The 144,179-nt window shown below is 44.0% G+C and overlaps 4 protein-coding genes across 8 annotated transcripts; 1 reads left to right on the top strand and 3 right to left on the bottom strand.

Moving 5' to 3' along the window:
- Positions 1–37,577: 37,577 nt before the first annotated feature.
- pigw (phosphatidylinositol glycan anchor biosynthesis, class W) lies at positions 37,578–43,886 on the bottom strand. 3 transcript variants are annotated; one of them, XM_085964504.1, is made up of 3 exons: positions 43,665–43,886; positions 40,369–40,396; positions 37,578–39,935 (listed from the first exon to the last, which is right to left on the bottom strand). In XM_085964504.1, exon 3 carries the CDS (start codon positions 39,916–39,918, stop codon positions 38,392–38,394), a length of 1,527 nt encoding a protein of 508 aa, XP_085820630.1. In that variant the 5' UTR covers positions 39,919–39,935; positions 40,369–40,396; positions 43,665–43,886; the 3' UTR covers positions 37,578–38,391. The 3 variants fall into 3 exon arrangements, with proteins under 3 accessions (XP_085820630.1, XP_085820629.1, XP_085820628.1); XM_085964503.1 differs by lacking the exon at positions 40,369–40,396 and having other exon boundaries at positions 43,659–43,886; XM_085964502.1 differs by lacking the exon at positions 40,369–40,396 and having other exon boundaries at positions 43,665–43,885.
- Positions 43,887–43,980: 94 nt separating this feature from the next.
- Positions 43,981–87,175, top strand: myo19 (myosin XIX). Of its 2 annotated transcripts, XM_085964500.1 has the most exons (24): positions 43,981–44,197; positions 56,629–56,776; positions 57,378–57,526; positions 58,034–58,147; positions 58,631–58,763; positions 61,610–61,679; positions 62,277–62,379; positions 64,332–64,428; positions 65,509–65,585; positions 67,255–67,345; positions 67,634–67,805; positions 68,765–68,838; positions 69,587–69,708; positions 71,085–71,198; positions 73,554–73,730; positions 75,208–75,348; positions 75,452–75,559; positions 76,120–76,190; positions 76,612–76,724; positions 77,126–77,301; positions 78,605–78,734; positions 80,146–80,231; positions 84,351–84,695; positions 84,783–87,175. In XM_085964500.1, the coding sequence occupies exons 1-24, from the start codon at positions 44,105–44,107 to the stop codon at positions 84,894–84,896; spliced, it is 3,018 nt and encodes a 1,005-aa protein (XP_085820626.1). In that variant the 5' UTR covers positions 43,981–44,104; the 3' UTR covers positions 84,897–87,175. The 2 variants fall into 2 exon arrangements, with proteins under 2 accessions (XP_085820626.1, XP_085820627.1); XM_085964501.1 differs by lacking the exon at positions 73,554–73,730.
- A 5,516-nt stretch (positions 87,176–92,691) lies between these two features.
- znhit3 (zinc finger, HIT-type containing 3) lies at positions 92,692–98,884 on the bottom strand. 2 transcript variants are annotated; one of them, XM_085964498.1, is made up of 5 exons: positions 98,701–98,884; positions 97,289–97,320; positions 96,314–96,403; positions 95,426–95,506; positions 92,692–93,103 (listed from the first exon to the last, which is right to left on the bottom strand). In XM_085964498.1, exons 1-5 carry the CDS (start codon positions 98,766–98,768, stop codon positions 92,910–92,912), a joined length of 465 nt encoding a protein of 154 aa, XP_085820624.1. In that variant the 5' UTR covers positions 98,769–98,884; the 3' UTR covers positions 92,692–92,909. The 2 variants fall into 2 exon arrangements, with proteins under 2 accessions (XP_085820624.1, XP_085820625.1); XM_085964499.1 differs by having other exon boundaries at positions 92,692–93,100.
- A 23,321-nt stretch (positions 98,885–122,205) lies between these two features.
- LOC147102204 (lysophosphatidic acid receptor 3-like) lies at positions 122,206–123,183 on the bottom strand. Its single transcript, XM_085965100.1, has one exon. The coding sequence runs from the start codon at positions 123,181–123,183 to the stop codon at positions 122,206–122,208; it is 978 nt and encodes a 325-aa protein (XP_085821226.1).
- Between the last annotated feature and the right edge of the window lie 20,996 nt (positions 123,184–144,179).

Genomic DNA, 144,179 nt, shown 5'->3' with positions numbered 1-144,179 from the left:
TGGTGGAGTATGCTTTAAAAAAAGACAAACTGAAGAATTTTAGTAATTTTGCTGCTGCGCTTGCCCAGTGGCCTCACCACCCCTTACAAACTACACGGGAGTCCTCCCCTTTTCTATTGGGGACTTGGCCTGGAGGGTGTTGCACGGAGCAGTCCCGTGCAATAAGATTTTAAACAAGTTCACGGACTCCCAGGCCGCTTGCTATTTTTGCGGCCTAGAGGAGTCCGTGTTCCATGTGTATATAGAATGTGTGTGTTTGCAGCCCCTGTTCCATTATTTGAAGGGGCTGCACCTCGATTTTTGGCTACACTTCAGTCCCACGCTCCTGATCTTCGGTCACTCGGTGCGGAGGGGAGCGGGCAGATTGGAGGACCTCCTCATAGGACTGCTCCTGGGCCTGGCCAAAGTGGCCATTAATAGGTCCAGGCAGCGGGCGGTCGAGAGGGTCATTCGACCCGATTGCCTGCCTCTCTTCCGCGGCTATGTTCGCGCCCAGGTGGCCCTGGAGATAGAGCACGCGGTGTCTGCCGGCACACTTGAGGCCTTCCGAGACCGGTGGGTGCCGCGGGGACTGGAGTGCATCGTCACCCCGGGCAATGTAATTTTAATTTGATTTGATAAGTTTTATTTTAAGTTTTAGTTAATTTACAGGTAATTTGGTTTTCTATAAAAGAGGACCACCCCTTACAAACTATGCGGGAGTCCTCCCATTTTCTATTGGGGACTTGGCCTGGAGGGTGTTGCATGGAGCAGTCCCGTGCAAAAAGTTTTTAAGTAGGTTTACGCACTCCCAGGCCGCCTGCCTTTTCTGCGGCCTTGAGGAGTCCGTATTTCATGTTTACACGGAGTGTGAGAGGTTGCAGTCCCTGTTTCACTAACTACAGGGGCTGCTACTCAAATTTTGGCTGCACTTCAGTCCCACGCTCCTGATCTACGGTCATCCGGCGCGGAGGGGAGCGGGCGGGTCGGAGGACCTCCTCATGGGACTGCTCCTGGGCCTGGCCAAAGTGGCCATCAACAGGTCCAGGCAGCGGGCGACCGAGGGGGCCGTCCGTCCTGATTGCCTGCCTCCTGTCTTGTTTTGCACAATTTGTACAAAAATAATAAATTGCAGGACAACGGAGTATTACAGTTTAAACTCTTTTATGAAGCATCAGGTCTGTGAACTCAATCATACAGCACAGTGGGGACAAGATGGAGTCAGGACCCCTTACAGATGCCTGCAGGCCAATGACAACTCAGCATGTGATCACATGTGAATATAATAGGTATTCCTTACAGATGCCTGCAGGCCAATGATAATTCAGTATGCAAATGTTACATCCCCTTTCTTTTAAAAGAAAAATGTTATGCATTACTTTTAAACCTTTCTTCTACCTAATGTTCTCAGTAGCATAAACATATAAGTAAACTCAGCATTTAACCAGCGCTGAAAACATCTGAACGTTTCAATAACGATGTACAGTTTTTTTTAAGGCAGCGATCCGCCTACACCCTTTGACAGTTCACAAGTCAAGGATAACTCTAGGCTTGACCTCTCGTCCCGACCTTGTGTGGTATGGAACTGAGCATGCTCCTGAATCGGTCAACAATTCAGGTTCAGGTTTAGGTTCAGGTAAGTATGATGTGTTTTGTGTATTGCTCTGTTCATCACACTCTGTTGAACTAATCCTCTCGTCGGAATGATGGCGTTGTTCCTTGGTGTTCAGGAGGTGCCTGCGATTGCGGCGGTACACCTGTCCTTCTGGGGTGCGGACGTGATACGATCGCTCAGTGTCAGCTGGCTGGATGACGACTGCTGGCTTTCAGTAGTCATGCTCCTGGATTCTGACGGATTCTCCATTGTGCAGCGGCGGCAGTAGTCTAGCTGACCTGTCATAATATCTCTATTTGTGTTGCTGTCTCTGTACACGTTTTGCATGCACTTGCTTGCAGCTGATGACCTCTGGCTGCAGCTGCTGGTTGGTGCTTGGAAGGATTGAGCGAAGTCTGCGGCTCATTAACAGCTGTGCTGGAGAATTGAAGTTGTCAACCGGAGTGTTGCGGTACTCAAGGAGGCTGATGTCGGGGTCTCTTTTGTCCGCTTTGGCTTTGTCCATGAGTGTTTTTGCAATCTGGATAGTTTTTTCAGCAAGGCCATTACTTTGAGGGTAATGTGGGCTTGATGTGACATGTGTGAAATCCCATGCCTTGGCAAACGAATCAAACTCTTTTGATTTGTATTGGGGGGCCATTGTCTGAGACTAAAGTCTCTACCATGCCATGCCTGGCAAAGGCTGCCTTTAGCTTCTGGATCACAGCTGCAGATGTGGTGCTGTGAAGCTTGTCCAGTTCAAAAAATCTGCTGTAGTAATCAACAGTCACTATGTAGTCCTCGTTGTTCCATGTGAACAGATCCGTTGCCGTGACCTGCCAGGGCCTGTCTGGGATACGGTGAGGGATCATGGGCTCTTTGACATTTGATGGGCGGCGTTCTAGACAAATAGAACATTTTCCGACAATGTCCTCAATGTGTTTGCACAGTCCGGGCCAAAACATAATGTCACATAGAAACGTAGAAACATAGAAGATAGGAGCAGGAGTAGGCCATTCGGCCCTTCGAGCCTGCTCCGCCATTCAATGAGATCATGGCTGATCATCCAAATTCAGTACCCTGTCCCTGCCTTCTCCCCATATCCCTTGATCCCTTTAGCCTTAAGAAATATATCCAACTCCTTTTTGAATATATTTAATGAACTGGCCTCCACTGCCCTCTGTGGCAGAGAATTCCACAGGTTCACCACTCTCTGGGTGAAAAAATTCCTCCTCATTTCAGTCCTAAATGGCTTACCCCTTATCCTTAGACTATGACCCCTGGTTCAGGACTCCCCGGCCATCATAAACATCCTTCCTGCATCTAGTCTGTCCAGGCCTGACAGAATTTTATAGGTTTCGATGAGATCCCCTCTCAATCTTCTAAACACCAGTGAGTATAAGCCCAATCGACACAATCTCTCCTCATACTTCATTCCTGCCATCCCAGGTATCAGCCTGGTGAATCTTCGCTGCACTCCTTCCATGGCAAGCACATCCTTCCTCAGGTAAGGCGACCAAAACTGCACACAATACTCAAGGTGCGGTCTCACCAAGGCCCTGTACAACTGTAGCAAGACATCCTTGTTCCTGTACTTGAACCCTCTTGCTACGAAGGCCAACATACCATTTGCCTTCTTAACCGCCTGCTGCACCTGCATACTTACCTTCAGCGACTGGTGCACAAGAACATCCAGGTCTCTTTGCACTTCCCCTTCTCCCAATCTATTGCCATACAAATAATAATCTGCCTTCCTGTTTTTGCCACCAAAGTGGATAACCTCACATTTATCCACATTATAGTGCATTTGCCATGTTTCTGCCCAATCACCCAATCTGTCCAAATCGTACTGGAGTTTCTCGACATCCTCCTCACAGCTTACCCTCCCACGCAGCTTTGTGTCATCTGCAAATTTGGAGATATTACATCCAATTCCCTCGTCCAGATCATTAATATATATTGTGAACAGCTGGGGTCCTAGGACCGATCCTTGCGGTACCCCACTAGTCACTGCCTGCCACTCGGAAACCGACCTGTTTATTCCAACTCTTTGCTTTCTGTCCGCCAACCAGTTCTCTATCCAAGTCAATACCTTGCCCCCAATCCCATGTGCCTTAATTTTGCACGCTAATCCGTTATGTGGGTCCTTATCGAAGGCCTTCTGAAAGTCCAAATACACCACATCCACTGGTTCTCCCTTATCTATTTTACCACTTACATCCTCAAAAAATTCCAGTAGATTAGTCAAGCATGATTTACCTTTTGTAAATCCATGTTGACTTTGTCCGATCCTGTCACTGCTTACCAAGTGCTCTGCTATTACATCTTTTACAATAGATTCTAGCATTTTCCCCACTACCGATGTCAGGCTTACCGGTCTATAATTCCCCGCTTTTTTTCTGCCACCTTTTTTGAATAGTGGGGTAACATTAGCTACCCTCCAATCCATGGGTACTGTTCCAGAGTCTATCGAGTTCTGGAAGATGACCAGCAATGCATCTATTATTTCTAGGGCCACTTCCTTAAGTACCCTGGGATGTAGATTATCAGGCCCTGGGGATTTATCGGCCTTCAGTCCCATCAATTTTCCTAACACCATTTCCCTACAAATACTGATTTCTTTCAGTTCATCCCTTTCATCAGGCCCTATGTTCCCCGGCATCTCTGGGAGGTTATTCGTGTCCTCCTTTGTGAAGACAGAACCAAAGTATGAATTTAGTTGGTCTGCCATTTCTTTGTTTCCCATTATAAATTCCCCTGATTCTGACTGCAAGGGACCTACGCTTGACTTCGCCAATCTTTTTCTCTTCACATATCTATAAAAGCTTTTACAGTCAGTTTTTATGTTCCCTGAAAGCTTACTCTCATATTCTATTTTCCCTTTCTTAATTAATCCCTTTGTCCTCCTTTGTTGAATCCTAAACTGCTCCCAATCCTCAGGATTATTGCTTTTTCTGGCCAATTTATATGTCGTCTCCTTGGATCTTATGCTATCCCTAATTTCCCTTGTTAGCCACGGTTGAGTCACCTCTTTTGTTTTATTTTTATGCCAAACTGGGATGAACAAATTCTGTAGCTCATCCATTCGGTCTTTGAATGTTTGCCATTGCCTATCCACCGTCAACCCTTTGAGTGCCATTCCCCAATCAATCCTACCCAACTCGCTCCTCAGACCATCGTAGTTTCCTTTATTTAAATTGAGGACCCTAGTCTCTGAGTCAACTACTTCATTCTCCATCTTAATGAAGAATTCGATCATATTATGATCGCTCCGACCCAAGGGACCTCGTACAACAAGATTGCTAATTAATCCTTTCTCGTTACATAATACCCAGTCTAAGATGGCCTGATCTCTGGTTGGTTCCTCGACATATTGGTCCAGGAAACCATCCCGTAAACACTCCTGGAATTCCTCCTCCACAGTATTGTTACTAATTTGGTTGGCCCAATCTATATGTAGATTAAAGTCACCCATGATGGCTGCTGTGCCCTTATTGCACGCTTCTTTAATTTCCCTTTTCATGCCATCCCCAACCTCCGCCTTACTGTTGGGAGGTCTATATACCACTCCCACTAATGTTTTTTTCCCCTTAGTATTTCTCAATTCTACCCATACAGATTCCACCTCATCAGAGCTAATATCCTTCATTACAATTGCATTAATCCCTTCTTTAACCAGTAATGCTACCCCACCTCTCTTTCCTTTTTGCCTATCTTTCCTGAATATCGAATACCCCTGGATGTTGAGTTCCCAGTCTTGGCCATCCTTGAGCCATGTTTCCGTAATCCCAACCAAATCATATTCGTTTACCTCTATTTGCGCAGCCAATTCGTCCACCTTATTACAAATGCTCCTCGCATTAAGACACAAAGCCTTCAGGCTTGTTTTTTTAACGCTCTTAGACCTATTAGAATTATTATTTACTGTGGCCACGTTTCATTTAAACCGTTGATTTCTCTGACTGCCACTTTTGTTTTTCTCCTTCCTATCTTTTGCTTTTATCCCTGCTTCCCTTTCCTCTGTCTCCCTGCTCAGGTTCCCAACCCCCTGCCATTTTAGTTTAAACCCCCCCGAACAGTGCTAGCAAACCTCCCCGCAAGGATATTTGTCCCGCTCTGGTTCAGGTGCAACCCGTCCGACTTGTACAAGCCCCACCTTCCCCAGAAGCAGGCCCAGTGATCCAGGAAACTAAAGCCCTCCCTCCTGCACCAACTCTTTAGCCACGCATTCATCTGCTCTATCCTCCTATTCCTATACTCACTAGCACGTGGCACCGGGAGTAATCCAGAGATTACAACCTTTGAGATCCTGCTCTTTAATCTGCTACCTAGCTCCCTAAATTCTTGCTGCAGGACCTCATCCCTCTTCCTACCCATGTCATTGGTCCCAATGTGAACCACGACCTCTGACTGTTCACCCTCCCCCTTCAGAATGCCCTGCAGCCGTTCAGTGACATCCTTGACCCTGGCACCAGGGAGGCAACAAACCATCCTGGAGTCATGTCTACGGCCACAGAAACGCCTATCTGTTCCCCTTACGATAGAATCCCCTACCACTATTGCTCTCCCACTCTTTTTCCTCCCTTCCTGAGCAGCAGAAGCACCCCTGGTGCCGGGAAGTTGGCTGCTGCTGCCTTCCTCTGGTAAGTCATCCCCTCAACAGTATCCAAATCGGTATACCTGTTTGAGAGGGGGATGGCCACCGGGGTCCCCTGCACTACCTGCCTGCTTCTACTGCTCTGCCTGATGGTCACCCATTTCCCTTCTGCCTGTGCAGCACTTACCTGCGGTGTGACCACCTCATCAAACGTGTTATCCACGACCCTCTCAGCATCGTGAATGCTCCAGAGCCCATCCATCCGCAGCTCCAGCGCCGCTATGCGGTCTGCTAGTAGCCGCAGCTGGATGCATTTCTGGCACACGTGGTCATCAGGGACACCGGCAGTGTCCCTGAATTCCCACATAGAGCAAGAGGAGCATAACACGGGGCTGGGCTCTCCTGGCATGACTTACCCTTTAATTAATTTAAATTAATTCACTATCACCAATTAAAGATAAACTCTAAGGCGCTTGTATGGTTTACCAACAGTCCCCGCTACACCAGAAAAGACCTTAGCAACTATAAACCACAGAGTTAAAGTTTAAAAAAGAGAAATACTCACCAACCAATCACTTACCTGCTCCCTGGTGACATCACACTCTGATTACTTTTTACCTCTCTCCCCACTGCTGAGTTGGTGTGCCTCACTGCTCCCTGGAACTGGTCGGGCCTCGGTACTCACGTCGGTTTTTATACCGGGCTCCTCCTCGCCTCACTGCTCCCTGGAACTGGTCGGGCCTCGGTACTCGCGTCGGTTTTTATACCGGGCTCCTCCTCGCCTCACTGCTCCCTGGAACTGGTCGGGCCTCGGTACTCGCGCCGGTTTTTATACCGGGCTCCTCCTCGCCTCACTGCTCCCTGGAACTGGTCGGGCCTCGGTACTCGCGCCGGTTTTTATACCGGGCTCCTCCTCGCCTCACTGCTCCCTGGAACTGGTCGGGCCTCGGTACTCGCGCCGGTTTTTATACCGGGCTCCTCCTCGCCTCACTGCTCCCTGGAACTGGTCGGGCCTCGGTACTCGCGCCGGTTTTTATACCGGGCTCTTCCTCGCCTCACTGCTCCCTGGAACTGGTCGGGCCTCGGTACTCGCGCCGGTTTTTATACCGGGCTCCTCCTCGCCTCACTGCTCCCTGGAACTGGTCGGGCCTCGGTACTCGCGCCAGTTTTTATACCGGGCTCCTCCTCGCCTCACTGCTCCCTGGAACTCTTTGTTTGCATTTTTCCATGCCCATATGTCCAGCATGAATTTTTGTCAACATCTCTTCTCTGAGACTGGTAGGAATTATGATTTTCTCCCCTTTGAAGATGATTCTGTTGATTTGTGACAGTTCGTCTATGTGGTTCCAGAATTCAGATATGCTCTGAGGGCATTTCCTCCTTTCCTCAGGCCATTCTTCATGTATGACTTTGCTCAGCAGTGTGAGTTGTGCATCTTTCTCTGTTGCTGCTCGGATCTCCTTCAGTTTTGTGTCACTCACAGGTAAGCTGTTGTACACCATGTGCACCTGCACATCCATGCCTTCACTAAGGCTGCTGTCCTGGTAGCTAAGAGACTTTCTGGAGAGCGTGTCTGCGACAGGAATGTCTTTGCCTAGACGGTGAATGATTGTGAAGTTGTACTTCTGTAGCTGAAGGATCATTCTCTGTAGCCTTGGTGGGGCTGCGGCTAGTGGTTTCCTCATGATTGACTCGAGGGACTTGTGGTCGGATTCCACAATGACTTGTCAGCCATAGACGTACTGGTGGAAACGTTTACATCCAAACAGAATTGCATATAGCTCTTTCTCGATTTGAGCATAGTTGATTTCACTGTCGGTGAGAGATCTGGAAGCGTAGCTGATGGGCTTTCCTTCTTGCAGTAATACTGCACCTAGTCTGTACTTTGATGCATCCACTTGTAGTCTGAGCTCTTTGTTGGAGTCAAAGTAGGCAAGAACTGGTCCTGGTTCTCTGGTGATTAGGTCTTTCATTTTCTGAAATGCTGTGTCATGTTGTTTGTCCCACAGGAACTCATTGGATTATTTGAGCAACTGACGCGTGGGTGCGTTGATTTTGGAGAGGCTCGGGGCAAACTTGGCTAAGTAGTTAACCATGCCTAGCTCTGCGCGGTTCTTCGGTGGCTCCATCTTCTTGATGGCGGAGATTTTCTCTGGATCCGGCTTAATGCCATCAGTTGAGAGGCGATGCCCGAAATAACTGATCTCAGTGGATCCAATTATGTTTTTCTCGGGGTTGAGCTGAATACCTTTCTCCCGTGATCTTTGTAGCATCGCACGGAGGTTCCTGTCATGTTCCTCTCTATTCCTGCCATAGATGAGGATGTCGTCTACGATTGCGACTACTCCGTCAAGGCCTTCATAGGTTTCGTCGATCTTCCGCTGGAATTCATCCTGAGCTGAGATAAGACCAAATGGTAAACGCAGAAATCGGTAGCGTCCAAATGGTGTGTTGAAAGTTGTTAGTTTAGATGACTCTTTCATGAGCTTGATAGTCCAGTATCCTGATCGTGCATCCATTACACTGAAGTAACGTGCTCCCACTAGCTTGGGTGTGATGTCATCTAGCGTTGGTAGAGGGTAGTGAGGGCGTTTGATAGCCTTGTTCAAATCTCTGGGGTCGAGACAGACTCTGAGCTTGCCTGTACGTGGTTTCTCAACCACTACTAACGCGTTGACCCACTCTGTCGGTTCTGTTTCCCGGACGATGATTTCTGTATTCTCCATGCTCTGCAGCTCCTCCTTCAGGCGACTACGTAGAGCAAGGGGTATCCTTCTCGGTGGGCAAACCACAGGGGTTGCTGCTGGGTCAAGGTGAATAGTGCATTCACCTGGGAATAGTCCAATTCCTTTGAAAACGTCAGCAAACTCCTCCATGACTGTCTGCTTCTCAACTGGTGTTATCAATGATAGCACTAGCTTGATGAGGTCAATGTCTAAACATGCCTTTAGACCTAGCACTGGAGGTGCTCGAGTGTCAACAATGTAAAAGTCCAACATCATGTCGCTTTCTTTGTACTTGCATTTCATCACGCATGTGCCTTTTACAATGAGTTGCTCACCCCCATAGCTGGTCAGTCTGCATGAGGTGGGCTGTAGCTCACACTCATCCTTCAAGCTGTGATACTCACTCAGAGGAATTACATTAACGTGAGCTCCAGTGTCTAGTTTAAACCTAAGCTCTGTGCCTTGTTTTCCTATCTCAATATCGGCAAAGGCTTGCTCAGTCTCTGAAATCTGTTTTTTCTGTGACACAGAATCAATATATAGTTCCTCTGCATTTGGCTCTCTATCTGGCATTTGGCTGTCACTCACTGTGTGTACTGCTTTTCCGAAAACATTCCTGCAGACTTTAGCAAAGTGGTTCCGTTTACCATATTTAGCACATTGTCTTCCTTTGGCAGGGTAGTACTCCTTTTCCCCATGCATCTTGTTTCCACAATATCCACATTTTTTGAAGTGTTTTATGTCTGTGTCGCTCATTTTTAGAACTCGCTCTGTTCTTTCTGTTCTGAAACACGCTCTCTGGGCGGTGTTCTTTGGTGTGTGTCTATTAACTGCGTGCACTGTCTGTTCACGCGAGTTGCTCGTGGCGCCGGTTATGGTTTTCAACTGTGCTTGGGCTATCTCGTGCGATCTAGCTATGTCCATAGCTTTGTCCAGCGTTAGCCCGGACCCAACATTCAAAAGTTTCTCTCTCACTTTAGCTGAATGTATTCCAAACACGATGCGGTCTCTGACCATCTCATCTTTATCTGCATATTCACAGTCATTTACCAGCAGTTTTAACTCAGTCACAAACTGTTCAAACGACTCACTAGCTCCTTGTACTTTCTCCTGAAACTTGTACCTAACGAATATCGTATTTGTCTTGGGCATCACATATGATTCAAAATGGTCAAAATAACTTTTCAGTACCTTTGCTTCATCCGCGGTGAGAGACCATGTGTTAAAAATGTCTCTCCCTTTTTCTCCGATCCACAGGAGTAGGTAGCTGCATCTTTCTTCCTCCCCTTTGCTTTTCAACGGACCCGAGAATATCAACTGCACGTGTTGCTTGAACTTGCGCCATTCTCTATGTAAGTTCAAAGATTCCCAATTCATTCGAGGTAAGGTTGCTCCAACGATGTCCATTTGAAATCCCTGTTCTGACACCATGTCTTGTTTTGCACACTTTGTACAAAAATAATAAATTGCAGGACAACGGAGTATTACAGTTTAAACTCTTATATGAAGCATCAGGTCTGTGAACTCAATCATACAGCACAGTGGGGACAAGATGGAGTTAGGACCCCTTACAGATGCCTGCCGGCCAATGACAACTCAGCATGTGATCACATGTGAATATAATAGGTATTCCTTACAGATGCCTGCGGGCCAATGATAATTCAGTATGCAAATTTTACACCTCCCTTTCACGGCTATGTTCGCGCCCGGGTGGCCCTGGAGATGGAGCACACGGTGTCCACCAGCACGCTCGAGGACTTCCGAGACAGGTGGGCGCCGCGGGGACTGGAGTGCATCATCTCCCCGGCCAATGTGATTTTGATTTAGGTCGATGGGCCTTGTTTGACGTTTTATTGAGTTGCAGTTAGGTGACACACCAAAAGAGAGGAGCACGCGGTGTCCACCGGCACGTTCAAAGCCTTCCGAGACCGGTGGGTGCCGTGGGGACTGGAGTGCATCATCTCCCTGGCCGATGTCATTCTAATCTAAGTTGATAAGCCTTATTTGACGTTTTCCTTAAATTGCGGATAAATTGTACAACCAAAAGAGGGACAACTGATCCCCGGCCGATGTTATTTTATTTAAGTTGATAAGCTTTATTTGACGTTTTCTTAAGTTGCAGATAAATTGTACAACCACAAAAGACGACAACTGATTCACGGCCGATGTTATTTTAATTTAAGTTGATAAGCTTTATTCAATGTTTTCTTAAGTTGCAGATGAATTGTACAACCACAAAAGGCCACAACCTTCCCCCCCAGCCCCGGTCTGAGATACGTGGCGACGGATTAAAAAGCGACCTTTCGCCTCCCTCAGCCGCTGCTGAAAGTAGTACGGAGCAGTCTGCGCGTAACCGAGGAGGGGCAGGGGAGGGTGCGCGCTTCACTGCTCGCTTCAGGCACTCGTTTCAAACTGTGCAAAGCAGCAACAAAACATTGTTCATGGCAGTGGTTACATAACAAAATCTTTACCGAAGGAGGCCATCCATATGCACATTGGCCCGTGTATTTATATTAAATAAACCCATGGTGGAGTATGCTTTAAAAAAAGACAAACTGAAGAATTTTAGTAATTTTGCTGCTGCGCTCGCCCAGTGGCCTCACCACCCCTTACAAACTATGCGGGAGTCCTCCCCTTTTCTATTGGGGACTTGGCCTGGAATGTGTTGCACGGAGCAGTCCCGTGAAATAAAATGTTAAGTAGGTTTACGGACTCCCAGGCCACCTGCCTTTTTTGCGGCCTAGAATATAGGATGTGTGTGGTTGCAGCCCCTGTTCCATTATTTGAAGGGGCTACTCCTTGATTTTTGGTTGCACTTCAGTCCCACGTTCCTGATCTACGGTCACCCGGTGCGGAGGGGAGCGGGCAGGTTTGGAGGACCTCCTCGTAGGACTGCTCCTGGGCCTGGCCAAAGTGGCGAGGGGGTCGTCCAGCCTGATTGCCTGCCTCTCTTCCATGGCTATGTTCGCGCCCAGGTGGCCCTGGAGATGGAGCACGCGGTGTCCGCCGGCACACTTGAGGCCTTCCGAGACCAATGGGTACTGCGGGGACTGGAGTGCATCGTCACCCCGGCCAACCAAAGTTTAATTTAATTTTGTTAAGTTTTATTTTAAAGTTTTATTAATTTACAGTTAATTTTGTTCAATAAAAGAGGACCACCCCTTACAAAGTTGGTAGAGTACAGCTAGACTATATATGCCGAGACAAGACAAGACTTGCATTTATATAGCGCCTTTCACAACCTCCCAATTGACTTTACAGCCAATTAAGTACTTTTGAAGCACAGTCACTGTTGTAATGTAGGAAAAGCAATTTGTGCACAGCAAGATCCCACAGACTGCGATGTGATAATGATAATCCGTTATTGGTTGAAGAATAAATATTGTACTGCACTGGAATGTCAGTATAGATTTTGTGCTCATATCCCTGAAGTGGGACTTGAACCCACAACCTCTGACTCAGAGACAAGAAGATTTGCATTTCTATAAGCACCTTTCACAACCTCAGGATTTCCCAAAGTACTTTTGCAGTGCAGTCGCTGTTGTAATGCAGGAAACAGCAGCCAATTTGTGCCGAGCAAGGTTCTACAGACAGCAATGTGATGATGATAATCCGTTATTAGGCGTTGGTTGAAGAATAAATATTGGCCAAGACACCAGAGAGAACTCCCCATCTCTTCTTTGAATAGTGCCCTGGGATCTTTTATGTCCTCCTGAGAGGACAGATGGGGCCTCAGTTTAACATCTCATCCAAAAAACTGCACATCCAACAGTACTCCAATGGAATGTCAGCTTAGAGTTTGTGCTCAAGTCCCTGGGGTGGACTTTGACCCCCACAACCATCTGACTCAGAGGCAAGAATGCTACCAACTGAGCCATGGCTGACACCACTTACTAGGTACATGCACAGAAATGCTAAATTTCATTTATCGGTAGAGGAGAGAGACTCCCACTTTTTAAATAAAGTCGGGTCCTCTGCCTTTTCTCGGAGTTTTCACTGGTGAAGCTGTGCACGGTAGCAGATTTGCAGACCAGGCCCAGCTCCCCAATAATTAGGAATAATAAAATAGATGGCAATCCGGAGCCAGCGGCAGGATGATAGAGGTTACAGGCATTGCAACAGACTGCACTGAATTTGTGTCAGAGGTGGTTAAAATGGATGCAAGGGCGTCAAGTTATGGAAAGAGAGGTCTCTTCGAAGGAAAGGCCAAGATCCAATTTCACACAAGAAAATCTGGTGGGCAAGATCCAGTCAAAGCCATTAGGCAGAGGGAACCCTGGAGGGAGCTTGTAAGCCACCGGCATTCGGGAAAACAGAAGGAATGTCAGTCAGAGAAGTTAAGAGAAGGCAATTTCGGTGTGACTAGACCTTACTCCGACTGTAGCCAACTTTCCTGGATTCCCCAGCTATGGAGCTAGGTAGAAAATAAATTGTATTAAAATTTGTTTCTATGTTCTGATCATGTTTATTTTCTTAGTGACTCCATTTATTTAGGGTAGCTGCAATGTAATTTTAAGCTAGTTTATAATGATACTAGCTGGGGAGCCCCGCGTTGCGAGGGCAATTTTGGGGTGTTTGGTCTCCCTGCCCCTGTGTGTCCCCCCTCTCCCTGTCATGTCCTCTCCCTGTCCTATCCCTCCCTCCCCTCTCTCCCTCCCCTCCCCTCTCTCCCTCCCCTCCCCTCTCTCCCTCCCCTCCCCTCCCTCCCTCCCTCCCTCCCTCTCCCTCCCTTCCCCTCCCCTCCCTCCCCCCCTCCCCTCCCTCCCCCCCTCCCCTCCCTCCCTCCTCCCCCTCCCTCCCCCCCTCCCCTCCCTCCACCCCCTCCCCTCCCTCCCTCCTCCCCCTCCCTCCCTCCTCCCCCTCCCTCCCTTCCCCTCCCCTGTTTCCCTCTCCCCCCTCCCTCTCCCCCACCCCCCCTGTCTCCCTCTCCCCCCCCGCTCCCCCACTCCCCTGCTCCCCCACTCCCCTCTGTCCCTCTCTCCGGCTCCTCCCCCTGCCTAGCGCCTGAGGTCCGGTGCCGTTGCTGAGGTCCCCCGCGTATCGCGCGGCTGATGGACGGCCGCTGCGGGCGGGCGGGCGGCGCATGCGCAGTGAGTGCGGGCGGCGCATGCGCGGTCAGTGCAGGCGGCGCATGCGCGGTCAGTGCGGGCGGCGCATGCGCGGTCAGTGCGGGCGGCGCATGCGCGGTCAGTGCGAGCGGCCCGCGGGAGCCGGCAAGGCCGTTAGCAAGCGGGAAACTTCGGGCGGCGCGCCCGCGCTCCGTCCGCGACACCTGAGAGGGGGAAGTAGAGAGAGACAGAGAGGGAAGAGGAGAAGGAGAGAGAGGGAAGAGGAGAGAGGGAAGAGGAGAAGGAGAGAGAGGGAAGAGGAGAAGGAGAGAGAGAGAGGGAAGAAAGAGAGAGAGAGAGAGAGAAATTTTTTCAGCTTCAGGCCCCGAGTCCCCCCTGCACGAGGGTGAGGAGGGGGGGGGTGGTTGCTAAACACAATATAAAACTCAAATAAATTGTTAATGAATTGCCTAACACATAATTGAAATATTTACCTTAGTTCCCTAACACAGAAAGTGTGGGGGAAAAAATCGTGGAAAATCAAGATGGCGGCCACTCACCTTGGTTCAGAAGGATAAGGCCCGCCCACACACGCACCGATTGGTCGACCGGTCAGGTCACCGAAGCGTAGGATTGGTCAATCGTCGAGTCACTCGACACTCAACTGTAGGAAGACCTCGACGTCACACGGTCGCTAATGAGATGCTAATGAGCAGAACGCTGAACGTTTTTGGGATACCGCGGGCGGGATTTTTGTCCGGCCGAAACGTAAATACGCCGATGACCGGTCCGGAATCGCAAGCTTTCTTTTGAGGCGACGCGCGCGTCGGTACGCTCTGTAACTTCCAAACGTATAGAGACCAGGCGGACAGACAGACAGACAGACAGACAGACAGAAGAGCCGCTTTATATATATAGATAGATTTGAGAAGTAGCATTGAAGGTCAGCACTGTCAACAATGTATCTATTACAGTTTGGTTAGCTGCTCATCTAACTTGTGATGATCAATTAAATCCAGGGAGTTGTGCAGATTTGTAGCTTAGCACCATGGGCTCCTCAAGAGAGGACGCAGCACACGACTGTCCGTGTCTGTCAGTTCCTCTGCTGTTTGCCTCCTGGACCTCCATTTTGCAGGTATATAAATTTAAGTATTTTGACATTTTCAATGTTGGAATTAATATGTATGCATTTCCAATTGCTCCCTGGTTACTTTTTAAATAAAAATGACCAACTTCTGATTGCTGTCTTTCAACTGGAAGTAGAGTTCTCACTTTTTGCCAAAGCCAATTGGGTGGAGCTTAGGAAACCCCTTATTAAAAATATAATTTCAGCTACTGTCTGCCCTCAACAATCAACTATTATGGAAAGTACATTTATGTTATTGCAGCCTCTATTGCAGGATTTGTTGGCTCCTGCCTCTATCCCAGCCCCTTATTTCAGAGCAGTACCTTAGATTTCTTATTGTCTAGTATTTATATTATATTCTGTATTAAAATTTGTACCTAAGTTCTGTATTCTAGCTTCTATAGGTATTTAGTGTCAGCCAGTATCAGACATAGCTTGGTGGTAGTACTCTTGCTTCTAAGTAAGAAGGTTGTGGGTTCAAACCAATGTTCCCTGTTTTTTTTTTTCCATGTGCGGGTCCTTTAGCTGGCTGCGTGGCCCATTCAAATCTTCGCACATGTGCGATTCTTCCCGTTGAAAAGCCGGTGAGTGGCCTGCGCAGGACCTCCTGACCACTGCACAGCTGCGCAGCTAAACGGGAACGTTGGTTCAAACCCTACTTCAGAGACTTGCTCATATAATCTAGGCTGACACTTCAGTGCAGCACAGGGAGCACAGCACTGGTGGAGGTGCCGTCTTTTGGATGAGACATTAAACCGAGGCCCTCTCAGGTGAACATAAAAGATCCCATGGCACTATTCAAGGAATAGTTCTCTTGGTGTCTTAGCCAACATTTATCCCTCAACCAACACCACCAAAAACAGATTATACGGTCATTTATCTCTCATTGAATTTTGGGGACCTTGTTGCGCGCAAATTGGCTGCTGCGATTGCCTACAAAACAACAGTAACTACACTTCAAAAACAATTCATTGGCTGTAAAAGAGTTTGGGATGTCCTAAGTTGTGAAAGGGGCTACATAAATGCAACTTCATTCTTTCTTTACTGCAGTAAACATGTTATGCTTATATTCTGTAATTACAAGTAGTGTTTCAGTGTCCTTCCATCTCTGGCAGCTAGCTTGTAATAGTGAACCAATGAGCAAACATCCCCATCAATGTTCAAGAAATAGTCACATGACAATCTCCATCTCAACACAAACTCTAAGCAATCTAGTTAGAGACGGAGCACGCGGTGTCCGCTGGCACACTTGAGGCCTTCCGCGACCGGTGGGTACCGCGGGGACTGGAGTGCATCATCACCCCGGCCAATACAATTTTAATTTAATTTGTTAAGTTTTATTTAAAGTTTTATTAATTTACAGTCAATTTGTTTTAACCAAAAGAGGTCAAAAGAGGAGCAATCTAGTTAGCTCTTTTTTCAGTTTTAGCAAGGTGTAAGACCAACAAGATTCATCTCCAAAATTCAACAATCATCATATGACATATAACTGGGGTTGAGAGCAACACATCAATTGGACGTGCAGTTGTGAATAGCTGGCCTCTGTGCTATGAGTGATTGTGCCAAGATGTTCAGTGTCACAAGAAGAATATTACTAACCACAAAGCTTGGGACTGAGTCTGTGCGACTGGTAATAGGACAAACTTGAGGTGGACGTTGGGGCCAATGGCAAACTGGAGCTAGAGCCTGCTAGCTGTTCATCCACTAAGCATGGTCCTTTTCAGCAAATTGAGAAGGAATGGGAAGTTGTTAGATGTAAACAGAGTACCTTTGAATCAGTTTTTGAAGCCTCTTCAGAGCAATTCAACACCACTAAGAAGGTTGATTATGATGTGAGATATGTTTCAAATTGTTCAGAAATTCCCTTTGTTCTAACCATTAGAAGATAGTTGGTTTATGTATGAGATTACATTGTAATTGTATTATTGCCTTTGGCAATTTTGTTATTGCTATTATGCTATGTCTGGCCTTTATTACATCATGATGCACTTTCATTCTTCGGGAGTAGGTTTTGATGTATGTGTCTGTTACGTGGCTAGCAATGATGGATTTCTTTACCATTAGTCCCCAATTTAAAAAAAAATTTGTTCATGGGATTTGGGTGTCGCTGGCAAGTGTGAGGTAATGCATTTGGATAGGGCTAACAAGGCAAGGGAATACACAATAAATGGTAGGATACTGAGAAGTCTAGAGGAATCCCTGAAGGTAGCAGGGCAGGTAAATAAGGTGGTTAAGAAGGCATATGGGATACTTTCCTTTATTAGCTGAGGCATAGAATATAAGAGCAGGGATGTTATGCTTGAACTGTATAAAACACTATTAGGCCACAGCTAGATTACTGCGTACAGTTCTGGTCACCACATTACAGGAAAGGTGTGATTGCACCAGAGCGGGTACAGAGGAAAATTATGAGGATGTTGCCAGGACTGGAGAATTTTAGCCTTGAGGGAAGAGTTGGCAGGCTGTATCTAGTGGGGTGCCACAAGGATCAGTGCTGGGGCCTCAGCTATTTACAATCTATATTAATGACTTAGATGAAGGGACCGAGTGCAATGTATCCAAATTTGCTGACGATACAAAGCTAGGTGGGAAAGTAAGCTGTGAGGAGGACACAAAGAGCCTGCAAAGCGATATAGACAGGTTAAGTGAATGGGCAATAAGGTAGCAGATGGAGTTTAATGTGAGGAAATGTGAGGTTATTCACTTTGGTAGGAAGAATAGAAAAACAGAATATTTTTCAAATGGTGAGAAACTATTAAATGTTGGTGTTCAGGGAGATTTAGGTGACCTCGTACAGGAAACACAGAGAGTTAGCATCAGGTACAGCAAGCAATTAGGAAGGCAAATGGCATGTTGGCCTTTATTGCAAGGGGGTTGGAGTACAAGAATAAGGAAGGCTTACTACAATTGTACAGGGCCTTGGTGAGACCACACCTGGACTACTACGCACAGTTTTGGTCTCCTTATCATGCCTTACAGGCGGTGTAACGAAGATTCACTAGATTGATCCCTAGGATGAGAGGGTTGTCCTATGAGGAGAGATTGAGTAGATTGGGCCTATACTCTCTGGAGTTTAGAAGAATGAGGGGTGATCTCATTGAAACATACAAGATTCTGAAGGGGATTGACAGGGTAGATGCTGAGAGGTTGTTTCCTCTGGCTGAAGAGTTTAGAACTAGGGGACATAGTCTCAGGATAAGGGGTCGGCCATTTAAGACTGAGATGAGGAGGAATTTCTTCACTCAGAGTGTTGTGAATCTTTGGAGTTCTCTACCCCAAAAGGGCTGTGGATGCTCAGTCGTTGAGTATATTCAAGGCTGAGATAGATAGATTTTTGGACTTTATGGGAATCAAGGGATATGGGGATCGGGTGTGAAAGTGGAGTTAAGGTTGAAGATCAGCCATGACTTATTATGAAAGATTGGATAGGCTGGGGTTGTTTTCTTTGGAACAGAGGAGGCTGAGGGGAGACTTAATTGAGGTGTATAAAATTATGAGGGGTCTAGAGAGAGTGGATAGGAATGACCTATTTCTCTTAGCAGAGAGGTCAATAACCAGGGGGAATAGATTTAAAGTAATTGGTGGAAGGATTAGAGTGGAGTTGAGGAGAACTTTTTTCACCCAAAGGGTGGTGGAGGTCTGGAACAAACTGCCTGACAGGATTGTAGAGGCAGAAACCCTCATCTCATTTAAAAAGTACTTGGATATGCACTTGAAGTGCCAGAACCTACAGGGATATGGACCAATTTGTTCATCCCAGTTTGGCATAAAAATAAAACAAAAAAGGTGACTCAACCGTGGCTAACAAGGGAAATTAGGGATAGCACAAGGTCCAAGGAGAGGACATATAAATTGGCCAGAAAAAGCAGTAAACCTGAGGATTGGGAGCAGTTTAGGATTCAACAAAGGAGGACAAAGGGATTAATTAAGAAGGGGAAAATAGAATATGAGAGTAAGCTTGCAGGGAACATAAAAACTGACTGTAAAAGCTTTTATAGATATGTGAAGAGAAAAAGATTGGTGAAGTCAAGCGTAGGTCCCTTGCAGTCAGAATCAGGGGAATTTATAATGGGGAACAAAGAAATGGCACACCAATTAAATACATATTTTGGTTCTGTTTTCACAAAGGAGGACACAAATAACCTCCCAGAGATGTCGGGAAACATAGGGTCTGATGAAAGGACGGAACTGAAAGAAATCAGTATTTGTAGGGAAATGGTGTTAAGGAAATTGATGGGATTGAAGGCCGATAAATCCCCAGGGCCTGATAATCTACATCCTAGGGTACTTAAGGAAGTGGCCCTAGAAATAGTAGATGCATTGCTGATCATCTTCCAATATTCGATGGAATCTGGAACAGTACCCATAGATTGGAGGGTAGCTAATGTTACCCCACTATTCAAAAAAGGTGGTAGAGAGAAAACGGGGAATTACAGACCAGTAAGCCTGACATCGGTAGTGGGGAAAATGCTAGAGTCCATCATAAAAGATGTAATGCACTTGGAAAACAGTGACAGGATCGGACAAAGTCAACATGGATTTACAAAGGGTAAATCGTGCTTGACTAATCTACTGGAATTTTTTGAGGATGTAACTGGTAAAATAGATAAGGGAGAACCAGTGGATGTGGTGTATTTGGACTTTCAGAAGGCTTTCGATAAGGTCCCGCATAAGAGATTAGAGTGTAAAGTTAAGGCACATGGGATTGGGGGCAAGGTATTGACTTGGATAGAGAACTGGTTGGCAGACAGAAAGCAAAGAGTTGGAATAAACGGGTCTTTTTCCGAGTGGCAGGCAGTGACTAGTGGGGTACCGCAAGGATCGGTCCTAGGACCCCAGCTATTCACAATATATATTAATGATCTGGACGAGGGAACTAGATGTAATATCTCCAAATTTGCAGACGACACAAAGCTGGGTGGGCGTGTGTGCTGTGAGGAGGATGCCGAGAAACTAGAGGATGATTTGGACAGGTTGGGTGATTGGGCAGAAGCATGGCAGATGCAATATAACGTGGATAAATGTGAGGTTATCCACTTTGGTAGGAAAAACAGGAAGGCAGATTATTATCTGAATGGCAATAGATTGGGAGAAGGGGAAGTGCAACGAGACCTGGGTGTCCTTGTGCACCAGTCGCTGAAGGTAAGCATGCAGGTGCAGCAGGCGGTTAAGAAGGCAAATGGTATGTTGGCCTTCGTAGTGAGAGGGTTTGAGTACAGGAACAAGGATGTCTTGCTGCAGTTGTACAGGGCCTTGGTGAGACCACATCTTGAGTATTGTGTGCAGTTTTGGTCACCTTATCTGAGGAAGGAAGTTCTTGCCATGGAAGGAGTTCAGCGAAGATTCACCAGGCTGATACCTGGGATGGCAGGAATGATGTATGAGGAGAGATTGGGTCCATTGGGCTTGTACTCGCTGGAGTTTAGAAGAATGAGAGGGGATTTCATTAAAACTTATAAAATTCTGACAGGACTGGACAGACTAGATGCAGGAAGAATGTTCCCGATGGTCGGGGAGTCCAGAACCAGGGGTCACAGTCTAAGGATAAGGGGTAGGCCATTTAGGCCAGAAATGAGGAGGAATTTCTTCACCCAGAGAGTGGTGAACCTATGGAATTCTCTACCACAGAAGGCAGTAGAGGCCAATTCATTAAATATATTCAAGAAGGAGTTGGATATATTTCTCAAGGCTAAAGGGATCAAGGGGTATGGGGAGAAAGCAGGGACTGGGTACTGAATTTGGATGATCAGCCATGATCGCATTGGATGGCGGAGCAGGCTCGAGGGGCCGAATGGCCTACTCCTGCTCCTATCTTCTATGTTTCTATGTTTCTATGGACCAAGAGTTGGAAAGAGGGATTAGGCTGGATAGCTCTTTTTCAGCTGACACAGACACAATGGGCCGAATGGCCTCCTTCATTTCTGTAAATTTCTATGATTCTATGATTCTAAGGCCAGCATTTATTGCCCATCCCTAATTGCCCTTGAGAAGGTGGTGGTGAGCCGCCTTTTTGAACTGCTGCAGTCCGTGTGGTGAAGGTACTCCCACAGCGCTGTTAGGGAGGGAGTTCCAGAATTTTGACCCAGTGACGATGAATTTCCAATATATTTCCAAGTCAGGATGGTGTGTAACTTGGAGGGAAACTTGCAGGTGATGGTGTTCCCATGTGCTTCTAGATGGTAGAGGTCACGGGTTTGGGAGGTGCTGTCGAAGAAGCCTTGGCGAGTTACTGCAGTGCATCTTGTAGATAGTACACACTGCTGCCACGGTGTGCTGGTGGTGGAGGGAGTGAATGTTTAAGGTTGTGGATGGGGTGCCAATCAAGCAGGTTCCTTTGTCCTGTATGGTGTCGAGCATCTTGAATGTTGTTGGAGTTGCACTCATCCAGGCAAGTGGAGAGTATTCCATCACACTCCTGACCTGTGCCTTGTAGATGGCAGAAAGGCTTTGTGCAGTCAGGAGGTGAGACACTCACCACAGAATACCCAGGCTCTTCTGACCTGCTCTTGTAGCCACAGTATTTATGTGGCTGGTCGAGTTATGTTTCTGGTAAATGGTGACCCCCAAAATGTTGATGGTGAGGGATTCAGCGATGGTAATGCCATTTATTGTCAAGGGGCAGTGGTTAGACTCTCTCTTGTTGGAGATAGTCATTGCCTGACACTTGTGTGGTGCGAATGTTACTTGCCACTTATCAGCCCAAGCCTGAATGTCATCCAGGTTTTGCTGCATGCGGGCACAGGCTGCTTCATTATCTGAGCAATGTCTCCCCTCCAGTGACTCTAAATTGTCTTGGTGCCAGCTGTCCTTTGATACCTCATTAATGTTTGACAGTGAGGGTCAGCAGACTATTCCATTGTGGCAAACATCACAGCTAAACCCAATCCTGTTGCCACCTGATGTCTAGCATTAGCACTTCCAGCAGGGGTCGGCAGATGCAGCAGAAACCCTTACCAATTTTTCCTTCGCTAAATCAGGAGCACTTACACCAATTTTAGTTCCCCCACTGTAGCCCTGCTTAAAATGAGCAAACTCAGTACAGATTGCAGGTCAAACCTGAAACTTTTGTGGTCTGTATGACTTACCTATTCACTGGATAAAATAGCTGAGCCATCGCAGAAGCATTTGTAATAGTGTTACTGAGAATATTGTCAGGATTATATCATAGAAACATAGAAGATAGGAGCAGGAGTAGGCCATTCGGCCCCTCGAGCCTGCTCCGCCGTTCAATGAGATCATGGCTGATCATCCAAACTCAGTACCCGGTCCCTGCCTTCTCCCCATATCCCTTGATCCCTTTAGCCTTAAGAAATATATCTCTTTCTTGAATATATTTAATGAATTGGCCTCAACTGCCTTGTGTGGTAGAGAATTCCACAGGTTCACCACTCCCTGGGTGAAGAACTTCCTCCTCATCTCAGTCCTAAATGGCTTACCCCTTATCCTTAGACTGTGACCCCTGGTTCTGGACTCCCCCGCCATCGGGAACATCCTTCCTGCATCTAGTCTGTCCAGTCCTGTTAGAATTTTATAAGTTTCAATGAGATCCCCTCTCATTTTTTTAAAACTCCAGCGAGTATAAGCCCAATCGACCCAATCTCTCCTCATATGTCATTCCTGCCATCCCAGGTATCAGCCTGGTGTTTTATGGTACTTTTTTGTGGAAATTGCATGTGCTTTGTTGAGGATTCTGAATGTTGGTTGAATATTATTTTGAATGCTGAAAAGTATGTGTTAATTACTCATGGGTATTTGTTGCTTTGTGTTTGTCCTTGTAGAAAGAATGTTCAGGAATAGCACAAGCTTAAATTGTAGTTTTCAGCTGAGGATCGTGCTTGTGGAGCTGAGATAGTGTTGCCTTGGTTACTGACATCATGGTTGCATGACAATGTAGTCCAGTTAGAATTTATGCAAAAGATAGTCTAGACGATTTTTTTCAGAGCAAAAAACTGCAGGAACTAGAAGTTTATACTGCACTTTTTGTATATACTGCAATATTTCACCAGTATACTGAGCTTATTTCACAAATGGTAAGAGAATTATAATTGGCAAGAGCTGCAGAAGTGAGTTAATTGGTCTTTGTCACCAGTATGTTATTCTGCTTACTGTATCTCTGCTACTTAAAAAAAAAATTCCACCAATCTTCACTAATTTTCTCCCATCCCTCCTGAAGTCATTGACTCCTTCCTTGCATATGGTTCCATGGGAGCCGCTCACCCTCCAGTACCTACCCAAGTAGCCATTATTCACATATGAGCCTAGACAGTGACTGTCTATTACATTATGGGGTGTCATCATAGCTGAGCCCAATTTATATCTTCACCTGATGTTCACATATGTAGACTTCCAGCAGGGTTGTTGGATTGCAATCAAGAGCAGGTAGATGCACTAAAAGTAGATGCAGTGCCTGAAGGCTAGTGAATGAAAAAAAACCCAAACAATTACTGTCCGATGACTCCTACTAGTTGCGGGATGAGGACAGCGCTGGGTCCCCTTGATTGAATAGTCTGCCAACACATTGTCTAAGCTTCTACATGAAGAATGACCATTTAGAAGAGAACTGCAGTGAAACCAGCGCCTGTGGAACCATACTGTAAAAGGAGTGAACATCTTCAGGAGAGGAAGAGGGGAGAATATGGCAAAAAGAAAACTAAAACCAAGAAAATAATGTTTGTATACTTAAAATAAAACATGAGAAACAAATAGAACAATGTCATATGCGAGATATAATCCCATATTATGCCTGACCAGAAGGGGCCAGTGCAAGAAGAGCACCCATCCAGCCCTAACATGCTGACGCTATGCATATCCCTGAGGTCAGCATCATTTGCATAAGGAGGTGAGCTCCTGGTGTGAAACCACCTGTCATTGGAAGCAAATCTGATGGAGAGTGGGGCATCAGGTGCTGCTGCAGGATTTAAAGATCTGCAGCAGCTAAAGGAAGCAGCTATTCTACTGCAGCTGGATAATAAAAACAGCGCTATACCAACTGAAATGTGTGAAAATACTGTGGACAACATTATGATCTCATTTTGACCTCATTTACATGCTTCCACCCACAAAAATGCTAGAGGGACATAACATTTATTTTTAAGCTAAATCTACAGCTGTTCATAAGTGATAGTGTTAATTGGTTCAGTGGTTGTAGTACCCTTGGCTCGATGTCCGAAGGTCAAGCTAAGTCTTGAGCACATAACCTAGGTTGACATTTCAGTTCTGTATTATTGCCGTCATTCAAATGAGGTCCCCTCTGCTTTTTCAGGGGGATGTAAAAGATGTCACGGCACTATTTGAAGAAGAGCAGAGTTCTCCCAGTGTCCTGGCCAACATTTATCCTTCAGCCAACATCACGCAAACAGATTATCTGGTCATTATCAAATTGCTGTTCGTGAGACTTTGCTGCATTTAAATTTACTAATGCGTTTTCGTATACAACAACAGTGACTACACTTCAAAAGTAATTTATTGGTTGTGAAATGCTTTCTCCTAAGGAATGCTACAGAAATGCAAGTTCTTTCTTTAAAAAATAATTCTGATGAAAATAAAGTCAGTAATACACTCAAAGTATGATATAAGTTAACTGGCTTTGCAGTATTCTGGATATTTTCTTGACAATTTTTTTCTTCCCTTGACCTCTTATTGTGGTACAAATCCATGGGCATTAGATGCTCTCTGATATCTCACCTAAATGGTCATTACCTGTGATCTTTGATAGCAAGTGTCTGCAATCAATTTGACTGGAGGATATTATAACCAACTCCGTCTGGTCCTTACCTACCACCCACATACACACATTTTCTGCAGAGGTCGCTGGATGCTGGATAGCGAACAGGAGCAGTTTATGTTCCTCTCTCTCTAACCTATGATTCCTTGGGTCAATTCTAGTACCTCATCCTTACACCTGCCTGAGATCAGCTAATTCAGTAAAGACCAGGGATCGCCTGCAAAGCTATTCAGCATAACCCAATGGATTTCTATAGAACAGACAGAAGTCTAATGAAGAACTTCTGTTCGCACAGAACTATAAAGGCATTGAATGACGATGATTAAATGTAGAGGTCAGGCTGGGTATTTCATAATCAATGCAGGAGCAGGAGGCATTTAATGCAAAGGATGTACAGCATGAACAGAAGTGAATACACCTTTTATATGATTGATTAAATTGTTCTTTTAATGAGACTGACTTTGAAGAAATAAAGACTTAATTTCGCAATGTCTAATGATGAATGTTTTCCTATTCATCACAAGGACACAATCTGAAGTTGTATGGTTGATGAGAGAGATGTTTTAATTACTCCAGATGAACAAGATTTCTAGCATTCTGTTTTTTTAAATCTCTTAATAAATTCAGTTTGAGTCTCAAAAGATTTATTTGAAATGTCTTAAAAAGTGTATTGGTCGTTGTAGCAAGCCTCATATTTTAGAGCAGTTTAATTAAAACTAATAGATCACAGATAAAATCATTAAAAATACATAAACAGTGTGCACTGCAAGTAGATAAATAAAACTGCATGCAACATGCGGTAGTTATATAAATAAACATGTATTGCTCACAGGCCACAGTTACATAAATAAATCTATACACCTCACCTGCTTTTGTATGTACATAATAATTTAAAATAGAATGGCCGAGCATAAGAAACAGATAATATATACAAATAGAAAATGTTATATGTAAAATGTAAAAATATATAATTGCAAAAATATATAAAATTGTACAGAACTAAATAAATTAAAGTATATAATTTTATCAAAATACATTGGCCTAGAAATTCAGTTGGGCGCGCCAACCGTTAACGCCTTAGGAGGAGTAGATCTCGAGCGCTAGGCGCTTAGCGCCTGGGCGCAGCGCGATCTGCGCCTCGCCCCAACTTCAGTACACATTTAGCGCCGGCGCAAAGTCTTAGCGCGCGCCCTGCTGCGCGTGCAGATCATGACGTCATTTACTAGTGCAACGCCCTTTGTGCGCCCCGAACCGGAACTTCACTCGCGCCGGCCCATTGTGCGCCGGGCGGCCCTAACGACTGTGAAGTGGAACGGTACACAGCCGAGGCGGGCCGCGGGGAGCGCTAATTAAAGGGCACTTACCCTGCACTATAAAGGCCAGCCATTTTGCAGCATTCACTCTTGTGCAACGGTTTTTTGGAGAGAGACCAAGGAGGAGAGCTTACTGGTTTGGACCAACACTAGGACAGGTATTTTTGGCTCAGGCCAGAGCTTAGCAATTATCTTTGCCTTCATTGAGAGCTCATTGTTTGCCAGCATATAATGGGGGCTGCATTGGGTGCCAACGCTGACTTTCAGCCTTATGCCAGAAGGGCTTACAGATGCCGTGAGAGAGTGGCAGCCCTGGCTAGACGCAGAGGGGGCAACAGGCATCGCCAACTGAGGCCTTACCCACCCAGGGTATACCGCCAGCAGTCCTCCTATCTGACCATGTCTGCCGCGATGTGTGTAAGGAGGCTGCGATTCAGAAGGGAGGTGGTTGCAGACATCTGCCAGCTGCTTCAGAGAGATCTGCAGCCACAGCTGATGCGCAGGACGTCTCTGTCGGTGGCAGTGAAGGTGACGGTGGCTCTCAACTTCTATGCCACCGGCTCCTTCCAATCCGCTGCTGGGGACATCGCTAACATCTCCCAGTTCGCCGTGCATTGCTGCATCTGCCAGGTGACCGAAGCCCTTTTCAGAAGGAGACATCAATTCATCTCCTTCCCCATGACCCTGGACAAGCAGCAGCAGCGTGCAGTGGGATTTGCAAGAATAGCGGGCTTCCCCATGGTGCAGGGTGCCATTGACTGCACGCATGTGGCTTTGCGGGCACCTCTGGAGCATGCCGAGGATTACCACAACCGGAAGGGCTACCATTCCCTCAACGTACAGCTGGTGTGTGACCACAGGCAGCGCATCCTAGCTGTCAATGCCCGCTTTCCAGGCAGCAGCCACGATGCCTTTATCCTGCGACAGACAACTGTGGCTGACATGTTCCAGGCACAGCCTCCCCCAAGAGGATGGCTTATCGGGGACAAAGGCTATCCTTTGTGTACCTGGCTCATGACCCCGCTCCGCGCGCCCACGACCCCTGCTGAAGAGGCATACAACGAGAGCCATCAAGCGACTAGGAACATCATAGAACAAACAATCGGTGTCCTCAAGCAACGGCTCCGCTGTCTCGATCGCTCCGGGGGAGCCCTCCAGTATTCGCAGGAGCGAGTCTCCCAATTCGTCGTCGTTTGCTGCATGCTGCACAACCTGGCTATCCGCAGGACTCAGGCACTGCCACCTCACGTTGGACCCCCACCTCAGGAGGAGGAGCAGGAGGAGCATGAGGAGGAGGAGGAGGACGAGGAGTACCAGCCCAGGAGGGAGGCAGAAGGTCCAAGGGCCGCCCGTCGGCGGCTTATTGAACGGCACTTCTAGGCCCCCTGTCAGGGAATGGCTTGTGCCAATGAAAGAACATGATTGCAGCCGCTCCGCAAGCCCTCAGCCGGTTAAGGCAACAAACACTTCAAAGATCAAACATGGACAATGTTAATAAATAAAATGCTTTATTGTACAAACTCAGGGCCCTTCCCACATGAAAACCAAAAACAGACGAAACCCCCAAAAAACACTCAAACACATTACTCGCTCCCACAACCTGGAGAGGATTAACAAAACAGTGCAACTAAAATGGCCGTCATCCTCGGCCTTCGTAAAATACAAACATCACATCCTCGGCCTTCAAAAAACAAACATCCAATTCTCGGCCTCAAAAAACAAACATCCAATTCTCGGCCTCAAAAAACAAACACAACTGGCCACACATTCGACTTTTTGGCCCGCTAGGGCGATGCCTTGGCCATCTTTGTGTGGCCCCTGCCTGCCCTGCTGCTCCTCCTCAAAGTAAGGCCATTGGCTGCTGCAAGGCTGGGGGCAGGCTCCAGAGGGGCACATGTCGTGACGGCAGATGCCCTTGGGGGTCGGCCTAGTAGAGGTCTGGCCGTCGAGCGGGCGGCTGTTGAATGCTGCAGCTGTGGCTGGCCAGCATCAGTCGCTGCAGCAGCTCCTGGCAGCTCCACTGGGGGTGTGGCAGTGGCGGCTGGAGGAATGGGGGCAAGCTGGCGGATGGCAGGCGCTCGCTGGTCGCCTGAGACACTGGCACTCGCCCGGGCCAGCACTGCAGCATGCGCACCAATCTGCCGAGGGACAGACCGCTGTGCTGCTGCAGCGCGCCGGGTGCCCTGGCGATGCCTGGCTGACACAGCGAGTGTGGCAGCAGTGAGTGCCCGTGTTGACCTGCTCAGTGACCTCATCAGAGCACCCAGTGACTGCACGGCACCACTGATCAGCTGCCCACTCGCTGCCTGAGCTGCCCCGAATGCCGCCCGACTCGCTGCCTGATCTGCCCCGAATGCCGCCCGACTCGCTGCCTGCTCTGCCCCGAATTCCGCCAAACTGATGGCCTGTGAGGCCCCGACGTCGGTGACACTCCGAGAGAGGGACTCGATGGCCTCAGGCAACCGTGCCACTGCCCCCATGAGCTCCGTGTGCCGGCGCTCCGAGTCCGCGGACAAGTCCTCGAGGCGTTCCATCTCCTCGGCGAAGACCATCTCTGGACTGGAGGCCGGACTCTCCCTCTGGGGAGAAGGCCGCCGAGCTGGCCGACCCTTCCTGCATTGCTGGACGCCGCTGGGCCCAGCAATTGGACTCCCCTCCGACCCTTCCCCCCTCTGGGGAGAAGGCCGCCGAGCTGGCACCCCCCTCCCGCGTTTCTGCAGGCCGCAGGTCCCATGAGCTCCCCTCCCCTCCGACACTTCCGCGACGCTCCCCTCCAGGGAAGACGTGTCCCCTACATTGGCATGGGTTGCCACGGCTGAGGGTTCCCCTGATGGGCCGCCTTCCTCTTGCTCCTCCTCCTCCTCCTCTTCTGAGGGGCTGTCACTGGCAAGTTCAGGGACCTCCTCCTCACCATCTGAAAGCAGGAAGGCAGAAGAGTAGCTTTAGAGTGAGGAGAGGGCGTCAGCGAGGGATGCATGAGTGGTGGCATTCAGCGCATTGGTCGGACAGTGGTAAAGGATGTAGATCTGATGCGCAAGTGGGACGAGAGAGGTCCAAACGTTGATGTCCTTACCATTGGTGCCCAGAACAGGGTCGGCATCTCCACATGCAACGGGGCCAATCACCCGGCCACCCATGATGCGCTCCACGCAATGTTGCAGCTCGGTGAGCGGCTGGATCTGGGGTCGGCCTCCCCCGGTCGCAGTCCGGCTCTTCTTGTTATTGGCCAGCTTGGCCTGCAAGAGAAAGGACGGCCTCTAAGTACACTGTGTCGCCCTGATCTTGTGTGCACTGCCTCCCATGGTGGAATAGCCTGGCCAGTGTGTCGCCCTGATCTTGTGTGCACTGCCTCCCATGGTGGAATAGCCTGGCCAGTGTGTCGCCCTGATCTTGTGTGCACTGCCTCCCATGGTGGAATAGCCTGGCCAGTGTGTCGCCCTGATCTTGTGTGCACTGCCTCCCATGGTGGAATAGCCTGGCCAGTGTGTCGCCCTGATCTTGTGTGCACTGCCTCCCATGGTGGAATAGCTTGGCCAGTGTGTTAAGTGCAGAATGTGCAATTGATGTTCATGCCTGTCCCATAGCTGCTGGATGAGGGCTGGCCATTAGGGCTTTCAGGTCCCTTTGCCCATAATGTGAGGTGCACATGCAAGGATGAGGAGGTCACTGGAAAGGGTACTCACCCTGACAATCCGCGTGAGGTCATTAAACTTTTTGCGGCATTGGACACCGGTCCTGGGGACCTCGCTGTTGGCTGACACCTTGCTGGCGACATGCCTCCAGGCTCTCCGGTAGGCGCGGACCGGCGCCTTCCTGCCATTGTCCGGGTACAAAATATGGCGCCTCTTCTCCACACCACCAACCAGCACACTCAGATTACGCTCTGAGAAGCGCTGCGCTCGTTCACGGGCCCTCTGCATGGCTTCAGGCGCTATTTGGGTCCAGCAGCAGTGTTCAGGCCTAGCTGGAGGGCTCCACTATCCAGGGCATGGCAGCAGACAAAGTCGACCCTTCCCCCTTAAGAGCTGGCCGGCGCCAGGGTGTCTGCTGTCAATCACGAGATGGCCGCACCTGCGCTGCGCCCGGCCTGGGCGCTCTCGCCCAGCACCTCCGGCTTAGCGCCTAAGGAGAGGTGTCCAGCGCCAGTTTTAGCGCTCGAGCAAACTCTTAGGGCGAAGCTAATGAATATCGGAGAAGTGGCCTCGATTTGGCGGCGGGCGCAAACTTTAGCGGCCGCCCGACTTTACCGCCCCAAAAGTGGCTACAATGAATTTCTAGGCCATTACATTTTACACAAATGTGAATACTTTTAATTATATATATATTAAAAATCTTAAGTTATTATAAATACATGCAATTGGAAATATATGTGATTATAATTATAAAGAAAGAAAAAATTGTATTTATATGAGCACCTGTCACAACCTCAGGATGTCCCAACGTGCTTAACAGTCAATTAAGTACTTTTTGAATTGTCACTGTTGTGATATAAGACAACCAATTTGAACACAGCACGGTCCCACTAACAGCAACGTGATAAATGACCAGATAATCTGTTGGTTGAGGGATAAATAGCTAAGACACCGAGAGAACTCTCCTGCTCTTCTTCAAACAGTACCATGGAATCTTTTACGTCCACCTGATAGAGCAAACAGGGCCTCGGGTTAACATCTCACCCAAGCAATGGCACCTCCAACAGTACAGCACACCTTTAGTACCGCACTGCAATGTCAGCCTAGATTATGTCTCGGGAGTGGGGCTTCAATTTCAACCTTCAGACTCAGAGACAAGAGTGCTAGCTCTGAGCCAAGGCTGACACTATTTAAAATTACATCTATAAGGTATCACTGAGTTGTAGGTCAAGGACAAGGCTCAGTACCAGGTCATGGAATACCATCTGGCTGAGCAAGCTGTGGGGCTAGTGGTCTGGGATGCATGGTGGAGGGAGGTGATAAAATATCTCAAATTGGTGCGAGGGGAGTGGGTGCAGTCTGAGACCTAGCCTTGGGTTATAGAATCATAGAATGATACAGCACAGGGGGCTGCCATTTGGCCCACCGTGCCTGTACCGGCTGTTTGATAGAACTATCCAATTAGTCCCACTCTCCTGCTCTTTCCCCATAGCCCTGTCAATTCTTTCCCTTCAAGTATTTGTCCAATTCCCTTTTGAAAGTTACTATTGCGTTTCAGGCCATGCATTCCAGATCACAACTCGCTGTGTAACAAAATGTTTCCTCATGTCGCCTCTGGCACTTTTGCCAATCACCTTAAATCTGTGTCCTCAGGTTACTGACTCTTCTGCCACTGAAAACAGTTTCTCATTTATTCTATCAAAACCATTCATGATTTTGAACACCTCTATCAATCTCCCTGAACCTTCTGTGCTTCAAGGAGAAAAACTCCAACTTCTCCAGTCTCTCCACATAACTGAAGTCCCTCATCCCTGGTACCATTCTAGTAAATCTCCTCTGCACCCTCTCTAAGGCCTTGACATCCTTCCTAAAGTGTGGTCCCCAGAAGTGAACATAATACTCGAGCTGAGGCCTAACTAGTGTTTTATAAATGTTTAGCATAACTTCCATGCTTTTGTACTCTATTCCTCAATTAATAAAGCCAACGATCCCATATGCTTTTTTAACAGCCATCTCAACTTGTCCTGCCATGTTCAATGATTTGTGCACATACACCCCCAGGTCTCTCTGTTCCTGCACCCTCTTTAAAATTGCACCATTTAGTTTATTTTGCCGCTCCTCATTCTTCCTACCAAAATGCATCATTTCACACTTCTCTGCGTTAAATTTCATCTGCCATGTGCCTGCCCATTTCACCAATCTGTCTATGTCCTCCTGAAGTCTCATTGTTTATTACGTTTCCGAGTTTTGTGTCATCTGCAATTTTGAAATAATGCCCTATATACCCATGTCCAGGTCATTAATTTTTTATCAAAAAAAGCAGTGGTCCCAACATCGACCCCAGGGGAACATCACTGTATACTTCCCTCTAGTCTGAAAAACAACCATTCACCACTACTCTCTGCTTTCTGTTTCTTAGCCAATTTCGTATCCACACAGCCACTGTCCCTTTAATCCCACGGGCTTTAATTTTGCTAACACATCTATTATGTGGTACTTTATCAAATGCCTTTTGAAAGTCTATGCACATTAGCACACTATCCTCATCAACCCTCTCTGTTATTTCTTCAAAGAACTCAATCAAATAAGTCAAACACGATTTGCCTTTAATAAATATGTGCTGACTTTCATTTATTCACCCATAGTTTTCCAAGTGCCAATTAATGTTGTCTAGGAATATTGTTTCTAAAAGTTTTCCCCACCACCGACATTAGGCTGACTGGCCTGTAATTGCCGGTTTAGCCCTCGCTCCTTTTTTGAACAGGGGTGCAACATTTGCAATCCTCCAGTCCTTTGCACCACCCCCATATCTAGGGAGGACTGGAAGACTGTGGCCAGAGCCTTCACAATTTACAACCTTACTTCCCTCAGTAATCTAGGATGCATCCCATCCAGATCGGGTGACTTTTCTACTTTGAGTACTGCCAACATTTTAAGTGCCTCGTTATCTTATTTTCATCCTATCCAATATCGCTACTACCTCCTCCATTACTGCTACATTGGCAACATCCTCTTCTCTAGTGAAGACAGATGCAAAGTATACTTTAAGTACCTCAGCAATACCCTCTGCCTCCACAAGATCTCCTTTTTGGTCCCTAATTGTTCCCACCCTTCCTTTGACTACTCTTTTACTATTGATGTTTATAAAAGGCTTTTGGATTCCCTTTTATGTTAGCCACTAATCCATTCTCATACTCTTGTGAATCTTACATTTGTCAGAAGCCTCCTTTTTCTGTTTCATTTTAATCTCTCTATCTTTAGTCACCCAGGGAGCTCTAGCTTCCTTTCCCCCTCATGGGAATGTGTCGGTAGTGGAGAAAATGCTAGAGTCCATTATAAAAGATGTAATAGCAGAGCACTTGGAAAACAGTGACAGGATCGGACAAAGTCAACATGGATTTACAAAAGGTAAATTGTGCTTCACTAATCTACTGGAATTTTTTGAGGATGTAACTGATAGAATAGATAAGGGAGAACCAGTGGATGTGATGTATTTGGACTTTCAGAAGGCTTTCGATAAGGTCCCGCATAAGAGATTAGAGTGTAAAGTTAAGGCACATGGGATTGGGGGCAAGGTACTGACTTGGATAGAGAACTGGTTGGCAGACAGGAAGCAAAAAGTTGGAATAAATGGCACTTTTTCCAAGTGGCAGGCAGTGACTAGTGGGGTACCGCAGGGATCGGTCCTAGGACCTCAGCTATCACAATATATATTAATGATCTAGATGAGGGAACTAGATGTAATATCTCCAAGTTTGCAGATGACACAAAGTTGGGTGTGTGTGTGTGCTGTGAGGAGGATGCTGAGAAATTCCAGTATGATTTGAACAGCTTGGGTGATTGGGCAGAAGCATGGCAGATGCAGTATAATGTGGATAAATGCAAAGTTATCCACTTTGGTGGCAAAAACAAGAAGGCAGATTATTATCTGAATGGCAATAGATTTGGAGAAGGGTAAGTGCAACGAGACCTGGGTGTCCCTATACACCAGTCACTGAAGGTAAGCATGCAGGTGCAGCAGGCGGTTAAGAAGGCAAGTGGTATGTTGGCCTTCGTAGCGAGAGGGTTTGAGTACAGGAACAAGGATGTCTTGCTGCAGTTGTACAGGGCCTTGGTGAGACCACACCTTGAGTATTGTGTGCAGTTTTGGTCGCCTTCTCTGAGGATGTTCTTGCCATGGAGGGAGTGCAGCGAAGATTCACCAGGCTGATACCTGGGATGGCAGGAATGACGTATGAGGAGAGATTGGGTCGATTGGGCTTATACTCGCTGGAGTTTAGAAGAATGAGACGGGATCTCATTGAAACTTATAAAATTCTAACAGGACTAGACAGACTAGATGCAGGAAGGATGTTCCCGATGGCCGGGGAGTCCAGAACCAGGGGTCACAGTCTAAGGATAAGGGTAAGAAGTCACACAACACCAGGTTATAGTCCAACAGCTTTATTTGAAATCACATGCTTTCGGAGCGCTGCTCCTTCATCAGGTGAAGTGGAGAGATGCATATAGGCACAGCTTATATAGTCAGGGAATACTGCCAGATGATTACAGGTAATCTTTCTAATTGCCCTTTATCACACCTCGGCAGAGAGATAATCACAGCAATCAAAGGTGTGAATGGTGTCCAAACAGGTCAGTCAGGAAAACATTACATCAAAGAACAATGAGGTGGGGTCACAAGGGGTCAAATGTTGCAGATGCTGGGGTCTGTATGAAAAGCAAAAAACAAACAAAAAACTATTTTTTTGCTGGAAATCACAGCAGGTCCAGCCGCATCTGTGGAGAGAGAACAAACCAACAACGACTCGAGTCTGGATGACTCTACATCAGGTGGGGTTACATGTAGCGTGACATGAACCCAAGATCCCGGTTGAGGCCGTCCTCATGAGTGCGGAACTTGGCAATCAGTTTCTGCTCGACGATTTTGCGTTGTCGTGTGTCTCGAAGGCCGCCTTGGAGAATGCTTACCTGAAGATCGGAGGCTGAATGTCCTTGACTGCTGAAGTGTTCCCCGACTGGGAGGGAACACTCCTGCCTGGCGATTGTTGAGCGATGTCCGTTCATCTGTTGTCGCAGTGTCTGCATGGTTTTGCCGATGTACCATGCTCCAAGGCATCCTTTCCTGCAACGTATGAGGTAGACAATGTTGGCTGAGTCACATGAGTATGTACCATGTACCTGGTGGGTGGTGTCCTCACGTGTGATGATGGTATCTGTGTTGATGATCTGGCATGTCTTGCAGAGGTTGCCGTGGCAGGGTTGTGTGGTGTCGTGGTTGCTGTTCTCCTGAAAGCTGGGTAATTTGCTGTGAACGATGGTCTGTTTGAGGTTAGGCGGCTGTTTGAAGGCGAGTCGTGGAGGCATGGGGATGGCCTTAGCGAGGTGTTTGTCATCATCAATGACATGTTGAAGGCTGCGAAGAACATGGCGTAGTTTCTCCGCTCCGGGGAAGTACTGGACGACGAAGGGTACTCTGTTGGTTGTGTCCCGTGTTTGTCTTCTGAGGAGGTCTATGCGATTTTTCGCTGTGGCCCGTCGGAACTGTCGATCGACGAGTCGAGTGTCATATCCCGTTCTTATGAGGGTGTCTTTCAGCATCTGTAGGTGTCCATCGCGTTCCTCCTCATCCAAGGCGGCCTTCGAGACACACAATGCAAAATCGTCGAGCAGAAACTGATAGCCAAGTTCCACACTCATGAGGATGGCCTCAACCGGGATCTTGGGTTCATGTCACGCTACACGTAACCCCACCTGACGTAGTCATCCAGACTTGAGTCGTCGTTGGTTTGTTCTCTCTACACAGATGCGGCCGGACCTGCTGATTTCCAGCAAAAAAAGTTTTTTGTTTGTTTTTTGTTTTTCATACAGACCCCAGCATCTGCAACATTTGACCCCTTGTGACCCCACCTCATTGTTCTTTGATGTAATGTTTTCCTGACTGACCTGTTTGGACACCATTCACACCTTTGATTGCTGTGATTATCTCTCTGCCAAGGTGTGATAAAGGGCAGTTAGAAAGATTACCTGTAATCATCTGGCAGTATTCTCTGACTATATAAGCTGTGCCGATATGCATCTCTCCACTTCACCTGATGAAGGAGCAGCGCTCCGAAAGCTTGTGATTTCAAATAAAGCTGTTGGACTATAACCTGGTGTTGTGTGACTTCTTACATTTGTCCACCCCAGTCCAACACCGGCATCTCCACATTAAGGATAAGGGGTAAGCCATTTAGGACAGAGATGAGGAGGAATTTCTTCACCAAGAGAGTGGTGAACCTATGGAATTCTCTACCACAGAAGGCAGTGGAGGCCAATTCATTAAATATATTCAAGAAGGAGTTAGATATATTTCTTAAAGCCAAAGGGATCAAGGGATATGGGGAGAAGGCAGGGACAGGGTACTGAATTTAGATGATCAGCCATGATCTCATTGAATGGCGGAGCAGGCTCGAGGGGCCGAATGGCCTACTCCTGCTCCTATCTTCTATGTGTCTACTTTGTACCCGAACCATCTCCTCTTTGAAGGCCTCCCATTGTTCCATTAAAGTTTTGCCTACCAATTTTTGATACCAATCCACTTAGGCTAGTTTCCTTTTTAACTCACTGAAATTAGCCCTCCTCCAGTTACAGGTTGAAGTGTAGTTGGGCATTGCCAACCATAATTTCTGGCATGTATTGCTCTTGACTTTAAAAGTCAAGTTACTTGTTTGGTTTCCAGGAATAGGCATGGAGGCTGGATTTTGCCTTTACAAGTAGATCTGACTGACTGCCCTAACCTAGGGTTAGCAATCTGTTAATGTCCTAATTTGGACTGCGTAACCTTTTATTGAAATACCTGCAGATATTAATTTTCTCTTTGAGCTCCTCAGTACCACCATGTCCATTCAAGATGGCCTCTGCCAGTCACTTCTGTAAGCTGCTGTTTGGGAGAAGGCAAGAACACCTCCTAATTACTTTTCGCCTCCTTGTTGAGAAATTTCAGACACAAATCTACATCCTGTCACTTCATGATCCATTAGAAGTAATTTCTTAAATTGGTATATACTTATGTGAGACAAGATCTATTATAGTTGGAATAATGTAGTTGTGTAATTGAGATTTTGCAATTGTAATACATTTTTAATCATGTACAGCAGTAAGTTCACAACTCTTCTAAATAGTAATCGCACTTATAATCAATTAGGCATGACAGCAAGAAGCTCAACATGTGGATAAATATTTCATAGACAATTAATGGGGCTGTTTAATTAAAGCCCGTGTGTTTGTTGCTCAAGCACATTTTGGATGCATTATCCCGCCATTAAAAATAATACAAAGCAAGGGAAAATAAAGTTATATTGTACACTTCAGCATGCTCTGTAGAAAAGCAGCTTGACAAGAAAGATGCAAAGAAACTAACCAATAAAAAATTAATGTTCTTCTAAATTTCTTTGACATAGCCTTACATTTAAACAGTTTCAAGTACTGTTTTGGAATGTGTTAGTGGCAGAAAACGGGAGTGAAAATATTTCATGATTATTGTTTAATAATGTTTCTTTTTAACATTTGTTCTGAAATACTCTGGGATCGTGCACACTCACTGCAACAACTGCGGTAGAACTAAAATGAAATGTTATTATAAAGTAATCCTAGCATCATCCCACAAGGAACAACAGGATATCTGAAATATTAAACATAATGACTAATATTTGCTGCACAATGACTGCAATAGTGCAGCAGAAAATGCTATACAATATAAAAGCAGTCCTCTGTACAACTTCCAAAATAACAAGCAAGAAGTAAAAATGGTGGAAGGCTAGCATTTTTGCATTTGAAAGTAAAATAAACACACGTATGAGTATTTTTGGAGTACTATTTTAATTTGGCCAGTTGTTAGAGCAGTTAATTTATAAAGCATATATCAACATATTAAAATATATTACACAGAACGCATTATGAAAACTGGAATCAGTGTTAAGACATTTCACTTTATGGAGTAAATAAGATAAGATGGAGTGTTTTTTGTTGCGGTCAAGGCTTCAGCCAATCTACTATTTAAAAAAAAAAATCCTCTGTCTTACCAATTCTTAGTCTCTGTTCCATGCACCATCCCAGATCGGAAAGGCAAGTACCTTCACCACACAGACTGCAGCGGTTTAAGAAGGCGGCTCACCACCACCTTCTTAAGGACAATTAGGGATGGGCAATAAATGCTGGCCTTGCCAGCAACGCCCACATCCCATGATCGAATATTTAAAAAAAAGGCCTGCTTCTACCCCTTCACCAATACCACTCTGAAGTTAGTGCAAAAAAGTATGCAAGCGTGACCTGGAACTTACTTGCCCTCTGATTTTGCCAATGCTTCCCTATGACTGAAATAGGGAAATTAGCATGTAGGACAAAACCACACGCAACTCCACACCTGACCAGAATATCGTGCCACTTCTTAGATGGTACACTTTTCATATCATCTAATATTTGCTTTATCTTCTGCAGAGGATAAGAGGAAAAATAATAGGCAGATTAAGCCTGCACGTGCAGAGTAAGACACGCCATAAATTATGCGAGGTGCAATGTACCAGAGAAAATAATGATTCAAGTGCAAGAACTCTGATACCTATTCAGTGTCAGAATAGCTTTCCTTTTATGAAAGTGAATCATTGAACCAGCAAATCACCAAAACTTTAAAGTAATGTCATTGATGTGTAAAGCGTACACAATGACACAATTACAGAACATATAAAGCAGAAGTACAAATAAGGAACTAAATGTGTTGCTATGAACAGTATCTATTGTAAGGTTCACCAAACCAGTCAAAATATTCGATTGCAGGAAAAACAGCAGTTGGTTTCTGCTTATGGCTTCAATAAGACAGAAATCTATAGTGGTTTTATCCACCTTTCCCAAAGGATTGCTTTTTAACAAGGTCCTATCCTTCTTGTGTTGGGAGGAATCTGGTAAAATGTTCCATGAACATGGCACATTAGACATCCCCGAGATAACTTTGACAAATACTAAAACAAGATCAGCCAGCATGTGAATGATTAGAAAAAACAAACTTTGCCCGACTGTCCATAAAACAAAACTGAGATTGGCCATCCGGCGAGATACTGGCTCCGTGAGTGCCTCACACACATGCAGTAGCAGCCACAATATCAAAATAGTCATCACAAGGCAACCTTGCACTTTTAGCCAGTCTATTACCAATGTCCTCTTCTTCATTATGTAAATGCCAGCCTGTACACCAGCCATGTAAATAGCTATGTATCCGAGCATTGAAAAGAGCCCTTCTCTGTTGGCATTAATGAACCCAACCCTAGTGCCTTTGCCATCACTTCCATGCAATATAAATTGCTTCAGATTTGTAGTTTCAAGGAGCAATTGATAACATATGGCAATGCTAGCTGACAAGATCCAAGAACTTCTAACAGGACATAATATCAAAAGAAAAGATGACAGGATCCTAACTATTGCCAGTGTGAAAAAGAAGTTCCAATGCAAACCATATTCAGATACGTGCTCATGGTAATCCACTGCTTTAACACTTATTAGGCGAGCTAACCCTAAGAATACTAAGGGCCAAACTGCTATGATCTGTTTAACCGCAAAACTAAATTTAGAATGCGATATATTTTTGTTCTTTTGTCTTGCTTCAGGAGAAACAAGTGCATTTGCAAAAACAAAAGCTGCCACTCCAAAATCCATAATCCCAGTCCCATATGTTTCAGCTTTAGCATAGCGTCTTGGAAATATTGGAAAGTCCACAGCAAGAATGCTGATGCCAGTCTTTATGTTAACAAAGACTCGAAACAAAGTGACAAAAGGAATGTAATTCACATCCAAGCTGGTTTCCAAAAAAGATCCAATGACTTCTTTCAAGTGTTGATGGGCACATTGTTTTCTTTGATTGTATATCTGAAACACAGATATCACAAGAATAGCTGCTAGAACCAGCACCACCCAGTGAAGCACATCTGACAAGACAGTGCAGGACAATACAAGAGATGCCACCAGCACAACAAAATCAATGAACAGGAGCCTTTTCCATGATGATCTTGTGCATCTTCCAACGAAATACATCAATACCAATCCTCGGTAGGTGACACATAATGCAGACAGAATTAAACCCAATAAATTCTCAGCTAGGGTAGTACCGCTCAGGTTACTGATAAATGCTTCTTTGAATTCTTTTTGTGCCATTTTGGTTATTGTTTTTCCTGAAAAAGACAAAAAAAATATTTATATTCGTCCCTGATGACATGCTGTATACTTGTAAACTGAAATATGGTAATAGATTATTGGAAAACAAACTAAAAATTATATACAGGAAACTCTTTATTATCCGGCACCGACGGGACCGGCGTGGTGCCGGTTGATCAAAAAGTCCGGATTACAGAGAGATATACTTACCAAGGTATGAGAGCCCCGTATACGGCCACAGATCCAGGCGTCTCTGTTGCATGGCAACAGGTGCAGGAACCCCGGTTACACGGCCACAGGTCCAGGAACCCCGGTTACACGGCCACTAATATGAATTAAAACTTACCTGAACCTACTCCTGAATTTTGCCGGTGAAGAGAGATTTCCGGTTATTTAGGTGCCGGTAAAAAGAGAGTTTCCTGTAATTGATTTACTAATCATACAAATTACCTAGAATTAGTTGTTTCTGTTAGATCAGCTGGGGAGATAAAAATAGATCTTATTAGATCAAATGTGTTTTTAAGAATAACTCTAACATTCTTATATCAGATGCCCATTTTAAAGGCATTTGCATTTTTTGTCCTCATTTCCTGTCCAAAAAAAAGGCTGCTCCTGAGCTTTTTGCTATGCCACTGATCTATCTAAAAGTGGCCTTGGGCAATTCACCCACTACTAGGAAAGCATCTGACACCCGCTTGATGTCTTCTGTGATGGCACAAGTGATACTGAGCAGTCACCTTGTAAGGAACTGGAGGTACAAACCCAAGTCCCACCGCTCTTACTTTAGTTTGCAGTAACACCAATATCCTGCACCATGATGGACCTCAACTTGAAACAGGTGATAACCGAGAAATGGTTCTGCACATTGGCTAATGGCAAACCCACATATCAGTCCAGAACTATTTTCCAACAGTCCATCTAGAATCTAGACAAGAATACAGAAAAGGTACTGAAGTAATTAAGAGCTCAGGTATCATCCAGGAGTTGTTCTGCCTACCTCCCTTCTGCAACATTATCCATGCCCGGCTGGCCCTGGAGAGGGAGCATGTGGTGTCCACCGGTACCCTTGAGGCTTTCCGCGACCGGTGGGCACCGCAGGGTATAGATTGCATCCTGGATGCTCACAACATTATAATTTGATTATTGTTTATGTTATTGTTTGGTTGTTATATTTGTGGTGCACTTGACTTAATGGCCAAATTTTCCTTAACTTGGCGGGTCTGGTGCGGCCGGTGTTGGGTCACAAACCCGCTGCTGGCTTCACTCCACAGTAGAAAATGAACTTACCTTAATGGAGTCTATTAAGCCCGCCCAATTAGATGGAGCGGGTCTGGTGACATCAATCATGACGTGTTTTAAGCTGGGATCCTTAAAGGGACCCTAGTCACATTAAATTTTAAGTTTAATCTAACGTAGTAGGTGTTGAATCTTTACTGTACAATAATATAATGAAAGTTATGAGTGACAAAGAAATATTTAAATATTATCATCTACAAATACGATCAAGAACATAATTTAAAAAGTACATTAATTGGGAAGTTATTGGTGCTTTAGTCACAAATCTATAGACTTTTGTATCAGTAACTGGTACAAATAAAAGATGTGTGCGTATAGGTATTACATAAAATTAAGCAGATTTTAAATGTAATTGTAAAAGGGTGGATTTACAATCTTATGTAAGTTCAGCAGAAGAGCTGTGGAATCCCTGACAAATAGTGTAAGTGGTGCTTATAATGTGTTTCTGGGATTTCTGCAGCTCTTCCGTTGAAGTTAACAATGGAAAAGTGAGAGAAGCTTTGCAGAAATTCACCCTAAAGTCTCAGACTGAAAAATTAAATTACTGTAGTCATATTCAGGGACTGAAAGCAAATTGAACTAGTGGAATGAGTGATGAGACTGAAATTGTTACAGTTGATGACTTGATTTAATGTGTAACTGGACAATCACAGTATACTGTGAGAAAAACCTGACCAGAAACACCGCAAAAATGTATTTAAATGGTATATGTCATTTTTTTATAGTGCAGATCAATTCACAATTACTGTTGAGTTGGAAGGCAACAGCCAAGAGTAGCCAGTGAAAAATGTATTTCCCTCAGCATCCAGGGTAGCACTTACTTTTCAGGAATTTCTGAATTAACATTTACCAGTAGCTTTTCAAGTAGAACCGAATCTCCATCAATCTGTTAGCTGATGTAATCAACATGTTTTTATTTTGGTTTATTTTCCATGCTGTCAAGTCATCAGCTGGAGCAACGGCCACAGAACTCCCGCCTCAGGTTGACAGACGTGGTTCCCGAGCTGCGTGAATCCCGTGGCCATGCAAGGAAATTTAAAAAGATGGGTGGGGGGGGGGGGGGAAGACTCTAAAGTACCTGATAATGATTTCAATTGGGTCCCCCACCGATGCAGGTTGGGTCTGTTCCATGATGAGAGACATGCCTGTGGAAAAGGTGCGTGGGAGCTAGATGACACTTCACACCAGTATTGTAGTTACAGTGTAAATGTAGCCTGAATCTGGAATCAAGGCCTGAGTGGACACAGGAGCAATGGACCAAAGCAAATAAGAAGGAGCCTTGCTTCACTTTGTTTTGAGTTAGCTTGGCTAAAACACTTAGGCCTAGAAATTCATTAAGGCGCTGCCAGCTTTGCGCCCAGTTAACGCCTAGAGTGATTTTGCGCCAGAAATGAGTTTGCGCAGATATTCAGCGCAGCGGTATTGGCGGCGGTAGCCGTTAGCGCTGCGCCGGCACCGATGACATCATCGGTGTGCGCAGTGCCCCGGTTCCGCCCCGAAACCGGCCCAATCCCCATAGTTAGTTGCGGCCGCCTCCTCCGAAGCGGCCGCAAACAGCGACCAGAAAATGGGGCCGTCCTGCTGCCTTAGTGGGGCGCTTTAAAGCGGAAGGTGCGGCCGGCCGCTTTTTTGGTGGCCGCCTGCCCGCACCTCCTTCCCCGGCCTCCTCCACCGCGGCATTGCCGGCTGCTTTCCGCGAGCCCGGCACTTCTCCGTGGTGCCGGGCTCATTTGCCGGCACTATCCAGCGGCGATCTCCCCGTTGCAGGCAGCTCCCCCTTAAGAGGAGGCCTGCAGTACCGCAGCCTGCCGCTCCGCAGCGGCTGGCGCAGCGGCACCAAGAGCGCTGATATTCAGTGTCAGCGTCCCAAGCGGAGGCGGGCACACTCTGGTATAGCACCCGGTTCCGAATTGGGGCGCTAACAATGAATATCTGACGATCGCTATAGGCTTCCCGCCCAGCGCTAACTTTTGGGCGCTAGCCAGCTGGCGGGGCCATAGTGAATTTCTAGGCCTTAATTTATACTGCACAGGCTTAGCATTAGTGCATTCATACTTTCAAAATTGATTTTTTTGTTGTTGAAAATAGTCCTCAGGAGAAATAATCTTGCAGGCTATTTGTGACAACTTGCTACAGTGACCTCTACTGTCCTTGGCCCGCCACCGATTGCACCGTGGAAAATTGAGCCCAATGTTTTCTGTTTGTGGTGCCCTAGGGCACTTGCCTTAACGTTTTCTGTTTCTGCTGAGTGACATTGGGGCAATTCAGTATCACCACCACCACAGCTTTACCAGAAAGGCTGCAGGTATCATCCAGGTGAAGCCAAGTTAGGGAGAGAGCGGGGGGAGTTCATCCCCCCCCCCAAACTGAGCCACATCTAAAACGCAAATGTCACCCAACACTTCCAGAATTAAAAGCATTCAGAGGAGGGTCACTTTGCTCACTTGTACCTGGCTGTGAGGTTCACCGCAGAACCTTTCCCGATTGTTCAGAAGCGCCGCTTAGGCTGAGGTTTACCGCGGGGGAGCCGGGCCTGGCCTGGCCTGGCCGCTCCGCTACAGGTGAACAGCGAGAGCGGCCGTCCACCGGCGGTCATGGGTGGACACGGGAAGAGCCGCTCGACACAGCTCTGGGCGGCCTCGGTTAGTGAAGGAGGGGGGGGAGTCCGGCGTCCGACTCCCACACCGGCCTAGCGGAGGCCCGAGAAACCCGAGGTTAAAGGTCAGGCGGACGAGAACCTCCGCCAGGCACCGCGAGATCTGGGTGAGCGCGTCCTTCAGAACCGCTTGAAAGTGCGGTGAGTGAGTGAGCGGCTCGAACTGTGCACCAGAGCGGCCTTCTCGCCTCAGGCAATGCATCAGTGAACGAACCCCGGCAACTGAGGCCGGCGATGGCCGCCTCGAACACTAACCGAGCGGCGCGGGACGCTGTTTCCCGCCGGAGAGGCGCCGCGCCTGCCCGCTCCACTACAGCAGGGCGCCAGGTAAGAGCGTCCGGCTGATCCCGGGGGAAGGGGGCTGCGTGTGCTTACAGCTGCCAGTGCCGATAAACGCCCCCCCTCCTCTTCTGTCAGAGGCTTACTGACCGTGTTAGACGAGGCGCAGTGTTTGATTTTCATGTAACAGGAATGACCATCACAAGGGCGATGTCACCTTCATGTGTCCCATTGCACCGGGCACTTTCCCTACATTCCCTAGAAACCGCTCTAGTTTGAATGTGAGGCAAACTGCAGGCGTTTTTTTTTTAAACATCAACGTGTGGAAAGATTAAGGAAGACAGTGAGGGGTGTAGAATAAACGCTGTTAACCTTATCTGGGAGGTTTAAATTTCATACAATGTCCACTTCTGAGATTGTAGACTCTGGCCACCAAGTTATTTTTAATTCTAAAACGGTGACTGTTGCTGATCTCTTTTGGGGGGGGGGGGGGAAGGGAAATCTGTCTGGGAGGAGATGCTCAGCCTAACTGAATTTACAGCAGAAGTGACAATTGCTGTAGCACCATACATTGATTACAATTACTAAAATTTTAATACTCTATACTGAGCACCAGTAAAAAGGTGCTTTAGTAATAATTTCAATTTATGTACATGTAAATTCAGTTTCCTCGAACTGCATTTTAGCATGCTGTAAAGAATTCAGGTAGGATGCAAGCAAGATAGTTATGCACTTGGAGGTCACCTGCAGTCTGACCTGACAGCGTGCAGTGAGTTAAGATGAATTGGTATCACATCTGCTTCATGGATGTAGAGTGGTGGAATCAGCTAAGTTTAGCGAGCAATTCTTAAAGGGTACATTTACACTCCAGCTATAACATTGGTAAGAACTCGTTTCACTTCACACCAGTATTGTAGTTACAGTGTAAATGTAGCCTGAATCTGGAATCAAGACCTGAGTGGACACAGGAGCAATGGACCAAAGCAAATAAGAAGGAGGCTTGCTTCACTTTGTTTGAGTTAGCTTGGCTAAAACACTTAATTTATACGGCACAGGCTTAGTATTAGTGCATTCATACTTTCAAAATTGATTTTTTTGTTGAAAATAGTCCTCGGGAGAAATAATCTTGCAGGCTATTTGTGACAACTTGGTACAGTGACCTCTACTGTCCTTGGCCCTCAACAGAGTGTTTGTGTTCTGAAAATGAATGTCTTCTCCTGTCTTATCAGTTTTCAGATGTTGGTTCATATTTAATTAACCTTTTTCACAAACTTGGCTCTTGGATTTCCCACTCTATCTGGAACAAGTGACCGCACATCTGGCTTGCTTCCAGTTCCTTATCTTGGGCTGGACTCTCTCTTCCCAACTGTTTTTGTTGCTGTTGTACAGAAATTAGTTCTGTGTTGGAATGAATTCACATTCTTGGTAGGCATTCTTGGACAGTGCTGGAGCAGCCATAGTGTCATCCTGATCTTGCTGCCAGACTTACTTTCCCTTCCAGTGCAGTAATTCCTGTCTATGGATGGTCTCGTCTGCTTTTCCTTGCCTTTCAAATTTCAGCTTGGCTCAGGTTTCAAGCCCTTCTCGAGAGCCTGAGCACACAATAGGCTGACAACTGAAGGAGTGTTGCATTGTCAACGGGGTCATCTTTTGGATGAGATATTGCATTGGGACTCTGTCTGCCTCTTCAAGTGCCCATGGCACTATTCTAAGAAGAGCAAGAGTTCTGCTGATGTGCTGGCCAACATTCCTCCCTCAACCAACACCACCAGAAACAGATGAGCTGGTCACTCCTCTCATTTACGGGACTTGCTGTGTGCAAACTGGCTGTCTTGTTTGCCTACATAACCGTGAGTACACTAGGATGCTCTGATGATGTGAGACTTTATATAAATGCTCTTTATTGGCCTGCTTAGACACTTTGAGGGGCATATTCTAATCGACTTTCCTTCCAATTCACGCATTCAGCATATTACTGATATTCCACTTATTATGGGGTAGGAGCAAAACCGAACTTTTGGTGGGACCAGTGCTTTGTGTTTTCCCTGATCTTTGCAGAACAGATTTGTTTGGTTATTGGGCACTTCAGCATGTTTTATTTAGAAGGTAACATTTTCTATGATTTTCTCCAGGTGCACCTGAAGAATGTAGAAAATGTCACCTGGACAATTATACATGGGGGGTCTTTCTTTAACATTTACTTCTCAGACAAAACTGGCATTTATAAATGTTGAGATGCAAATTTGCTATTTTAACAGCACATTTTGTTAATGGTTCAAATAGTTGCTTTTATATTTAACCTCAAGAAATCCAGATAAGGAAGGGAAAAATCATCCAAGTTTCCTGACTAATCCATTCTCTTGATGGGACGATGCTCATACAATACCATCTGAATTTTCATAGTATTTCAAAACCAACTTTCACTCTCCCTTATCTGCTGGGAACTGTATGTGTGTGGGTGTCAGATGAGGGCAGGCTCAACTAAGCTATGATGTCTGCCACAACTGTATAGCTTGCTAGCTCGACTCACGCCTGAAGAATGAGAAATTATGTGAGATACGGATGGGGTGGCTGGCAATAGTGTAAATACACTCCTGCAGAACATGTTCACTTCTGGAAAGGAGAAATATGGACGACATATGGTTTTTAAAAGAGGAGAAATTAGATGCAGCAGATACTTGATTTTAACCTCGCCAGCAACCTGTTGCTGTGACTCTATCATAGAAATGATAAAGCAGAGTGCATTTCATTAAGGAAAAAGTTGCACACTATCCCCTGAGCGTGCTGATGATTCCTTGAATATATGTTGGAACCTTTGAATTGCACCGTAGATATTTTATCGTGGGTAGTGTGGATTCTGCTTTACATAGACTGGGAGCGGTAGCCACACAATTCGATGATTTTTTGGCTTGCATTGCTGGAATTTGAGTAGTTTCATGCAGCCTTTTACAATGCTGATCGAATCCTATTCAATGTGGGTATTCCCTCATAGTCTAAAGAACAGTTTCTGAGTGTTGGAAATGGAAATTATATACATCAATTAAATTTGACTTTACAGTGGAAATAATAGGTTCCTGAAAAGGTTGTGTCGGGGTGTTTATGGGGGAAATTTTTCTGATGGTGATAGTTGAACCATTAAATCCCTGGTGGGCACGGCAAAGTTCCTAGGATCTCCTCCACTGAAACAGTCTGACTTTATTGAAACGGTCGAACCCTGAGTTTTGCGTCTAACTCCACCCTGTTGAAAAATGTAATGTTGTCATTAGTAGGATTTCTCGAAATTGTTTCAGAGTGGGCTGTGGGTTTTCTGTTCCAAAAGTAGCAAGCTGGAAATGACTCACAGCAGCCACATGCACACTGAAGTTACTGTCCTGACTTGTGAGCAATGCCTGGGTTGCAGTGCTTGGATTTCACACTAGCAACTTCCATGCTGTAATCAATAACCGTAACTTTTAATTTTTGTATTTGTTCTTTGGGTGATGCATTGAGACAATTGTAAAAAAATTGTTCTCTTAAGTGAGAAGAAAATACCAATCTAATCATTTGGTAATTTAGTAATATATGTAAGGGCTTAAGATGTTTGACCAGTTTTTGCCCAGATTGAACTGCAGTCGTTTTTTTTTTCTCCCCAGAAATGTTTAAGTTGCTTTTGTAACTGTTAGCATTATTGGAATAAAACTTGACAGATGTTTCAGTGAATTTTCGGAGCAGAAATGTGAATGTTGTGTGAATACATCTCCTGAATCCTAGACATGTATACCATCTACAGAGTTGCAGTGGAAGATATTTGTAGAATAAAACTTGCTGGAAGTGGCACTGATTATCCTCGCTCTATTTGTAGTGTCAGTCACATTTGAGAAGTCCTTATCACCTCACAACTAGTGCCAAAAAGAAGTGAAACTCATTGTGCTAATAATTTGTACGAGAGAAGATTTCTGTTTTTTGGTGTGCTCTGTTCCCATCCCCACATTCTTTTCCTTCCTGATGGTCTTGGCTCCTTGCTGGGGTATGGATCCTTGGATGCCAGTTGGCTTCCAGTATATTATTTAAGCAGCTGTTCCTCATGTGTGAGCCCAGTATCGGCAGGCTATTTGAGCATGAAGTATCGCAGCTGAGCCTCCGTCTCTCCTTGCCTGAAGTTCACCAGGTAGGTTCTAGCGGTGGTTCCCAGTTATTTGGGAGTGATCAGGAACTCCTGGCTAATTTCAGTTGCTTTTTCACTTTTCATAACCCAGCGTGATCAAGCCAATTACAGTACTGCCTTCCAGGCTAAGATCAACTAACTCAGCACACACTGGGAATTGAACCTGGGATCAAACCTGATCTGTGTGGTCCCTCATTTATCATTTGAATCATTGGGGGAGTTGGATTTCTACTTTTAATTTAAAAGCAAAAACTAGAGGAACAAGCACTGGCTGATTTTTAGAAATGCTGAACAGGCAAAGAAAGCAGAAAATGAACTGAAGATGTTAGCCAAAATACAAACTTTTAGTACTTGCGAAAACACATTATGGTTCGCCAAAGGTGTCGAAGCTAATTTTATCAGACGTATCCAAAGACACGATGAAGGAATACAGATATATTTATGATAAGGTCAAATAACTTCAATGCTGGAATGGTTCCATGTTTAAACACTTCCAGTAACCTCTAAATGTGTCCGATATATGCAACCAATGAGAAGCTTGAAGCAGATCTGGAAGTGGGCGAGCCTTTTCGTTTTTTGAAAATGAAGGGTCAAATCTGTAACTGATGAAACCACGTTTTGCCTTATTTTAGAAATGCATTCCTAATCTCAAACTGCAGTATGACTGTGACAGGCACTAACTGCCACTGTTCATTGAGAAGTTTTGTTCTTAAAGCTGTCTGAGCAAATAGAATGTCTGCTAACCTTCATTGCTGCCACATTAAAGTTTTGAAAGAGATTGGTGTAATCCGTACGTCTCAGAATTGTCTGGATGAATGACAGAAACGGATTTTGTAATCCTGTTGTTCCAGAAATGCAAAGAGCCATTCTTCTAATCGATAATGCATCTGCATACTCATCAGAGATGTTCTCTGGAGAGATGGAGATTGTTCTATCTAAGAACACTAACTGTTCAATAAAATCCATTGACCCTTGTGTGCAATAAAAGCCACGAAATATATTTACTGACAAAAGTGCTTGAATTGATTTTTTTTGTTATCGTCCGTGTAAGTCAAATGAGCATGAAGGATGTTTTGTATTTCGCTGCTGAAATGTGGAATAACTTAATAGTGTTTCAAATGTACTGAAACTATTTGGAATAGAAAATTGAGCATAAGACATTGAAGCGGAGGGGTCAGCTGTACTTGAAATTGGCTGGTAGGAGTATTGAAAAGGCATTACAGGAGTGGATAAATATGGAGTAATTAAATTGGATGTGCATGGAGTAACTGAGAAGGCTGTGCTGGAGTGGATGTGCATTTGAATGACTCACCACGATGCTGTAGGAGATGATCGCATAGCTGCAATAGTGGAAAATAGAGGCTAAGACTGATTTTAAAAATCTGTGGGTCCAACAAGTGTGAGGAACTCTGAGACTTCTTTGTCACTAAGATTTGAGACCATTGTTCAGGTGTCTCTGCTGCATACCCCCTTCCCCATGCTCACCTAGCCCTGAACTGGTGTCCTTTTCTAGTTTCTCTCCTATCTCCCCATGTGCCCCCTCTCAGTTCATCTTGTCCATGAGACCCACTTTCTGCTCTCTTGATACCATTCCCACAAAACTGCTGACTCAGCTTCCCTTCCTGGCCCCCATACCTGCTGACATTGTAAATAGTTCCCTCTCCTCTGGTACTGTCCCTCTCCCTTTCAAAACCACTGTCATCGCCCCTCTCTTTAATTTTTTTTAAAAATCCACCTTTGAGCCATTGCAAACTACCACCACATCTCTAACCTCCCCTTCTTATCCAGAGTTCTTGAACATGTTGTCACCTCCCAAATTTGTTCCCATCTTTCCTGCAACTCCATGCTTGAATATTTACAATCAGGTTTCTGTGAATCAAGTTCAGTCCATTATTGTTTGATTATGCTTCTGCGAAGTGCCTTGGGACGTATTTCTATGTTAAAGGCACTATATAAATGCAAATTGTTCTACTAGTCCAATGATGGAGGGATATCAGGAAGTATTAAAATGACTAGAACATTGGCCCAGAAATTCGGGTCGGGGGCTTCCCGCGGATGTAAGCCCCCGATCTGCACTTACCTTGCGCGCCAGCCGTTGAGCTGTGGGCCCCTGTGGAATTCCGATCCTGGGCCTCCTCCAATTGCCGGCGCGCAGTGCTTGCGTATCCCAGGGGCGCAGTTAGTTCGATGCGTCCCCTGGGATCACATGGGCCATGGGCAGCCAATCGGAGCAGGGAATGCTTCATTCATAAGTTTGACCGGAAGAGCTGTCAAAACTTATAAATACTACCGCCCCAAAACATCACTAAATCTTCAAATAAATAAAAAAAAAAAGTCACATTTTTAAAATAAACTATAAATTAAATGAAACAACTATTTTAAACAATTTAAATTTTTGAAAAATAATTTTATTTTCTAACAGGGCTAAAAATAAACTTACCTTTCTTTAAAGTATTTAAAAATAATAAAACTGGAAAAAATGTTTTAATTTTAATTAATTCACCACTTGTAAAAAGCAGGCTTTACGCCTGCTTTCTAAATATGTAAATTCTGGAGACTTACCCTCCCGGGAAAACCTGCAAAAAAAAACCTAAGTTCGATGCGCACGCGGTGCCTCTCCTGCGCACGCGTTCGAACTCTGAACCCCTTCGTTCAGGGGAACGGAAGTGCCGGTTTCCTGCGCATGCGCAGTGCATGCAGGAAACCGGCACTTCCATAGGGCCTACGGGTGAGTACCCCGTGTGTACTCACCCGTGGAGACCCGAATTTCTGGGCCATTAAGTCGCGGCAGATCCAGCATAACTTATACTTTTGCGGTCTTTGATCAATATGGCAATGAACAGACCATCAAACAACAGACCATCAAACAACAGACCACCAAACAAAGAATCAACACTATTCTTCTCTTGTGCTCATCAGGATGAAGAACGTTGATGCTGAGAAACGGAAATTGTTTCCATTTTTGACATCCGGCACAAGCATCTAGCATCCCTATGTCACTCTCTTCTAACCATGTGCCTGAGCTCTAGCCTCATTAAATGCACCCCCTTCTGCATTTGTGACAATTTCCATATCTCTTAGCAGCCATCCTTGGACCTCCTGAGTGAGATTACCAAATTTGGAAAAACGTTGTGCTGCGCTTCTCACGCTTACTACAACTTGGATTGAGATTGCCTAAACTCATTCATGTCGGATATCTTTACAGCCATCAGACAGGGGGCTCTTTCATTCCATCATTCTGAGCTAGATTTGAACTTGAGGTGAAAGGCTGGTAGATGACCCACTGCACGGCCCTGTTCCCAACATAACCATTGCTCGAGTACACGCTGCTTGAGTTAGAGGCTGCCCCTATTTCGAGGCAGTGTGTAGAATAGCAACTAATTCTGCCCTTTGTTGTGGCTGTTAATCCAGTTGCCCTTCAGACATTCAGGTATTAGAGGAATTACACCTCTGGGTGTATGAGGTTACACGGCTTTTTAAAATAAACTAAAATGCAGTGAGTGCATTTGAGTTCTATTATGTTGGTGCTTTTTCTTATGCCGATGAAGCAACCATATTTTACAGCCTTCATTTGTTCCCCCTACACTTTTCCCTAGTGCCATTTCACATATTTTGTTTACATCTCCTGTCAAGTCATTTCTGTTTAGGTTGGTAATAAAATCGAACTTCAGCTGTCAGCCTATCTCGGTTGGTAGCACTCGAGCCTCTGGTTTGGAAGGTTGTGGCTTTGAGCCTCGTGCCACGATTGGATCTCATAATCCATGGCTGAGACTTCACTCCAATGATGGAGGAGGTGAGATGTTAAACTGACGTCCCATCTGCCTGTTCCAATGGCCCCCTGGCATTATTTGAAGATGATCAGGGAGTTTTCTTTATGTTCTGGCCAACACGTCTTCCCTCAACCATACTGCCAAAAACAACTGGTCATTTATCCCAAAATCTGTTGGATTTTGCTGCTGTAGAAAGACTTGTCTACATAACAATAGTCATTGCACTTAAAAAGTGATACTATTGTGTGAAGTGTTTTGAAATTTTCAACTTGAGAAGCCACTATATAAATGTTGTTATAACATTTAAATGAAACTAATTTGAATGTTGAACTTGTATTCAGAATATTTTGGGAATTGCCTGAAAGACACCTGATGCTTGCCAGAAACTAGGAAGCTTTTTGCATCTTTAGAAGTCTATAGAACCAATGATATTTACAGTATCGAAGCAGGCTATTCAGCTCATCATGTTTGTGCTAGAACAGTCTAAATCTAATCCAACTGCTTTGCTGTGTCCCCAAAGTTTTGTACCTTCCTGTTTCAAATATTTATCCACGTTTCTCTTTTTAAAAATGCAATGGTTTCTACTTCAACCCACTGTGACCGTGCGTTCCACACTCCAACTATATCTCTCTAACCCTTCTCTCCTCACTCTCACTGACGATTTTAAATTGATAACCCTTGATAAAGGGAAATTGTCTTTCCCTTTCACTCTATTAAAACATTTTCATGGTTTTAAAAAAAAAAAAAAAAAAAAAAAAAATTCTTATTACATCGCTTGGCCTTGTCTGCTTCAGTGGTAATAATCTCCTTCACATCTGAAGCCGCTCTTCATAACTGGTTTCTTATCTCCGGCATCATCTGAATTAATCTACACTGTATGCTGTCTAACCATTGCTTGTACAAATTTATCATTGGTGTATAGAATTTATAAAGAGAAGTATTGGCTTCTCAGTCTGGATGAAACAGTTAAAAATCTTACATGTTTTGAGGTTAGTGGGCAGAATAACTTAATGGAATAGCTTAACTCCAAGTGAAATTCTACTTTGATATCTCAAGCAGTCAGAAGCCTTGACACAATAAGGGGTCATTCCAAAGTGCTTTACTGGGGGAGGAGGGAGGGGGAAAATAGATAAAAGAAATTATGAGCCATGGTAGAAGAGAACCTAAACTGTGGTTGAAAAGATGGGTTTTGAGAAGGTTTCTAACAGTTAAGCGAGAAATGGAGAGGTTTAGGGAGGGTATTCTAAAAATGTAGGATCCAGACAATTGAAAGCTCTGCCACCAATGCTGGGATGGAGAGGAGGGAATATACAAAAAGGATAAGCCGGAACATTGAAGGGTGCGGGAATGGATTAAGGGCTGGAGGAGGCTGCAGAGTTAATTGCGGGGTGGGGGTTGGGGAAGAGAGCCATGGATGGATGGATTTGAATAAAAGGATGAGGATTTTAAATTCTGTGTGTTGGATGACAATGAGCCAAAGTACCTCACCAAGGATGAGAATGACTGGCGAGTGGGAATTAGCGAGGGACAGGGTACAGACAGCTGATTTTGTAACCAGCTGTAATTTATGGAGGGTGGGAGGCCAGCAAAAAGAATATTGAAGAAATCTAGTGCAGGTGACAAAAGTGTGCATAAGGGTTTCAGTGGCAGTGGGGTGAAGTACGGGCAGCAACGGGCAATGTTGTGGAGGTAGAATAAGCAGTCTTGGTGATGGATATGGGTTTAAAGCTCAACTTTGTTTCAAACAAGATGCCAAGGTTTTGCATGATCTTGTCATATGGCCGGAGATGGTCTCGCTGACCAACAGGTGGGCAGGGTGGTGGGGAGAGAAGAGAGGGTGGTGTGCAGGTCATGACTTTACACTTCCCAATGTTCGGTTGAGGAAATAGTGACTCGTCTGTGGCTCTGCATCAAATAAGCTGTCTAGCAGCACAGAGGAGTCGAGAGAAGTGACGGAGAGGCCAAGCTCAGTGTCATCAGCGTACATGTAGCAGCTGACCTGTGAATGCAGATGCTGTCAGTCTGTAGTTAAAGAATGGGGCGGGGGGGGGGGGGCGGGATCAGGACCGATCCTTGCGGGGAGTTCTGAGATGATGCTGCCTGACCAGGAACAAGCCACTGCTGGAGATGCGAGTCTGTATGTGGACAGGTAGAGGTGAAACCACAAGGGCAATGAGCTGAACAATGGAGGAGAATGGTGTGGCCGATCATGGCGAAAGCTGTGGAGAGGTTGAGGGGGATAAAGCACAGTGGTCATCACAGAAGTTGTCATTTGTAATTATGGCCAGGGCAGTCTCAGTGGTGTGAGCAGAGTAAGAGCTGCATTGAAGGGATTCAAAGTTTTTTTTGGGGGGGCGGGGGGGAGATGGGCACAGTGCTGGGAGGCGATGACATATCCTGAGGACCTTGAAGAGCAAAAGGAGGTTAGAGATTGGTGTGGTTGTTGGAGAGGATGGATGGGCCAAAGGAAGAGTTTATGAGGAAGTTGGATTTGAAAAGAAGAGGGTTGGTGCCTGATGAAAGAAACCCAGTGTTGGCAAGGGGTCATTGAGTGGGGAAGAGCACAGGAAGTGGGGTTCATGGAAGATATGAGCTTGGAGAGTGATGAGATGGGGCGGGGCGTGGAAATGGGAGAGAAACCGCAGAGTGATTGGAGAATTTGAAGTAGGGTGGATGAGAGACTGAGGGAGGTCAGGAACAGCAGGGGAGAGGAGAGTGAAGTAGCAGTAGAGGCAGATCGTCTCAATCTTGAAAGCAATGAAATCCATGAGCCCTTTGCAGTTGGTATTGAAGGGTTGGGTCTGAGGAGATGATATCTTCTGGGAGAAAGTGCAGTGTGTTGTTCTTGTCCTCCCAGGATGATCCTGGAGCAGTAGGAGGATTGAGGAAAGCAAGGCATAACAGTGCTTAAAATGGTTAAGCCAGCGCTGGTGGTGGAGGAGTAGATGAACGTGTGCGTGAGGTATGAACAAACTTGTTCTTCACATTTCTCTACCTCTCTGCCCCCTCTTCCACCTCCACCCCCCCCCCCCCCCCCCCCCCAAACAAACGCATAGATCCATGGGGGCATTGTGCCCTTGTACATTGCTGAAGTGACCATTTGTCATGCAAGTCTGGTCAGTGAGTGTTCGAGTCTTGACCCTGCGTTTCAGCAGGCTATAACAAGCATAGGGAGCCTCCCTGTCTAGCTAGTTCTGCCCTCCCTCACCTGACATCCATGCACCTGGTTTTTCCAGAAGGTTACCATTTTAAGACTGGAAGTCCTTACCGATTTTATTTCTCCCCCATCTGTATCGCCCTGGCTGAGATTAGCTAACTCGGGGTTGAACCTGGGAATTCCATATGGTGCATGTGGATGATTGACCTACCGAGAAGAATTGATCATTTTAGTGTCTGCTTTCCTACCATCGTCTAGGACAAGGTGGAAGGGGAATGATTTTATTTTTAATGTCATTTGGTCCTTGTGAAATTTTGCCACCTTCAATATGAGGTTTTTCAGTGCCGGTGAATGATGCAGTATTTTCATTGTTGGCACCCTATGTCGACATCAACCACTCCCAGGTCACTTGTAGTTCCCTCCTAATTCTATCTCCGCTCCAAACTCCGGATAGCACCCTCTTGCTGTACCGGTGTGACCATTCCCAATGTTTCACACCAGCCATTCTGTACTCTCTTTGAAAGAGATTGCCTATTTAGGGACAGTTTAATGTTGTGGTCCCACAGAGGATCCTTACAGCCAGCAGATAGAATGATGAGATGAACGATTCCTCTAAGCAGGATTTGAACTGAGGCCCCAGAGTTGAAAAGTCGTGTTCTAGACTAACTGCACAACCCCAGACCCCCAGCTCCTTATGTAAGCAAAGCACAGAAGCAGCGATCAATGCTATTTTTCTACATTCTTTTATATTATAACTTTCCTTCTATTTTTCACGGAGTTGCTTTTATTACCAGATTTATTATCCTTTCTTTGTAGATTTTAGATTCTGTGTCACTGACCAGGGTTGTTTCACCAAAAGCAAAACAAACTGGAGTTCCTAAATAATTAGGACTGAGGTTACAAGTTCTGTTCACTTTAAGTGTGCGGCACACCTGAGGGTAATCTAACAAATGCAATAGCACACAAATACATTGTATAACTTCCATACTGTAACAAACATTGTTTACAGCTCCAGTAAGAGGAATACTAGTTGGCAATAAAAATTAAGCAAGGGTTCATGTTCTAGAAAACGTTCATAGTCATAACGGCACAGAAGGAGGCCATTCGGCCCATCGAGTCCGTGCCGGCTCTCTGTAGAGCAATCCAGTCCGTCCCATTCCCCCGCTCTAACCCCGTAGCCCTGCAAGTTTATTTCCCTCAAGTGCCTATCCAGTCTCCCCTTGAAAACATTGCGTGTCTCCGCTTCCACCACTTCCGTCGGCAGCGAGTTCCAGGTCCTCGCCACTCGCTGCGTAAAAACGTTTTTCCTCACATCCCCCCTGTATCTCTTGCCCAAAACCTTAAATCTGTGTCCCCTAGTCCTTGTACCATCAACTACATGTTGAATGTCTTGTGGTTCTTTTTTCAGACTAATGGCTTCAAAAAGGCCCAGGCTTCAGATCACACTACATTGAATCACACACTTGAGGAGGAGATAAAAGCTTTTCTCATTAATGAAGATGAGTTGCACCAGTTTGATGACCTCACTAAAGTCAACCCAGTGACAACTGCCACAGGTATCTAATACATTGGGTCGTGACCTGATTTTTGTGGCATACTTGGTTTTTAAAATATGGGATGTTTGAGTATGACTCTGATACTTAATGTATGACAGTATTTCATGTATTAATAATGGAAGAGCAAGGCACATATTCTTGGGTGAGGTAAAACTGTAAATATGAAATCAGACATGTCTGGAAATACACAGATCCATTTGTCTTCTGAGAAAGACTGGTGAACTTAAGGATAAGGCCCCTTCAACAGAACTACTTTTAGAAGTACAGGTATGTGTTAATTTGACAAATTCAAAGTGATGTTTCTGCCTTTGTTCATTATCCAACTTCAAGGTTGGGTAATTATTATATTAGCAGTCCGATTATCCAAATTACAGAGGCCAAAGTACATGCTGATGGAGATGCTGGGTAAACAAAGGGACCTTGTGTTAAATGAACATATTCTTTACAGATACTGGATTATAATCTAAACCATTTGGATCAACAAATCTCTGTTCAAAATAAAAGGCATGATACATTAGATTTCACAGTATTTTTAATACCATGCAATCTGCATAAATTGAACAGTGAACATCATTCCTTTTTTTTTCCCCCTGTCTCCCAGTTTTAAAATGTCTGCAGGCAAGATATGCGGCCAGTGTGTTTTACACCAATGCAGGTTGTACGCTGGTGGCTCTTAACCCATTCCAGCCTCTGTCTAACTTGTATTCCCCTGGCGTGATGAAGGAATACCACACTGCGTCTCGGCCACAGGTAACTCCAGTACAGAGTGGCACTTGGTGCTTTAGTCATATAATGTGCTTGAAATAAGTAATTGATTGCAATGGTATTGATTCCAAATTCTGTAACCTATATAATCAAAAATTAGCATTTAATTTGTGTCCAGTTTATTCTGACCATTTCTTCAATGTGATGTACGCTATGGCCAGACCATGAATTTGCTCAGACTATTTAGCTAAGTCCTTTAAAGTTGAATAATTGAGAGCAATCCCTCTGGTTCCCAGGCCATGTATGTTGAGAATATGGGAACGGCAGCTTAATTAATTTGTCTAATGATGATGATGCGGTCAGAAAACTTAATTTGATCTCCACAGAGATGCATTCCTCAGCAGCAGCTGCACGTTCACATTTGTACTCGCTTACCTGTAAACTTACCAGTTTTACAGTAGTAATAATTCAAGACTTTTCACTTTTTACTACTTTAGTGTCTGTTTTATACAAATAATAAAAACGTCGAGATTAAGTCTTTCTATTCTTCAGGAATTGAAACCGCACATCTTCACAGTGGCTGAACAAGCCTTCAGGAATGTACAGAGCCACATTGAACCAGTTAACCAGTCGCTAATAGTCAGTGGGGAGAGTGGTGCTGGAAAGGTAAGAACTCAACATGAGGAATGTAGTCAGATCCGCAAATAAACAAACCTCCTGCATCCACAAGTTAACCGGTGTGGATGTGATTTTGGAAAATGGATTTTGATCATTATAAGCAACTGATCACTACAAAAAGTGATGAGTACAGTAGGATTGCACTGAACTGGCTTTATTGATCTGTGCCTTCCTCAGTAATGAGGCATATAATCGTGATGCAGTTGTTCCAAATTTTGTTATTTTTTTCAATAGTGTTTTGGTAGCAAATCTCTGATCACCCTATGAAAACCAATATTTTAAGTGCTCCAGCATTTGGGCGCATAATTTTTCTGTTAAAATTACAAGGCAGGAAAATGACCAGGACACAACCAAGCAAAAATGCTTGCTTGTTACATGGCCATGTTTTCAAGATCCATAATGGAGATGTTCAACAGAAACCAGCTTCGAACCTTTATAACCATGCCTATTGATGAAATGTCCCTTTTGCAGACCTGGACCTCACGGTGCCTTATGAACTACTTTGCCACAGTTGCTGCCTCGTCCACTTCTGTAAAGTGCCAAGAAAATGTGGAAAGGATAGAAAAGAGAGTACTAGACTCCAACCCTGTGATGGAGGCTTTTGGTAACAAAGCTTTCTGCTTTTAATTAAATTGAATGAATGTTTTAGAATTTAGTGAAATATTTTGATTGGTTACCCAGTATGAAATATTCCTTTATACTGTATTGGAATTTGGAATCGAAGTCTAATTACTAACCAGAAGAAGTGGTCCCATTTAATATTCACATCATATTGATCACATTATTAAGTGATCAGATCCTTGCTTACATTATGTGTCTGTGCACTGCAGATTCATTGATGTGGCCAGTGTTCTATGAGATAACTTGGAAGGAACCAGAGGTATAAAAATCAGTGCTGTGGTGACCGTCACTGACCACTGGCAGTGCAGTCCTGTGATCAGTGTTTGCAGCTCAATATCCAGCAGACAGCATAACTCTGTCACTGCCTCCCTGGTGAAACAGAGCCTGTAGATGCATCCTTGGATATTGCAAGGTAGATGTGTCTGGGTCCTTATGTGGGTAAGGATGAGTGTAGACCGTCCACCTCTGGTGTAAGTAAACCTACTGCCCATCGCTCCTTTCTTCCTTCTCTATAAACTGCAAACAGAGGAACACCCAAAGCAGTTCCCATATTCAGAATTTAGTTTGTAACAATCGAAATACAGGAAACTATTTTTTATCCGGCACCGACGGGACCGGCGTGGTGCCGGTTTATCAAAAAGTCCGGATTACAGAGAGGTATAGTTAAAAGGTACAAGAGCTCCGTACACAGCAACAAATCCAGGCTTCCCTGTTGCTTAGCAACAAGTGCAGGAACCCCGGCCACAGACCAAGCGTCCCTGTAACAAGTGCAGGAACCCCGGTTACACAGCCACCGATCCAGGAACGGCCACTAATATGAAGTAAAACTTACCTGAACCTACTCCTGAATTTTGCCGGTTAACAGAGGTTTCCGGTTATTTAGGTGCCGGTAAATCGAGAGTTTCCTGTACAGCTTTAAATACTCGCATTCTTAAAAGAAACCCAGAATATTACTGGCCTTTTACCACATTTTATAATGAGCAAGCCAAACACACAGCACATTCCCAGTGAGAGAATTGGGAATCACCATAGGGATTCATTTGCATTGCATTTCTGTGATATTTACCATTTTTAAGTGAAGTTCTGGTTTACTCTGCAAGAGTGCTTTCAGCTGATCGGAAACCAGTTGGACAATGTTCCCTAATGTTCCCGAATAATCAGGAGATAGAAGTGTATGATTTGGATAGTTAATGGCCTGGATTTTGCAGTCGGCGGTGTACCTTCAGAGTACGCCACCGGCATCTGAATAGAATGCGCACTTACCTGCTGGGGACCCTCATTCGCAAACTTGCTGTTTGACGCTACGTACTTGAGGGCAGCATAATGGCCCACGGATCCCTGGGGCGCAGTATGCGTGACAGCGTACCTGGGGTCACGTGGGCCGGTGCTCCAATCAGGAAACAAGGTTTCTCATTCATTTAAACCCTCAGTACTAGAGCCTTCCAGGATTTAAATGTGCATAAACATCTATGCAATAATATTATTTATAATACAGCTAGTATTACAGATTTCCCATCTCTATACAGATAATAGCAACACAACTTCAGAACCAAATATGTATCTCACTCCGTGGAAGCGCCGAGTTTCTCCGAGTACACTGTCATACCCACTGCAATTTCTGGCCCAAAATATCCATCTGTAGTGAACAGTCTTAAGTAGCACGATTCAAAAATGGATTTGAGGTAGTGTGTCTTGCACGTTTACCTGTGTACGTGCCACAAACTAATGGACCACAAATTTGTGTCCACAATTCGCAATATGATGAGTTACCATCTCGGCCAATCCATTTGAGATGAACAAGAAAGTGCTTCCCCAGTGGGATTCATAATTTAAAAAAATCAGTCGACAAATCCCAGATTGACTCTTGTGCACCACCTAGTGGGCTACTGCAGAACATCATCGGCTTAAATATTGGAACAGGCTGCTTGCTCACTCTTGTGGTCAGATAATGATGTGTGACAGAGAATTGTGAGTGGTTGGGGTAGGGGGAAGAGGCAAAGGGGGGAAAAATGAAAATAGAGGAAAAATGAAAATGGGGAAAGTGGAAAAATAACAAAGGGATGCAATTGGAGAACTCTATATTTTATCTACATTTTAGGAAAGAAAATCAGTACAGTAATATATTTTGGTAAAGTCTGGAAGTAGGTTTGTTAAGCAGTAGAAAAGGTATGAAGTTAAAGCCAATGAAAACAGTGGCAACATGTTTCTTGGAGGCCATGAAACTATGGATGAAAAGCTGGTTATTTTGCATGTATAAACCACTGCACAGTGAATGCCAGAGACCAGTTAAACAATACTAAGACCAAAAGGAAGTGAACATGATAGATTTGCAGATGACTTAAAACCATGATTCTGGAGGGAAGTAAATAGCGCCTCAAACAGATAGTGCTAGATAATACAGTTTTATGTCGTGGACTAAGAACCATGAAGAACTGTCAAGTCATTTCACTTCGGATGCGAGAAAAGTTTCCATGAATTGGCCCCAGCACCTGGGTTTTAACTATGACCAGATTTTGGACAAGTGTGCAGCCCAGCATCCTGGGATGATTTTTTAGTAAATGGCCAAGTTCTGATGTGCTGAACCACCCAGTTTTTTGGTGCAACCTGGCCAATTTAAGATGCTGAATTGAATCTCTGTCTAATATTGGATATTTTCAATTCAACTTGTATTCAATTAAAAAAAAATTAAAGGGTTGCTCCATTCCTTTTTTTTTTGTAAAATGAATCTTGGGCATGAAATTAGAAGGCTTTCAGAAACTGGAAGCGAGACTTTCTAAGGAGAGCATAAAATGAAGTGATCACTTCATCAACATTATTTACTGTTCACAGGAAATGCTTGCACACTACGGAATCACAACAGCAGCCGATTTGGAAAATACATCCAACTGCAGTTAAACAGGTAGTTTTACGATCAGCTGTGTGTGTGCATTTATTCAATCTGCTCTTAAATTCTTCAAAAGATTTATAGAGAATTTTCAGAAAAATAATATTTTCCATGGTAAAAGCCCATTCTTTACTGTCTTATTGGTGCATGGTTATAAAACACATGTAAGTGATGACATTTTCATTTAAATGACTGTACTCCCCTGATGCAAGTTGTTCAGTTAGTAGCTGAACCATACAGACCGAGAAGGTCCACTGTTTGATGCTGAACTGTGCGGAGTTAGCCGATCTATTAAGTGGCACTATAATTGGCCTAATGAGCCAATGGGTTAGGGAGGTAGAAATCAGCCAGGCTCCCCGCTCCCCATCTAGCAACAAACCTTTCTGGAAGTGTACATGTGTAGAAGTATGTTGAAGACCGGATTGGCCTTGGTCATGATGTCCTTTGTGGCAAAACAGCTTGCTTAACACACTCTCCTTTTTTGTGTGTGAAGAATGATCACTTGAGCACTTGTTCCAGGTGCTGCCTATTTGAGCCCCTCTCCTGTGCAACTAGAATCTTGGTTTTTTTCTCTTTTCCTGATGATCACTACTAACATGTTTTATTTTCCAGATCACAGCAGCTGGAGGGAGCCTCTGTACAGACTTACCTGTTGGAGAAAACACGAGTTGCCTATCAAGCTTCCTCTGAAAGAAATTTTCACATTTTTTACCAGGTAAGGCAGTGATACTGTATATAAAAGGCAGTTTTCACAAATTTAGTGGATTCTAATGCAAGTTGGAATTTTATATTGAAAAAGTTGGAGCTGGCAGGTTATTGGGGCAGAGTTCATAAACCAGAACCAGTACCAGCCACAATACATTCTGCCACACTTCACAGTGGGAGAGTAGGATAAGAAATGGCAACTCTTGATGTGGGGATTTATGCTGGGATGTGGAACATGTGGAGACATTTATGTTGATGAAACAGAAACAAAATGCTGGAAAAATTTAGCAGGTCAGGCAGCATCTGTGGAGCAAACCGGCAAGTTAATGGCCCAGAAATTCAGGTCGGGGGCTTCCCGTGGGTGCAAGCCTCCGACCTGCACTTACCTAGTGTGCCGGCCGTTGAACTGTGGGCCTGCGTGGGATTCCGATCCTGGGCCTGCTCCAACTGCCGGCGCGCAGTGCTTACGTATCCCAGGGGCGCAGTTAGTTCGATGCGTCCCCTGGGATCACGTGGGCCATGGAGAGCCAATCGGAGCAGGGAAATGCCCATTTATAAAATTGACAAAGAGCTGTCAAAACTATAAATACTATAAGCCCCAAAACATCACTCAAACTTCAAATACATTAAAAAAAAATCACATTTTTAAAATAACTATAAATTACATAAAATAACTATTTTAAACAATTTAAATTTTTGAAAAAATTTATTGCATTTTCTAACGGGGCTAAAAATAAACTTACCTTTCTTTAAAGTATTTAAAAATAGTAAACCTTTGGAAAAAATGTTTTAATTTTAATTAATTCACCACTTGCCTTGTTAAAAGCAGGCCTTGCGTTTGATTTTTACATGTGTAACTCCTGGAGACTTGCCTTCCCGGAGAACCCTTCAAAAAAAACGTAAGTTCCAGGCGCACGCGCTGCCTCTCCGGCGTACGCGTTCGACCTCTGAACCCCTTCCTTTAAGGGAATGGAAGTTCCGGTTTCCCACGCATGTGCAGTGCATGCACGAAACCGGCACTTCCATTGGGCCTACGGGTGAGCACCCCGTGCGTACTCCCCCGTGGAGACCCGAATTTCTGGGCCAGTGTTTCAGAACATTGATGAAGGGTTCACATTAGTAAGGTTAACTTGTCTGTTCTCTCCACAGATGCTGCCTGACCGGCTGAGTGCTTCCAGCATCTTAATTTTTCTTTTTGTTTAAATTGATGACCATCTGCTTGCAGGTTTACATTAGAGCTATAAAATCCAGAACTGGTGTCCATGGATAAGCTTCTGACGCCAGTTTAGGTTAATTTTGAAGGTTTACACTGGAATCGTGGAAATACACCATATAAGTGGGGACTTGGGTTGCAGTTTTATTATATCTGACAATTCCCAGTTATAGAGGAAAAAGCACTGTTATTTGAGAAACACTTTCTAGATTGGCGCCTTTTGCTGTGTCTAAAACCAAACAAGCGTAGAATATGATCGTAAGTTCTAATACCAGCACATCATAAAATATAAGAAGTAAAGGAAAAATCAACTTCTGTTTTGAAACCTGGCCTTTTGGTTTGATAGCCCACTCGAATGAGCTGTTCTGATTCAAAACAGCCTCTGTATTTGCAACTCGGTTGGAGATGATAGCCAAGTTTCATTTAAGAACTCTGCAGACATTCAATGTCCTGCAGACACCTGGGTTTGCACTTTTACCACACAGCTGTTTAAAAAGTTGATGAGACCTTCCCTTTGCAAAAATTGCATTTAGGACATCTAAAAGAGAGCTTTGGGCTACATTGCTGCAGAACCAGAATCTTATTGCTAGTATACTTGGAGGAGAGTTGTAATTGTAATAGTGGAGGTAGTAGGAAAATTGAAATACTTTGCTGCTCTCCTGGCTAACTTCTCTGTGTTGTGTTGAAGCCACTGATTCAGCAATACAGTACTTTGAATGTTGGAACGTACTAATATAATATTTCCTCAGGTAGTGAAAGGAGCCACTGAGGAGCAGAGGCTGGAGTGGGGTCTACTTGAAGCAGCAGAGTTTTTCTGGTTACCAAATGCTGAAAAGACTTTAGAAGGTTAGCAAGATTGCCAAACTCTGTCCAGCACTGCTTTTGAAAGCAGGCGATCCAAGAATGCACTGATTCTTTAAGTACAAAATATTTACAGATTTATTAATACTTTAGCAGATCTTCTGTGGAATTACTCACAGAAAGTTGGGTGATGCCCCGCGTTATTGGCGTTCTACCATGTGAACCACAGAGCCCAATTCCTGTACGCAAACATGGCCTGATATCACCAGTTAAATTTACTAGCGAGCACGACACACATTAAAGAAAAAAAATTGGATATTTATATAGCACGTCACATGCCTAGAACTCCAAGGAATTGTAAATAAACTTTTTAAATGATTTTCTTCACCAATGATCTCTCCCTTCCCGTTCTTTCCTTGAGCTGTTGACTCCTTGCCAGGATACAGGAATCCTTTGGAGAGAGCCTAGACATTGTGTTTTAGCAGAGTATTTGGCTAAGGGGGCATCCTAGCTGTGTTTAATCCTGCCCTCACCCAGCATACACGTGTGCATTTCCAGCTGGGGTTTCTGGATAGCTATCGAGTGGGAGCCCTGAATTACTTTTCCTCCCTTCCCTTAGCCTGTGACATTGAGGCCAGTTACAGTACCTGGATTAATGCCCCTGCTCAGTGCAGCTAACTCAGCACAGACCAAGGAGTGAAACTGGAACCTTTCTAGTCTTTATGGCTCTCGGCTTCTAGCTGAGTAAAGTATGTGACGTTGGCTGCATTTTTGAAACTCTGTTTTTAGTTACGATGAAATAGGTTATGGACTCCTCCCTCGTGTACCTCTGAAACTGATTTTTCATTTGAAAAAATGTTATTTTACTCTTACAATTTTACATCCAAGACTTTTTTTTAAGGCTGACATGTTACCTTGTTTATCATGTGATTTTTACATGCCTGTCTTATGCATGCAGTAATTCTGCCAGTTAATTCATGGGGCAGAGTTCTAATGGTTAGTTTAGTGACTAAATGACCAACTGAGACTAAGGGGAAGAAAATGAGCATAATATGTAAGTTTCATGGTTTGTGCAGATATCAAGATTTCAGTCCAATTATTTTAATCTCTTATTATGTTGTTCAGAGGACCAATTTGAAGAAACCAAAGATGCAATGCTACATCTGGGTATTGACAGTGGCACACAAGACCAGGTGTTCAAGGTAAGTGAACCTTGAGCCTTTGTACTTTCTATCTTTTTTTAAAATTGAGCAAGATTTTATTTTTTAAATAGAATATTAACTCATTCACCACTTCATTATTTGTAAGGTAGCCTATTTATTTTAGAAAAAACACATCACGAAATTAGTGATGAAAGCTGCCCTTCATCCAAAACAGGCTTAATTTTTCGCCTCTTAATAACAGCTATTCAAATCTGTACACTGGAAGAGGCAAGGAGTTGGTTTAAAATATTCAGCGGAGTCTTGAGCTTCGTGCTCCCTGCTCCAGGGTAAAGATGGTGGAGTGTTCCTTTTCTAGCTAGTAAGTGGGAGAGTTAAAATTTGTAATACCTGGTGGATGGGTAAAGTGCTGCTGCTCTTGATCCAAGGCCAGAAAGTACCACACAGGAGATTATTACACAAGATTAAAGAATATGGAAATAGGGGGAGGATAGCAAACTGGATTTAAAATTTAGCTAGAAGGAAAAAAACTGATACTAGGATTTGAGGGCAGTTTTTCTGAATATTTGGAAGTGGGTAACGGTGTCCCACAGGATTCGGGTCTGGGGCCACTTTTGTTCACAAAATGAAAAGTAGGCGAGGTCAGGAGCTGCAGGTGAGGAAGGCTGAGTTCAGGAGAACTGAAGATTGAGTGGTGGGGATGCTGAGCTGGTTCTTGTGAATGGGAGGGTAACTTGGATAAGCCAGGAGAAAGGGAGAAGAGGCTTAACCGGGCCACAAAAGACAGATGCAGTACAGCATTGAAGGTGAACTAAAGCCTCTGCTGTGAACAGGAGTGCAAATAACAACCTTAAAGAAGGTACTGAAAGATATAAAAGTGAATTTGACATGTAGTTTAATTCTGTTGTCCTAGACTGTGTATTTTTTTTACTGTTTATTTTGTCAAATATTTAAAGCAAAATAATTTTTTTTGAAGTAAGATGGCAAATGTTGAAAAAAAGTGTTATTTATTTCAGGTTCTACTTTGTTTTATGGGTAGATTTTGGTTGATTTGTTGCTGGTTCGGTTAATATTAATGCATTCTAAGAACATAAGAATCAGGAGTAGGCCATACGACCCTTTGAGCCTGCTCCGCCATTCAGTAAGATCATGGCCGATCTTCAACTTCAGCTCCACTTTCCCGCCCGATCTCCATATCCCTTTATTCCCGTAGAATCCAAAATCTATCTATCTCCGCCTTTAATATACTCAACGATTCAACATCCCTTTGGGGTGGAGAATTCCAAAGATTCACAACCCTCTGAGTGAAGAAATTCCTCCTCATCTGTCTTAAATGACCAGTACTGTAAGTAGTTGGCTTAAATTTCATATTCAGAAATTAGAACTCGTCAAAAGTGTGACCCAGGAAGTGTAGTTTCACCACATTACACAAGCTTTTACTTTCGACAACATGAGCTATGAGCTGTAAAATGTTTAATGGTAAGTGTCGTTATCCTGCTTGTGACACTACCTAATAATAACTAGAGCCAGAAATGTAAACTGTTTCATAAAAATGAATGTGTGAAATGATTCGAAACAGGTTTTGGGTGGGGGGGGGGGGTCAATGTGTTACATAGACAAACAAAAACAATTTTGATCAATATGTTAAAAGTGCTTGTCAGCACAAGTCTTGCTATTTTTCGATTTGTTTTCTGCTTTTCTTTTGCAATAGATTCTAGTTGGCCTTCTACATCTTGGCAATGTGCGGTTCAGCTCTCCAACAGATGAGTCTCACCCTTGTGATCTCAAAGAAAAAGCTAAGAGTAAGAAAAGTCAAGCGGAGTATTGATTTTTCAAAAAAAATGTTTCCATGAATTCTGAGGAAGTTATGGATTGAGAAATTCCTGGTGGTTATAGGCCAGTACCCTCAACCTTTTTTATTAATTGGCTTATATAGTATTCAACTTCAAAGAAAAAAACACAGACGGTAGTTTGTGTTGACATGAGTTTTCCTCCTGGTGCTGGGAATAGTCAGTAAGCGGTTTTCTGATTTATCATTTTTTAATCAATGATTGGGCTGCTTTACTAATCAGAATTGCTGATTCTTTCAGGTTTTCTTAAGACCACTGCAAATCTACTGAAGGTTTCTGAGGAGGACCTTTTGGAACAGCTCCGAGTCCGGACTATTACAGCAGGCAGACAGCAACAGATCTTTAAAAAGCCGTGCTCTAAAATGGAGTGTGGGACAAGAAGAGATTGTGTGGCCAAAGTCATCTATGCAAAGTAGGTGGGATTGTCTTTTACTGAAAATGTTGAAGTTATGCTGTATTGGTTCATTCAATCGAGCAAAATAGTTTTTTCAATTGGAAAAGACAACAGGTGGAACCTTAAATATAAAAATGTTGAAATTGCTCTGCACTTACCTATGATTCCATGCTGGGCTCCCTGTTGGCTGAGTAAGTAATGTGATAGTAAAGCATATGCTAGCTAGACAATAGGCATTACAATTGGTATCAATGAATTTGGGATAGGGTGAAGGGAGACATTAAAAGTACTGCACTGTCAGAGGTTGCATCTTTCAAATGAGATGTTAAAACCATCTGCTTGTTAGTACATGTAAAAGATCCCATGACATTATTTGAAGAAAAGCAGGGAATTCTCTAGTACCTTGGTCATCATTTCCCCCTCAACTAACTCCAGCAATAACGGATTAATTGGTCATTCATCTCATTTTCTATTTGTAAGATTTAGCTGTGCACACATTGGCTTCTACAGTACATTGCAAATGTAATTAATTGGATGTGAAGTGCTTTGAGATGTCCCGAGGATTTGATAATGCATGTTTCTTCCTCTTTTTACTAAGGGGGAAATTAAAAAAGCACTTGTACTTGTATAGCACCTTCTCACATCCTCAGGATATGCCAAAGCACTTTACAGCCAATGGGTGACCTTTGGAGTGTAATCACTGTTGGCAACAGTGGTATCTACACAGCAAGTGAATGAATGACCAGATAATTTTCCCTGGTAGTTTTAATTGAGATAAGGTTAACAGCCAGGACATCGGGAGAACTCTCCGCTCTGTTCAGTAATGCCATGTAATCTTTTCCATCATAAGAGTTGGAAGATGGGTTGACTATATCCCTTTAGTACCGCACTGGAACTACCAGCTGTTGGTGTTGCAATAGTTTTTTTGTATTCTTGATATTGTTCATTTCTAATTTTTTGTTCTGGGTATTTTGCAGGTTGTTTGACTGGCTGGTAAAAGTTATAAATGGCTCCATATGCTCAGCTTCTATCAGGTGGACCAATTTTATAGGTATTTATATGCAAGTTTTACAAAGTTGAAATCCTGGAATAGTTACCTATATGGTCCTGTCATGAGTACATTTTACAGTTGAGTATTAAGCCAATGGAACAAGCTGGTATTCCAAATCGCTGTCCACCAAACCAATCATTAAGTTGATCTTGCAGGGGAATGAAAGGGGAGAGTACTTGCTGGATGTACGCTATTTTACAGAGAAAAATATGACACCAATTTGACTTTTCTAATTAACCCCCCCCCCCATTTAATTTGTAATATACTGAATTGAGAATGAATTTTATTTTTTCTTCCTTGAGTCTGAGCACTAGATCGAGGCTGGGTCAATGTCCATTCCATTTTAATGGGGCAAGTGGTTTATTATCCTCCGATAATTCAGATTGCCTTTCACTGCTTCCTGCGACTTTTCACAGAATATAGCAATACTCTGCCAGTAAGTCACGTTACAGGCATTAGTCATAGTGTCACGCTGTACCACCGTGGCATCTCTTGCCCTACATTTTATTTATAAATTAAGCTTTAATTGTACACACCCAGTAGATTGCACAAGAACAGAAGTAAGCATCACTTGAGTGATAAGTGGTTGTGAAACTTGAATTGAAACATACAAGTTATGTTGACTGCTTCTCCGTGTGAGATGGTGCTCACTTAATGTTCACTTTTGAAATGACTTCAATCACGCATTGTCGTAAATATTTATTGTATTTGAGCAAAAACAATGATGTTCAATACCTTCTTTGTGCAGGTCTATTGGATGTATATGGATTTGAGTCATTCCCACAAAACAACCTGGAGCAGCTTTGCATTAACTATGCAAATGAGAAACTGCAGCAGCACTTTGTGGCACATTATCTCAAGGCACAGCAGGTACTTCAACTCTGATCCAGTATACCTTTAACACGGCATAACCCAGTATACCTTTAACACAGCATAACCCAGTATACCTTTAACACGGCATAACCCAGTATACCTTTAACATGGCATAACCCAGTATACCTTTAACACGGCATAACCCAGTATACCTTTAACACGGCATAACCCAGTATACCTTTAACACAGCATAACCCAGTATACCTTTAACACAGCATAACCCAGTATACCTTTAACACGGCATAACCCAGTATACCTTTAACACGGCATAACCCAGTATACCTTTAACACGGCATAACCCAGTATACCTTTAACACGGCATAACCCAGTATACCTTTAACACGGCATAACCCAGTATACCTTTAACACGGCATAACCCAGTATACCTTTCACATGGCATAACCCAGTATACCTTTCATATGGCATAACCCAGTATACCTTTAACATGGCATAACCCAGTATACCTTTAACATGGCATAATCCTGTATACCTTTAACACGGCATAACCCAGTATACCTTTAACACGGCATAACCCAGTATACCTTTAACACGGCATAACCCAGTATACCTTTAACATGGCATAACCCAGTATACCTTTAACATGGCATAATCCTGTATACCTTTAACATGGCATAACCCAGTATACCTTTAACATGGCATAATCCCGTATACCTTTAACACGGCATAACCCAGTATACCTTTAACACGGCATAACCCAGTATACCTTTAACACGGCATAACCCAGTATACCTTTAACACGGCATAACCCAGCCACTTCACATGTAATTGTTGCAATATGTGTGGGTGCCTGGAAATAACAAACCTACAAATTAGCTATGAAGAATTAGCAAAGCTTGCTGGGATTCAGTGGGAGATTTAAAGGAGGAGACGAGGGATGTGTTAAAATCAGATGCAGGAGTTCCACTTAATATTCCAGACATTAAGTAAACTGCTGTGTGATTCCACCCCTATATACGTACGCTCTTCTTCCCAAACCCCCTTACGCCCAAAGATCTCGCAAAAACACTATAGGAACTAGTAGATGCCATGGCATCTTGCTGATATGTCAGTTTTTAACTGAATGTTTAATTGTCTTTAGAAAGGCAAGATTATTTATTCCTAAACCCGGTAACTTTTGATCATATCTATTTTTAGGTAACTTTTGTACAGTGAAATCTATTACAAGTAGAGATATAGTTCCATTAACACCACAGATAAGTAGAGCAGGGAAGTAGTGAGAGGCTGCCAATAACATGTGCAAGCAAGCTATTTGCACAAATGGGTGATGGTGCCACCAGAATGCTCAGATCTCTGGAGAATTTACAATATTCATGTATTTGAGGTTTTCCATCCCCTGCCATTCTATTCTTTAGGAGGAATACACCACAGAGGGTCTGGAGTGGTCCTTTGTCAGTTACCAGGATAACCAGAGCTGTTTAGATCTGATTGAGGGGATTCCCACCGGCATCTTCTCCCTTTTAAATGAGGTTGGTTGTTTCTTCAACTTGTCCTTTTTGTAAGTATGTGCTGAGTCTAAAACACAGATTAAAAGGTCAGTGGTTTGGACCTTTGTTAGGTGATTTGCCCCATCAGGAGATTTGTGGTTAAAATAAAGTTGATTGTTTGGGGTTTTTTTGCCTGTGGAGAGAGCGGAGTAGGAGGAGGAAATATTTTCTGAAGTTTTAGTGACTCGTTACCTTTCATTGTATAGGACATCTCCAAAGCCTTTGACAATGTTATGCTGAAATCAAGACAGTTTGCAGTCTTCTAATCTTTCTTTTCCAGTACCTCAATACTGTGGAATTTCTTATCATCTTCAGTCTTTCATTTTCCTACAATCTTCAGACATTCAAAATACAAGTTTGGTGTCACCTAATGGTTATCTCCTGATTTTTGGCTCCAGTTTTATACTCTTCAACTGTGGTGTCCTGCACAGTGTCTGTTTAGCTCGGTGATGGCTCTCTCATCTGAGTCGGAAGGTCATATGTTCAAGTCCCACTCCAGGACTTGAGCACATAATGTAGGCTGACACTTTAGTACAGTACTGAAGGAGTGCTGCATTGTCAGGGGTGCATCTTTAGGATGCAATGTTAAATCAAGGTCCTGTCTGCCTATTCAGAAGGATGTAAAAGGTCTGCTGGTATTATTCGAGGAGCAGAGGAGTTCTCCCAGTGTCACGGCTAACATTTTTACATAGGCCTGGAATTTGCGCTCGGCGGCGAAGCAAAGGTGTTCGCTGCTGGCCCTGAAGAAAGCTGCCCACAAAGATCTTGCGGTCTCTGTGGCGAGAAGTTTGCCTTTCTCGATGCATCAGTCAGATCAGTGTAGAATCGTGGGGAATTCCTAGTGCAAGCTGCTGTGACGTCAACAAGCTGTCTAAGCAGCCAATCACAATGCATAATTCTCAGACAGCGAACCAGGAAGTGAAGAAGTTGCTTTTATTCAAATTTTTAAAAAAAATGTTAGAGAGCAATACAAAGATTGGAGCTCTCACATGGGGAAAAGGTAAACCTGAAATAAATGTGAACAAACTTTTTAAAAAAATATATAAATTTATTTTTAAAGTTTCTTAAAAATTGTAATTGTCATCATTATGGAGAAATTTGACACTCCTCAAAATTATAATTAGTTTTTCAGAGTCATAATGTTTGTAAAGCAGTCAATATGCTGTTAAAACCCCAGTTACACCTAATCCAACAAGACTTAACATTTAATGGGGTATTTAACAGCGATATTACCGCAGAAAAGCCCAGGTTTTCGTCGGTTTCACTGATTTCCGGCTTAGAGTGGGGCGGAGGCGAAGAAGGGCCACAGCGCAGCCAGTGTCTGAGCACTGAATGACTGACTGACTGCAACTTCAGGATTTCCATGTTAGGAGATGCGCTACATTCTGAAGTTGCGGTCAGTTTCGAAGGGGTAATAACAGCAAATGCTGTTCGTTCTCTGTTATTACCCACCGCAAATTCCGGGCCATAGAATTTACAGCACAGAAACCGGCCATTCGGCCCAACTAGTCTATGCCGGTGTTTATGCTCCACATGAGCCTTCTCCTATCTGCATATCCTTCTATTCCTTTTTCCCTCGTACGTATCTAGCTTCCTTATAAAGCATCTATGCTATTTGCCTCAACTACTCCTTGTGGTAGCATGTTCCTCGTTCTTGCCACTCTTTGGGTAAAAATGTTTCTCCTGAATTCCCTAATGGATTTATTAGTGACTATCTTATATTTATGACCTCTAATTTTGACCCCCCCCCCCCCCCAAAAAAATCCAAGTGGAAACATTTTCTCTGCATCTACCATATCATACCCTTTCATTATCTTTTAAGACCCCAACACTATCGGAAACACTGTATTTTCATGGCCAACGTCCTTTAGCAACATTTTCTGCAAATACTAATAATTCCTGATTTACAGAAAACGACTTGCATTGAATTGAGCATTGTGAAACTCATGTAGTGGTGTAAATTCTAATACACCTAATGGTTGGCACTGCTTTAAAATAAAGTTTATATCATTTTACCAGCCAGCTCAAGCCTTTGCTGTGCAAATGTAACTTCACTAACTCTTGCTATACATGTTACTGAGGGGGGGAAATTCTTTAAAAATGTGATTTTTGTGAAAGAAAACACTTCTTCATAATCTGTGCCATTCTTTAAAAGTGAAATGGATTTTTACCTAATTTCTGCAATTTTTTTTTTAAAAAGGTTATTTCGGCTCCTACAGACATGGGTGTTTTGACACCTTTATTTGTCCTACAAATTGTAGTGATGGATTGTGTATATATAGTTACTCAATGCTCACTGATTTTTCATTTTTGAATTTATTCTCTCTTTTCCTAAAGGAGAGCCGCCTCAACCGACTTTCAGATGCAAACCAATTTAAAACTCGCCTTCAGGCAGCTTTGGCGAGTAACCATTGTATGAGCTGGGATGTGTTCAGCAAGGTTCCCAATTTCATAGTAGTTCATTACGCAGGCGAGGTCAATTACCAGATTGAGGGAATGATGGAAAAGAACAAGGTAGGGAATATCGAATATTCAATGAGGCATTCATTGAATGCTCAGTTAATGAGGCACGACCCCTCTGACAGTGCAGTACTTTCTCAGTACTACACTGGAGTGTCAGCCTGGATTATGTGCTCAAGTCCTTGCTTGGGCCTCGAATTCACAGCCTTCTGACTTAAAGCAGTGCCTGATGTATGTAATGTTCATCTTGTCATCGCTTTTTCTTGGGTTTTGTTTTGTTTTACTTCACCTAAAATAGAAAGAACACTGGGTTTTAAAACAAATGTGCACACACACAGGTTTGTATAGAATGATGTGTGATGGAAGTCTGATTTCCCCTGCTTCACTGAGTTTTTCATCTTGGTCACTACTACGGTGGGGGGGAGGGAAAGAAAGTCTTGCATTTTTATAGCGCCTTTCACGACCACCAGATGTCCCAAAGCACTTTACAGCCAATGAAGTACTTTTGACGTGTAGTCACTGTTGTAATGTAGGAAACACGGTAGCCAATTTGCACACAGCAAGCTCCCACAAACAGCAAAGTGATAATGACCAGAGAATCTGTTTTAGTGATGTTGATTGAGCGATAAATATTGGCCAGGACACCCAGAATAACTCCCTGTTCTTCTTCGAATAGTGCCATGGGATCTTTTACATCCACCTGAGAGAGCAGATGGGGCCTCAATTTCATCCGAAAGACAGCACCTCCGACAGTGCTGTACTCCCTCAGTAATGCACTGGAGTGTTAGCCTAGTTTTTTTTTTGTGCTCGAGCCTCTGGTGGGACTTGAACCCACAACCTTCTAACTCCGAGGCTAGGGTGCTGCCAACTGAGCCACAGCTGGAACTGATGAGCAAAGGCTAGGGATTCCCTCATTGGGTGATGTGGGGAAAAAAATTAAGTCGTCTCTACCAGCATCCTTCACTCCGCCCTGGTATGCAGGAATTGTGTGGTTTGAAGGGAGAGAATAATGCACCCCTCATTTAAAATTAAAATATCAATATCATAATTGTGTTGCTGAATACATTCAGTACATGATGGCATTATAGAATATTCTTTCTCAAAGATGTACCGTGTTCAAAAAATAAGTTACCATAATATTTTTGGCAACTTGAAAGGTTATTTGGTGCAATGGTGATAACTTAATCTCATACTTCTTTTAGCTTAAAAAAAATAATTCTGATATACCCTGACATGCCTTGCTTATTCCCTCATTAATAAAGAACCCATTAAAATTATTTATGAAGTGCCTTTTTATATCCCCCCCCCCCCCAAAAAAAAAATTGCGTGTTAAGGGAATGGCTGCATGTGTATAAATAAGTAGGCGCAGCATAGCACCACTATTAACATTTTAATCATTTGAACATTTGTACTAAATTCCAATTCAATAAAACTGCAGGTTTTGTAAGAGTTTTGCAGTTCACCTTGCTGTGGCCACCATGCAGCAAACTGACGGTTGGATATATTGTAAATCATGTTCTCGCTGCATTAGGATCCTGTCCCACCAGAGCTGGTGCAGTTGTTGCAGAAGTCCCAAGATGCCTTGCTGAAGGAGCTATTTCCTGTTGAAGAGAAAGAACACAAGGACACTAAAGCTCCGAACAAAGCGGTTACTGTGGTCTCCAAATTTAAGGTCTGATTGTATTAACACTGCATTACTATACCACATACAAGATGAGTCTCTTGTAGTTCTATTCTCCATTGTTTCTCTACCTCACCTTGCCTTTCTCCTGCAGGGTTCACTGGAAAGCCTTATGCGTATTTTGAACAGCACCACACCTCACTACATCAGATGCATCAAGCCTAACATGGACTGCAAGCCTCTCCTTTTCAGATCAGAGGAGGTACTGTAGTAGAATAGGAAAAATTGCACTTGGTGAAGATCCAAGCAACAAACTAGTTTTGGTTATTCAAATTAAGCTGATGGAACTTGGATTAGTTTGATTTAGGATCGGTTTTCTGTATGTTGGCACATCTGCTTTCAGAGGCTGTAAAACAAAGAGTTTACATTAATGTAAAAAGAAAATTCCGGTTAATAATTTTAACCTTTTTCGATATGATTTCAGTCAGTGCTGGCAGTTTAAGAAATGTTTTTGGCTTCTAGTTTCAAAATGTTAACAATTTTAAATGGAGATGCCAGTTTTATTTTAGGTAATGCCATAAGTCTCGTGTTGTGCAATCTCCTTTAGTGAAGTGCTATTTCTGAGTTTAACGTTATTTGCGCAACTAAATTTTTCGCAACGTTTCAAGTCGATGCTTTGTCTTGGTATAATATTTTACTGTAGGTACACCATGCTTTTGGAACTTGTCCATGGTGCAGCCAAAAGGAAATGTACATCAAATATTTTATAGTACTTATGCTTATTTTGAGGTGAGCAAAATTCATAAAGTGACTTTGTTTTAGATTCTCAGCCAGCTAGAAGCCTGTGGTATCGTTGAAACAATCAACATCAGTGCAGCTGGATTCCCTATTAGGTATGTTGGCTCATTACCATTCTACCTTTTTGAAATGGTAAGTACTCGGGGCTCCTTGTGTGTCATGTATTAATTGCCAGAGTGAATGAGTGGAATAAGGGATCTTGAGCTAATTATAGCTCTTGGCGTATGCCTAAAACGTGATGGAACATAATGTATAATAATTGTGGTCTGTTTGTTCCTAATGGGTTATGAATAACTAATTGTGGAAAGCACATGCCGTAGAAGCTACAAATCAGGCCAGTTACACACCGAATACTGACTTGATTTGACAGGTGATTCCTTTGGGGAGAGATTGCAGTGTAAAATTTGCATTTCATTTGGCCTGGATTCAGAACTGACTCTTTGTTTGTATGAGGTCTGCTTTGTAAACTATGTTTTTGTTCTCGCATGCGGTGACTAACAGTACTTTGTAATTTAGGGTCCCATACCAGCATTTTTTGGAGCGCTATGGACTTCTGAGAACATATTGGCAACTTAATTTACAAACTGCATCTAGCATTAATGGATGCTCTCCTGCAAAAAAGAGGAAAGGTTTGTCATATAGTTCTGTCGGCCGATTTAGGAGTAACATTTACAACATAAACTGTAATTCAGCTATATGATTCCTGTTTTAATACTGTATTGGTAGTTCAGCCGTATGTATAGCAAAGTAACTTTTATTTATATACTGCTGTTAAGTTTAGTGCTAATACTGTGTGTTTTTGTAACTGGTGCTGTATTAAATTTGTCCTCTTAATTTTCTCTTTCCTCTCTTTTCTGTCTCTCCTTCCAGTTTCTCTCGATTTGATTCTTCACCAATTCCTCCATTTTCTGTTTGCTGCCTTCAGCTTGCTAATTGCCTCGACTTTGCTGCGGTGTCTCTGATGCTTTCTCACATCTGCCTGTAATGAAGATGCTGTTGCCATGGAAATGGATATCGTTTGCCTTTGCAGGTTCATCAGCAACAGATGGCAGCACTGAGGCTTTGCAGTCCACTGTGCAGGACATTCTCACTAATGTATTAGCTGGCCAAAGTGTCGTATCCTCCTTCTATAACCCAGCCGAGAACAGGTCATGTAGCTCACTAGTACATTGTGGCAAAACACAAGTGTTCATGACTCACAGCATGGTAAGTTGCCTAAACTATCTTGAGAAATTTTCCCTGGTTGAATTTTCATTTTCGTTAGAGCAACTTGGGAACAGGAGTAGGCCATTCAGCAGTTGAAGCCTGTTCCACCATTCAATGGGATCATGGCTGATCTGTATCCTAACTCCATCCACCTGCCCTGGCTCCATCTTCCTTAATACCCTTGGCTAGCAAAAATCTTATCAATCTCAGATTTAAAATTATTAATTGAGATAGCATCTACTGCTTTTTGTGGGAGAAAGTTCCATACTTATACCACTGTTTGCATGAAGAAGTGTTTCCTAACTTCTTTCCTGAGATGGCCTGGTTCTGATTTTAAGCTTATCCTCCCCTTGTTCAAGACTTCCCCCCCCACCAGCAGAAAAAGTTTCTATCATACTCTATCAATTCCTTTCAAAATCCAAAATAACTCAATCAAATCACCCCTTAACCTTCTATATTCCAGGGAATACAAGCCGAGTTTATGTAATCTCTCCTCATAATCTAACCTTGGAGCCCTGGTCACATTCTGGTGAATTTGCGCTGCACTCCCTCCAAAACCAGTATATCCTTTCTAAGGTGTGTCCAGAACTGTACACAGTACTCCAGATGTGGTCTAACCAGGGTTTTGTATAGCTGTAGCAAAACTTCTTCCCCTTTATATTCTAGCCCTCTAGTTATTCTATTAGCTTTTTTGATTTTTTTTTGTACCTGACTACTAAACCTCTTCGAACCTCCACGGTTCCTAGCTTTTCACCATTTAAGAAATACTCGGATCTGTCCTTTTTTGGCCCAAAATGGATGACTTCACATTTGCATTGAAATACATCCCACTCACTTAATCTATCAACGTCGCTTTGTAATTTTATGCTCCCGTCTACACTATTTACTATGCCACCAATCTTTCTGTCATCGGCAAACTTGGATATGTGGTTCTCTGTTATCCAAGTCATTAATAAATATAGTGAATAGTTGAGGCCCCAGCACAGATCCTTGTGGGACACCACTATCAATTGCTTCCAATTTGAGTACATACCCATTATCCCTGCTCTCTGACTTCTACCAATTAACTAATCTCCTAACGAGGTCAATAATTTGCCTTCAATTCCATGAGGTTTAATTTTAGCTAACAGTCTCTTATGTGGAACCTTATCGAATGCCTCCTGGAAGTTCAAAAAACGACATCCAAAGACATTCCCCTGTCTACTACTTTTGAAGTGTAGTCACTGTTGCAATGCAGATTTCGGGGGGATATGATGAGTGTTTAAAATGGTTAGTAAATGTCTACATTATTAAATCTCTTTAGCTCGAGCTGCTCGAAAGTGCAAGGAGTCAAACACTTTCCGAGAAGGCACTTTGTATTCAATATAGCTGGCGAAGATACCGTCGGAGAAAATTGGCACGATTAAGGCGGGCAGCGACTATCATTCAGGCAGGCAAGTATTGTACCATTATTGCTCAACTAGCTAAGAGATGTTTCAGGAATCCATGCCTGCCTCGAGCATTCCTACCTCTGGTTTATCATGAATAGGTGCAGAGTAAAGCTGCCTCTACTCTGCCGAACTAGTTGCCTGAGACCCAGCTTCAGAAGAGCACTACTATTGCAGCATTGTGACGTTGCCTATATTTCTCATTTCCTATTAAAATGCACATGGCAGTCCATATTCGACTTTTAATGTATTTGCATCCCTTACCTTCCCTACCCCCACTTCAAGTTTAATTTTTATTATTCCCCTCCCCACCTAACCCTGGGTTCCAGCTTCAGGCTCAACTTCAACCCACGCACCCCCTGCCCCTCCCCACCCCAACCATTCCTAACTCAACTCCACTTTTTAAAAATCATCTGTTCTGCTTGTCTGTTGACCTGAAGCAAGGCATCAAGATACACAACTTCTGGCCAACCCACCATCAGCATGCTGACTATCTAAAGATATGTCGTGTGTAAAGTATGCAATTCCTGTAACACATTGGGTCTTGATTTACTCCTAAAATAATTTTCTAAGTAATTCTTGCCAAAGGCAATAGTTGATTTTTCATTTTTTAATTAGGTGGATAATTGGTAGTAGCGGCTATTAATCTTGTTTTCTGCAAATATTCCTTGTACAACAGTAACAAATCTGCTACCTTCCACGTACAGGAAACTCTCGTTTAAACGGCACCTAAATATCCAGAATTCTCTATTAACCGGCAAAATTCTCACTCCAAAAACAACACCTCAATAACCGGCAATGTTGCCGAGTCCGAGTCTCCCGCGGTGGGGGTAGTTCTCCAAACTGCCAGTACTCGGCTTCTTGGCGCTGTCGGAAGTCGGAACACCTCAATACCCCTGTAACAGGAGTCTGACTCTCCCGCGCTGCCGGTAGTCTCTTCTGATCTGCCATTTTACAGGGGTACTGTGTCTCCCACGCTGCTGGTAGTCATTGCATTGCATTACCCTCAACTGGCAGTACTGTACTTAATCAAGCATCTTCCACAATCCATTTAACACAACATTCTGTAGGTGAGTACCCAATTACTGTATACTGCACATTTCTTGCTTTTTTAATTTTTCTTTGTTAAAAATAGCCTCGGTAGATAACCTTCTCTGTCATCAGGAATTTTTGATCAACCGGCAACAGGCCGGTCCCATTGGTGCCGGATACCAAAGAGTTTCCTGTACATGCTCACATGGGAAAATAGGACTCTTAATGTCAGTTTCAAATGGCATGCAGGGAAACCTTTTTTGTACCTTTAAAAAAAAAAAAAAAAAAAAGATTATATACATACATATATATATATATATATATATATATATATACACCCAGTGCATGCTTGCAACTTTAAGGTTCATTATTTGTTTCTCTGCAGCTATTCGATCATGGTTGACCAGACAGTGGATTAAAAAACTCCATCATGCTGCCAAAGTGCTGCAAAGAGCATGGAAAACCTGGAAAGTGAGTTGCAGTTTTGAATTTGTGCTGCTGTATCTGGCTTAACTGAATTGCATAATACAATTCAAAACTAACCTTTTAAGTTACTAAAACTGGATTTTGCTTTTTTTGTTGTATACATGGCCTTGCCCAAACTTATCCTGACTGCATATTTCAAACACTTTTTTAAATACATGTAGGGGTAATTCAAAGTAGGAGATTAATGGTTCAGGTTCTGTCCTGATAAGCCAGCAATACTATGTCTGCAACAGGCTATATATAACCCACTTGTGCTTTGATCCTCTTCCAATCATTAGCTGAACAATTCTGGAGACACGAAGGGTTTGAAAGACAAACCATAACATTTGTACTCGAGTGGACAGTACACTGCAGCAACCTGATGTGGGTCTCTACGTGATATCAAGAAACAGCTGAGCGCACTGGATACAGCAAAGGCTGTGGGCCCCGACAACATCCCGGCTATCGTGCTGAAGACTTGTGCTCCAGAACTAGCTGTGCCTCTAGCCAAGCTGTTCCAGTACAGCTATAACACTGCCATCTATCTGACAATGTGAAAAACTGCCCAGGTATGTCCTGTCCACAAAAAGCAGGACAAATCCAATCTGGCCAATTACCAGTCTACTCTCAATCATCAGCAAAGTGATGGAAGGCGTCATCGACAGTGCTATCAAGCGGCACTTACTCACCACTCGGCTCCAGACCTCATTACAGCCTAGGTCCGAACATGGACAAGAGAGCTGAATTCCAGAGGTGAGGTGAGAGTGACTGCCCTCGACATCAAGGCAGCATTTCACCGAGTGTGGCATCAAGGAGCCCTAGTAAAACTGAAGTCAATGGGAATCGGAGGGGAAAAGTCTCCACTGCTGGAGTCATACCTAGCACAAAGGAAGATGGTTGTGGTGGTTGGAGGTCAGTCATCACAGCCCCAGGACATCACTGCAGGAGTTCCTCAGGGCAGTGTCCTAGGCCCAACCATCTTCAGCTGCTTCATCAATGACCTTCCCTCCAACATAAGGTCAGAAGTGGGGATGTTCTCTGATTACTGCACAATGTTCAATACCATTCGCAACTCCTCAGATAATGAAGCAGTCCATGTCCGCTTGCAGCAGGACCTGGACAACATTCAGGCTTGGGCTGATAAGTGGCAAGTAACATTCGTGCCACACAAGTGCCAGGCAATGACCATCTCCAACAATCGAGCGTCTAACCACCGCCCCTTGACATTCAACGGCATTACCATCGCCGAATCCCCCACCATCAATATCCTGGGGGTCACCATTGACCAGAAACTTAACTGGACCAGCCACACAAATATTGTGGCAACAAGAGCAGGTCAGAGGCTGGATATTCTGCAGCGAGTGTCTCACCTCCTGACTCCCCAAAGCCTTTCCACCATCTACAAGGCACAAGTCAGGAGTGTGATGGAATACTCTCCATTTGCCTAGATGAGGGCAGCTCCAACAACACTCGGGAAGCTTGGCACCACCCAGGACAAAGCAGCCCGCTTGATTGGCACCCCATCCACCACCTTAAACATTCACTCCCTCCACCACTGGCATACCGTGGCTGCAGTGTATACCATCTACAAGATGCACTGCAGCAACTCGCCAAGGCTCCTTCGGCAGCACCTCCCAAACCCATGACCTCTACCACCTAGAAGGACAAGGGCAGCAGGCGCATGGGAACACCACCCCCTCCAAGTCACACACCATCCTGACTTAAGAACATAAGAAATAGGAGCAGGAGTAGGCCAATCGGCCCCTCGAGCCAGCTCCGCCATTCAATAAGATCATGGCTGATCTGATCCTAACCTCAAATCTACTTTCACTCTCCATCCCACCTGGACCCATGTGATCTCCCAGGAGAGGCGAAAAACCAGATTAAAAAACCCAATGGCCAATTTGGGAGAAAAAAATCTGGGAAATTCCTCTCCGACCAATCTAGGCGATCAAAACTCGTCCAGGAGATCACTCTGTCCCTGTATTTCCTGCAGTACTTACCTTCTGTAAGAGGTGATCTCCACCCCAGCCAGGAACAGGCCCAATTTACTCTTGAAGGACTCCTAGCTGGCAGCCTGTTCCCGAGGTCTCCACTAATCCCTGTGAATAGAACCATCTCCTGAAATCTAACACAGAATTAGAACACAAGAAGTAGGAGCAGGACCAGGCTACACGGCCCCTGGAAGTATATCGCCATTCCTTCATCGTCGCTGGGTCAAAATCCTGGAATTCCCTCCCTAACGGCACTGTGGGAGTACCTTCACCACACAGACTGCAGCGGTTCAAGGCGGCGGCTCACCACCACCTTCTCGAGGGCAATTAGGGCAGGCAATAAAAAAAAATCCTTGTATTAATTAGGCAGTAACTTCCACTGCTGCCGTGATAGTTTTCTTGCTTTGAGTAGACTAGGCCTATATTCCCTAGAGTTTAAAAGAATGAGAGGTGATCTCATTGAAGCACATAAAATTCTTATGGGGCTTGACAGGGTAGATGCTGGGAGGGTGTTTCTCCTGGCTGGGGAGCCTGGAACTAGGGGTCACCATCTCAGAATAAGGGGTCGGCCATTTAGGACCGAGATGAGAAATTTCTTCACTCGGAGAGTTGTGAAACTTTGGAATTCTCTACCCCAGAGGGTTGTGGATACTCAGTCGTTGAGTATATTCAAGACTGAGATCGATTAGAATTTTGGATACTTAAGGAACCAATGGATATGGGGGTAGTGCAGGAAGGTGGAGTTGAGGTAGAAGATCAGCCATGATCCTATTGAATGGCTGAGCAGGCTCGAAGGGCCGAATGACCTACTCCTGTTCCTATTTCTTTTCTTAAACAGCATTTTTGAAGAGCTAAATTTGATTATCAAATTTTAAAATTTGCATACATTTCATAAATGTCTTGATCTAGAAGTATGGCATTTTGATCAGCCTTCTGTAGAAAAGATCTAATCGCATTTTTGTTGTATCAGAGCAGACTCTGGAATATATTTATGGGAGTTTTAAAGTTTCTTTAAGTAATTAGCTACAAAATAAAAATGCTGGTGTTCATTCAGCATGACTTGCTGCAGTGCAAGATTCTGAAACCACATTTTACCTTCATTCAGATATATTGAACAATAGAAAGAAAAAAGACTTGCATTTATGTAGCGCCTTTCACGACCACTGGACGTCTCAAAGCACTTTACAGCTAGTGAAGTACTTTTGAAGTAGAGTCACTGTTGTAATGTGGGAAACGTGGCAACCAATTTGCGCACAGCAAGCTCCCACAAACAGCAATGTGCTAATGACCAGAGAATCTGTTTTGTTATGTTGGTTGAGGGATAAATATTGGCCAGGACACCGGGGATAACTCCCCTGCTCTTCTTCGAAATAGTGCCATGGGATCTTTTACGTCCACCTGAGAGAGCAGACAGGGCCTCGGTTTAACATCTCATCCGAAAGACGGCACCTCCGACAGTGCAGCACTCCCTCCGCTCTGCACTGGAGTGTCAGCCTAGCTTTATGTGCTCAAGTCCCTGGAGTGGGAGAAAGACAGAAAAATAAATAACTTTCATTTATATAACATTTTATTATATCCTTGGGATGTCTCGTACAGCTTCACATCTGCTGAATAATTTTTGGAATCTAGTCACTTGTTTAGGGAAAAGCAGCAGTTGCTTTACCCACAGAAGATTCCACACACATCAAATGAAATTAATGAGCAGTTAATCTATGATGTGGTGGTGTTTGAGTGAGGAATGTTGGCCAGGACACCGAGGGAACACCCTGTTCCTCTTGCCTACGTAACAACAATGACTGTACTACAAAATTAATCCCTTAGTTGTAAAGTGCTTTGTGAAGTCCTAAGCACATATCTTTGAATGGAGCCATTGCATCTTTTACGTGCACTAAAGAGGCAGACAGGGCCTTGGATTAATGTCACTTCAGAAAGACAACACCTCTGACAATATAGTGCTGTCTTAGTACTGCGCTGCAATGTTAGCTTATATTATGTGCTCTAGTCCTGGATTGGGACAAACCCACAAGCTTTCTGACTCCGAAGTGAGAATGCTACCAAATGAGCTAAGCTGGCACATAAGCTATCAACTATTCAACTAATCATTTTTTTTTTTAATTGATAAAACCTTTAGATTAAAATGGAAGCCTTGGCAGCAGAAGAATTGGATGATACAACAGATTTTAAAGAAATGGAAATGATTCCAGGTTCTCCTATTCGCTCGCCTTTATTTCAGTCATTACACGATTCACCAAACAAGCTTTCCCAAGGTACTCGATTCCAAGATCTAAAGTTATACTCCTGGCCTCTGGGTCTAGTCCTGTCCTCTTTTTGCATTACTGGAATGACTCCATCTGTGTCTGGAACTCTCAACGCCTGTACTCGACTGGCTACCTTGAAGGTGAGGTGGAGAAGTAACCATAAGGTGGAACATAACCAGTCTGATCAGGGCATTGCTTCTATTAGAGCGTTACCTGAGGTAAGGAACATTTTCTTCTGTATAAATGAGTTTATGTATGATGATCTTGTGTAGCGTAACTTAATTTTATATTTACTTTTTTTCCAGGTGCAAATAAAGTTCCACTGCAGACGATCTCCATTACTTTTTGCTGATATTTATCCAGAACACCAAAAATGCACAATCATTGGCCTTAACCAGATTTTATTAGAAAAGGTATAAAGTTGTTAATTTTTATCAATATACCTTGCCCCCATCGCTCACATAATCCTATATATAGAACCTTGTTACTACAAGCCTCTTGCAAGAACAAATATCTCTGGTGCTGGGAGAAGCCATAACCAGAAAAACAGATCAAACCTTGATCAGATTAGCCCCAGATATAAATTACTGATGGGTTGTAATGAGGTTTGGATAAAATGCATTTGATTGCAAGAACGTAGATGTGTATTTGCACTAATTTCACACCCATTGAACAAAATTCACAAAGTTCAACAGGACATGATCATTTGACAAAAACAACATTTTAGAGAAAACAAAACCAGAACAGCACATTACTGGGATTGTCCAGAGACTCAGCCTGAGCTGAAGGGCTGGCCCATGTACTGCATGTTACCGCACACTACATTTTTTATTAAGTCCGTGCTTGTACTGCTTTTCTGATGAGAAATTCAATCCAAAATATCTCCGCTCATTACTATTTCAATTTATATGTTAAAATCCATGTTACACAAAAGTGCCATTACCTCAGGACAGTTGATTTGAACAAGAGCCTACAATTTGTGTATTCATAGGAGCACTACAGCTAAGAATTTTTTTTTTCTTCTGGGATCTCTTAATTTTGAGAAACTTGTACCATATTTTTCTTTACCTAGTTTTTCTAAATGTCAGACACTTTTTTTAAACCTGATTCCTATCTCAAAAAGGAAACTTTGGGGGTTTCGCTTAGTTATTCTGTATTCTACAGCCTCCACTAATTTAAACCTAAATAACACTACCATGTTTTTATTTTTTTTGTTCATGTTCACAAAATATGCTGAGAGCTATGACATTCTTTGGGACCAAACCAGGGAAAACAATTTTACTGACTTCCTAATGCTGACTGTGTATAAATTATACGGAAGGGAAAAGTTCAAGTTACTCTCTTGCACAGCATTGATACTCTTGGGTATTGTGTAAAGACCCTGCTATCGTGCCTTGATAAATCCCTCATCTAAAGATGTACTGGACAGTGACATTGTAACACACTAAATTATTTTATTTTTAGATTACTGTCTTTACAGATACCAGATGAGCATTTTTGGATAAAAATATAGGCTGTGGACTGCTCCACATTTTGCTTTCAATGCTGCTCTGCAATCAGCCGGCAGTAGAACTTATTTAGGGTGAGGTATATGTCTGCGGGATGGAGGCCCAAATCGAAGGAGAAAAAGTTGTTTGACTGGAAGCTAATGGCGCTCAACCAACTAAGGCAAATGGATTGAAGTAACAAGAAAAACATGGTTATAAACTTGATGGGGATTGAGCGCACTCAGCATCCAGGTTCTCGCAAAGTAACCAGTTTTTAAAAATAGTGTTTCTTTTGCTTCTGCTTTCCGCCGCTTGTTGCCATTCCCTGATGGAGAGTGGGCAGGCCCAGTATTGTTCTGCAACCTTCCACTAAGAGTTGAACAAGTATTCAGGGTCAACCCTCCTGTCACTTTCCCCAGACAGTCCCACTGAAGCCAGTAACTCACCATGTTGGAGTATGGGGGTCCACATCCTCCAATCTGCTGCTATGATCAGTATCGCTGAGTTGCCACATATACATTTCTTTGTTGAAATTTCATTCAAGGACTAGTTGATTTCTCATCTCTTAATTCTTCAGTGAACACTATATTCAACTGTCATTCGTGGAAATAACTTAGTCTTAAAATATATGTATTATGAACAGTTTGCTGCCCAATTTGAGTTTGATGAAGGCTGCTAAAGAGTTTTAACTGAACAATTAAAATTTTGCACTAAGTATTAACCTTTTGGATTAATGTAAGTGAAAATGTTTCATTTTTAAAAATATTTATACTTTGGCAAATTTGTGTTTTCATTTTTAAAAAAAATCCATGTTGTTGAACTGTCTGTTACTCATGGAAGGTAATCCTTCAGGGCAGTGGAAAGAACTCCGACTAAATTCCTGTCCGTCAGCGCAGCAGCGACGATGGGGCCAAAGTGGCCTTATAAAACCCCCAAAAGTACACATTTTTGGGTACTGGCTTGCTTATGGAGTGCACTGTACTTTTATGTCTCGGGCATGAATTTCTGCATTTCTCAGTATTTTGTAATTACTTAAAATCAAGAGGCTGTTACTAAACAAAAATCTGGGATCGATGATGGAACTTGCTTCTTTAAAAATCACACAATAGTGATAAATGAATTGTTTATTTATATACTGTATTTTAAGTGAAAGCAAACTATGTACAAATGAGAAACTGATCTGTGCAGGATTAAACATATGCATAAACATTCTGGCATTGATTGGTTTTTAGAGGAAGATTTTAAGGCAATTTGTTTGTCACCTCTTCAACTTGTATTTTCTTGCGGACTGACAATCTAACTTTAATCTATAATAATTGTGCTGTCTGGCAGGAAATTGTGTGTTAGTCCTTAAATTGATTTCTATTCCTCCATTTACATACTTTACAGGGCAGGAATATTAGTACATAGATAGATGGTATATAGAAGGTAGCAGCAGGAGTAGGCCATTCGGCCCCTCGAGCCTGCTCCGCCATTCAATGAGATCATGGCTGATCATCCAAATTCAGTACCCTGTCCCTGCCTTCTCCCCATATCCCTTGATCCCTTTAGCCTTAAGAAATATATCCAACTCTTTCTTGAATATATTTAATGAACTGGCCTCCACCACCCTCTGTGGCAGAGAATTCCACAGGTTCACCACTCTCTGGGTGAAGAAATTCCTCCTCATTTCAGTCCTAAATGGCTTACCCCTTATCCTTAGACTGTGTCCCCTGGTTCTGGACTCCCCGGCCATCAGAAACATCCTTCCTGCATCTAGTCTGTCGAGGCCTGACAGAATTTTATAGGTTTCGATGAGATCCCCTCTCAATCTTCTAAACTCCAGTGAGTATAAGCCCAATCGACACAATCTCTCCTCATACGTCATTCCTGCCATCCCAGATATCAGCCTGGTGAATCTTCGCTGCACTCCTTCCATGGCAAGAACGTCCTTCCTCAGGTAAGGTGACCAAAACTGCACACAATACTCAAGGTGCGGTCTCACCAAGGCCCTGTACAACTGTACAAGACATCCTTGTTCCTGTACTCGAACCCTCTTGCTACGAAGGCCAACATACCATTTGCCTTCTTAACCGCCTGCTGCACCTGCATGCTTACCTTCAGCGACTGGTGCACAAGAACACCCAGGTCTCTTTGCACTTCCCCTTCTCCCAATCTATTGCCATTCAAATAATAATCTGCCTTCCTGTTTTTGCCACCAAAGTGGATAACCTCACATTTATCCACATTATAGTGCATTTGCCATGTTTCTGCCCAATCACCCAACCTGTCCAAATCGTACTGGAGTTTCACGACATCCTCCTCACAGCATACCCTCCCACCCAGCTTTGTGTCGTCTGCAAATTTGGAGATATTACATCCAATTCCCTCGTCCAGATCATTAATATATACTGTGAACAGCTGGGGTCCTAGGACCGATCCTTGCGGTACCCCACTAGTCACTGCCTGCCACTCGGAAAACGACCCGTTTATTCCAACTCTTTGCTTTCTGTCCGCCAACCAGTTCTCTATCCAAGTCAATACCTTGCCCCCAATCCCATGTGCCTTAATTTGGCATGCTAATCTCTTATGCGGGACCTTATCGAAAGCCTTCTGAAAGTCCAAATACACCACATCTACTGGTTCTCCCTTATCTATTTTACCAGTTACATCCTCAAAAAGTTCCAGTAGGTTAGTCAAGCATGATTTACCTTTTGTAAATCCATGTTGACTTTGTCCGATCCTGTCACTGCTTTCCAAATGCTCTGCTATTACATCTTTTATAATGGACTCTAGCATTTTCCCCACTACCGATGTCAGGCTATAATTCCCCGCTTTTTCTCTGCCACCTTTTTTGAATAGTGGGGTAACATTAGCTACTCTCCAATCCATGGGTACTGTTCCAGAGTCTATCGAGTTCTGGAAGATGACCAGCAATGCATCTACTATTTCTAGGGCCACTTCCTTAAGTACCCTGGGATGTAGATTATCAGGCCCTGGGGATTTATCAGCCTTCAGTCCCATCAATTTTCCTAACACCATTTCCCTACAAATACTGATTTCTTTCAGTTCCACCCTTTCATCAGACCCTATGTTCCCCAGCATCTCTGGGAGGTTATTTGTGTTCTCCTTTGTGAAGACAGAACCAAAATATGTATTTCGTTGGTCTGCCATTTCTTTGTTCCCCATTATAAATTCTCCTGATTCTGACTGCAAGGGACCTATGCTTGACTTCACCAATCTTTTTCTCTTCACATATCTATAAAAGCTTTTACAGTCAGTTTTTATGTTCCGTGCAAGCTTACTCTCATTCTATTTTCCCTTTCTTAATTAATCCCTTTATCCTCCTTTGTTGAATCCTAAACTGCTCCCAATCCTCAGGATTATTGCTTTTTCTGGGCAATTTATATGTCCTCTCCTTGGATCTTATGCTATCCCTAATTTCCCTTGTTAGCCACAGTTGAGTCACCTTTTTTGTTTTATTTTTATGCCAAACTGGGATGAATAAATTCTGTAGCTCATCCATTCAGTCTTTGAATGTTTGCCATTGCCTATCCACCATCAACCCTTTTGAGTGCCATTCCCCAATCAACCCTACCCAACTCGCTCCTCAGACCATCGTAGTTTCCTTTATTTAAATTGAGGACCCTAGTCTCTGAGTCAACTACTTCATTCTCCATCTTAATGAAGAATTCGATCATGTTATGATCGCTCTGACCCAAGGGGCTTTGTACAAGAAGATTGCAAATTAATCCTTTCTTGTTACATAATACCCAGTCTAAGATGCCCTGATCTCTGGTTGGTTCCTCGACATATTGGTCCAGGAAACCATCCCGTAAACACTGCAGGAATTCCTCCTCCACAGTATTGTTACTAATTTGGTTGGCCCAATCTTTATGTAGATTAAAGTCACCCATGATGACCGCTGTGCCCTTATTGCACGCTTCTTTAATTTCCCTTTTAATGCCATCCCCAACCTCCGCCTTACTGTTTGGAGGTCTATATATCACTCCCACTAACGTTTTTTCCCCCTAGTATTCCTCAATTCTACCCATACAGATTCCACATCATCAGAGCTAATATCCTTCATTACAATTGTGTTAATCCCTTCTTTAACCAGTAATGCTACCCACCTCCCTTTCCTTTTTGCCTATCTTTCCTGAATATCGAATGCCCCTGGATGTTGAGTTCCCAGTCTTGGCCATCCTTGAGCCACGTTTCCGTAATCCCAACCAGATCATATTCGTTTACCTCGATTTGCGCAGCCAATTCATCCACCTTATTACAAATGCTCCTCGCATTAAGACACAAAGCCTTCAGGCTTGTTTTTTTAATGCTCTTAGACCTATTAGAATTATTATTTACTGTGGCCATGTTTGATTTAAACCGTTGATTTCTCTGATTGCCACTTTTGTTTTTCTCCTTCCTATCTTTTGCTTTGATCCTTGTTTCCCTTTCCTCTGTCTCCCTGCTCAGGTTGCCAACCCCCTGCCATTTTAGTTTAAACCCTCCCTCACAGCACTAGCAAACACTCCCCCCTAGGACATCGGTTCCAGCCCTGCCCAGGTGCAAACCGTCCGGTTTGAACTGGTCCCACCTCCCCCAGAACTGGTTCCAATGTCCTAGGAACTTGAATCCCTCCCCCTGGCACCATTCCTCTAACCACGTATTCATCTGAAGTATCCTTCTATTTCTACTCTGACTAGCACGTGGCACTGGTAGCAATCCTGAGATTACTACCGTTGAGGTCCTGTTTTTTAATTTATCTCCTAACTCCTTATATTCTGCTTTTAGGACCTCATCCCGCTTTTTACCTATATCGTTGGTGCCTATATGCACGACAACTGGCTGTTCACCCTCCCCTTCCAAGATGTTCTGCAGCCGCTTAGAGACATCCTTGACCCTTGCTCCAAGGAGGCAACACACCATCCTGGAGTCTCATTTGCGGCCACAGAAACGCCTATCTATTCCCCTTACAATAGAATCCCCTATTAGAGTCATAGAGTAATACAGCACGGATAGAGGCCCTTCGGCCCATCGTGTCCGCGCCGGCCATCAAGCCCTATTACTATAGCTCTATCCCTCTTTTTCCTCCCGTCCTGTGCAGCAGAGCCACCCCTGGTGCCAGGAAGTTGGCTGCTGCTGCTTTCCTCTGATAAGCCATCCCCCCCCCCCCAACAGTACTCAAAGTGGTGTATCTGTTGGCCACAATTTCACAATACTTTAACTGGTCACCATATGGAGCAGAGAATTTCTTGAGCACTTCCACACTAAAGCTACAAACTGCAATGAAATGAGTTAATCTGTTTTTGGCTTTCGATAGTTAGAGGAATGTTGGCAAACAGAGTGGGGGGGAGTTACCTGGTTTTTATTGAGCAGTGGTCTGCAATGTTCCCTTTAATTTTTCTTTGGGCTGTGCAGTCTATTCAAAAATCCACACGTGCATTCCCCAAGAATCTAACTTTGGGCCTTTATTTCTCATCTACACGCTGTACCTCAACCATATTCTCCGAAGCCATAACTGGTTCCATATGGCCTGCTGACAGCACCCAGTTCACCATTTAAATGGATAGAATCCGGCATCCATTCCTTACATGATTTTTTTTTGCACCCAGGGAATCCAAAACCTCAAGCATAGGAATAGGAAAATTTGCCTCCTGGAGTCTAATAGGAATGAAATTAGTGAACACTTAAGGCATGAACTATCAGTTACAACCCACATAAATTTGTAAAGGGCAGGTTGCATTTGAGTAGAGTTTAAGGAAATCCATGTATATAAATCAAGGGAATATGGTGAATGTTGTATTATGGGTATTTTTCAGCCAGCATTTGATAAAGTCTCATTTACAAAAATTTAAGATGCATGGTATTAAAAGGAACAAAGGGAAGAGTTGGTAAATGAATTTTTTTTGGATTGGGGAGATGTAGGTGGTATTCCAGCATTTTCCATTTGTTTCTAGTAAGGAGATGGATAGATTTCTGGACACAAAAAGCATCAAGGGGTATGGGGAAGAGCGGGAATATGGTATTGAGATAGAGGATCAGCCATGATCATATTGAATGGCAAAGCAGGCTCGAAGGGCCTACTCCTCCTATTTTTCTATTATGTAAGTGATTGGACTTAATCATGAGGAAAGAAAGACTGACATTTATATAGCGCCTTTCACGACCAGCCAATGAAGTACTTTTTTGGAGTGTAGTCACTGATTTAAAGTGGGAAATGTGGCAGCCAATTTGTGCACAGCAAGCTCCCACAAATAGCAATGAGATAATGACCAGATAATCTATTTGTTATATTGATTGAGGGATAAATATTGACCAGGACACCGGGGATAACTCCCCTGCTCTTCTTTGAAATAGTGCCATGGGATCTTTTACGTCCACCTGAGAGAGCAGACGGGGCCGCAGTAGGAATGAAGAAGTTCTTTGACACTAAATTGGAGAATGATAAACTGAGGTAGATGCAGAAGATTACAGCAGACCTAGGTTAGAGTTGGCAGATAGGCAGCAGATGCAAATAAAATATTACAATTGGAAAATAACAGTGGAAAGGCAGTTAAATCATAAACACTAAGCAGAGGGACGGATATTAAATGGGGGAAGTACAGGTAGAAAAGATCGAGGCAAATTGGATTCTGGGTTTTATCTATAGTCATAAGTATATGATAGCAAAACAATAATGTTGAATTTGTTCCAAGCCATTGGTTAGGTTCCAGTTGGAGTATTTTAAAAAAATGCTTCAACTATGTTCTTTAATAAAAATCATTTTATTACAATGGTTCATAAATCAAACTTTGGAAAACAAAATTGTTCAAAGCCTTTGGCATCACAGCACATTCAATAAGTTGCTGAATACTCAAGCTCTCCATTTTGCAATCAATTAGACAAACATAATTAAAACCAGGATAGCTATACATTTTACAAAGTAATTACAAAACTATTTGCTCAAGCGTTAGAGAGTTTATACTAGGAGGCAAGAATTTCATTTTCTTTCTCTGGGGGTTCAACTGTTTGTAGACACCGATCTGCAAATTCCACAAAAATTGGTTCCTGCATAACTGTCTTCATGATGCTTTCTTTATCTTCTGCCTTGTCTACTGTCAACAGCAACCGTCTAAGGTGAGGGTTACAAAGTAAACTCTTCAACTCCTCTGATTCTGCTGTTGGAATGACAGAAATGGAATGAACAAGAATGTAATAATCCATCATATTTAAAACTGAAGCCTTAGTACCTGCAGTTCACTCCAGCAGAACCTACCTCCCATGCAGCTAGGGCCTGCTCCCAAATGCCAGGGAGTGTGGTTGGCAGACAGCATCTGTGAGGGTGCTTCAGAGGCACTTGTCCTATTCCACGAGGAGAAAAATTGGAGTAGTACCACGCTACTCCAAGGGTGGGCTCCCAAGGTCTGGCAAGACTGAAAAGGCACTACATTAAAATTTGTAAAATGCTCTGAAGCAAGTTTACGGATAGTTTAGAAGAGGTAATTGATGATCTCCAAGATCGATTACGTCTCTGTAGTGCAGTCCTGGGGCCTTGGGCAGTGTGGGTTGGAGTCCCTCAGTGATCATTATCAATATTGTCACATGATGAACCAGAAGCAATACAAATGACTACATTTCCCCTTAGCTCTGAGAAGGAGGATGTCACCATCATGCAGCACTACAGCTGAAACCCAGTTCAAGTGATCGATGTCCAAGAACTAAACCACCATCTTCTATGTGGAAATCGGGTGCTTAAACAATAACTATTCAATTAATTGGTTCCAATTACTCATTCCCAATAGCAATATTTGTAGGGAAATGGTGTTAGGAAAATTGATGGGACTAAAGGCCGATAAATCCCCAGGGCCTGATAATCTACATCCCAGGGTACTTAAGGAAGTGGCCCTGGAAATAGTAGATGCATTACTGGTCATCTTCCAGAACTCGATAGACTCTGGAACGGTACCCATGGATTGGCGGGTAGCTAATGTTACCCCACTATTCAAAAAAGGTGGTCGAGAAAAAGCGGGGAATTATAGACCGGTAAGCCTGACATCGGTAGTGGGGAAAATGCTAGAATCTATTATAAAAGATGTAATAGCAGTGCACTTGGTAAGCAGTGACAGGATCGGACAAAGTCAACATGGATTTACAAAAGGTAAATCATGCTTGACTAATCTACTGGAATTTTTTGAGGATGTAACTGGTAAAATAGATAAGGGAGAACCAGTGGATGTGGTGTATTTGGACTTTCAGAAGGCTTTCGATAAGGTCCCGCATAAAAGAGATTAGCGTGCAAAATTAAGGCACATGGGATTGGGGGCAAGGTATTGACTTGGATAGAGAACTGGTTGGCGGACAGAAAGCAAAGAGTTGGAATAAACGGGTCATTTTCCGAGTGGCAGGCAGTGACTAGTGGGGTACCGCAAGGATCGGTCCTAGGACCCCAGCTGTTCACAATATATATTAATGATCTGGACGAGGGTATTGGATGTAATATCTCCAAATTTGCAGACGACACGAAGCTGGGTGGGAGGGTAAGCTGTGAGGAGGATGTCGTGAAACTCCAGTACGATCTGGACAGATTGGGTGATTGGGCAGAAACATGGCAAATGCACTATAATGTGGATAAATGTGAGGTTATCCACTTTGGTGGCAAAAACAGGAAGGCAGATTATTATTTGAATGGCAATAGATTGGGAGAAGGGGAAGTGCAAAGAGACCTGGGTGTTCTTGTGCACCAGTCGCTGAAGGTAAGCATGCAGGTGCAGCAGGCGGTTAAGAAGGCAAATTGTATGTTGGCCTTCGTAGCAAGAGGGTTCGAGTACAGGAACAAGGATGTCTTGCTACAGTTGTACAGGGCCTTGGTGAGACCGCACCTTGAGTACTGTGTGCAGTTTTGGTCGCCTTACCTGAGGAAGGACGTTCTTGCCATGGAAGGAGTGCAGCGAAGATTCACCAGGCTGATACCTGGGATGGCAGGAATGACGTATGAGGAGAGATTGTGTCGATTGGGCTTATACTCACTGGAGTTTAAAAGATTGAGAGGGGATCTCATCGAAACTTATACAATTCTGTCGGGCCTGGACAGACTAGATGCAGGAAGGATGTTTATAATGGCCGGGGAGTCCAGAACCAGGGGTCATAGTCTAAGGATAAGGGGTAAGCCATTTAGGACTGAAATGAGGAGGAATTTCTTCACCCAGAGAGTGGTGAACCTGTGGAATTCTCTGCCACAGAGGGCGGTGGAGGCCAGTTCATTAAATATATTCAAAAAAGAGTTGGATATATTTCTTAAGGCTAAAGGGATCAAGGGATATGGGGAGAAGGCAGGGACAGGGTACTGAATTTGGATGATCAGCCATGATCTCATTGAATGGCAGAGCAGGCTCGAAGGGCCAAATGGCCTACTCCTGCTCCTATCTTCTATGTTTCTATAGGCTAGAAAGCCACAAATCAGTTTTTTTCCCCTCAGTTGCAGTCAATTTTTGGCTACATACCCAACAGTTTCAATTTCTCTCGTGGCACCCGATCAGATTCTTCATCTTCACCCAAGATATCATCTGTGGACCAGTGGTGTCCTGTTAACATTTAAAAAAAAACCAACACAACTTATTGACAGGGATTAGAGGGTAGTTCCTGCATAATGAAAAAACCCACAGTACAATTCTTTAATGGTCTTCCACAGAGAACCGAACAAGTGATTAGTCTCTCTGTAGGCACATATTTTAAACTACAGATAATCAAAACCAAACTAAAACCCAGAAATTACTGTAAATACATAGCAGTCAGCATTTTAAATGAAGAGATGGATTGACATTTTATGTATAAATCCTTCATCAGAACAGAAAATGAGTTGAAGCTTTAATCCATCTTTTCTACTTCAGATGCTGCCCATGTTCATTTTTGTATCCCCCCCCCTCTCCTGACCTCCCAGTACCACTCTCCTGTGCTTGCATTTCCACCCAGTCCTATTCTTCATCAGAAATTTAGCAGAAGAGCACTGGGCAACAGTTTGAGACCCAAAATGAAAAAAGTGTTTTGAGACCCAAATGAAAAAAGTGTTTTGAGACCCAAATGAGAAAAAAGTGTGTCTCAGGTATCACCAGAACAATGTAAGTTTATATTTACTGCAGCGGATGGCAAAACCCCCCCCACATTTTTCTGTTGGCTGCAGTTTTAGTGCCATACATTTGCATTAGCTTGACACAACTACAATAACATTTCTGAACACCCTATTTTGTGCCCCAAAATATTTTAGTTAAATTATGTTTTAAAATTGGGATCCAGAAAAGTTTGCAAATTAGTTGTAGCATCTGAACACTTAAACAATTAAAGCCTTGTAGATATTTCTCTTTTAGTCACCATCGTAAACATTATATCTGTACCGTTGCGGTCTTGTCGTACTCTTCCTGTCAGTGCTGGAGAAAGCTCTGAAATTGTTGACGCTGAACCAGACTCTTGTGGTTTACAATCATCTAGTAAAACAAAATACTGCTTTTAGTTATTTTACAGAAATAGGAGTATGTGCAAAAAGGTTCATTGTCCAACTGTTAAATCACCCTTTTTCTTATACATTTAAGAATACAAAGGACTTGTCAGAAAGTGGAATATTTCACACTACAGAGCAACTACAGCAGTAATTTAGAAGGCAGAATCTTTTCAAAAAGCCATGGCTTCAGTCACAATTGTGCAGTGGGAGGTGGGGTAGTATGCCCAAAGGCAGATTTAGGTCAAAATCCTGAAACTCCCTCCCTATCAGCACTGTGGGAGTACCTTCACCACACGGACTGCAGCGGTTCAAGGCGGCGGCTCACCACCACCTTCTCAAGGGCAATTAGGGATGGGCAATAAATGCTGGCCTTGCCAGTGATGCCCACATACCAGGAACAAAAAAAAATTAATTTTGCCTTTTAATTCATTGCTCATGGATACTACATGCATTGCCTCACAAATGAGGGAGATAGGAAATTTCTATTTGAAATCAGAACAGCGAGACAAAGAATGTTATAGATTAAGGATAAAAGGTGGAGGTTTTCCATTCACTTCCTTGTTTTAACAATGCAGGCCCTGGACAACACATCTTGGCATCTGCATTTCTGAAATTCAGGGCTGGACCTATAGGCTTCCAATCCAATTCAGTTATTGCGTATCACCCCCTCCAAGTAGAAAGCCATTCACAGTGGATTTAAACAGCCCTGTCAGTATTACAATCTACTCTTCAAACACTACTGCTAGTGGCTTTAAAGTTTCCTTTGGAAGGTTGGCTATTTTATAACAACCAGGCATCAACTAATCGATCCACACAGTAAAACAACTTAAATTGTTAGCAACTTTAGGGAGCCACACAGAACAATCCATACCTTTGTGTTTCTTGTAGCATCCCACAGAGCAACTGAAATAAATACAAAACCAGAATTAAGTTGACAAATAACATACCACAATTTTGCTAACAGGTACCACACAATAGACTGCTTAGCAAAATTGAAGCCCATGAGATTAACGGGACAGTGGCAGCGTGGAAATGAAATTGACTAAGGGGCAGAAAGCATAACAGTGGTGGTGATCGGTTGTTTTTCAGACTGGAGGGAAGTGTGCAGTGGTGTCCCCCAGGGGTGGGTGTTGGGACATATATATCTTTTTGATATATATTAATGACTTGGACTTGGTTATACGGGGCATAATGCCAAAGTCCAATGATGACACGAAACTCGGAAATGTAGTAAACAGTAAGGAGGATAGTAATAGACTTCAGGAGAACATGGAATGGTGAGTAAATAAGAAACTGTTTCCAATGGTCAGTAACCAAAGGACTCAGATTTAATGTAATTGACAAAAGAACCAGAGGCAACGTGAGGATTTTTTTTTTTTTTTAAACACAGCCAGTTATGATGATCCGGATTGCACTGCCTGAAAGAAAGACTTGGATTTATATAGCGCCTTTCACGACCACCGGACGTCTCAAAGCTCTTTACAGCCAATTAAGTACTTTTGAAGTGGAGTCACTGTTGTAATGTAGGAAATCCTATGACGCTATAATAAAATCCTTCTTTCGAGTCAGGCAGCATCTGTAGAGAGAAACAGAGTTAACCTTTCAGGTTGATGACCCTTCGTCAGAACTGGAAAAAGTTGGAGATATAACAGGTTTATAAGCAAGTGTAGGGGCAGGGAGAGGGGAGGAAAGAACAAAAGGGAAGGTCTGTGCTAGGATGGAAGGCAGGAGATATTAAAAGACAAAAGGGATGATGGTAATGGGGCAAGTTAAAAAACAAAAGATGACTCTAGATGAAGTGTAAATGGGAATGGCAGAATGATCGACAGCTGCCATGGGAGAGAGAAAAAAAAATGATAGGGGCAAAAGTTATGCAGTGGGGGGTTTGGTGCGGAAAACAAAATCAGCAGCGTCGCCTGATCAGCTAGCCCTGCTATTCAGCCATGAGGGCATCACTAAGCCAGGCCCTGCTTTGATCGCACATCAGAGGCCAAGGGCTGCAATCCCCCCATGGTGGAATAGCCCCGACACTAGGGGTGAAGTGTAGGAGGGCGAGTGGAACCCGACCCCAGTGAAAGGGCCGAGGAGTGCAGCCACTAGCTGTAACCGCGGGGGTGGGTGGCCCAATGCGGGCGATTAGATCAAAAGGGCAGAGGCCATGCGACCGCGGACTCGAGTTTATGACGAACGCCGGCTGTCAGCGATCGCGGACTCGAGTTTATGACGAACGCCGGCTGTCAGCGACCGCTGCCCCGCTCCCGTGGCAGTAAGGGCGGTACTCACTAGCGCAGGCCGCAGCGCGGGCACCGGTATTTCGGCGGCTGCTCCTCGCACACGCGGCAGCTCATCATCCCGCACCGCCGTCAGCAGAACCCGGAGAGCAACCGGTCACCCCGGCAACCGACCTCGTGCGCTCCCCGGGTAACTGGTCACCCCGGTAATCGCAGGCCGCCTCAATCCACCTCAGAGCAACTCCACCCCCTTCCACAGACACGATCAGCGGAGCGCCGACACAGAGATCATTGCAGGCCAACAGCCCAGGCTGACTTCACCAGTGAATGGAAGTTTATTAAACTGTTCACCTTTTTTCTAAACTTGTGCATCACCGCCACCCTATCCCCTTTCTACATAATATTAAACCGGCCAAGCACTAGGGTTTATTTCTAGAGGGATAGAATTTTTTATTTTTATTTGTTCATGGGATCTGGGCGTCGCTGGCAAGGCCAGCATTTATTGCCCATCCCTAGTTGCCCTGAGAAGGTGGTGGTGAGCCGCCTTCTTGAACCGCTGCAGTCCGTGTGGTGAAGGTACTCCCACAGTGCTGTTAGTGAGGGAGTTCCAGGATTTTGACCCAGCGACGATGAAGGATCGGCGATATACTTCCAAGTCAGGATGGTGTGTGACTTGGAGGAGAACTTGGAGGTGGTGGTGTTCCTATGCGCCTGCTGCCCTTGTTCTTCTAGGTGGTGGAGGTTGCGGGTTTGGGAGGTGCAGCCGAAGAAGCCTTGGTGAGTTGCTGCAGTGCATCTTGTAGATGGTACACACTGCAGCCACGGTGCACTGGTGGTTGTAATATTTGCATATTGATTTATCATTGGCCCGCAGGCATCTGTAAGGAATACCTATTATATTCACATGTGATCACATGCTGAGTTGTCATTGGCCTGCAGGCATCTGTAAGGACTGCTATTGTTTAGAGGACCCAGGGGCCCTGTCTCCATCTTGTCCACACGGTGCTGTACTGCTGTGAGTCAGATCAGACCTGATGCTTCATTAAAATAGTTTAAACTGTAATACTCCGTTGTCCTGCAATTTATTAGTTTTGTACAAAGTGTGCAAAACAAGACATGGTGTCAGAAGTGGGATTTGAAATGGACAACGTTGGAGCTCCCTTACCCTGTATGAATTGGGAATCTTTGAACTTACCTAGAGAATGGAGCAAGTTCAAGCAACACGTGGAGTTGATGTTTTCGGGTCCGTTGAAAAGGTGAGGAAGAAAAATGCAGCTACCTACTCCTGTGGATCGAAGAAAAAGGGAGAGACATTTTTAACACATGGTCTCTCACCGCGGATGAAGCAAAGGTACTGAAAAGTTATTTTGACCGTTTTGAAGCATATGTGATGCCCAAGATAAATACGATATTCGCTAGGTACAAGTTTCAGGAGAAAGTACAAGGAGCTAGTGAGTTGTTTGAACAGTTCGTGACTGAGTTAAAACTGCTGGTAAAAGACTGTCTATACGCAGATAAAGATGAGATGGTCAGAGACCGCATCGTGTTTGGAATACATTCAGCTAAAGTGAGAGAGAAACTTTTGAATGTTGGGTCCAGGCTAACGCTGGACAAAGCTAGATCGCACAAAATAGCCCAAGCACAGTTGAAATCCATAACCGGTGCCACGAACAGCTCGAGTGAACAGACAGTGCACGCAGTTAATAGACACACACCAAAGAACACTGCCCAGACAGCGTGTTTCAGAACAGAAAGAACAGCAAGAGTTCTAAAAATGGGCGACACAGACATAAAACGCTTCAAAAACTGTGGATATTGTGGAAACAACTGGCATGGAAAAAAGGAGTACTGCCCTGCCAAAGGAAGGCAATGTACTAAATGTGGTAAACGGAACCACTTTGCTAAAGTTTGCAAGACTGTTTTCGGAAAAGCAGTACACACAGTGAGTGACAGCCAAATGCCAGATAGAGAGCCAAATGCAGAGGAACTGTTTATTGATTCTGTGTCACAGAAAAAACAGATTTCAGGGACTGAGCAAGCTTATGCCAATATTGAGATAGGAAAACAGGGCAAAGAGCTTAAGTTTAAACTAGACACTGGATCTCAGGTTAACGTAATTCCTCTGAGTATCAAAGCTTGAAGGATGAGTGTGAGCTACAGCCCACCTCACGCAGACTGACCGGCTATGGGGGTGAGCAGCTCAATGTGAAAGGCACATGTGTGATGAAATGCAAGTACAAAGAAAGCGACATGGTGTTGAACTTTTATATTATTGACACTCAAGCACCTCCAGTGCTAGGTCTAAAGGCATGTTTAGACATGGACCTCGTCAAGCTAGTGCTATCATTGACAGCACCAGTTGAGACGCAGACAGTCATGGAGGAGTTTGCTGACGTTTACAAAGGAATCGGACTATTCCCAGGTGAATGCACTATTCACCTTGACCCAGCAGCAACCCCTGTGGTTTGCCCACCAAGAAGGATACCCCTTGCTCTACGTAGTCGCCTGAAGGAGGAGCTGCAGAGCATGGATAATACAGAAATCATCGTCCGGGAAACAAAACCGACAGAGTGGGTCAACGCGTTAGTAGTGGTTGAGAAACCATGTACAGGCAAGCTCAGAGTCTGTCTCGACCCCAGAGATTTGAACAAGGCTATCAAACGCCCTCACTACCCTCTACCAACGCTAGATGACATCACACCCAAGCTAGTGGGAGCATGTTACTTCAGTGTAATGGACGCACGATCAGGATACTGGACTATCAAGCTCACGGAAGAGTCATCTAAGCTAACAACGTTCAACACACCATTTGGACGCTACCGATTTCTGTGTTTACCATTTGGTCTTATCTCAGCTCAGGATGAATTCCAACGGAAGATCGACGAAACCTATGAAGGCCTCGACGGAGTAGTCGCAATCGTAGACGACATCCTCATCTATGGCAGGAATAGAGAGGAACATGACAGGAACCTCCGTGCAATGCTACAAAGATCACGGGAGAAAGGTATCCGGCTCAACCCCGAGAAAAGCATAATCGGATCCACCGAGATCAGTTATTTCGGGCATCGCCTCTCAACTGATGGCATTAAGCCAGATCCAGAGAAAATCTCCGCCATCAAGAAGATGGAGCCACCGAAGAACCGCGCAGAGCTAGAGACAGTACTAGGCATGGTTAACTACTTAGCCAAGTTTGCCCCGAGCCTCTCCGAAATCAACGCACCCATACGTCAGTTGCTCAAACAATCCAATGAGCTCCTGTGGGACAAACAACATGACACAGCATTTCAGAAAATGAAAGACCTAATCACCATAGAACCAGGTCCAGTTCTTGCCTACTTCAACCCCAACAAAGAGCTCAGACTACAAGTGGACGCATCAAAGTACGGACTAGGTGCAGTATTACTGCAAGAAGGAAAGCCCATCGGCTACGCTTCCAGATCTCTCTCAGACAGTGAAATCAACTATGCTCAAATCGAGAAAGAGCTATATGCAATTCTGTTTGGATGTAAGCGTTTCCACCAGTACGTCTATGGCCGACAAGTCATTGTGGAATCCGACCACAAGCCCCTCGAGTCAATCATGAGGAAACCACTAGCCGCAGCCCCACCAAGGCTACAGGGAATGATCCTTCAGCTACAGAAGTATGACTTCACAATCATTCACCGTCCAGGCAAAGACATTCCTGTTGCAGACACGCTCTCCAGAAAGTCTCTTAACTACCAGGACAGCAGCCTCAGTGAAGGCATGGATGTGCAGGTGCACATGGTGTACAACAGCTTACCTGTAAGTGACTCAAAACTGAAGGAGATCCGAGCAGAAACAGAGAAAGATAGACAACTCACACTGCTGAGCAAAGTCATACATGAAGAATGGCCTGAGGAAAGGAGAAAATGCCCTCAGAGCATATCTGAATTCTGGAACCACAGAGACGAACTGTCACAAATCAACGGAATCGTCTTCAAAGGGGAGAAAATCATCATTCCTACCAGTCTCAGAGAAGAGATGTTGACAAAAATTCATGCTGGACATATGGGCATGGAAAAATGCAAACAAAGAGCACGTGACATTATGTTTTGGCCTGGAATGTGCAAACACATTGAGGACATTGTCGGAAAATGTTCCATTTGTCTAGAACGCCGCCCATCAAATGTTAAAGAGCCCATGATACCTCACCGTATCCCAGACAGGCCCTGGCAGGTTGTGGCAATGTATCTGTTCACATGGAACAACGAGGACTACATAGTGAATGTTGATTACTACAGCAGATTTTTTGAATTGGACAAGCTTCACAGCACCACATCTGCAGCCGTGATTCACAAGCTAAAGGCAGCCTTTGCCAGGCATGGCATTGTAGAGACTTTAGTCTCAGACATTGGCCCCCAATACAAATCAAAAGAGTTCGAGTTGTTTGCCAAGGCATGGGATTTCACACATGTCACATCAAGCCCACATTACCCTCAAAGTAATGGCCTTGCTGAAAAAACTGTCCAGATTGCAAAAACACTCATGGACAAAGCCAAAGCGGACAAAAGAGACCCCTACATCAGTCTCCTTGAGTACCGCAACACTCCGGTTGACAACTTCAAGTCACCAGCACAGCTGTTGATGAGCCGCAGACTTCGCTCAATCCTTCCAAGCACCAACCAGCAGCTGCAGCCAGAGGTCATCAGCTGCAAGCAAGTGCATGCAAAACGTGTACAGAGACAGCAACACCAAAAGAGATACTATGACAGGTCAGCTAGACTACTGCCGCCGCTGCACAATGGAGAATCCATCAGAATCCAGGAGCATGACTACTGGAAGCCAGCAGTCGTCATCCAGCCAGCTGACACTGAGCGATCGTATCACGTCAGCCCCCCAGAAGGACAGGTGTACCGCCGCAATCGCAGGCACCTCCTGAACACCAAGGAACAACACCGTCATTCCGACGAGAGGATCAGTTCAACAGAGTGTAATGAGCAGAGCAATACACAAAACACATCATACCTGAACCTAAACCTGAACCGGAATTGTTGACTGATTCAGGAGCATGCTCAGTTCCATACCACACAAGGTCGGGACAAGAGGTCAAGCCTAGAGTTATCCTTGACTTGTGAACTGTCAAAGGGTGTAGGCGGATCGCTGCCCTAAAAAAAACTGTACATCGTTATTGAAACGTTGAGATGTTTTCAGTGCTAGTTAAATGTTGAGTTTACTTATATGTTGATGCTACTGAGAACATTATGTAGAAGAAAGGTTCAAAAGTAATGCATAACATTTTTCTTTTAAAAGAAAGGGGATGTAACATTTGCATATCGAATTATCATTGGCCCGCAGGCATCTGTAAGGAATACCTATTATATTCACATGTGATCACATGCTGAGTTGTCATTGGCCTGCAGGCATCTGTAAGGACTGCTATTGTTTAGAGGACCCAGGGGTCCTGACTCCATTTTGTCCACACGGTGCTGTACTGCTGTGAGTCAGATCAGACCTGATGCTTCATTAAAATAGTTTAAACTGTAATACTCCGTTGTCCTGCAATTTATTAGTTTTGTACAAAGTGTGCAAAACAAGACAGTGGTGGAGGGAGTGAATGTTTAAGATGGTGGATGGGGTGGCAATCAAGCGGGCAGCTTTGTTCTGAATGATGTCAAGCTTTTGAGTGTTATTGGAGCTGCATTCATCCAGGCAAGTGGAGAGTATTCCATCACACTCCTTACTTGTGCCTTGTAGATGGTGGAAAGGCTTTGAGAAGTCAGGAGGTGAGACACTCGCCACAGAGTACCTAGCCTCTGACCTGCTCTTGTTGCCACAGTAATTATGTGGCTGGTCCAGTTAAGTTTCTGGTCAATGGTGACCCCCAGGATGTTGATGGTGGGGGATTCGGCAATGGTAATGCCGTTGAATGTCAAGGGGCGGTTGTTAGACTCTCGCATGTTGGAGGTAGTCATTGTCTGGTGCAAATGTTACCTGCCACTTATTAGCCCAAGCCTGAATGTCGTCCAGGTCTTGTTGCATGCCGACATGAACAGCTTAATTTTCTGAGGAGTTTTTAATGCAACTGAACACTGTGCAGTCGTCGGCGAACATCCCCATTTCTGACCTTATGTTGGAGAGAAGGTCATTGATGAAGCAGCTGAAGATGGTTCGGCCTAGGACACTGCCCTGAGGAACTCCTGCAGCGATGTCCTGGGGCTGCGATGATTGACCTCCAACCACCACAACCATCTTCCTTTGTGCTATATATGACTCCAGCTAGTGGAGAGTTTCCCCCCCGATTCCCATTGACTTCAGTTTTACTCGGGTTCCTTGATGCCACACTCGGTCAAATGCTGTCTTGATGTCAAGGGCAGTCACTCTCAACTCACCTCTGGAATTCAGCTCTTTTGTTCATGTTTGGACCAAGGCTGTAATGAGGTCTGGAGCAGAGTAGTCGTGGTGGAACCCAAACTGGGCATCAGTGAGCAGTTTATTGGTGAGTAAGTGCCGTTTGATAGCACTGTCGACGACACCTTCCATCACTTTGATTATGATTGAGAGTCGACTGATGAGGTGGTAATTGGCTGGATTGGATTTGTCCTGCTTTTTGTGGACAGCACATACCTGGGCAGTTTTCCATATTGTTGGATAGATGCCAGTGTTGTAGCTGTACTGGAACAGTTTGGCTAGAGGCATGGCTAGTTCTGGAGCGCAAGTCTTCAGCATGACAGCCGGGATGTTGTCGGGGCCCATAGCCTTTGCTGTATCCAGTGCGCTCAGCCGTTTCTTGACATCACGTGGAGTGAATTGACTTGGCTGAAGACTGGCTTCTGTGATGGTGGGGACCTCAGGAGGAGGCCGATGTGGATCATCTAATTGAAAAGTAGGGAAGTTATGCTAAACCTGTATCGAACCTTGGTTAGACCACACTCAGAGTACTGCGTACAGTTCTGGTCGCCATATTATAAAAAGGATATAGAGGCACTGGAGAGGGTGCGGAGAAGATTTACAAGGATGATACCAGAAATGCGAGGGTATAAATATCAGGAAAGGATGAACAGGCTGGGCCCCTTTTCTCTTGAAAAAAGGCCGAGGGGTGATCTAATAGAGGTCTTTAAAATTATGAAAGGTTTTGATAGCGTGGATAGAGAGAGAATGTTTCCACTTGTGGGGAAGAGCATAACTAGAGGCCATCAATATAAGATAGTCACCAAGAAATCCAATAGGGAATTCAGAAGAAACTTCTTTACTCAGTGAGTGTGAGAATGTGGAACTCGCTACCACAGGGAGTGGTTGAAGCGAATAGTATAGATGCATTTAAGGGGAGGCTAGATAAGCATATGAGGGAGAAGGGAATAGAGGGTTATGCTGATAGATTTAGATGAGGAAAGACGGGCGGCGGCTCGAGTGGAGCATAAACGCTGGCATGGACTCGTTGGGCCGAATGGCCTGTTTCTGTGCTGTATATCCTATGTAATCCTATGATTTGGGTCACCACCCCTGCAAAATGGCAGCAATTAAACTATGTAGACCAAGGCCCCCCTGAACTAAAGGGCCAGGATTTTACACTTCTATCATTGCCAGCCTGCGATTTCCTTATCCATTAAAATTATCGAGAGGAAGGTCATGGACTGGTGTGCACACAAATGGAAAATCTCAGCCAATATGTTTCTGCTTTGTCCTGGGCCATACTGTAATATGTATTCTATACAGAAACAGATAACAATAACTGACCGTAACCCTGTGTGCTATGACCAGCTGTCTTCTCAACCAGTTTTGTGCAACAGATTTGGGTGGCTCCATTTTATGAAATTTTCCCCATAGTATGAAGCTTCGTGCAGTGGGAGAGCCTATTGGGAAATTAGGTGCACAATTTTCCATCCATAATGGTTCATTCATAAAATCCACCCTCCTATATATTGCTTTCAATGTTTTAATGCTCTTTAAATGTCAGCCTTGGCTCAGGTAGCACTCTTGCCTCTGAGTCAGAAGGTTGTGGGTTCAAATTCCACTCCAGAGACTGGAACACAGAAATCTAGACTGACACTCCAATGCAGTACTGAGGAGGCCCTGTGACGTAATAAAACTCACTACGCACTTGGTTTGAGCATAAAGCAAGGCTTTAATCAACTTGTTTCAGAACATGGAGGTCTAGTTGTACTTCACTAGTTCCTTGTCTTACAAAATGTCCCTGGAAAGCTGGGGCCGACGCCTGAGTATTTATACTCCTTGGACGGCGCCACCAGCTGGCTGTCTAGCGTTATTTCACAAGTAGTTTGTTGATGAATGATGAGATTTATAACACCCTGCACCGTCAGAGGTGCCATCTTTCAGATGAGACCGAAGCCCTGTCTGCCCTCTCAGGTGCGAATAAAATATCCCATAGCACTATTTCGAACAAAGAGCAGGGGAGTTCTCCCAGTGCCCTGGCCAACATTTATTCCCCAACCAACATCACTAAAACAGTTGAGAGACCTCATCAGCAAAAGCTTAGCCTCATTAGTGAAGTGCATATGGCCATTACATAGAGAATATTCCAAAAGTCTGACGATCCATATCTTGCGGATTATGAGATCAAGTTGTAGCACTTCTACTGCAGATTTCGCACACTCCTTGAATCAAATCTGGGAGCTTCCTCATCTGCATTCCTGTGCACCACATTGTGTGGTCCAATTGGCCACTGAGCCACCAAGAGAGCCAAAAAGCACAACAGTTCCTTTCCCAGGGTTGAAGTGCTTGTAACTTGACAAGAACTGAAGGCTGTTTATTGACCAGTAGTTGCTCGTTTTCTCCTTTGACATTGTCAGTGCGCCTGAGTTAGCTTATGAAAGGAACACAATCAAAAATGAAGAAGCAGAACTGGCATGAATGCAATTGAAAAATAGGAGACTGTTGGCATGAAAAACAAAAGACCAAATGAAGACAGACGAAACAAGATTAAAATAAGTGAAAGAAAATGAAAAACACAAGACAAATTACAAAGAAATAGTAAATAACTAGGAGACACAGACACAACAAGAGACCCGAGTAAATATGCCCAAAAGCACTACCCTCTCTTTCCCTTTGTATTAACTGCTCTCTTCCAGTTCCACTGTCTAGTGCATTGGCTCTAATCCAAGGCCATTCTCATTATGTGAAAATATAGTATGGATATATTTTTTATCTTAACCAATGAGGTTTGCCAATAAAACAAGTTCCTGTGAAGCAAGAGATTTTGAAAATATATTTCACGATCAAATTGTGCGTCTTGTTTATATCATAAAATACTATTTATGTTTTATCTTTTAAGTGTTTTGGAGTGGAACCAAGAAACCTTGTGTCTCTTTACCAATGTTTGCGAGGTTGCTATTTGATTGAACTAATTGCTAAATGTTTTAGTTCCTATATTCTGCCAAACCTCAATGCATGTTTATAATAATTGAAAACACTTCAATCCCCCTTATGTAATCTTTGTCCTAAAACATGAACACATTGATTAAATCCCTCGTGTGTTATTGTTTGCTGCAAAACCTGCTGCTTAAAACGTACCATGTGCCATCTGTGAGTCTAAAATCAAATATTCATAAACAGAAGAGAATTTTAAAATGTGAGACAGTGGAGATCATTGAAAAGCAAACAGTTTTTGTGGTAGTTCTCCTTAGCTGCATTTAATCTTAATTGTGCACACAAAGTAAATTGCATTTATCTCGTTATGAAACATTTGCCTATGATGAGTAATTTCCTGAAAGCTAATGGCATTATATGACTTTATCTAAAGATGAAATATGTTTTAAACATATGACCCAGCTCTAAGCTAATACGTTAATTTTGTTTTGCTGATGTGCCATTACTGTATTTAAGTTACAAAGACTGACTTTTGATCAAGGTGCTGTGTGTATATATAATGCTGTGTGAGTTTGTGCTGCATAATTGCACAAAAGCCTCTGTTTTTCTACTTACTTTCTAGAAAAATTGTGCTGATGTATACATAATTAATATTCAAATCAACATAAAAGGCACATATGCCCAGCCTTCGCAATGCCACAGGGGAATTTGCAATGTATAAGGTGTGCAGCATTCCTAGCTACTTGTGTATTGTTTGAGACTACGGCTCTCCTCCCAAATAAAATTAAAAGTTCGGACCTTGGCCCAATAAGGAGGTTTTCAAGCTATTGATCTGTGAAGAGAGTTGAACAGCTCTCATAATATATTAACAATTAGATTTCCTTGTAAGTACAATTAATTTAAATGAATAATCTTTTAAAATAAATGATCTCCGTGTTGTACTTGACAAAGAACATTGGAATACAGAAGCTGTTTCCCCATGATGTAGGTTTTAATACCGCCTATGAATTTGTCAGCTCTTCCTCGCTAGTGCAGTGCATTCTGTATTTCCCAGTTCACCACTGAATAGCCTCTTTATCTTACTTGATGCATGTTAATGTTTTGTATAATTCACGTATCAAAAACAACCTAGGCCTAAAGTCAAAAAACATTACGTTGAAATTCTGCATCATATACCTGATATGACGTTCCATATCACGTGTCACTACTACATATGTACTGTGTCCTCATTGCAATAAAATACAATGAAAATTTATGTTTTTCATTAAAAAAAATTAAAATTCACGAGCCTCCATGTGATATAAATGGTACTAAATAACAGTTTCTACTCGTCAGCATTCAGCCAATGAATAAATCACTTTAGTTTCACTCAGTTTATGAATTCCCCCTCCCCCAAATGGGGTACTACTGTTTTGTTCTTCATGTAACCCACCACCTGCCACCCACCCCCCCTTCAAATATCCTCACAGATAAAAAAGCCACATTAAGATGACCAAATCTTTTAACTTTGGTGAGCTATCACCAGCATAGCAGGCACGCCCTATCTGCAGAAATATCCGCAGCAGCATCTATGGTCATGTGGCGGAACCACCAGAGGATTACGGACAATTGTATATAATTCCTTTTCCAGCAATTTAGTACAGCTGGGGGCTGCACCTTTAATGTATCTGTTAACTATACTAGGGCTTCTTTCCTGTACTCTGCGTGATGACGTCATGCCGTCCATCATGTGCTCTCTCAACGGCGGGAAGAACGTGATGATGTCATGACGTCAGAGCTCGGAACCTGCTAGCAGTTGAGCTCGGAACCTGCTAGCAGTTGAGCTCGGAACCTTCTAGCTGTTTTCCAGAGAGGCTTTCAAGCAGACCAGACCTATTTGCATTGTATCCTACAGTTTCCTGTACAGCTTCGTTTGTTCATTAAATTTTATTGTTTTTGATTTTCTAAGTCGATCTCAATTCTTCGGCTAGGAACCCCAGTTCCTACATTGGTGACCCCGATTTCTTCGAACAATTTTCGTTGAAGTTACATCATGGACACGAACGCCGTCACCCTCAAACTGCCGCAATTTTGGGAGCAACAACCGGCCGCGTGGTTTTTCCAGGCGGAAGCCCAATTTGCAATCCGGGGAGTAACAGCGGATTCGACCCGTTATTATTACGTGGTCTCTGCCCTCGACAGCGCCACGGCCTCGCGGGTCGTCAGCCTCCTCGAGAGTCCACCGAACGATGGCAAGTACGAAGCTTTAAAAGCACGCTTACTGCAGATTTTCGGTCTGTCCAAGTCGGAGCGCGCTCGCAGACTTATCTCCATGCCCGGCCTTGGGGACTCAAAACCCTCAGAGCTCATGAGCCAAATGCTCACGCTTTTGGGCTTGGATTCGCAATGTTTTCTGTTCCGCGAGCTGTTTCTCTGTCAACTACCAGAGCCAGTACAGATGGCCTTGGCCAATTCCGCGATCATGGATTGTGCTGAACTCGCCGCGGAAGCGGATAAAATATTCACCATCTCACAACAATCTTGTGCAGCCACGAGGCGCCCATCCCCCACAAGAGCGAATCCGACTCCTCCTCCTGCAGGCTGGTGTGCATACCACGCTCGTTTTGGCGCGAAGGCCAGAAATTGCCGTCCGCCCTGCAGTTTCTCACCAAAAAAAAAACCTACCTCAAACCAGCGGTTTCTGAGAAGATCAATAAGGCCTAAGGGACGCGCCAGAGTTGCGATGGCCATCGGGTCTGCAGGGAAACTCCTATACATTACAGACTCCCTGTCAGGGCGACGTTTTCTCTGTGATACTGGCTCCCAGTGCAGTATCCTACCAACGTCGAAGCTAGATCTTCAATCCAGCGGTCAAGGTCCCCCCCTCGAGGCAGCCAATGGTGCGGCCATTCGCACGTTCGGAAAGCGTAGGGTCCAGTTGAGTTTTGGCGGCCAACGTTTTGTTTGGGAGTTCATCATGGTGAAAGTCTCACAGGCCATCCTGGGGGCAGATTTCTTCTGCGCAAACGGGTTTCTCGTTGACGTCCGACACTGCCGGCTAATCAGTGCCTCCACTTTTCACTTGGTCCCCTGCCACCGAAGCACTGTGATGTCTTGGTCAGTTGCCTGTGCAGTCCCATCTCCAAATGAGTTCTCTCGTCTTCTCAGTGAGTTCCCTGAGCTCACCAGGCCCACATTTTCTTCTTCAGTCGCGAGGCACGGTGTGGTGCACCACATTACCATGACAGGATCCCCCGTTTATGCGAGAGCTCGAAGGCTGGAACCCGGTAAACTCGCGGCCGCCAAGGCGGAGTTCCATACAATGGAACGCCTGGGTATTATTTGATGTTCGAATAGTCCTTGGTCCTCGCCATTACACATTGTTCCTAAGCTGGGCGGCGGATGGCGACCATGCGGCGACTACAGACGCCTGAATGAGGCTACCACACCGGATCGGTACCCAATTCCTCACATTCAGGATTTTTCGGCCCATCTGGCAGGGAATTCCATCTTTTCCAAAGTAGACTTCGTCCGAGGCTATCATCAAGTGCCTGTGCACCCTCAGGATGTCCCCAAAACTGCCATCATCACACCTTTCGGGCTTTTTGAGTTCCTTCGTATGCCGTTTGGGCTGAAGAATGCAGCACAAGCCTTCCAATGTCTCATGGATTCCGTGTTGCATGATCTGCCGTTCATCTTCGTCTACCTAGACGACATCCTTATTGCCAGTAACAGCACGAAAGAACACATTACGCACTTGCGTACCCTTTTTTCTCGTCTCAGCCAACATGGCCTTATTATCAACCCGGCCAAGTGCCAGTTTGGGTTGCACAGCATTGATTTCCTGGGACACAGAATCACCTCAGAAGGCGCCGTCCCGCTGGCCATGAAGGTGAAAGCAGTCACCTCGTTCCCTCTTCCTCAGACAGTCAGGGCCCTCCAGGAATTTCTGGGAATGGTCAATTTTTATCATCGGTTCGTCCCCAAGGCGGCATTGTTGATGCAACCTTTGTACGAGGCCCTCAGAGGTAAATCGGGCAAAGACCCGATCGATTGGACACCCCAGATGGACCAGGCTTTCCTCGACACTAAGAACGCTTTGGCTGCTGCGACCATGTTGGCACATCCCCTTCCGGGCGCAACCGTTGCCCTTACCACCGACGCAATTGATTATGCCATCGGGGCAGTACAGGAGCAGTGGGTCGACGGCACATGGCAACCACTGGCTTTCTTCAGCTGCCAATTGCGGAAGAACAAACGCAAGTGTAGTACTTTTGATAGGGAGTTGTTGGCATTGTTTCTGGCCATCCGCCATTTTCGCTTCCTACTGGAAGGACGCCCATTCACGGCTTTTGTAGACCACAAGCCACTTACTTTTACGATGGCCAAGACAGCGGAACCATGGTTGGCACGGCAACAACGTCATCTTACGTACATATCTGAATTTACAACCGACATACAACATGTCTCGGGCAAAGACAACCTGGTGGCGGATTGTCTCTCCCGCGCCCAGCTCCACGCAGTACACCTGGGAGTCGACTATGTTGGTTTGGCAAAAGAACAGAAGGCAGACCCTGAAGTGCAGGCATACCGCACCTTCTGGCTTACATAAGAACATAAGAAATAGGAGCAGGAGTAGGCCAATTGGCCCCTCGAGCCTGCTCCGCCATTCAATAAGATCATGGCTGATCTGATCCTAACCGCCAATCCACTATGACAGGACTATCTCCTGAATCCAACAGAATTAGACACACGAAACAGGAGCAGGATCAGGCTACACGGCCCCTGGGCCCGCTCCGCCACCCACAGGGCCATGACCGATCCGAACCTAGACTCATGTCCAAATTCCTGCCCGCTCCCCGTAACCCTTAATTCCCTTTTCTTCTGGGAAACTGTCTATTTCTGTTTTAAATTTATGTAATGATGTAGCTTCGACAGCTTTTTGGGGCAGCATATTCCATGGACCTACCACCCTCTGAGTGAAGTAGTTCCTCCTCATCTCAGTTTTGAAAGAGCAGCCCCTTATTCTAAGGCTATGCCCCCTAGTTCTAGTTTCACCCATCATCTGGAACATCCTCCCTGCATCCACCCGATCCAACCCCTTCACAATCTTATATGTTTCAATAAGATCGCCTCTCATTCTTCTGAACTCCAATGAGTAGAGTCCCAATCTACTCAACCTCTCCTCATATGTCCATCCCCTCATCCCCGGGATTAACCGAGTGAACCTTCTTTGTACTGACTCGAGAGCAAGTATGTCTTTTCTTAAGTATGGACACCAAAACTGTATGCAGTATTCCAGGTGCGGTCTCACCAATACCTGTACAACTGAAGCAATACCTCCCTATTTTTATATTCTATCCCCCTAGCAATGAAAGCCAACATTCCATTGGCCTTCTTAATCACTTGCTGCACCTGCATACTAACCTTTTGAGTTTCGTGCACCAGGACCCCCAGATCCCTTTGTACTTCAGTACTTTCCAGTTTCTTGCCATTAAGATAATAACTTGCTCTACGATTTTTCCTGCCAAAGTGCATAACCTCACACTTTCCAGTATTGTATTCCATCTGCCAAATCTCTGCCCACTTGCTTAGCCTGTCTATGTCCCCTTGCATGTTTTTTATGTCCTCCTCACTCGCTACTTTCCCTCCCATCTTAGTATCATCTGCAAACTTTGATATGTTACACTCGGTCCCCTCCTCCAAATCGTTAATATAGATTGTAAAGAGTTGGGGACCCAGCACTGACCCCTGCGGAACACCACTGGTTACTGATTGCCAGCCTGAGAATGAACCATTTATCCCAACTCTCTGCCTTCTGTTAGATAGCCAATCCTCTATCCATGCCAGAATATTACCCCCAATCCCGTGATTTTTTACCTTACGCAATAATCTTTTGTGTGGCACCTTGTCAAATGCCTTTTGGAAGTCTAAATACACTACGTCCACTGGTTCACCTTTATCCACCCTATATGTTACTTCCTCAAAGAACTCCAGCTGGTGGCTGATATCAGTTTCCAGGCCACAGGGACCACACTCCTGTGTGACATCTCGATGGGCGTCCCACGTCCAATCGTTCCAGTCGAATGGCGCAGGAAAATTTTCGACACTATCCACGGGTTGTCACACCCTGGCATGAGAGCGTCACAACGACTCATGGCAAAGAAATTCATCTGGAAGGGCATGCATCTCGACGTCCATGACTGGACCAATACCTGCGTGAGTTGCCAGAAGTCCAAGATACAACGCCATGTTAAGGCCCCAGTCGCCACTTTTCCGGTTCCGGAGCGTCAATTCGACTATGTGCACGTGGACCTGGTTGGTCCTCTCCCTTCCTCTCACGGGTACACACACCTCCTCACCGTGGTAGACCGCACCACCAGGTGGCCGGGGCAATTCCTTTGGTTGCCACCACAGCGGCAGACGTCTCCAGAGCCTTCATCTCGTTGTGGGTAGCTCGGTTCGGGGTACTGGCTGACATCTCCTCCGACCGGGGGCCTCAATTTACCTCTGAGCTTTGGAACACCGTAGCTCAAGGTTTGGGCACCAAGCTTCATCGTACCACCGCCTACCATCCACAGGCGAACGGTCTGTGTGAAAGATTCCACAGGTCCCTTAAAGCCGCACTGCGTGCTAGTCTCCGTGGGCCTAGTTGGGTGGACAGGCTCCCTTGGGTGCTGCTAGGTCTTCGCACGGCGCCTAAGGACGACCTGCATTCTTCTTCAGCAGAGCTGGTTTACGGCCAACCACTCAGAGTGCCTGGCGATTTTCTTCCTCCTCACACGGAACCCTGGTCCCCAGCTCAGCAGCTCGTCAGCCACCAGGAAGCGGCTAGGAATTTCATCCCAGTGCCTACGTCGCATCATGACCTGCAGTGCTCCCATGTCCCGGTGGATCTTAAGAGCACAGAATACGTGTTCATTCGGCAGGATGCTTGCAAAAACCCGCTCAAACCGCCTTACACAGGTCCGTTCCGCGTCATCTCGTCAGGTGACAAGTCCTTCACAGTCGACGTCGGCGGTAAGCCTGACCACATCTCCATCGACCGATTGAAATCGGCGCATCTGGATCTGAGCGAACCAGTCGTCACCGCTCAGCCGCCTCGTCGTGGTTGTCCACCGTTGACTGCCGGTCCAGTACAGCCACAGTCATCCACCGAGTCATCAGTGCCCGCCTCATCAGGTCGACCACAGCCGGCCTCTTCTTCTCCTCCGCCTGCGGCGTCATCCCAACCACAGCCAATGGCCAGTTCGTCTTCTAGCGCTCCGTTCCAGCTGCCGGGGTATCGCAGTCGGTCGGACAGACTCGTCAGACCCCCTTCTCGCCTTACCTTCTCTGTTAAAAGCAATTCTGGGGGGGCGCATGTGGCGGAACCACCAGAGGATTACGGACAATTGTATATAATTCCTTTTACAGCAATTTAGTACAGCTGGGGGCTGGACCTTTAATGTACTAGGGCTTCTTTCCTGTACTCCGCGTGATGACGTCATGCCGTCCGTCACGTGATCTCTCAACGGCGGGAAGAACGTGATGACGTCATGATGTCAGAGCTCGGAACCTTCTAGCAGTAGAGCTCGGAACCTTCTAGCAGTTGAGCTCGGAACCTGCTAGCAGTTGAGCTCGGAACCTTCTAGCTGTTTTCCAGAGAGGCTTTCAAGCAGACCAGACCTATTTGCATTGTATCCTACAGTTTCCTGTACAGCTTCGTTTGTTCATTAAATTTTATTGTTTTTGATTTTCTGAGTCGATCTCAATTCTTCGGCTAGGAACCCCAGTTCCTACAGTCTAACCTTTAAAATCTGAGGGGGCTTTATAATAACGCAAACATTTTCAAGGCAGATTTATATAAATTCAATCTGAAATGTGAATTTTTTTAGTTCCCCACATTTAGGACTGAAATGCCAATCTGTTTTAAGAGTGTAGGTAAAATTAGCAGTAACATGAATAGCTAGTACCAACAGCAGTAATATTGTACAAACATTGACTTTAGGGTAAATAAATATGCTAGGGTTATTTACTTTCTGAAGATAGGTTATGAAAAGTTATGATATTTGAACTGTTTTAATTTAGCAGAAGAATATAATCTGGATTTGTGAAGCTGTTATTCCAGATACAACAATGCTTTCTATCACATTGCCTGATACAATTCTATTTCAGATATAACCTGCAATTTCTGTGGGACAATTCATTAAAAAAATAAGGTGCGTAAAACACCTTTTCTATAAAATGGAAGTGTAACAAGCTTTTGTGTGGCTCCCAAGTAATATGAACAATGCTTAGGGCAATTGTTTTGTTAATAACATTTTTATTTAGAGGTCATTGAGGTTTCAAAGAGAATATTCAATAACCATCAAATATTCTGCAGTGCTCATCAGCTTTTGTCCAGAAAATTATTCCGATGGGGAGTATCTAAAAGTATTAGGGTTGATAATGTTTATAGCATTGATGCACATCAGGTGCAGGCATCCCATATTATCGGGGCTGAGACCTACTGTGCATGCATTGTGCATAGTGTAGAATAATGCTGTGGGGAAGCATTGGTGGAACTCAGGACCTGCACATCTGCTTGATACTAGCTGCATGTCGACCCAGCAATTTTATTGTTTATTACATGGTATCCTTAGTTGCACTACTGCAGAGCTGCGCCTCATCTGTTATCTGTGGGTATCAGCCAAGGGAACTGTAATTGAGCTCTACCTAAATAGGACCCGTGCATATCTTGCTGGTAATCCTCTCTATCTACTGGTTCTGCATGAGGATGGGCAGGACCAGCGGAAATATGCAAGACTGGTATCCAAGATGATTGCAACCTGATGCACTTTACACAACTTCACTCTGCAAAGAGCCATTTCTAAGGAAAAGGTGGAGAAGAAAGGAACTTATCTCAACCAGTGGCAGAAGAAAATTCGACCATCAACCACTTGATGTGAATCTGTAAATGTGCAGCTGAAGGTACCTTGTGTTGGCTCCATGCTTGGTGTTTATTCTTTGCCATAGGGTTAAGACCTGCTGGTGCCAGACAATGCACCCTTTTGCATCGTGCACTCTGCGCTGGGGGTCACAGTCTAAGGATAAGGGGTAAGCCATTTAGGACTGAGGTGAGGAGGAATTTCTTCACCCAGAGAGTGGTGAACCTGTGGAATTCTCTACCACAGAAGGCAGTTGAGGCCAATTCATTAAATATATTCAAGAAAGAGTTAGATATATTTCTTAAGGCTAAAGGGATCAAGGGACATGGGGAGAAGGCAGGGACAGGGTACTGAATTTGGATGATCAGCCATGATCTCATTAAATGGTGGAGCAGGCTCGAGGGGCCGAATGGCCTACTCCTGCTCCTATCTTCTATGCTATCATACAAAGGAGCTAACCTTGCATTATTGCATGTCAGTTCTTAGCAGCACAGAGAAGGATTTCTGTTGCCATAGTGCCAGGCCCGACAGGTTACTGTTGATTCTCAATTTATGCAGTGTTTCTCTCCTGTGAGTTTAGATCCACTGAGTGTTAAATGCAGACTGCCAAAGTTGAATTTACAAGTAACTCTTTAAACTGCAATATGCAATTAACTTTCCTCAGACAATTTTATGCACTACTTATTTGTTTCTCCTTGTATATGCCCAGCAACATAAGCAGAAAGTTTGGACAATGACAATTTTTGATTCAAATTCAAGATGAAATTTGTAATAAGAACATAGGAAATAAGAGCAGGAGTAGGCCATACGGCCCCTCGAGCCTGCTCCGCCATTCAATAAGATCATGGCTGATCATCGACCTCAACTCCACCTTCCCGCCCGATCTCCATATCCCTTGATTCCTCTAGAGTCCAAAAGTCTATCTATCTCAGCCTTGAATATACTCAAAGGGGTAGATTTTCATAAAGCTGTCGGGAAGGAGGCGGGACTACAACTTTCGGGTTGTAGTCCTGCCTACATCGACGTTCGGCCAATCCGCGCGATTTTCCCTTGATTGACCAGCGGGCTCAGCAGGCCAATTAAGGGCCACCCGGCAACAGGTGACGTCACAGACTGAAATTTCATCTGTCAAGAGGTCTTGGCAGATGAAATATCAGTGTTTCACAGCTGTTTGAAGCTGTCAAACACTGACAGTCTGACTTCTAACCTGAGTCCTTCTACACAGACTCAGTTAGAAGTCTCACAGGCAATGAAAGCTGAAGGCTGTCACTTTTGACAAATTGCAGCCATTTTGCTTTCGGTGCCGGCTGAGTGATGGACTCCCGAAACCTAGAGGAAGAAAGGCTGTTAAGGTAAGTACAGGTAATTTAAACTTCTTTACACACTTTAGACACACCAAACACACTTACCTTTGCACTCATGCACCCATCACTCACCTGAACACCGATATCACGACCCCTCCAAGTCCTTCAACCCGACGGCCCGCCTGCTCCAACCTGGCGTGGTTTGGAGCCGTCGGGAATCCCACACGACACCCTTCAAAATAGGGATTAGGCTAAAAACTGCCTGTTCACTACCTGTTAACAGGCAGTTAATTGGCACTAATCCCTTCCCGCATCAGGTCGGCGGGTCCCAGTGCGGGGCGGGTACCCACCTCCCCTGAAACTTCCGTGAAGGCGGGATGGTGGCGGGACCCCTGATTGCGGGATTTCCCCCACACGCCTGAAACCCCGCCTGACGGCTCCAGGAAAATCGACCCCAAAGACTCCGCATTCACAGCCCTCTGAGGCAGAGAATTCCAAAGATTCACAACCCTCTGAGTGAAGAAATTCCTCAGTCTTAAATGGCCTACCCATTATGCTGAGACTATGCCCCCTAGTCCTATACAGTCCAGCCAGGGGAAACAACCTCTCGGCATCTACCCTGTCAATCCCCTTCAGAATCTTGTATGTTTCAATGACATCACCTCTCATTCTTCTAAACTCCAGAGAGTATAGACCCATTCTACACAATCTCTCATCATAGGACAGCCCTCTCATCCCAGGAATTAATCTAGTGAACCTTTGTTGCACCGCCTCCAAGGCCAAGTATATCCTTCCTTAGATAATCAGTACTTGCTATTAGATCTCTTCTGATATTGCTCATGGTTAATCTGAAGTGCAGTTTCTGATGTTTACTGTAGCCCCACTGCAACCCAAATGTGACATTGCTTTACCCATTCCCACTCGGACCTCACCATCCTTAGCCTCTTGTATTGTTCCACGGAAGCTCAACGTAAATTCAAGGAACAGCACCTCATCTTCCGATTAGGCACTCTGCAGCCTTCCGGATTCAATATCGAGTTCAACAATTTCAGATCATAACCTCGGCCCCTATTACATTTTTACTTGTAATTTTTCCACTCTTCCCCCCCCCCCTTTCCTTTTGTTTCTCTCTCACACCTGGCAGCTATCTCTTGCCCTGCCAGTACACTTCACACCTAATCTCAGCCTATTACCATCTTGTCTAGCTTCGAATACCTTTTATTGTCTCTTTTACTGCTTTTGTTTCTTTTACTTCTTTTGTCCGACCACAGCCCTGCCTTCGATCTATTTTCTTTTCTTTCCAGTTTTGAAGAAGGGTTCGACCCGAAACGTCAACTCAAATTTCTCTCCACGGATGTTGCCTGACCTGCTGAGTTTTTCCAGCATTTTCTGTTGTTATTAAGAAATGTTAGTAATGAATAGGATCAGCTTGGGGTCAAACCGATTATGAATCATCTGCTTCAGCCTGAGCAAGCAGCTAGAGAGAGGGTGGAGATGGGAAAGGGGTAGGAACATTATGGCAGGGGTTGAATAAAATAGCTTTGGCCTTCCCTGTGTTTAAACTGGGAGAAAGTTTTGACTCCTCCACAATCCATGGCTTGATATCAGACAAGCAATCTGACAACACAAAGATGGTCATGAAGCTCAGGTGGGTGGTGGAGAGCTGGAACTGGGTATTGTCAGCATTTATGACCCCACACCTACAGGTAATGTCATCAAAGGCGAAGCCTATCAGGAGAATTTCTTGCAGTCATTTTGAACATTAAATAAACAATTATCTGTGCGAGTTTAAAGCTTTTTTCCCCCAGAATTGTATATTTTTTATGCTTGTTACTTTGTTAAAGTTATTTCTAGGATAACTACATATATTGACCTGCATGAAGAAGGAAAATTGTAGCTGAAAACAACGTAAAGACACTTTCACACTTCATTAGTCAGATATTTGATATTTCAGTCAGTTGGCACTGCATATAATCAGCAATGGCACATTGTCCCATGTATTCCTAATAAACAGATGTTATTATTTAAATTACCATACGGAATATAGAAAAATAGCTTTCCGAAGTTTATAACACTATTCAATATGTCCAGCAACCGTCTTTTGTGAATTATTTTTTAAACAATACAACGAGAGCTCGCCTCATAGCTCAGTTAGTTTATCCAATGAATAGCTGGAGCACAGGATGGCCCAGATTCAGCCAGTGAGCAGTGCTGATCTCAGCCTAGATGAGAGTTGGGTGCTGCAATTGGCTTTGGTGCCTGTGGCCTAAGGAGGAGAGAATGATGATATCCAGTAACCTGTGCTCCAAAGTGTGTTTTGTGTAGGTGTGGCTATCTGCTTCGGATATGATCAGGCTGAACTGTGATGGATTCCATGGTCGAACAGCCACACCACATTCACTGTATCGGCTCATAAATAAAGAATTACCATTTGGATGAACTAAAAGAAGAAATGTGGCACCTATGGAATAATTCCCCAGGAGGACTCGTTCATTTAGTAGGAGAGGGAGGAAAACAAGGGAAAATTGGCAAAAAGGTGTACTGGAAGCTTATTTCAGTTGGGAGATCCAAAGAACTTGAAGCAGCACCTTGGATAGCAACAGCAATGGTGATGATGTGATTGTCATGACAGATCTATAGATAAAGGGATTAGGTACGATTAGCTGTGAAACAAAATTCCCTAATCGAAATCTGGCTGTAGGGTAATATCATAAAACCATATTAAACCTCTAGGGTAAGTGCTAGAGGTTTAATGCAGGCAACACACGCGTGATGCTTTGGGAGGACCTCTTCCTTTTGGAAAGCACTAGTATGTAGAATGTTACAGGACAGCTGAGTAAGAACAACTAGATCCAAAAATATATCTTGCAACACACGCCTGATGCTGGTACATACTTGCAGAATGATTGTTTCCAGGCTGGTAGCGGTACTTTAACACGGAGATCCAGTTTGCCGCCATTTGCTTCACAGCTGGGGAAATGCATTATGAGAACATATTTGGAGCGATTGTTTTTTAGTTGTAAGGGAAGGATATTTCATCAAGTTTGGGGAAGCGCCGTAAAATTCCTTGCAATCCAGGAAACTGCAACTCACTAGTTCTAAAAAGGAGTGGAGAGAACTGCTTAGAGCAGAGCTACATCTTTTATCCACTTTAGGCAAACATTAACGTTTATTTCTATCCCATCGCACATTCCTCGCTGACGAAGAGAGTGCAGTTCTGGAATTAATTTATTTAGTACACAAATTTGGCAAATTAAGCTACCGTATTACAACGCAGTGAATTACCAGCTTCGAACCACACAAGAGAAATGAAATACTTTTCTAGATCAATACCGTCAATGGCTCCAATTGACCTTTAACTAATAGAACATAATTGTATCAAATCATTGATTTGGCAACAGGGGTTTAGTAAAAACAAACGGCTGGTGCTCTGAATTACAGTATAATAGAAAAGCAGCGGAACAAGTTAGTTTAACCCTTTGAGTATCACATATTCGGTACAGGCTGCAAAATAGGACATCTTCATTCACGGATACTTCGGCTATTCCATAGCGCGCCTCTTGTACGGTTGCAGTGTGAAAACCGCTTTGCATTATAACAACCACTGACAGTACTACTTTCAGATACAATTCTTTGCCCATGTGCACTCTGGGTCAGACGTTTCCTGAGGATTCTTGACGATTGCGAAATGTGCTTGACTTCAGGTACACCGAAGACTGGACGAACTAGGGGTGAATCGTGATTTTTGGACAGCTGCAGTAAGCGTCAGTGTATATATACAAAATGATTCAATGGAAAACACTGCCCCGGAAAAGGATTGTTAACAAATGCAAAACGATTACTGTTTTAAGCTTTAGCGGTCCCGGCTATCTGGCTGAACTAATCTATAGATCCCTTGTTTATTGGACACGTTTTATCTACCGTTCATGAATTCGGTCTCTCAGTTGAAACCAGCCAGATACAGTCTGTCGCTGTCCACTGGTGCTGAAATTTAGCGGCTAATGCCCACGTTGCTTTCAATGCGCTCAGTCTATATCACAACTTTCTTTTCAAAGTTCAGACATGGATATCCGGGTACATTTACGCATTCCTTATTGTTTGCACGTGGATTTTTTTGCCAAGACGGCATTTGAAGGAACGGATGGGGTTTCCCAAGCCCTTTAATTTGTGGGTATAGACTATGGGGTTAACTAAAGAGTTTAGAGTTATCATTATAACGGTGAAGTTTCTGAAAATGTAGATGTGGATATGAAGTTCCCGAAGGGGAGAGTGATCCAGTGCATCCCAGAGGACGCCTGAAAAGAAAGGGACATAAGAGACCACGGTCATAATCCAAATAATCACACTTGTCCTTGCTACGTGGGCTTCGGCCGCCCTGTAACTGTTGCTAACATGTCCGTGTGCTGCAATGATGCATTTCTGTCTCTTTAAAATGACAATGATGGCAACGTAGGTGAACAATAAGCAGAGGAAAGTTACCACGCAGTTAGGAATGGTGATAAAAATCAAGTAATCGATGCACAGAGGCCGGTATAGAGCAGAAGATGCTTCTTCGTTGGCCAAGCAATTCCAACCCATTAGAGGCAGTCCGCCAAACAGCCCCGCCAGTGCCCAGCTAGCTACTGCCGCCACCCAGGTCTGAAAATAGGAGATCCTGCACCTCGGACTCAGACAGTCGGCCACTGCCAGGTAACGCTCGACGCCAATACCCATCAAGTTGTAGACGGTTGACAGGGTGGAGATGGCAAGGATGGCATAGGCGTGCAGCAGGTCTTCCGAGCCGTATATAGTATTGTCCGGCTTCGAAATAAACAGCAGTGCGATGCAAAATGAAGAGGAGCTGGAGAGGAGGTCGGACAGGGCCAAGCTCCCAAAGAGAATGAAGATGGGCTTGTGCTGATGCCTTGCGGAGACAATGGTGACGATCACTAAAGAGTTGCAAATGATAGAAACCAAACTGATGCCCAATTGCGGGATCCCCAGCGACAGAACTAAGCAGTAGCTCCAAGTGACAGACTTATTGGTGTGTCCCACTGAACCATTTGATACATGGTTCATGTTGCTGAATGTGCAGGTGGGGAACGGAATAGGTTAAAAAAAAATCAGCTTTTCTTTTGGCAAAGCTAAAGTCCACACCGTGGTTTAGTGGAAGAATTGCTAAATCCCAGGCGAAGCTTCTAGTCGGTCTGATGATATCCTGACCTGAAAGGAAGAGCTCGGGGATTATAACTTCGTTACCTAGTTACCCGTGTAATGGTGCAGATTCAATACATGGCACCATTTGTCTTATCTTTATATCGGCAGCAATGTGACATCTGTGATTTTATCACGTCTGCTCCACATATTCTTTAAATATTTATTCTGCCTTTGTTACCATTAATGGGAATTATAATCAATCCGATAATCACAGATGCGACTAAATATATATTTGCAGTTGGAGATGTGTTTGTAAAATATTACCGGGAGATTTACTTACACCGCCACTTTACTGTGCAGCAAATGAAGATAATTTCACGGACACTTGTAGCATCTTAGCTTTTCTGTGCAGCGAGCGAGGTCATGTGAACACCGCCTGAATAGTCAAAGTGAAGCATTGAGAGGCTTTCTGTATATCAGAACTGCTATAGATTTGTGAGTACTGTAGTTTGAATTCTACACGGCAGGGAAAGTATTTCGAAAACTATCCCCGACTCCGGAGATGATCCATATCATTTATGATTATGATGATAGAATAAAAATGTATTTTTTGAAAATGTAGTTAGATAAATTGAATGAAGAGAGTCTTTTTAGACGAAACGTTGATTTTTGATTACAAACAAAAGCAGAATTCTAATTGTAAATTTAGCGTTTTATTTTGCTTTCGTTCTGTTGTTTTAAACACAGGCCCGTACCCACAGATACACCCACACAGACACTGATACAGATACACACACACAGACACACTGATACAGATACACACACACAGACACACTGATACAGATACACACACACAGACACACTGATACAGATACACACACACAGACACTGATACAGATACACACACACAGACACTGATACAGACACACACACAGACACTGATACAGATACACACACACAGACACTGATACAGACACACACACAGACACTGATACAGATACACACACACAGACACACTGATACAGATACACCCACACAGACACTAATACAGATAAACACACAGACACTGATACAGATACACCCACACAGACACTGATACAGACACACACACACAGACACTGATACAGACACACACACACAGACACACTGATACAGATACAGACACACTGATACAGACACACACACACAGACACACTGATACAGACACACACACACAGACACTGATACAGATACACACACAGACACTGATACAGATACACACACACAGACACACTGATACAGATACACCCACACAGACACTGATACAGATACACACACACAGACACTGATACAGACACACACACACAGACACTGATACAGACACACACACACTGATACAGACACACACACAGACACTGATACAGATACACACACAGACACTGATACAGATACACAGACACTGATACAGACACACACACACAGACACACTGATACAGACACACACACACAGACACACTGATACAGACACACACACACAGACACTGATACAGATACACACACAGACACTGATACAGATACACACACACAGACACTGATACAGACACACACACACAGACACTGATACAGATACACACACACAGACACTGATACAGATACACACACACAGACACACTGATACAGATACACCCACACAGACACACTGATACAGACACACACACACAGACACACTGATACAGACACACACACACAGACACTGATACAGATACACACACACAGACACACTGATAGAGATACAGACACACTGATACAGACACACACACACAAACACACTGATACAGACACACACACACAGACACTGATACAGATACACACACAGACACTGATACAGATACACACACACAGACACACTGATACAGATACACACACACAGACACACTGATACAGATACACACACACAGACACTGATACAGATACACACACACAGACACTGATACAGACACACACACAGACACTGATACAGATACACACACACAGACACTGATACAGACACACACACAGACACTGATACAGATACACACACACAGACACACTGATACAGATACACCCACACAGACACTAATACAGATAAACACACAGACACTGATACAGATACACCCACACAGACACTGATACAGACACACACACACAGACACTGATACAGACACACACACACAGACACACTGATACAGATACAGACACACTGATACAGACACACACACACAGACACACTGATACAGACACACACACACAGACACTGATACAGATACACACACAGACACTGATACAGATACACACACACAGACACACTGATACAGATACACCCACACAGACACTGATACAGATACACACACACAGACACTGATACAGACACACACACACAGACACTGATACAGACACACACACACTGATACAGACACACACACAGACACTGATACAGATACACACACAGACACTGATACAGATACACAGACACTGATACAGACACACACACACAGACACACTGATACAGACACACACACACAGACACACTGATACAGACACACACACACAGACACTGATACAGATACACACACAGACACTGATACAGATACACACACACAGACACTGATACAGACACACACACACAGACACTGATACAGATACACACACACAGACACTGATACAGATACACACACACAGACACACTGATACAGATACACCCACACAGACACACTGATACAGACACACACACACAGACACACTGATACAGACACACACACACAGACACTGATACAGATACACACACACAGACACACTGATAGAGATACAGACACACTGATACAGACACACACACACAAACACACTGATACAGACACACACACACAGACACTGATACAGATACACACACAGACACTGATACAGATACACACACACAGACACACTGATACAGATACACCCACACAGACACTGATACAGATACACACACACAGACACTGATACAGACACACACACACAGACACTGATACAGACACACACACACAGACACACTGATACAGACACACACACACAGACACTGATACAGATACACACACAGACACTGATACAGACACACAGACACTGATACAGACACACACACACAGACACACTGATACAGACACACACACACAGACACACTGATACAGATACACCCACACAGACACTGATACAGATACACACACAGACACTGATACAGATACACACACACAGACACTGATACAGACATACACACACAGACACTGATACAGATACACACACACAGACACTGATACAGATACACACACAGACACTGATACAGACACACACACACAGACACTGATACAGATACACACACAGACACTGATACAGATACACACACACAGACACTGATACAGATACACACACAGACACTGATACAGATACACACACAGACACTGATACAGACACACACACACAGACACTGATACAGACACAGACACACAGACACACTGATACAGACACACACACACAGACACTGATACAGATACACACTCACAGACACTGATACAGATACACACACACAGACACTGATACAGACACACACACACAGACAGTGATACAGATACACACACACAGACAGTGATACAGATACACACACACAGACACTGATACAGACACACACACACAGACACTGATACAGACACACACACACAGACACACTGATACAGACACACACACACAGACACACTGATACAGACACACACACAGACACTGATACAGATACACACTCACAGACACTGATACAGATACATACACACAGACACTGATACAGACACACACACACAGACACTGATACAGATACACACATGCAGACAGTGATACAGATACACACACACAGACACTGATACAGATACACACACAGACACTGATACAGATACACACACAGACACTGATACAGATACACACACAGACACACTGATACAGACACACACACACAGACACTGATACAGATACACACACAGACACTGATACAGATACACACACACAGACACTGATACAGATACACACACAGACACACTGATACAGACACACACACACAGACACACTGATACAGACACACACACACAGACACTGATACAGATACACACTCACAGACACTGATACAGTTACATACACACAGACACTGATACAGACACACACACACAGACACTGATACAGATACACACACACACACACACAGTGATACAGATACACACACACAGACACTGATACAGATACACACACAGACACTGATACAGATACACACACAGACACTGATACAGATACACACACAGACACACTGATACAGACACACACACACAGACACTGATACAGATACACACACAGACACTGATACAGATACACACACAGACGCTGATACAGATACACACACACAGACACTGATACAGATACACACACAGACACACTGATACAGATACACCCACAGACACACTGATACAGATACACACACACAGACACTGATACAGATATACACACACAGACACTGATACATATACGCACACACAGACACTGATACAGATACACACACACAGACACTAATACAGATACACACACACAGACACTGATACAGATACGCACACACAGACACTGATACAGATACACACACACATACACTAATACAGATACACACACACAGACACTAATACAGATACACACACACAGACACTGATACAGATACACACACACATACACTAATACAGATACACACACACAGACACTAATACAGATACACACACACAGACACTGATACAGATACACACACACAGACACACTAATACAGATGCACCCACACAGACACTGATACAGATATACCCACACAGACACTGCTACAGATACACACACAGACACTGATACAGGTACACACACAGACACTGATACAGATACACACACACAGACACACTGATACAGATTCACCCACACAGACACTGATACAGATACACCCACACAGACACTAATACAGATACACACACAGACACTGATACAGATACACACACACAGACACACTGATACAGATACACCCACACAGACACACTGATACAGATACACACACAGAGACACACTAATACAGATACACACACACAGACACTGATACAGATACACCCACACAGACACTGATACAGATACACACACAGACACTGATACAGATACACACACACAGACACACTGATACAGATACACACACAGAGACACACTGATACAGATACACACACACAGACACTGATACAGATACACCCACACAGACACACTGATACAGATACACACACACAGACACTGATACAGATACACCCACACAGACACACTGATACAGATACACACACACAGACACTGATACAGATACACCCACACAGACACTGATACAGATACACACACACAGACACTCACACACAGACACTGATACAGATACACACACACAGACACTGATACAGATACACCCACACAGACACACTGATACAGATACACACACACAGACACACTGATACAGATACACCCACACAGACACTGATACAGATACACACACACAGACACTGATACAGATACACACACACATACACTGCTACAGATACACACACAGACACTGATACAGATACACACACACAGACACTGATACAGATACACACACAGACAGACACACTGATACAGACACACCCACACAGACACTGATACAGATACACCCACACAGACACACTGATACAGATACACACACACAGACACTGATACAGATACACACACACAGACACTGATACAGATACACACACACAGACACTGATACAGATACACACACACAGACACTGATACAGATACACCCACACAGACACACTGATACAGACACACACACACAGACACTGATACAGACACACACACACAGACACACTGATACAGATACACCCACACAGACACTAATACAGATACACACACAGACACTGATACAGATACACCCACACAGACACTGATACAGACACACACACACAGACACTGATACAGACACACACACACAGACACACTGATACAGACACACACACACAGACACACTGATACAGACACACACACACAGACACTGATACAGATACACACACACAGACACACTGATACAGACACACACACACAGACACACTGATACAGACACACACACACAGACACTGATACAGATACACACACACAGACACACTGATAGAGATACAGACACACTGATACAGACACACACACACTGATACAGACACACACACACAGACACACTGATACAGATACACACACAGACACTGATGCAGATACACACACACACAGCCACACTGATACAGATACACCCACACAGACACTGATACAGATACACACACACAGACACTGATACAGACACACACACACAGACACTGATACAGACACACACACACAGACACACTGATACAGACACACACACACAGACACACTGATACAGACACACACACACAGACACTGATACAGATACACACACACAGACACACTGATACAGATACACCCACACAGACACACTGATACAGACACACACACACAGACACACTGATACAGACACACACACACAGACACTGATACAGATACACACACAGACACTGATACAGATACACACACAGACGCTGATACAGATACACACACACAGACACTGATACAGATACACACACAGACACACTGATACAGATACATCCACAGACACACTGATACAGATACACACACACAGACGCTGATACAGATACACACACACAGACACTGATACATATACGCACACACAGACACTGATACAGATACAGACACTAATACAGATACACACACACAGACACTGATACAGATACGCACACACAGACACTGATACAGATATACACACACATACACTGCTACAGATACACACACAGACACTGATACAGGTACACACACAGACACTGATACAGATACACACACACAGACACACTGATACAGATTCACCCACACAGACACTGATACAGATACACCCACACAGACACTAATACAGATACACACACAGACACTGATACAGATACACACACACAGACACACTGATACAGATACACCCACACAGACACACTGATACAGATACACACACACAGACACTGATACAGATACACACACACAGACACACTAATACAGATGCACCCACACAGACACTGATACAGATACACCCACACAGACACTGCTACAGGTACACACACAGACACTGATACAGATACACACACACAGACACACTGATACAGATTCACCCACACAGACACTGATACAGATACACCCACACAGACACTAATACAGATACACACACAGACACTGATACAGATACACACACACAGACACACTGATACAGATACACCCACACAGACACACTGATACAGATACAAACACAGAGACACACTAATACAGATACACACACACAGACACTGATACAGATACACCCACACAGACACTGATACAGATACACACACAGACACTGATACAGATACACACACACAGACACACTGATACAGATACACACACAGAGACACACTGATACAGATACACACACACAGACACTGATACAGATACACCCACACAGACACACTGATACAGATACACACACACAGACACTGATACAGATACACCCACACAGACACACTGATACAGATACACACACACAGACACTGATACAGATACACACACACAGACACTGATACAGATACACCCACACAGACACTGATACAGATACACACACACAGACACTCACACACAGACACTGATACAGATACACACACACAGACACTGATACAGATACACCCACACAGACACACTGATACAGATACACACACACAGACGCACTGATACAGATACACCCACACAGACACTGATACAGATACACACACACAGACACTGATACAGATACACCCACACAGACACTGATACAGATACACACACAGACACTGATACAGACACACACATACAGACACTGATACAGACACACACAGACAGACACACTGATACAGACACACACACACAGACACTGATACAGATACACCCACACAGACACTGATACAGATACACCCACACAGACACTGATACAGATACACCCACAAAGACACTGATACAGATACACACACACAGACACTGATACAGACACACACACACAGACACTGATACAGACACACACACACAGACACACAGATACAGATACACACACACAGACACTGATACAGACACACACACACAGACACTGATACAGACACACACACACAGACACACAGATACAGATACACACACACAGACACTGATACAGATACACACACACAGACACTGATACAGATACACCCACACAGACACACTGATACAGATACACCCACACAGACACTGATACAGATACACCCACACAGACACACTGATACAGATACACACACACAGACACTGATACAGATACACCCACACAGACACACTGATACACCCACAACCACACAGACACACTGATACAGATACACACACACAGACACTGATCCAGATACACCCACACCCACAAAGACACTGATACAGATACACACACACAGACACTGATACAGACACACACACACAGATACAGATACACACACACAGACACACTGATACAGATACACACACACAGACACTGATACAGATACACACACACAGACACTGATACAGATACACACACACAGACACTGATACAGATACACACACACAGACACTAATACAGACACACACACACACTGATACAGACACACACACACAGACACACAGATACAGATACACAGACACAGACACTGATACAGATACACCCACACAGACACTGATACAGATACACACACACAGACACACTGATACAGATACACACACACTGATACAGATACACACACACAGACACACTGATACAGATACACACACACAGACACTGATACAGATACACACACATTGACACTGATACAGATACACACACACAGACACTGATACAGATACACACACACAGACACTGATACAGACACACCCACACAGACACTGATACAGATACACCCACACAGACACACTGATACAGATACACACACACAGACACTGATACAGATACACACACACAGACACTGATACAGATACACCCACACAGACACTGATACAGATACACACACACAGACACTGATACAGATACACACACACAGACACTGATACAGATACACCCACACAGACACACTGATACAGACACACACACACAGACACTGATACAGACACACACACACAGACACACTGATACAGATACACCCACACAGACACTAATACAGATACACACACAGACACTGATACAGATACACCCACACAGACACTGATACAGACACACACACACAGACACTGATACAGACACACACACACAGACACACTGATACAGACACACACACACAGACACACTGATACAGACACACACACACAGACACTGATACAGATACACACACACAGACACACTGATACAGATACACCCACACAGACACACTGATACAGACACACGCACACAGACACACTGATACAGACACACACACACAGACACTGATAGAGATACACACACACAGACACACTGATAGAGATACAGACACACTGATACAGACACACACACACTGATACAGACACACACACACAGACACTGATACAGATACACACACAGACACTGATGCAGATACACACACACAGACACACTGATACAGATACACCCACACAGACACTGATACAGATACACACACACAGACACTGATACAGACACACACACACAGACACTGATACAGACACACACACACAGACACACTGATACAGACACACACACACAGACACACTGATACAGACACACACACACAGACACTGATACAGATACACACACACAGATACACTGATACAGATACACCCACACAGACACACTGATACAGACACACACACACAGACACACTGATACAGACACACACACACAGACACTGATACAGATACACACACACAGACACACTGATAGAGATACAGACACACTGATACAGACACACACACACTGATACAGACACACACACACAGACACTGATACAGATACACACACAGACACTGATGCAGATACACACACACAGACACACTGATACAGATACACCCACACAGACACTGATACAGATACACACACACAGACACTGATACAGACACACACACACAGACACTGATACAGACACACACACACAGACACACTGATACAGACACACACACACAGACACTGATACAGATACACACACAGACACTGATACAGACACACAGACACTGATACAGACACACACACACAGACACACTGATACAGACACACACACACAGACACACTGATACAGATACACCCACACAGACACTGATACAGATACACACACAGACACTGATACAGATACACACACACAGACACTGATACAGACACACACACACAGACACTGATACAGATACACACACACAGACACTGATACAGATACACACACAGACACTGATACAGACACACACACACAGACACTGATACAGATGCACACACAGACACTGATACAGATACACACACACAGACACTGATACAGATACACACACAGACACTGATACAGATACACACACAGACACTGATACAGACACACACACACAGACACTGATACAGACACAGACACACAGACACACTGATACAGACACACACACACAGACACTGATACAGATACACACTCACAGACACTGATACAGATACACACACACAGACACTGATACAGACACACACACACAGACAGTGATACAGATACACACACACAGACAGTGATACAGATACACACACACAGACACTGATACAGACACACACACACAGACACTGATACAGACACACACACACAGACACACTGATACAGACACACACACAGACACTGATACAGATACACACTCACAGACACTGATACAGATACATACACACAGACACTGATACAGACACACACACACAGACACTGATACAGATACACACATGCAGACAGTGATACAGATACACACACACAGACACTGATACAGATACACACACAGACACTGATACAGATACACACACAGACACTGATACAGATACACACACAGACACTGATACAGATACACACACAGACACACTGATACAGACACACAGACACTGATACAGATACACACACAGACACTGATACAGATACACACACACAGACACTGATACAGATACACACACAGACACACTGATACAGACACACACACACAGACACACTGATACAGACACACACACACAGACACTGATACAGATACACACTCACAGACACTGATACAGATACATACACACAGACACTGATACAGACACACACACACAGACACTGATACAGATACACACACACACACACACAGTGATACAGATACACACACACAGACACTGATACAGATACACACACAGACACTGATACAGATACACACACAGACACTGATACAGATACACACACAGACACACTGATACAGACACACACACACAGACACTGATACAGATACACACACAGACACTGATACAGATACACACACAGACGCTGATACAGATACACACACACAGACACTGATACAGATACACACACCGACACACTGATACAGATACACCCACAGACACACTGATACAGAGACACACACACAGACACTGATACAGATACACACACACAGACACTGATACATATACGCACACACAGACACTGATACAGATACACACACACAGACACTGATACATATACGCACACACAGACACTGATACAGATACACACACACAGACACTAATACAGATACACACACACAGACACTGATACAGATACGCACACACAGACACTGATACAGATACACACACACATACACTAATACAGATACACACACACAGACACTAATACAGATACACACACACAGACACTGATACAGATACACACACACATACACTAATACAGATACACACACACAGACACTAATACAGATACACACACACAGACACTGATACAGATACACACACACACACACTAATACAGATGCACCCACACAGACACTGATACAGATACACCCACACAGACACTGCTACAGATACACACACAGACACTGATACAGATACACACACAGACACTGATACAGATACACACACACAGACACACTGATACAGATTCACCCACACAGACACTGATACAGATACACCCACACAGACACTAATACAGATACACACACAGACACTGATACAGATACACACACACAGACACACTGATACAGATACACCCACACAGACACACTGATACAGATACACACACAGAGACACACTAATACAGATACACACACACAGACACTGATACAGATACACCCACACAGACACTGATACAGATACACACACAGACACTGATACAGATACACACACACAGACACACTGATACAGATACACACACAGAGACACACTGATACAGATACACACACACAGACACTGATACAGATACACCCACACAGACACACTGATACAGATACACACACACAGACACTGATACAGATACACCCACACAGTCACACTGATACAGATACACACACACAGACACTGATACAGATACACACACAGACACTGATACAGATACACCCACACAGACACTGATACAGATACACACACACAGACACTCACACACAGACACTGATACAGATACACACACACAGACACTGATACAGATACACCCACACAGACACACTGATACAGATACACACACACAGACACACTGATACAGATACACCCACACAGACACTGATACAGATACACACACACAGACAGTGATACAGATACACCCACACAGACACTGATACAGATACACACACAGACACTGATACAGACACACACATACAGACACTGATACAGACACACACAGACAGACACACTGATACAGACACACACACACAGACACTGATACAGATACACCCACACAGACACTGATACAGATACACCCACACAGGCACTGATACAGATACACACACACAGACACTGATACAGATACACCCACAAAGACACTGATACAGATACACACACACAGACACTGATACAGACACACACACACAGACACTGATACAGACACACACACACAGACACACAGATACAGATACACACACACAGACACTGATACAGACACACACACACAGACACTGATACAGACACACACACACAGACACACAGATACAGATACACACACACAGACACTGATACAGATACACACACACAGACACTGATACAGATACACCCACACAGACACACTGATACAGATACACCCACACAGACACTGATACAGATACACCCACACAGACACACTGATACAGATACACACACACAGACACTGATACAGATACACCCACACAGACACACTGATACACCCACACCCACACAGACACACTGATACAGATACACACACACAGACACTGATCCAGATACACCCACACCCACAAAGACACTGATACAGATACACGCACACAGACACTGATACAGACACACACACACAGACACACAGATACAGATACACACACACAGACACACTGATACAGATACACACACACAGACACTGATACAGATACACACACACAGACACTGATACAGATACACACACACAGACACTGATACAGATACACACACACAGACACTAATACAGACACACACACACACTGATACAGACACACACACACAGACACACAGATACAGATACACACACACAGACACTGATACAGATACACCCACACAGACACTGATACAGATACACACACACAGACACACTGATACAGATACACACACACAGACACTGATACAGATACACACACATTGACACTGATACAGATACACACACACAGACGTGTGTCAGCTGTGGTTCAGTTGGCAGTACCCTCGCCTCTGAGTCAGAAGGTTGTGGGTCCAAGTCCCACTCCAGAGACTTGAGCATAAAAATCTAGGCCTACACTCCAGTGCAGTATGGAGGGAGTGCTGCACTGTCGGAGGTGCCGTCTTTCGGATGAGTCCCCGTCTGCTTGCTCGGGTGGATGTAAAAGATCCCATGGCACTATTTCGAGGAAGAGCAGGGGAGATCTCCTGGCCAATATTTATCCCTCAATCAACATCAGTAAAAAACAGATTATCTGGTCATTATCACACTGCGGTTTGTGGGAGCTTGCTGTGCGCAAATTGCCTGCCACATTTCCTACATTGCAACAGTGACTACACTTCAAAAGTAATGCGTCCAGTGGTCGTGAAAGGTGCTATATAAATACAATTCTTTTTTTCAGATAAATACACTGATACACATACACAGATACACACACACCCATACACACACCGATATACATACACAGATACACACACACCCATACACACACACCGATATACATACACAGATACACACACACCCATACACACACCAATATACATACACAGATACACACACACCCACACACACACCAATATACATACACAGATACACACACACCCATACACACACCAATATACATACACAGATACACACACACCCATACACACACACCGATATACATACACAGATACACACACACCCATACACACACCAATATACATACACAGATACACACACACCCATACACACACACCAATATACATACACAGATACACACACACCCATACACACACACCAATATACATACACAGATACACACACACCCATACACACACACCGATATACATACACAGATACACACACACCCATACACACACCAATATACATACACAGATACACACACACCCATACACACACACCGATATACATACACCGATACATACACACACCCACACACACACACAAATACACATATACAGGTACATACACACACCCACAGACACTGGGATTATAGCTAATTTCCTTATTAATTAACTAATTGATTTGCTTAATATTTACTTTATATAAACACATATATATAATCATAATTAGCTCACAAAGCAAAGTAACCAATCATAACCAGTTTGGTAGCAAGGGTCGATAGGAAAATAAGCTAACTTGACTGACTTTAATAAATAACACACACATAGAAAATAGAACATTCAAACTGAAAAGTATAGTGAGACCATGGAAATCACGAGGCTATGGAAGTTTGAAAATAACAAGGCACAGGTGGCCTGCTATCTGTACGGTAGCAAGAACCAGACTGATAAGGTAGCAAAATAGACAGATAAGGAAGGGGCCTGCGTAGAACTTAAAAAACCAAATGCTTTTTAAAATAGTTTAGCCACTGTGGGAAACTACACAAAATAAGAATGAACCTGGGTACATTCAGGTGACACAGGAGACCCTATGGAAATAGAGAAGAAGGTTAAGTGTAAATCAATGATTGGTTCAGTAAGATTCCATAGGTTTGAATGGAAAGAAATGGTTTATAAAAGAGATCCCAGGAAGGGTTAACTGTAAAAGTCTGGGGCTTGACACCTAGAGGCAAGAATAGCAGATCCAGAGGACCATGCCAGAGGGTGCATGATGGGGTAGTATGACTATGCTTTATACTTTGTTACCACTGCTTAAGACACCGGGAGGAATGTTGATCCTTGCTTGTACTGAATAAAATCAAGAAATAAAATTTTAATCTCTGCTATCAATTTGGGTCAACATCGAATCTTTTGGAATCAAAGATCTCACAAAGAGAATCTTACACCACAGATACACACACACATATACACACACACACACACACACACACAAAATTGTTATGTGGCATTTTCTTAATGTTTCAGTCCCTATGCCTTCTGCATTTCTTTTTCAAAATCACTTCATATTGCTACTTCTCTCCTTACTTTTAAAAGCCTCCCAAAACCTACCACTTAGACATTTCCTTCTATCTTCTGTCCTCTCAGTTTCCTTCACTGCATGCTCCCCTGTAAAGGCCCACGAGAGCGTATTTTGCGATGAGTGCTGTATAAATGTAAACTTTCCCCATGGCCTTATTTTTTGAAGCGTGAAGTAGCTCTTGTTGTATTCCAATAACTTTTAGACTCATTCCGAAGACAGTACATGATGTGATAGGGAATGTAAATCATTTTTTAAAATACTGGATGGATGAGCTAAGATGGGCCGATGATCCTCCCTCACCTGTATCTATCTTAGCAGAACAAATAAAATGAGCACCGAGCATAGTGCAAAATACCAAAAATTTGGGAAACTGACATATAATACTGCCTTAGGGAAAATGAATGAAAGATCAGTGCAGGGTTGAATAAAGGGTTATGAGTCTACATGTAAAGATGTAAAAGACTAGAAATGTTGAAAACCTGAAATAAAAACAGAAAAAAATATAGCAGGCCCACCAACATCTGGAAAACAAAGGACAGGTTAAGATTTGGTGTATAGTCCAACTAAATTTGGAGTCCCAGTGAATGCCCTGAAATTAGGTTCTTTAAATACTAAGTGTGAAAAATTTGTATGAAATTATAATTGTGCTCTTTTCGTGGAGGTGCTAACTGGTTATGGAATTTAATGCCAATCTTCAAAGAAATGTCAAGGCACAAGAGTCTATCCCTGAAACATTGACCTGTCTTTTCAGTTTCCAGATGTTCACCAATCAGCTGTATATTTCCAGCACTTTCTGCTTGTATTTTGGAGACTACTACTGTGCTTTCTCCTTAATATCTCAGAGCTGCCGTTGCCTCCAATAACTCCACACCATGGAACTTTTTCTTCTAAAACTGCTGCTGTATTACAAATCAAAATATTGTGGAACAAGAACAAATCTCAATGCAATCATTTAGTTTTACTAATAAGAAATAATTTATTCGTAAGGTTAAACAAAATATAGATTGCAACATATACTGGTACAGAAAACATTAGGTGGATAAGCCAGCATGGTGCAAACACCTTCAAATAACATGAAGTTGTAGTTAACTTATTTTAAAGGTGATGCTGTTTTCACATGAACCTGAATTACTTTGATATAGCATGAAATAAAGTTTTGGATTGTTTGTCCTATTACCTCAGCATTAAAGCCCAGCATTTCATTCACTCTTCCATGGGTGCAACTCCATATCAACACCGATTCACCAATATTTATTTGAGTTTACGAGAATGTCAGAAAATTGCTGCAATATTTTGTGTTAATAGATCATCCTTAGAAATATGCAACCCTCTCCCAATATAGAAAATGGAAGAAAAGTCCTTTAAAAATGATGACACCCTATAGTGCCAATGTGTTGAGAATGCCAAATATTAAGTAGGATTATAACAGCTGGTCAATTTAGCAGCAAAATATGATTTTAACTGTGAACGTTAATGACAGGGTTCTAGGCAAAATCAACAGCAAGTAGAATATCAAATGAAAAAGCCACCCCTCTCAATACGTTTCTTCTATTTTCTAACAATGGCCTATTCACATACAAAACTGCAGGACATCTAACTCCCAATGTTCTCACAAACTAGAAAATAAGTAATTGGGTGTTAATTTGGCACTGCACCCATGGAAGGTGAGGAAAGGTGTTCAGTATTTAGGACTCTGTGGGGATTAATCAAACTTTCCCTACATTACAACCGTTACTACATTTCAAAAGTACTTAATTGGTTGTGAAGTGCTTTGGGCCTCCCGAGGTTCCGAAAGGCGCTTATATAAATAATATATATATATACACACAAAAAGAAAATACTGCAGATGCTGGAAATCTGAAATAAAAACAGAAAATGCTGGAGAAACTCAGCAGGTCAGAACTGACGAACGGTCATCGACCTGAAACGTTAACTCTGTTTCTCTCTTCACAGATGCTGCCTGACCTGCTGAGTGTCTCCAGCATTTTCTGTTTTTATTTTATATAAATACATGTTCTTTCTTACATTAGGAAGCACAGGACTCTGCCCATTCTTTTATTTTGCAATATTTTCTGGCACCATACATTTAATGCAGATCAAGAAGCGATATCACAATAAATCAAATCTTCGTGTTTATGGCTCTTAGCAAAAGGAACTTTTTTTCCGAGGACTTTTTCCCAGTTCCCTTTAAATTTACCAAACCATCTATATGCCTGTGGAAATTGGTCATTTATTCAAAACCAAGCTTCTGTCGGTCTCTAGAGGTCACTGTGCACCTTTGGCTGCATCTTTAACAGCCTCACACTGGAATAGAGCTTCCAATTACAGTAAAATCACCGACTACTAGCAATAGCAACGCTCCTTATAAATGCTTATCTATTTAATTTTATTGTTTCAAAACTTTAAATATTTCTGATCAATTTAATGCGCGCTATTAATTAAAGAAGTCGGTCCTCTTTAGAATCGAGTTGTTCCAGCATAATGTCTATCTAGTACGTGGAACCTATATGGGGTTTTATTTTCTCTCGGCTTGAAAGGATTCGGATTACTTAGATTCGATTTTTAAAAACCAAATTTGGATAAAATGTGACGAGGGAGGGAGTAATATGAAGTCTACAGAAAATTATCTGTTATTGGAGGAAAGTAAATAGATGGGCTTTCACATTATAGGCAGTGAGTAAACCTATACTGTAGATGTCTACAATTTATAGTTGTAGTGCTAGATAAAATGGAAAACTGTGAATCAAAATATAAATTATGCTTGTGGTACATAAGGTTTGTGTACAAACAGTTCTCTTCCAGTTCAGAACTCCCAGGCGTGCAACAAAAGGACTACCTCAGCCTGAGTGTGAAGTGCAGGACCAAGCTGTGAGATGGATGTGTGGAAAAAGCAGAAATAGTTACATGGAGGAGAGCTCCAATCCGCACCAACGTGTCATGGGAGAGGCTTAACCTCTTTGCAAAGGCATACACATGAAGGTTAAATAGTTGATCACAAACAAGCTTGGTTCAACTTGGACATCCAGAGCATTAAGGTGGTTGGCATGTCGCAAGCTGTTATGCATAGGTCCTTCCATCACTGTGTCCATTGTACCAATGTTGAGGAAATTCTGAGACTTCAGGCAACAGCTGCTGGAAGGCATTATCTGGAGCTGGGTATGAGAGCACACGCTCATATACCCAGCTACCTGTGCCAACCGAGATTGAATTTCAGAGGCAAGTGGATGCTGCTGAACTCTGACCTTTCAACAGCGTAAATATGGTTCGATGGGGTACCGTGCGTGTCCATGCAGTGGTCAGAATAATGGTGGCAATGCACTCACATTTTATGGTGAGTTATGTTGCTCACCATACTACTCGTGAGGAGTTTCTGGTACTTACCGTCAGCTGACCATGGTCTTGGAAGTTGTCTGATGACTAGCCAGTGACTGTTCTGCTTGGGGAGGGGAAGGTAAGCAGGGTCAGTTTCTGGTCCAGTTGGCTCCAATATGGCACACTTGGCGATGGGAGATTAGAACCAGGCCAGCCCACTGTAACCCAACACCTGAGCAAGACGGGTCAGTTGATGATTGACAGGAGCCTTACTCATTACTGGAACCTGAAGGGGGTAGGCCTGTCAAGAGGTATTGCGATTATTCCCACTCCCCTTTAGACAATCCTGCAAAGGCAATGTCCTATGGATGGTTCTGGATGGACAAGCAGTTGGAAGCTTTCTAGTGCTCTGAGCTGGAACACAGTGTGGTTTTAGCTAACTAAGTTCCAACAGCACCCCTGCGACATTTATTGCCCCTTTATAACCTTCACATAAATTCTCTAGATTTAGGTAAGTAGGCTGTAGATTTCAGTACCTTGTTTTTGAAACGGCTCAACATGGTGATGGGCTTCTGCTTCAAACACCTGGGTGGCCAAAACACAAATTTCTAAGAGTGGCAAAGGTTAAAGTCATGCCTGTGGGGAAGGATCCCGAGACAATGAGAGGTTAAAATATAATAAATCCAATGTAAAATGTAATGGTCTGTAAAATGTGTTTAGTAGCACAATAGTGTTAACCTGACAGCGGTGGTGGGGAAGCTTTTAGAGACAATAATCCAGCACAAAATTAATTGGCACTTGGAAAAATAAAGCCAGCACAGATTTGTTAAAGGCAAATCGTTTTGACTAACTTGATTGAGGTCTTTGCTGAAGTAACAGAGAGGTTTAGTGCAGGTGATGTTGTGTATATGGACTTTAAAAAGCTGTTTGAAAAAGTACCACATAATGAACCTGTTAGCAAACTTGAAGCCCATGAGACTAACAGAGCAGCGGCAGTGTGGATACAAAATTGGCTAAGGGACAGAAAGCAGAGAGTAGTGGTGAACGGTTGTTTTTTCAGACTGGGGGGAAGTTACAGTGGTGTTCCCCAGGGGTCGGTATTAGGACCACTGCTCTTTTTGATATACATTAATGACCTGTATTTTGGGTATACAGGGTATAATTTAAAAGTTTGCAGCTGACACAAAACTTGGAAATGTGTAAACAATGAGAAGGATAGTAACAGACTTCAGTAGGACATAGACAGACTGGTGAAATGGGCAGATGCATGGCAGATTAAATTTAATGCAGAGAAGTGTGAAGTGTTTCATTTGGTTGAAAGAATGTTGAGAGGGAATATAAACTAAATGGTACAATTTTAAAGGGGATGCAGGAACAGAGAAACCTGGGGCAATGTTCCCGTTAAGCTGCCACACAGCAATTGAGGTCCCGCGCGGCCCCAAAACAAATTAGTGGGAACATTGCCTGGAGGTGTATGTACACAAATCTTTGAAGGTGAGAAGTTGAGAAGGCTGTTAAAAAAAAAGACATATGGGATCCTTGGCTTTATAAATAGGGGCACAGATAACAAAAGCAAGGAATTTATGCCACATGTTTATAAAAGACTGATTAGGCCCCAGATGGAATATATTGGGGCTAATTCTGGGGACCACACTTTAGGAAGGATGTCAAGGCCTTAGAGAGGGTGCAGAAGAGATTTACTAGAATGGTTCCAGGGATGTGGGACTTCAGTTATGTGGAGAG

Source organism: Somniosus microcephalus, chromosome 22 (genome assembly GCF_052327205.1).
Source record: "Somniosus microcephalus isolate GS21.2 chromosome 22, FLI_Smic_1.0, whole genome shotgun sequence".
Classification (NCBI taxonomy): domain Eukaryota; kingdom Metazoa; phylum Chordata; class Chondrichthyes; order Squaliformes; family Somniosidae; genus Somniosus; species Somniosus microcephalus.
Note: the sequence above shows the minus strand (reverse complement) of the source record. Positions and strands in the feature narration are given on the sequence as shown.

Excerpts from the sequence above, each read along its gene's own strand:
- LOC147102204 (XM_085965100.1), bottom strand. The coding sequence starts at position 123,183 with ATGAACCATGTATCAAATGGTTCAGTGGGACACACCAATAAGTCTGTC.
- pigw (XM_085964503.1), bottom strand. The coding sequence starts at position 39,918 with ATGGCACAAAAAGAATTCAAAGAAGCATTTATCAGTAACCTGAGCGGT.
- myo19 (XM_085964500.1), top strand. The coding sequence starts at position 44,105 with ATGGCCGCCTCGAACACTAACCGAGCGGCGCGGGACGCTGTTTCCCGC. Across the intron at positions 68,839-69,586 it reads CAGGTGGACCAATTTTATAG|GTCTATTGGATGTATATGGA; the intron begins GTATTTATATGC and ends TTCTTTGTGCAG. Across the intron at positions 75,560-76,119 it reads TCCTTTTCAGATCAGAGGAG|ATTCTCAGCCAGCTAGAAGC; the intron begins GTACTGTAGTAG and ends ACTTTGTTTTAG.
- znhit3 (XM_085964498.1), bottom strand. The coding sequence starts at position 98,768 with ATGATGAGCTGCCGCGTGTGCGAGGAGCAGCCGCCGAAATACCGGTGC. Across the intron at positions 97,321-98,700 it reads CCGCGCTGCGGCCTGCGCTA|TTGCTCTGTGGGATGCTACA; the intron begins GTGAGTACCGCC and ends TATTTATTTCAG. Across the intron at positions 93,104-95,425 it reads AGAGAAATTGAAACTGTTGG|CAGAATCAGAGGAGTTGAAG; the intron begins GTATGTAGCCAA and ends TCATTCCAACAG.